We start from the raw sequence: 144,179 nt of genomic DNA on the forward strand, positions 1-144,179 counted from the left end.
AGATTGCACCTAAGTACTGCACTTCAGACTGTTTTGTTGACTATGGGGGCTGTTCCATTTCTTCTAAGTGATTCTCACCCACAGTAGTAGATGTAATGGTCATCTGAATTAAATTCGCCCATTGCCATCCATTTTAATTCACTGATTCCTAAAATGTTGATGTTCACTTTTGCCATCTGCTTGACTATGACCAATTTACTGTGATTCATGGACCTAACATTCCAGGTTCTTATGCAGTATTGTTCTTCATACCAGTCCCTAATGAGGATTTTTGATTTACAAATATTTTCTTTGGTACTGTGGTTTGTCTTATAACTCTCCTGATAGTACCATTTGCAGCAATAAAGTTTTGATTTTGATATAGACCAATTTGTCTATTGTTTTATTTGTTTATGCTTTTGGTATCATGACTAAGAAATCATTGTCTAATCCAAGATCACAAAGATTTACTTACTTGCATGTTTTTTGTTTCATTTTGTTCTTTTGTAGTTTTAGCTTTTAGGTTTATGATGTATTTTGAGTTGATTTTTGTGTATGATGTAAGAAAGCTTTCCAACTTCATTTTATTTGCATGTGGATAATTTTTTCTACATTATTATTGTCTTGTAAAGAATCAAGTGACCATATATGTAAGTATTTATTTCTGGACTCTCAATTCTATTACATTGACCTATATGTCTCTCCTTATGGCAGTATCATATTCTATTGATTATTGTAGTTGAGTAGTAAGTTTTAAATTTGAGAAATGTGAGTTCTACAGCCTGTTCTTACTTTGAAGATTCCTTTGTTTATTCTGTGTTCATTTCAATATGAATTTTATGATCAGGTTTTCAGTTTCTGCAAAAAAGCGAGGTGACAATTTTTAGGGATTATGTTGAATCTGTAGATTGGGGAGTATTGCTATTTTCACAGTATTATGTCTTCCAATCTATGAACCTGAGATGTCCTTCCATGTATTGAGATCTTTATTTTTTTTAAACAATATTTCCTAGTTTTAAGTCTACAAGTCTTGGACTTCTTTTGTTAAATTTGTTGCTTAGTATGTTATCCTTTTAGATGGTCTTGGAATGTAACTAATTTTATTTTCTTATTTTTCATTGCTAGGGTATTGAAATGCAATTAATTTGTATCCTGCAACTTTGCTGAATTCATTTAGTGGTAATCATCTGTGTGTGTGTATGTGCATGTATTCTTTAGGATATTCTATGTGCAAGATTATGTCATTTGATGATAAAGATCATTTTCTTTTTTCTAATTTGGATATCTTTTTAAAAATAATTTTTAAAATTTATTTATTTTTGGCTATGCTGGATCTTCATTGCTGTGCGGACTTTCTTTAGTTGCAGCGAGCAGGGGCTACTCTCTAGTTGTGGTGAGCAGGCTTCTCATTGCCGTGGCTTCTCCTGTTGAGGAGCATGGGCTCCAGTGCTCACGGGCTTCAGTAGTTGCAGCTCCCAAGTTCTAGAGCACAGGCTCAATAGTTGTGGCCCTCTGGCTTAGTTGCTCCGTGGCATGTGAGATCTTCCTGAATCAGGGATGGAATTCATGAATCCTGCAGTGACAGGTGGATTCTTTACCACTGAGCCACCAGGGAAGCCCTGGATGTCTTTTATTTCCTTTCCTTTCGTAATTTCCTTTGCAAGAGTTCCACTCCAGTGTTAAGTAAAGTTGCAAGCAGGCACGTCCTTGTCTTGTTACTGATCTTAAGGGCAAAGCATTCAGTCTTTTCAGCTGTAAGTGTGATGTTGGCTGCTGGTATTTCATAGATGCTGTTTTTCAGGTTGAAGGAGTTCCCTTCTATTCCTAGCTTGTTGAATGTCTTATCATGAAAGGGTACTGGATTTTTTCAAATGTTTCTTCTGCACCACGGGAATGATCATGTGGTTTTTGTCCTTATTCCATCAATATAGTACATCACATTGATTGATTTTCGTGTGTCAAAACAATCTTACATTCTTGGATAAATTCCACTTGGCACTTGGTCATGGTCTTTAATCATTTTTCTTTTTTGCTAGATTTGGTTTGTTAGTATTTTGTTGAGAGCTTTTGTGCATATAGTAAAAAAGGATGTTGATCTGTAGTTTGGGGGATTTTTTTCTTGTGATGTCTTTGCCTGGTTTTGGTATCATTGTGTTAATGACCTCATAGAATTGAGAAGTGTTCCCTCCTTGTCTATTTTTGGCAAATTTGTGAAGGATTGGTGCTAATTTTTCCTTAAATATTTGGTAAGATTCATGAAGGAAACCATCTGATCCTGGGCTTTTCTTTATGGCAAGTTTTTGTTTTTAATTACTAAATCAATCTCTGTTGTTATAGGTCTATTTAAGTTGTCTGTTTCTCCTTGAGTCAGTTTGATAGTTTGTGTTTTTCTAGGAATTTGTTCATTTAATCTAAGTTATCTGATTTGTTGGTGTGTGGCTATGCATAGAGTTCTCTTTAATTCTTATCTCTGTAAATTTGATAGCGATGCCTCCTCTTTCCTTCCTTATTTCAGTAATTTAAGTCTTCTCACTTTTTTCTTGATCATACTAGCTAACGGTTTGTCATTTTTGTTGTTCTTTTCAAATAACTGATTTTTGGTTTTATTGTTTTCCTCCTGAAATTCAGGCAAATAGAACAGCCCCTATCTGGAACATTGCTGGATCTAGTGGCAGAAGGAAAACTGAGAATGTGGCAAACCATTGCTGACTCTGGACATTTCTGCCTGAGATTGACACACATCAGTCTCGCCAACATTTCACCAGCCGAAGTAAGTCACATGGCTGTGCTGAGCTATCTCACAGTGGGGTGAGATGGTGGAATCCTCTTCAGGGATGGACAGTGACTGCTACTGAGCAATAGCACAGTTTGACACATTGCCTTTCCTTCGTGCCTTCAGTTGCTTAGGTTGTTATTCCTGAACCCAACTTTATTTTATTTGCCAAACTGGTGTCTTAAGTGAAGACTAGGAGATATCACAATAGCAAAAATAATAGCATCTAATGTTAATTGAGTGATCATCATTTTCCATATAATGCCTCCCTTACCTGTGTTTTTGCATTTAATCCTCACAACCACCCAGTGATGTGGTGATTATTTTTGTCCTCACTTTATATATGAGGAAACTGAACAATAGGGAGATTAAAGGCAAGTCGCTGAAACTCAAATTAAGGTGACTAACTTTAAAACACTCGTTTCTACTTTAATATGTGGTTAAGTACATAGATTCTGGTGATAAACTAAGTTCAAGTCCTGGCTCATGCCATACACTAACTTTTTGGCCTTGGGCAAATTGTGTGACTTCTCTATTTCTCCATCTGTAAAATGAGGATATTAACAGTACCTATCCCATGGGTTTTTCTAAAGTTCAAATATAGAGATTGATGTATGTGTGGAGTGCTTGTGTTTAGAATAGGGCTTGGTATTAGAAAGGAATTTTTTATTATTGTTACTGTCACTATTAGTATTATTTAGCAGTTTAGGAAGTTTCATTGGTAATTCTACTCTTCTTCTGTTCCGTGCTTATTCTCCCTTTGAGAATTACCATTCTAGATTTCTCTTCCCACCTTATATTTATCTATTTTTGGAATAACACTTTATCTATGTGGAGGGTAAACTGTAGGAGTACCATTGCCTTCAACCTACCAGTATATCTCTGCTCCCCAGAACTTCCCTGCCTGTCACTTATATGTTCATAGTTTATTTTATAAGCTCCTAGTTTATACTTGTGTGGGTGCATAGCAGTGATCTGCAATATAGGAATAAACTGCCTAGAAGGAGGCAATAATTATTACTGGCCCTGCTTCTTGCTACATGACTTTGCTGATCATTTCTTCCTGTTAATTCTTTAAAGTTGATGGTTTATTGTGGTTTAATTTTGGATACAACATACTAAAATTTTTCCCTGTAAAAATCATGACACAACCTAAAAAGCACAGTAGCAAACTCTTCTTGGCATAGATCTATCTATTGGTCATCAGCCTTTAAAAACCAGATACTGTTTGTGAAGGGCCTGATTGGCTAATGGAGTTATAAACACAGTGTGCAGTTCTTTTTCAATATGGGGTAAAGAGAACTAAGCAATTCATTCTCAAGTTTAGTGTTTATAGGCAAGTTGGGAATCTGTTTCATGCACCATCTCCTTCAAATTTTTTTCTTTTAAGAATTTATTGCTTTGCATTTCTCTAATAATGAGTGATGTTGAGCATCTTTTCATGTGTTTGTTAGCCATCTGTATGTCTTCTTTGGAGAAATGTCTGTTTAGTTCTTTGGCCCATTTTTTGATTGGGTCATTTATTTTTCTGGAATTGAGCTGCAGGAGTTGCTTGTATATTTTTGAGATTAATCCTTTGTCTGTTTCTTCATTTGCTATTATTTTCTCCCAATCTGAGGGCTGTCTTTTCACCTTACTTATAGTTTCCTTTGTAGTGCAAAAGCTTTTAAGTTTCATTAGGTCCCATTTGTTTAGTTTTGCTTTTATTTCCAATATTCTGGGAGGTGGGTCATAGAGGATCTTGCTGTGATTTATGTCGGAGAGTGTTTTGCCTATGTTCTCCTCTAGGAGTTTTATAGTTTCTGGTCTTACATTTAGATCTTTAATCCATTTTGAGTTTATTTTTGTATGCTAACACATATATATGGAATTTAGAAAGGTGATAACGATAACCCTATATGCAAAACAGAAAAAGAGACACAGAAATACAGAACGGACTTTTGAACTTTGTGGGAGAATGTGAGGGTGGGATATTTCAAAAGAACAGCATGTATACTATCTATGGTGAAACAGATCACCAGCCCAGGTGGGATGCATGAGACAAGTGCTCCGGCCTGGTGCACTGGGAAGACCCAGAGGAATCGGGTGGAGAGGGAGGTGGGGGGGGGATCGGGATTGGGAATACATGTAAATCCATGGCTGATTCATATCAATGTATGACAAAACCCACTGGAAAAAAATAATAATAATAATAAAAAAAAAGAATTTATTGCATAAAGCAGAAGGATAAAACATCCCACTTCCTTATTTATCCAGTTGAAACAATATATAGACTTTAAGTGCTGGTTTTGATTATGGTCAATATGAAGTTAGGGTGTTAATCCCCATGAGGATAGTGGGATTTTTTTTTTTTTTTCTGATGATTAATGATGTTAATGTTTTTTTCTTCTGAAGTAATTTAAAACAATATTTTAAAAGTTTTAGTCTGAAAATATCTTCTTTTTTTTGTCTCCTTCCTCCTCCCCCCAGTCCACATTTGACTTTGACAGTTTAGCTATGTGGATTGAGAAGTAAAAATTAAGACGCAGCAATAGGAAAGTTTACAAAGTTTGAGAGTCCTTGATTAGGGAACATTTTTTATGTAAAGTAAAAGGTAGGGTTTTGATTGTTTCCATGTGTTTCAATTATCATCAAACCAATCTTAAATTATACTTCTGAAGGTTCCAAATAAATTTAGATTTTCTAGATACAGCAGATTGGAACATACTAATTTACTATCTTTTCTGTCTACTGGACTTGTGTTGTGGATCTACTAGGCATCAAGTGCCATATTAAACATGTTCTTGCCACCAGCTCCTACAAAATTGATCTTTAGTCAAATCACGAATATAAATTTGATTAGTGCTATTCTGTATGAATTGGTGATGAACAAGAAGGCCTGGCATGCTCCTGTCCATGGGGTCACAAAGAGTCGGACACGACTGATTGACTGAAGTGAATGGAACTGATTCTGTATGGATTAGGACATAAAGGTTTTCACATTAAAGTTATATCTAAGAAGATATATCCTCATATATGCAGAGTCATGTTGGGAACATCCATGGGTTTCCTTATTTTCACACTTAAAGACTGCTAGGTTAGATCAAAGCTAAATTCTAATTCCATTTAGGTTTATGGAATGATCACCCTTCTCTCTTGCCTAATAAGTTTCCAATTATTTAGCCCTTTGCCTCTAAAATCCATGTAGGATTTAATCACTATCTTCCCCTTAATTTCATAGCTTATTTGAAGGAACTTTGGAGGGAATGGAGCAAGATGACAGAAAACTAAGCATGAGAAAGACTGGGTTCTTGAATCTTATTGCCTACTGCTAAAGTATTTGGGGAATACTACAGTCACAGTCATTATTATTCCAGAGTAAAGGAACACTGGAAAACAATGTATTTTTTCAAGGTAACCATTCAGATTTATTTTAAAAAGGAGAGGAGAATTCTTTTGTTGATTTTATAAGAACAAAGGTAAGAGTCAGGTATTTCTTTGGCTAATTCATGCAATCCTTGAGTAAAATTTAAACCCAGGTTACTTTGATAGTATTTAAAAGAGTAAAAACATATTGTGAATACAATGATGCTGGATCTGTGTAATTCTGAATAATAAAATAAACATTAAGATGGTAATATTGGTCCCTCAAGTACTGGTATTTAAACTTTAAAAATCATTCAAGAGAGAAGATTAAGTGGTGTTTCTTTGGTACTAAAAATGTAAAGCTATGACCAAATTGTTCTATTTTCACAGATTTAAGATACAAAGAATGATATTTAAAGACCTTAAAATGGCTATTAAATTATCTTCAGTTTGTAAAGAATCTCCTACGAAGTATGCTTAGAAGAAATCCCTGAGTACATTAACTACTCTATTAGTATCTTCCTTCATAAACAAAAAGGAACAATTTAAAAGCTTTTGCAAGACATATAAACACAGTACTTAATGAAAGTAGTATCTATATATAAAACTCCTTCCATAGTGCTTGTAAATTAGGCCACCAAATATTTAACAGGAGAAACAATAGAGTCACAAAATTAAAATATGATATTTGGACACATTAACCATTCAAATCAAGAAACCAATTTCTTATGGTATCCCTGTTTTGTTTTAGCCACTCGATATTGTTTTCCACTGTTTCCAGTACTTGCTCCCTAGGTTTTTGTCCCGCTCCAGCTTCAGGATATCTTTCGAAAAAGCTCTTGATCTATAAAAGAGAAGGCAATAATTAAGAAAGTAATTTTAAGTCCAATTATTCTTCAGGGATTTTATTTACATTCTGGATTTGTTTCCTTCTTCCCTGTAAATTCAGTATCACTGAACAACATTAAGGTACATCTTCTGATGCATCATTCAGATTGAGCCCATCTCTCAGGTTAGTAGTCATGACCCCTGGCTTTGGACGCCTGGCAGCATGTCCCGCAAAAGAGACAAAAGAGGCCCTGATGTGTTGGGGAAGGAGAGCGGCACAGTGGTGGCTGGAATGCTCTCTTTGCTTCTGTAGGTTTCTCAGTTTTCTGCACGTTCCCCCAAGGTGTTTCCTGGAAAATCTGTACTGTGGAATGATGGCTTTGCTTAGCTTTTTGTTGCAAGAGTCTAGACTGTTTTATATACTTTCAGTTCACTCATTGAGGGCTCATCAAAAAATCTCTGTTAAATTTGGTTTGTTTTCCCTCTTCCCTCCAAAACCCTCTCCCAAACTTAACCATAGTAGTATCTGCTATTTACAAAAATAAGAATTATTTTGTTTCACAGAAGGATGTAACATTCCAATATCTTAAACAGATACTGAAAATTCATACAGTCTCTGTCTAACGTTAATGAACACCCCCTCACCCCTCCACCCCAGAGGAACCGAGGTATCCAAAATCTGAAAGACTTGGGCTTAGTTTTGAAATTCCAAAACTCTGAATTCTGAAAGGAATCAAATCTTGACCAGCTTATCCCAGGATTACACTTATCTGGAAAGGGGAGATGAACTGCTCATGGCTTACTAAACTGTATGGTCTCATGGACCACGAGCCTAAGCCTCCCCAGGCCTCACCTTTCTCAACTTTTAAACTTTATTTCTTGGTTATTTGAAATTTTTTTAGTTTAGAAAAAAAATAGATGTACATTTAATTATCTATAAGAATTATTACTTTTTCCTTGTCTTCTAGGATCTGAATAGAGAAAATATCATTTCTACTTGAAAAAAAAAATTAATTCTGTTCCTTCCTTGACAAGTATAGGGGAATTTATCTCCCTACCTGCCACAGTTGCAGTTCGGTGTTGAATGGCTCTGCTATGGTGACAATCCGGCCAAGGTTTCTGTTATTGAGTGTATACCTGAAGAGAAATTTAGGGGTGGAAAAGGCTACATTAGTGCTCAGAACTTTAAATCTTTCCTCTAGATGCAGACATGTCCTTTTTATTTTGAGAGCTTGTTAAAAGTAATTTTCAAAGTACAGTAAGTATAAAACAGCAAGTAAACATATTTAATTTAAAATAATTCTATTCAGGAGAAATTCGCAGCAACTTCTGCACTTTTTTTTTTTTTATAGACAGATCCACACCACTTTCCCAGAAATGGTAGACTGGTTGTTATATTCCCCCAATTCTCCTTTTTCCTGCACACATAAGAGCCATAGTCAGATTACATGTCTCAGCCTTCCTATTAGCTAGGTGCAAACAGGTGATCCAGTTCTCATCAATGGAACATAAACAGAAGTGGTAGGCTCAACTTCTACCTTCTTGTTAGGGAAGTAAAGGGAAATTTCTTGCCTTTGATCTTGTCTTCCTTCCCCTTCTTCCAGATTTCAACTACACAGAATAAGGCCCTGGGCCTCATGGAGCACAACCACCCTGACGACTTGGAATGCTCACTTCAGGAGACCAATCTGAATGAGAAATCATTACATATGCCCTTTAAGCTGCTGTATTTCTGTGTTTCTGTTACAGCAGAATAGCCCTGTCACCTTTATCTTAACTAATAATCTGTGTCTTCCTGCAGATACAGAAATTTGAATATAGGTTATTTATTCTGCTTCCGTAAAGCTTTATTGGCTACTTGCATATTTGGCATTATGATCTATATCAGCCTGCTAAGCAAAGACATTTGAAGCTAAGTGCAAAGATAGCACTTTAGCGATTATATTCTATTCCTATACCTTTTGCATTTCTCTCTTAAAAAGAATCACAAATTTCCTTAAAAACCAAATGCAAATGACAGTGATGCAGGTAAAATTTCATCCCAATTAATCACAGTGCAAAGAAAACAATCACAAGAATTATCTATAAACTTGAATTTTTGGAATGTTGGGAAAGGATAAAGGAAATATATCAACATATAAAGTAAGCATATAAGTAAACAGGAGGAGAAATTTTACATTTTACATTTAAAAAGTACCACATGAAAAGCAGAAATCATGAAGATAAAAACTAATAAGTTTGTCACATACACATTAAAAAATTTATGCAAAAGGAAGTCTGCCATAAAATTAAAAGTAAAAATTTATTATTTTGTTGTAAAAAGAGCAAATATTTTGACTATATAAAGAACCCTTTCAGATTGGTGAAAATCGCTCAGTCGTGTCTGACTCTTTGCGACCCCATGGACTATACAGTCCATGGAATTCTCCAGGCCAGAATACTGGAGTTGGTAGCCCTTCCCTTCTCCGGGGATCTTCCCAACCCAGGGATCGAACCCAGGTCTCCCTCATTGCAGGTGGATTCTTTACCAGCTGAGCCGCCAGGGACACACTTTCAGATTGGTAATAGGGAGAAATATGCCAACATGAAATTAGCAAAAGAATGAATCATCAGTTTGCAAAATAAATATAAAGAGAAAATGTACCCAATGGAAACAGATGAAATGTTCTAATGATTACTCACAATTTCGGTATACTAGGTCCAGTGATCACTCTTATCACAGACACCACTGAATTTAAATCCATTATGTCTTTTGTCTTTATTCTCTTAGAAGTCTAAGGCAAACAATTTCCCTTTACTTAATATCACCAGTCATTATCCAAAATGTAAGACTCAGGCATGACCCTGCACCTGTCATATGTGCACCTCCTTGCCTCTGACTTGGCCGTCTAGAGTTACCCAGCCTCTCAAACCCTTCACCTAGCCCTTTGGAGCTACCCCTTTACAGGGAATACTACTACTCACTTGGAGAATGTTTCTTTTCCTGTATCCTCTGTAGCACCAGGTCAGAAAAGGAATTGGTGTGATCATGCTCCCCGTTATGGATTACAAACCATTATTCCTTCACTCTTTAAGACCCTCCGCTTCTTCAGACTATTCCCCTTCATCTCATTTATGATACACTTTGGCATCTGACTCCTAGTTGTCTTTTCTACCCCAGGCCATGACTTCAAGGTTCACTTAGATGAAGATACAACAGCTTAACTCCTTAGTTTCTTGATCTCCTCATTTCCAATGATATTTTCTCCACTCTACTCCAGCCACCAATTTCCATCATCATACTTTGTGATCATCCATAAGTACTCTATCTCTAAAATCATTAATTTATGTATGCCCCATGACATAATTTACCCTCATTCTTTGACTTTATCTGGATTTCTGGTCCACTGAACATCTCTATCCCTACTTTCTTCAAGATCATCAGCTTTTCCTTTGCTTTCGCTTTTTTCCTAAAATAGTTTAAATTCCATGATATACCATTTTTCAATAACATTTTTGCTTAAGCCCTAAACTTTCTTATAGTTCAATACACACACACACACACACACACACACACACACACACACACACACACACCTGAACTCACTGTTCTTCTGAAAACTTTATCTTTTCTAGAAATGTAGACATTTTATTTTCGTCACCTCACTTGCCTTCCATTATTATCTCAGTCAGTTCAGTGGATCAGTTGTGTCCAACTCTTTGCAACCCCATGGATTGCAGCACGCCAGGCTTCCCTGTCCATCACCAACTCCTGGAGCATGCTCAAACTCATGTCCATCGAGTTGGTGATGCCATCCAACCATCTCATCCTCGGTCATCCCCTTTTCCTCGTGCCTTCAATCTTTCCCAGCATCAGGGTCTTTTCCAATGAGTCAGTTCTTCACATCAGGAGGCCAAAGTATTGGAATTTCAGCTTCAGCATCAGTTTTTCCAATAAATATTCAGGACTGATTTCCTTTAGGATTGACTGGTTGGATCTCCTTGTAATCCAAGGGACTCCCAAGAGTCTTCACCAATACCACAGTTCAAAACCATCAATTCTTCGGCACTCAGCTTTCTTTATAGTCCAACTCTCACATCCATACATGACCACTGGAAAAACCATAGCTTTGACTAGACAGACCTTTGTCGGCAAAATAATGTCTCTACTTTTTAATATGCTGTCTAGGTTGGTCATAGCTTTTCTTCCAAGGAGCGAGTGTCTTTTAATTTCATGGCTGCAGTCACCATCTGCAGTAATTTTGGAACCCAAGAAAATAAGGTCTCTTACTGTTTCCATTGTTTCCCCATCTATTTCCCATGAAGTGATGGGACCAGACGCCATGATGTTAGTTTTTTGAATGTTGAGTTTTAAGCCAGGATTTTCACTCTCCTCTTTCACTTTCATCAAGAGGCTCTTTAGTTCCTCTTCGTTTTCTGCCAGAAATGTGGTGTCATCTGCATATCTGAGGTTATTGATATTTCTCCCGGCAATCTTGATTCCAGCCTGTGCTTCATCCAGCCCAGCATTTCGCATGATGTATTCTGCATATAAGCTGAATAAGCTTTCTAACTTCTAATCTACCAAATTCTAAAGGTTGTTCTTATGTTTTCATCTTTATCATTACATCCACAGTATAATCTACCACCATCTTTTATTAGGATTACTCTAGTAGCTCTATAATTGCTTTCCCAATGTTCCCCATTTAGGCTTTACCACTAGAGCTTTCTTTTGAAAACAAAATTGATCATTTTACTTTCTTACTTAAAACCCATTACTGACTTATCATTGCTTTTAGAAAAGCCCAAATCTTAATGTGATCCCCAAAAGCTTAGCCCTGAGCTTTCCTCTTTTCAGCCAGGAACGCTCACCTCCTGTTCATCTAATTTACTCCTGCCCTTCTTTCAGAATTCAGCTCAGTCATCACTCCCTTAGGGAAGCCCTTAACCTCCAACTTCTCTTGACTTGGTCAGTTTCCCCATTACACTCTTTCAGTGTACTCAGAATCTTTTCTATCTGTAGTTATTACAGTTTTAATTATACATGTATTTATGTGATTCTTTGCTTACTATCACAGGCTTCCCTGGTGGCTCAGATGGCAAAGGATCTGCCTGCAGTGCAGGAGACCTGGGTTTGATCCCTGGGTTGGGAAAATCCTTTGCAGAAGGGAATGGCTACTTGCTCCAGTATTCTTGCCTGGAGAATTCCATGGACAGAGGAACCTGGTGGGCTACAGTCCATAGGGTCACAAAGAGTCGAACATGACTGAATGACTAACACTTTCACTTTACTTAATATTGCTCTTCATCATTAGACTCTAAACTCCATGAAAACAGAGAACCAGATCTTTTTCTCCTTGTACACTATTGTACCTTTAGTGCCAAGCACAGAGCCTAGCACATAGTATGTGCTCCATCATGTTTATTGAATGAAAGAATTATTATTTAAAATGAGATACCAGTTTTCATGTACTCAATTAATAAGAATATTTTTAAATGATAGCACTGAGTATTGGCAAGGGTTGGAAAGTAGGCAAAGTTAATAGTAAAGTTTGTTCTGGGAGACAGTTTTGCAATATTCATCAGAAGCTCTAAAAATGAACACATCTTTTAACTCAGCAGTATTGCTTCTAGTATTATTTGTATCCTAAGGAAATTGTCAAGGACATTCAAAGAGAACGAAGAAGTTCAGTTTCAAAGATGTTCATTAGTGCATTATTTATACAGTGGAAAATTTTGAACAATTTTATTATCCAAGCGATGGAGATTAGCTAAATAAACTAAGATGTTTATTTACATGTTAAATTTACATGTTGAAATATGACTGAGAATTTGCATAGGTAGTTGCAGTTTTTATTCAATCTATTCATTGCTAGTTTCTAAATATATTCTTTAAGTTTTAGTCACAAAGAATAAAACAGAAGAGAAATGTTATAGAAATTATAGAAAATCACTGGAAAAACTGTTAGCTGTAATAACAGACTTTCTTCGAATCTGTAAAATATCATTATAGGAACTTAGTATGATTTCCTTTTTTAAAATTTCAATTTTCTTATCATAAAATGGGTATATATTATTTTGCACAAAATATAGAGAAGCAAAAATAAGGATACAGACATCACCCATAATCACACCACCTAAAAATAATCCCTATTGTCACATAGCTATTTTCCCTTGAGTCATTTTTCCATGGATGTTTGTTTATTTACAGAGATGGAATGATATTAGACATATGTTTTTATAATCTGCTGTTTTTTACATTATCCTATATTGTTGCTATCTTTTTATGTCTTTAAATAGGCTTCTTTGATGTTATTTTTAATTCTCAGTCATATTTCAACATTTAATATAAATATGCTTATTCCAAGAAACTAATACCATTTAAGGGGAAATATGTAACATTCAGAAAACTAAGATCATGGCATCTGGTCCCATCACTTCATGGGAAATAGATGGGGAAACAGTGGAAACAGTGTCAGACTTTATTTTTTGGGCTCCAAAATCGCTGCAGATGGTGACTGCAGCCATGAAATTAAAAGACGCTTACTCCTTGGAAGGACAGTTATGACCAACTTAGATAGCATGTTAAAAAGTAGAGACATTACTTTGCCAACAAAGGTCCGTCTGGTCAAGGCTATGGTTTCTCCAGTGGTCATGTATGGATGTGAGAGTTGGACTGTGAAGAAAGCTGAGTGCTGAAAAATTGATGCTTTTGAACTGTGGTGTTGGAGAAGACTCTTGAGAGTCCCTTGGACTGCAAGGAGATCCAACCAGTCCATCCTAAAGGAGATCAGTCCTGGGTGTTCATTGGAAGGACTGATGTTGAAGCTGAAACTCCAATACTTTGGCCACTTCATGCGAAGAGTTGACTCATTGGAAAAGACCCTGATGCAGGGAGGGGTTGGGAGCAGGAGGAGAAGGGGATGACAGAGGATGAGATGGCTGGATGGCATCACCGACTCGATGGGCATGGGTTTGGGTAGACTCTGGGAGATGGTGATGGACAGGGAGGCCTGGCATGCTGCAATTCATGGGGTCGCAAAGAGTCGGACTCGACTGAGCAACTGAACTGAACTGAACTGATGCTGTATATTTATAATATTGATTATTTTTAAAACTAAAATAAGGATTTAATTATATCTTAAATATTTTGAAAAATCATTATGTAAAAATAATCTCTGATTTAATATTATATGGTATGAAGTAGTTATGATTTCAGTCATGTCCCATTGACTTAATTTTTCATTCATAATCATAAATTAAAGTCAAACTTTATCACCACACAATATTGAATTATTGAGTTCATTCAGCTTCACAGTTTCATGTAAGTGTTTAGTGGAATAAATAAAAGCAAATAATAATTTCTGAAGTGTTTTTGGAACTTTGTGGTTAAGTCTCAAACTGGAAAGGACATTAGTGGTTGGTCATCAGCTATCATAAAAATCATAAAGCAAAAGCTTTGTAACAAAGCAGATTATTTATTTTAAGATGACTATAAATTATTTAGAAACAGAGGCAGTAAAACCACTCATTCTGAAGTCTGGAAAATGTTTAAGAGTTTGAAAATATTTGACTGAAGCTTGGCTCATTTCTGTTTTATTTGTCTTATCCTATCTTAATGGGGAAATTATACTTTTTCAAATTAACCATAATTAATATTGGGCTTTTTTGTTTGTTTCTCACATATGGTTATTATATGATTTAGGCTACTTGAAATAATATGAGAATTAGATTATCATACGATGAAGAAATATTAAAAGCCTTGGGAGAGGAGTTTAACTAGCACTGGAAATAGTTCATTAATTTATTTGTCCTGAAAAAATTAAACTTTAGGTCTAATAAATTTAAGGTCAACTGTTTTTGACTTTTATGATCATACAAACCTGTTTTTTCCTACTTCTTAATTTTTTAAGAGGCAAACAATGAACTAACTTTTTAAATGAAATATGCATTATTTGAAATAAATCACAAGTGTATGCTTAGTTGCTCGGTCGTGTCTGACTCTGCGAGCCCATGGACTATAGCCCACCAGGCTCCTCTGTCCATGGGATTCTCCAGCAAGAACACTGGACTGAGTTGCCATTCCCTTCTCCAGAGGACCTTCCCTACCCAGGGATCAAACCTGGGTCTTCCGCATTTCAGGCAGATTCTTTACTGTATGAACTACAGGAAACTCCTTTAGGGTCTTCTCTGATGACTCAGATGCAATTTAGGCATGTTTGAAGATTTCAGAAATCTATTGATCAGTTGGAAACACTACTTTCCAAGAAAGGAATTATGCTTAAACTAGTATATTGCTTCCCTGGAGGGAAAATACCATGATGCTTTACTTCTGACAATATACCATTTCAGATATTGTATAGATGTCAGAGAAAGCACAAAAAAGAGAAAAAAGAACTTGTAGATGGTATCAGACAAAGAGAACAACAAATCATTATCTGATCACCTCACCTGTTGACTAGATATTCCCAGTTGAGTTGTATCCAATTCCAGGCCATAGTCTTCCCATAGCTGTTATATGAGATGTATTGAATGACTGTAAACACATCCTGCGTTTTAATAAGGTTTGGGTCCTTGAGTAAATCCAAATACCTAAAAGAAGTCAAATGGAAAAGCAATTCAAAATGAACTTTCAGTGTTCACCCTTAGCTATATTCCAATAGAACATAGCTTTCATTCCAGTAATTTAATTCTTGAGTCATCAACTGAAACAAATAAGAAAAATAATAAAACATAATTTAATATTTTCTAAAATACTTAACTGTTTTAAATTTTGAGGACTACTGAATTGTAAACTGTATGAAAATTTCAGTTATTTTGGAAGTACTATAACAGCTAAAACCCACAATTTTAACTATTAATTTAAAAAATTAATTGTATTTATTTAATAGAAGCACTTCCTCCATTTGCCTATTATTCCATTAAACTAAAAAAGGAACTAATAAAATACTGATACTCTTTATTTTTCATAATTTTATAAAATTATAAAATTTTGGCTGTGCTGGGTCTTCCTTGCCGCACAGGTTTTTCTCTAGTAGCGGTGCATCTCATTGTGGTGACTTCTCTCATTGTAGAGCACGGGCTCTAGGGCATGTGGGCTTTGGTAGTTGTGGTGTGTGGGCTCAGTAATTGTACCTCCAGGGCTCTAGAGCACGGGCTCAGTAGTTGTGGTCCATGAGCTTAGCTGCTCTGCAGCATGTGAGGTCTTCCTGGATCAGGACTCAAATCCACATCTGCATTGGCAGGCAGATTCTTCACCCCTGCACCACCAGGGAGGTCCTTATATTCTTATTTTATATGGGATTACAGTTAAGTCTTAACTGACGCTTTTGAACTGTGGTGTTGGAGAAGACTCTTGAGAGTCCCTTGGACTGCAAGGAGATCCAACCAGTCCATCCTAAAGGAAATCAGTCCTGAATATTCATTGGAAGGACTGATGCTGCAGCTGAAACTCCAATACTTTGGCCACCTGATATGAAGAACTGACTCATCGGAAAAGACCCTGATGCTGGGAAAGATTGAAGGTGGGAGGAGAAGGGGACGACAGAGGTTGAGATGGTTGGATGGCATCACCGACTCAATGGACATGAGTTTAAGTAAACTCTGGGAGTTGGTGATGGACAGGGAGGCCTGGCGTGCTGCAGTTCATGGGGTTGCAAAGAGTCAGACATGACTGAGCAACTGAACTGAACTGAAGATTGTAAAAAACAACTTTCTAATATAATCTGTATGGTTAAATTAGTTGACTATAATTAGAGTATAAAGCAAATAAGTCCAAGATAAATTAAGTGACCAAATAGATTTTTATTCACTTTATTCCATGGCTGTACCCAGAGGGAATATCTGAGCATGCTCTAATAAACTTCCATAAACTGCACTGGAGTGGGGCACTCCTGAATTTTGTACAATTTATCTTTTATCCTCTAGTTTGTAAGAATATTAGTAAGGCATCTAAGTGGAGCTTCCCAGGTGGCACGGTGGTAAAGAATTTGCCTGCCAATGCAGGAGATCCAAGAGACGTGGTTTGATCCTTGGGTCAGGAAGATCCCTTGGAGTAGGAAATGGCAACCCACCCCTGTATTCCTGCCTGGAAAATTCTGTGGACAGAGGAGCCTGGTGGGCTACAGTCCATGGGGTTGAAAAGAATTGGGCATAACTGAACACACACACAAGGCATCTAAGTACTTGCTAATTTTATCATCATATACAATTAACACCATGACAGCCAAGTAATGAATCAATATGATGTTTTGTAGAATGTCAAGATGATCAAGTTCTGATAGATAGACTATCTTAGGCCAGAGAGAAGGAGACTTCACATATAGCCCTGAGGTGAGATAGTGAAAGTATATTGTTGGCCCTGCTAAGTAAAAACAAACAGTTTCTGGTAGCTCTTACAAATTTGTTCTTGCACTATCATTTACTATTTATATTCTGCCTCTCCCATGAACCTATAAGTTTCTCAAGAATAGATATTATTCTTTTTCATTTTTATTCCCACAATCTACATACCTATACATAGAAAGGATATCTTAAGTGTTGGTTAAATGAATGAAGCAAATAACTCATTATCTATACAAGCAAAAAATGAATAAGGCAGAAACTAGTTGATTTGGGACATAGGTGTGAAGTGGGAGAACATTCATAGATGGGCTTCAAGTGGTCTTTGTATATTTTGAGTATAATGTAAATAACTATTTGTGTGTGCATACATGTTGTGGTGGACAGTCCTCTGCTGACAGAAACCAGTTTCGTCCTGGGTTTGGATCAAGGTATCCATCCTAAAGGAGATCAGTCCTGGGTGTTCATTGGAAGGACTGATGCTGAAGCTGAAACTCCAATACTTTGGCCACCTCATGCGAAGAGTTGACTCATTGGAAAAGACCCTGATGCTGGGAGGGGTTGGGGGGAAAAGGAGAAGGGGACGACAGAGGATGAGATGGCTGGATGGCATCACCGACTCAATGGACATGAGTTTGAGTAAACTCTGGGAGTTGGTGATGGACAGGGAGGCCTGGCGTACTGCAATTCATGGGGTCGCAAAGAGTCGGACATGACTGAGCGACTGAACTGAACTGATCTTTGATTCTAGGGAGGGCAAATTGCTACCCCATCGTCAGAGTAGCATGACTGGCCCAAGTCACTCAAAGGAACTTGAGTTCGTCGTAGTCAGCAAGTGATCAAGTGGTAGACCCAGAGAATCACCCAGAATGATCAAAGGTGACCTAGTGCTGGATTATGAGAGGAAGTGGAGATAACTGACCTCTTATCATAAAAGACAGAGTCTTGTGAGGAGGAGCTCTTTTGCTCCTGTCTTTCTTCCATTGAACATATTTATGTGAAGACAAAATATTTGGAGCTCTGGAAGTCATAAAACATCCAACATGTTGAAGATAGCAGAAAAGAAAGAGAAAGAGCCCTGGTCTTGGATAAAATGTTGAATCACTGTACATGACTGGAAGTTATCTACCTCTAGAATTTTTTATATGAGATAATGTGTCTTTATTTTTTAAGCCACTCTTACATGGATATTTTGTTTCTTGCCAGGAAAATAATTTTTTAATAGACTTTATTGGAAATGTATCTTCCATTAATTAGCATTTTAAAGAGACTGTGACATGTAAACTATCAAGTACCATTCATGTAATTTTTAAAAAGTTCCAGCTTACCTTGACAAAAGAGTAACATTCTTCACTGATGCTAATCCATACAGTAGCTTTTCTTTTTCTTGAGCTAATGAAGTTTTCTGGTATTGCTCAAGAGTGTAATTCCATGAAGTCTCATTGCCAGAGTTCTGCATACCATACCGATATACCAGAAGCCTGAGATTTACAGGAAGGCTAGAAGAAGAAACAGTGTTTCAGAGATTTAATTCCTCATTTCTCAGTTTAAAGTCTTCTAGATATGAAATCATGGGAACAGTCACCTTACAGTCCCAGTTAGCCACTCCTGAAATAACTGGGAAGCATTGTTCAAGGCATCACTGTCTCCCATCTTGCACGCCAGTCCTAATACAGAGGCACGGAGTAATCTAAGAAAACAAACACACACAGAGCTGGGGCCTTGAGCACTTTTCAACATATCTTAACACACACAAATATTAAACAAAAGTTAATTTTTAAAAAGGTAAAAAAATTACTTTGTGAGGTGGTCTCCAATATCATTCCATCCCAGAAAATCTGCAATGGGCTTCACTTGATCTCGAAAGTATTTCTGAAATAAAAGCACCATGTGCAGTGAGTAATAATTTACTATTTAGCAACAGTCTCCCATTTATTATTATCTACAGTTCCCAGCGGTAATCTTTTCCCCTACTAGTTCAGAGAACTTTGGGCCTGTACTTAGGAAAGGAATATATTCCAGTTTTTATCACATAGCAATTTTACTTCAGTCCTGAACATAAGAACATTCTGGATCACTCTCTAATATATAGAACTTTGGGTCATCCCCTTTTAACCTCCACTTCTTAGCTGACATTTTAATAAATAGAATAACACCTGATAGACTTATCATACTAAAGATTGCTCAAGTATTAATGAAATAGTAACTAATATTTGTATATTGACTTAAGATCTACAAAGGATATTTATATTATATGATTCTTACTATCCCATTACCATGGGCAGTCAAGTACTAACTTCCTATTGTACAAAGAAAATAAAGAAATATGAAATCATTTTTCCAATTTCTTTCATAAAGAAAATGGAAGAGCTAGAAATTGGAATCCAGAATTTGTTTAAAATTACAAGTGTCCTTGTAATCAGAAAGTGCTACAGAAATCACAAAGTCAAGAAAAGTAGTCTGAATGACTGTCATAATAAAATCTCAATGTGGAAATAACAGCAGTAATAATAAGGAAAATGATGTTATATTTTGATAAGAATAAATTCATTTTAACGTAGATAAATCCATTAAAAATAGGATCTAGTTTGTATCTATGGTTTAAAACATTATTTGTTTTAAATAAAATATTGACTATTGTATTTCTTCTAACACTAAAATGCACCTTTAAGTGGTATACCGAACCAGAAATACTGATACACTTCAAGCTGAAAGAAAAGAACATCTCTTTGATTTGATTAGTCAAGTCATTGTAATTTCCTTTGATTTTACTTGGCAGTCAAGATTTGCTTTTGTGTTTCCCAGGAGTTCCTTCTCTCAGAAATTTCCTATTCTACCAATGGGACTAAACATCTACTTTCATGAGCTATAGCATTAGCATTACCTCAATCACAGGGTATAGCTCTTTATCATCTTCAAACATGCTAATAATATAGGTTACAGCTGAAATGACTCTGTGCCATGGTAAATATTCCTTTTCTTCTTTGAGATACTTGGTCAAGTTCAGAGCCTCCTTATAATTTAGAAGCTGAGCTCTAAGAAAGAAAAAAAAATCCCACAGTAAATTAAAACCAATAGATTGGTTTCCTTTGACTGAAAGTACTAATGTGGGCATCATAGACTTCAATGTTAATGAGAATCCTTCAATTAAACAATTAAGAAAATGCATTACTATAAAGGTCCAATCAAAGAGGTTTCTTCACAATGATGTATTAATGTTTTCATATGTTCAACAATAAAGGGGAAGACAAAACATTAAGGTATGCATTGAAAAATTGCTGTGGCAGAATTAGATAAAACAAAAGCCATTTAGTTATATGGTTAATATTGACAAATAGAAACTTTTAAACATTAGGTTCACTAGCTGATTTTAATATACAAATGCACCATTATAAATGTACCTTATTGAATTTTTTATATTTGACATGAATAAGAAATATAATAGTACTTGTGAATCATCAATTGAAACATTCAATTGAAATGTTTTAAGGAGTACATCTCCTTTTAATACATTTCCCAGTAATATTTGTAAATAAAAATGGATTTTGTTCCTCAAAACAATGTGAAATTACTATTGACACTTTAGTGTTTAAAGAGTCCAACTTATTCCTCCTTAGAAAAGATTTTGGAACCTTTTGAAATAATATTCTCAGAAATCTGTTATGCCTGAAATTTTAGCCTAGGTTTTGTAAAGACTCTTAGGTGGGAATCCTGTCTTTCCAAATTACATTTTGAAAGTTTCAGTTAAATAATAAACTTTAAATTACTGAGGAGTGAAAAAGTTGGCTTAAAGCTTAACATTCAGAAAACTAAGATCATGGCATCTCGTCCCATCACCTCATGGGGAGACAGTGGAAACAGTGTCAGACTTTATTTTTTGGGGCTCCAAAATCACTGCAGATGGTGACTGCAGCCATGAAATTAAAAGACGCTTACTCCTTGAAAGGAAAGTTATGACCAACTTAGATAGCATATTAAAAAGCAGAGACATTACTTTGCCAACAAAGTTCCGTCTGGTCAAGGCTATGGTTTTTCCAGTGGTCATGTATGGATGTGAGAGTTGGACTATGAAGAAAGCTGAGCGCCGAAGAATTGATGCTTTTGAACTGTGGTTTGGAGAAGACTCTTGAGAGTCCCTTGGACTGCAAGGAGATCCAACCAGTCCATCCTAAAGGAGATCAGTCCTGGGTGTTCATTGGAGGGACTGTTGCTGAAGCTGAAACTCCAATACTTTGGCCACTTCATGCGAAGAGTTGACTCACTGGAAAAGACCCTGATGCAGAGAGGGATTGGGGGCAGGAGGAGAAGGGGGCGACAGAGGATGAGATGGCTGGATGGCATCACCGACTCGATGGGCATGAGTTTGAGTAAACTCTGGGAGTTGGTGATGGACAGGGAGGCCTGGCGTGCTGTGATTCTTAGGATCGCAAAGAGTCGGACACGACTGAGCGACTGAATTGAACTGAAGTCGTACTGGTGCATTGAGTGATGTTATGTTTGAGATCATTTTTTGTGAATGAGGAATAATGTAATCATATCTTGATTTCTCTCCTGAATTGATAAGATAAAATGGTATTGGAGATCTAGGTAAGAATAAACACTTTCAGCATCATATGATTTGTACTAGTGTGATATAACACAAAGTTTGTTTTCAGTTCAGAGAGCCGATTTCTCCTATTTTCTCAGATCTTGATCTTATTTGTTGTTGTTCAGTCACTCAATTGTTTCCAACTCTTTGTGACTCCGTGGACTGCAGCACGCCAGGCTTCCCTGTCCTTTACCATCTCCTGGAGCTTGTTCAAATTCATGTCCATTGAGTCGGTGATGCCATCCAACCATCTAATCCTCTGTCATCCCCTTTTCCTCCTGCCTTAAATCCTTGCCAGCATCAGGGTCTTTTCTAATGGGTCGGCTATTCGCATCAGGTGGCCAAAATACTGGAGCTTCGGTTTCATCAGTCCTTCCAACGACTATTTAGGGTTGATTTCCTGTAGGATTGACTGGTTTGATTTCCTTGCTGTCCAAGGGACTTTCAAGAGTCTTCTCCAGCACCACAGTTCAAAAGCATCAATTCTTTGGTGCTCAGCTTTTTTATGGTGCTAAAACTTTTTTATGATCTTTTTAAAACAATTTATATTTTGGAGCATTCAACTTGTCTTAATAAAAGTATAACTAATATTGAGAAATGGAGTACTTTATTGAGAATGTTTGTTGAGTAGAAAGTGATTGTAGAATTTTATGTTGCAATTTGAAACTTGAGAATTTTCTAATTTTAATAATTCTCTAGTTTCCTGGATGGATAGAGCAACAGCTTTGTCCAGTCAGTATTTTCTTAGAATAACTCTGAATAGTTGTTGCTCTGAGGATCAAATTGGCGAAGGCTAATGAAAGTTTATGAAGAATAATAGGTAATTCAAAAACCTAGTGGGCTGTAAATTTATAGCAGGTGAAATTTAGAGGCCCATTTTATAAATATATATAAATGTTATATATTTAACTGTTGAAAAATTGATATCCTATCCTAGTGCCTTGTTTTTTCAACATATTTGATAGCTATGCAATCATTGCACTGGTATCACTTGTTTTTTTTAAGGCTGAGTCACTTGGTCAGAACACTGGACTGAGAATAAATTGTCAATTATTACAGAGATAATATTTTGAGAATTAAGTTGATGCCCTGTTCATTTCCCACACATCATGCTGCTGCTACTGCTGCTAAGTTGCTTCAGTCCTGGCCAACTCTGTGCGACCCCATAGACGGCAGCCCACGAGGCTCCTCTGTCCCTGGGATCCTCCAGGCAAGAACACTGGAGTGGGTTGTCATTTCCTTCTCCAGTGTATGAAAGTGAAAAGTGAAAGTGAAGCCAGCCGCTCAGTCATGTCCAACTCTTAGTGACCCCAGGGACTGCAGCCTACTAGGCTCCTCCGTCCATGGGATTTTCCAGGCAAGAGTACTGGAGTGGGGTGCCATTGCCTTCTCCCACATCATGCTATTCTGTGGTATTCGATACTTCCAAGGAAGAGCAGTGTCTTTTAGGATCATGATTCTCAAGTTTGAGCATGTATCAGCAACATCTGGAAGGTTTTCTAACACTCGGGCCCCATCTCTAGAATTTGTGACTCAGCAGGTCTGGTGTAGGGCCTAAGAATTCTCATTTCTCACAAGTTCCCAGCAATGCTGATACTACTGGGACCGTGTGTGAAGAATCAGTTTTTAGAACAAAGACATCTGCAGTGCCCTTCCCTCCCAGGTCCCCTTACAGTGCTGTTTTGGCTCATAGCTGCACTTTTTCTTCAGAGAATAGCCCTTGACCAAATACATCCATCTTGCTTAAAAGGTTATGCAACCCCTACCCCTGGGCATTGATTGTCTGATGCAGGAATGCAACAGGCCAGTCTGCTTCCCTCAAGCTGGGTCACTGTGTAGTACAATTCATGAATGGCTTCCTAGTGGAATCTGGCAAAGCTAGACTCGAGCTAAGACCATGTCATCATTGCTCAGCTTTTCCCCTGCCCCACCCTGCTTCTCACACTCCCTACCTCATGAGAGTCCTCTTTCAATAAACCACGTGTTCATGAACCTCCATTTCAGACTCTGCTTTGAGGGAACTCAAGACAGCATTTTTACTCACTTTGAGTCTCCAACCCTATTTATTAAATCTGTAGACCAACAGCAGTTGTGAAAGCCAGATTTGGTTGAGAATTTTCCTTATTCAAAAATCTTCCATTTATAGTAAGAGTCCAGCCTGAGGAACTTTGATCCTAGAATTGACCTACAGTCTATCTTGTAGAGAGGATGGAGGCTATAACTTAAAGAAAGTTCCCACAAAATGCTATGAAGAAGAAAACAAAAAGGTCTTTTGAGGAAATGCTTGCTCTGTCTTGGGCCGAGGTACTCAGAAGTTTGGGGAATCTTGGAACAAAAGGTTTGGATTTGCTTTCCTGGGTGTGACCTGGAAAGACTGCATAGTCCTTCTCCAAGACGGTCGAGTTCAGCCCAATGTCTTACCAAACAACAGCCTTTGAATGGGACAGTAGAAATGGTTGAGAGAGGTGGTTAGGTAGAGGGATCTGACCCTATGGTCTCAAGTTCAGCAAAGCCTTCAGGTGGTGTGGAGACTTGAAAACTTCGCATGTGTTTGGTCTCTCAACGTTAACTTTCTAATTAAATTCAGATTTCTGGCTTAAAACAGTCTCCTTGCAATCAACTAGATCCCTCTGGAGTCTTTCCCCAGCAACTCACTTCTCCCTTCTTTAAAAGGCAGTCCTCAACAGGGTGGGAAAAGTTACTTATCTAGTTCTATGCCGTGGTCTGGTCAGCTCTGTAAGCATCTATAAAAAGGTAATCTGGTGAGCCTAGAGGTCTGTAACCTTGGCATGGCTGATGTCCACTTTGTGGTCTTTATTTGCTAACCTGGCCCTCACCTTGGACATGGTTGGAGCCACAGTACCGTGAAGTCTGGCAAAAGTCTGATTGCATCATTAGTTTAGGCGGCCCTTGAAACGGCCTTCTCTGCCATCCTTTGCTCAGCTAGAAACTCCTGCTGCCTCCCGTGTGCTGGCCAGCCAGCACTCTGCTTTCACGGGTGCCTCTCATGGCTTTGGCACACAGTGGGCTGCAAAGTGCCAAATAAGCTATTGAAAAGATAAAACTCTACTGTAACAGGTAGACAAAAAAGGATTCTTTCTGTCTCAATTTTGGCAAGGCCCCCCCATACCAAGCCCCTTGGCCTATGCTCTAAAGTAAGATGTGGGCCCACCCAATCAGGATTGACACGGTCAGTTGTTCAGCAACTTTCTGAACTTTCTGTGACCCTCAGCTGATAGCCCACTACAGCCTGGGAAAGAGACTGGAATGCCTAACAGGGAGAGAGAGACATTTTAGAAGAGGGCTTTTGGAGTAGGAAATGCCTACCTACTCCAGTACTCTTGTCTGGAGAATTCCATGGACAGAGGAGCCTGGCGGGCTACACAGTCCATGGGGTCACAAAGAGTCAGACACGACTGAGCAACTAACACACACTTCTGGAGGATTCCATCAGTGTACGCAAGTGCTATCCTCTCACGGAGGACAAGACTGTAAGATGCTTCCCCCCTCACACCCAGACTAGAAGAGGTTTTCATGGAACCACTTGAAGAGTTTTATCTGTGTATCCTGGAACTCATGTGGACACAGTGGCCCTGTATCTGATCCCCAACAAATCTAAAGGACGAGAGACTGTAGTTGACTACTGTTTTAACATCAGAGTAAAGAGATAGGACTGCATGAGGTGGCCCGTCTCTCCAGACTTTGTCAGGGGAAAGGACACGTGAATACCTGCTATAGACTAGATGTGGTTCGGAAGTTTTCACTTCCTCACCTCAGGGAACTGCAGAAGAAAGACCGTTGGCCATGGAATGGGCCATAAGATAGCACATATCCCAAAGTAGACAGCATGTCAGGATCTCCCCTCGTCGGCCCCCTCTGTGCTCCTTGCGGTGACAATCAGAGGTGACATGGTAAGAAGCAGGAGCTCCATGTAGCAAAACGGAGAGATCAGGCACCTTGTTCTCATTGCAGAGAAACTAGCCTGAGTGGGGGCTGGGAGAAACTTTAAAGGAACTTAAAAACTTTGAGGGTATAACTAGGCAGGGCATATGATTGAGCTGAACCTGTCGTGGGGACTCAAAGTGACTGGGTGAATTCTTACTCCTTGTCTTCAGCAGATGTGCCCAGCTGGAGAGCAGTTAAGAGTCCTGGCTCCTCACATTTGGGGGCAGGGGAATCAAGAATATATTTATTTTTAGATCTGCCCTTTTACTGATGAAACATAATAGTTCATTTCTTTTTGAATATCAGAGTAGAACTGTGTGAATTCTAATCCTACCTCATGCACTTACCTATCTACGCATTTCTATTTTTCTCTGAAGTTTGAGTGATTTGGAACAGACTCTAACTAATACAGGTGGGGGCCTGTTTCTCTCTGAGTCCATTTTTCCTCATGTGTTGCAGACAGAAATTGGGTGATAACTCAGTAGCTCAGGCAATGTTTCAGATGACAGCTCAGGTATTTTCTTCTGGATTGGTGCTGTGTGATTCTGCATGCTTTTTGACTTTCAAATTTGTTTCACTTTCTTCCTTTCTGAAGCTCTTCAAAATTTGATGGGGCTATGGTCAAGCAGCTGAACAAATGCAGGAAGATTGTTCAATTGTGTGAGTTATCCACTTTGTACACCATTCCTCAGAGAAAGCTATTCTGGAGGCTTTCACTTCTTAAAGCAAAAGAACTGTCTGCATTGTGTTATGATGGAAATTAAACTGTAAAGATACAAGATTCTAAGCTTTGGAAAAAGTCACCATCCATATACAGGAGAGTTTTAAGAAAAAAAAAAATGTAATAGTCCTGTTATGCTTAAAAAAGTTTTTTTTTTTTTTTTTTTGGGCCACACCATGCAGCTTTCAATTTCTTAATTGCTGGACCAGGGATTGAACCCATGCCCTCAGCAGTGACAGTGCAGAGTCCTAACCACTGCACCACCAGGGAATTCCCTAAAAGGTGGATCATTTTCTTTCACCATATCACCACTTAATTTTCCCAACCTACATAGTGCCAGGAACAGAGTAGGTGCTCAATAAATATTTATCAAATGAAGGATTGACATACCATAACATAATTAAAATAATCTGTTACATAGCCAGGAGATTAAACTCGGAGGTTCACCAAAGAGAATCAAGTTTTATTACCTACAATAGAGTCTAGATTACAAATTTAGAAGAGCTTTTCTAAAATGCCTGTCTTGTGTAGTTGCTAAATTGTGTCCAACTCTGTGCGATCCCAGGGAATGTAGTCTGCCAGGCTCCTCTGTCCATGAGATTTCTGAGGCAAGAATACTGGAGTGGGCTGTCATTTCCTTCTCTAGGCTATCTTCCTGACCCAGGGATGAAACCTGTGTCCCCTGCATTGACAGGTGGATTCTTCACCACTGAGCTACCAAATGCTTCTTTGCTGCTGCTAATCAATGGTGGGTGCCTTTCGGTCAAGCACTATGATCTATTGGGCACTTCCTAAAGAATGGACAATGGTTGGGGTCCTTTGTGTACATTCTCTCACTTATTCCTCACAAGACTCTTCTAAGTTCATATCCATTTTACTAATAAAGAAACGAACTGAAGCAGAGACAAGTTAAGAAACTCTCTCAAGGTTATACAGAGCCAGGATTTTAATGTGTTTGAGAGCTTGTTTTTAATTCCCTATAAATTTCCCCCTTAAAAATGTCACAAAGGATTTCTAACTTGCAGTATCTAGGGAGTCCATGTAAAATAGTTCTCCCATGCCTTTAGTGCTGTTATATTATCCTTCTAGCCATGTATTCAGTTCCTATTTAATGAGCATCAACCAGGGGCCAGGCACAGTTAGGAGCTGGGGATAAAATGAAGAGGAACATGATCCAGGTGCCTACCTTCATGAAACTTATAATTTGGTAGGTGAGATGGATAATTAATAAGCAATGACAATTAATATTATTGGAAACACAGGGGCCCATAAAAGGAACACCCAACTCAGAGAAGGGGAACTAGCATCTCATTGTCAGTATATTGCTTGTGTCTAAAATGAGGCTACTACAAAGCCAGAAAAGCAAGTTGGGTGTGCCCCTAGCTCCTACAGAAGTGCCAGAAATTCAAAAAATACTGGCCAAATTACTAGTGTTAGTCAATCTGAAAAATAAATCTCAAAGGTGCTATGGTTACTACTCTTACATGACCCCAGTCTATGTTGATTTTTTTTTTCAAAGTGTAGGTTGTTTTTTTCTAAGTGTAACTACCTTTAGGCCATGAGAAAAAATTCAAATTTTTGAAATGACACCTTAATTATATCAATCCTAGAGCACCATGTCTCATTCTTCTTACCCCAATGACCTGAATAATATTTGAAAACTCTAGCCATAAAATCTTACAGTGGGCTTGGGCTCACAGAGATGAGTTTATGAAACACATTGTTTGTCTTTTTATTAAATCAAATTATAACAGTGCACTTTTGAGCATTTGTAAGTGTTGCTCCTAATTAGCTCAAGAACTCAGATTAGTCAAACCTCACTTAAAGTCAATAGGGTAGGTGAGGTTTTGTGTCTGTTAAGGGCTGATATCAGTATTTTGGCTATAAGGCTCATATTAGTTTTAAAGAAGAAAGTTATGTAAAATAATAATGTTGTAAATAGTGGTTTTGGATACTTTAAACTATAAATTAATACTCAAACTTTGTTGTAATTCATTTTAAAAGAAATTTATGACAAGATCCATAGTATTTTACAGAATTGACTCTCATTCTGAAACCTACCGTGCCAAGGCAAAAGCATCATCAATAAAACTTGCACGATCAGCAGAAGAAAAGTCCTGGGAAGAGAAAGAAAAAAAGGCAGGAAACATGAATCTTAAAGCAAAATATACTGAAAAATTAATATCACTAAGATGCTATTCTCAGAACAAAAGTAAAACAATTCACAACCATTTCTACTCTTACCGTGTGGTGGAGGGAAAGATTGGTAGCTATCCATTCCCAAGTTGATACTTCATAATTTACACGATAAAACCCAATATGATCAGGGTTTATTTTGAGAAAAGCATTTCCACTATGAGTAGATTCCAAAGTGATTCCTGTGGTAGTAAATAAACACTAGTGAGAAAAATGTCTGCACCTACTGTAAACACACAGAAATTAGACTCAGAGGGCAAAAAGAAAAGAAATGGTAGCCTGAAGAGTCAAGTTTGATATGGATTCAAAGCCCCAAAGTCTAATTCTTATTATTCTTATTGCCTAACTTTAACATGTCGTTGTAGTGTGTGAGCTGAAAAAGAAATAAGTAATGTAAATAAGTGCCGTGTAATTTGTGACTTATTATTATTTCTTACTGGCAGAAGCTTGTCATATGGGTGAAATAATTCTGTGCTTGTCAATTCCTCAATAAAAAAATTAAAAAACCCAACAATACTTAAAGACAGAGAACTCCATGCCCTTTGGGGGTAATCCATACATTCTTAATCATGATGGATTAATTACACAAAGAATATTCACTGGGATAGCTTGGGAAGGGGATAAAAATGTAAACATATAAAAGAATACTCTGGTTAATTAAAATCAATATTCTAATTGATGGATATGGTGATTACTAAGCAGAATAATTATTTGAGAGTCAGCAACAATTTTTTTTCAAATGTCAAGAAGGCTTGCAATAGGACTAAAATCCAAATACAGCATTTTTGATCTTGTAGTCCATTTCATACTTGTTCTCCCAATTTTATTTATTTTTGTAAAGCCTTCTACTTCCATATTTCAATTGATTATATCAATGTCTTTTCATCAATAGATTTACCAAATTAACTTTATTTCTAAAGTAGTATTTAGAATTTACATAAGGCTCTAGGATATAGATTTTGGAAGCTCAACATTGAAGGAATAAAGATATTTTAAGTAAAAACTACTCAAAATAAGGCAGGAGGAGAAGGGGTTGACAGAGGATAAGATGGTTGGAGGGTGTCACTGACTCAGTGGACATGAGTTTGAGCAAGCTCCAGGAGTTGGTGAAGGACAGGGAAGCCTGGCATACTGCAGTCCATGGGGTTTCAAAGAGTCGGACACTGAGCTGAACTGAACTGAACTCCAAATAGTATTTATGCTCTGTATGACCAGTGTTTGGTTAGCATTACTCATATACGTCTTAACTCCTATACTCTTGTCTGTATGGGCAACATGCAATTTAAGTAATGATGTGGGAATACTTAGTATATTTAAATAACTTCAGATAGTTTAATGTAATAATAACATGGGGTATGATATTGGAAAATAGGATATGAGGCTGGAAGTAAAAGTGGGGCTTCAGTGTGAAGAGCCACATGCTGTATTAAGTCCATCTTCTGAGAGACAGTAAGAAAAGAGAAGACTTTTAGACGGGTGAACAATATACTCAGGTCTGTTTCTAGAAAGATAATTTTGATGGTATTATGGGAAGGAGATATTGGAAGGAGATTCTAGAGTCTACTATAATAATCTAGGGCAAGAGAAAATGAGGGCTTACCTTAATGTGGAGATGATGAAAATAGATGATGTATTCAAGAGACACATCACGAGTAAAATCAACACTATCTTTTCTGACTTGATGTGGACAATTAGAGGGGAAAATGACGTGCATGACTGGATGAATAATGGTGTTGCCGTTACAGAAGGAATAGACGAAGATGAGTCAGTTTGGGAGGAAAGGTGATTTACATTTTGGAAGTGCTCACAAGGTTTGGAAGATATCCAACGACACAGTAGTTTTTCATAATACATGAGTAAACACTTCAACAAGACAATAAGTTTCTTCAGGAACATTCATAGTAGGTTCTTGACAAATTGTAAACCTTTACCTCACTCATGTAGTATTTATCTTTCTTTGTCATTCTCCCACGGACAGGTTGTTGAAAGGAAGCTAATCTTTTGGCAGCCATACACTTTGAATGTTTGTATCAGGAGGAGAGCCTCTTGCTAAGCACAGAGCCATATGTTACAGGGGAAAGAGCATGAACTTTCGAGTCTGACAGATCTCGGATAAAATCTCTGCTCTCTGACTTACTAGCTGTGTGATCTTGGCCAAATCACTTGACCTCTCTGTGTCTCAGTTCACCATGAGGGAAACAGGGATAAAAATCCCTCACAGGGCTATTGTGAAGATTAAATAAGATAACATAGGTAAAGTGTTGGCTACATAGTTCTGTGTCCAACAGATGGTAGCTATCCCCATTATTATGAAAGGGGATATGCCGCCAGTTCTATAAATAGCAGAGCAAATATAAATAACATTGAGAAGTTCCTGGCTATCCATCTAAATGCAGCAGTATTTTAGTGCGCTTTATATATACCTAGTTAAGCCTGTCTAGAGTTACTGTGATTTTTCTCACTTTATGGATGAGGAAGCTGAGGTCCAGGAAGTCAGTAGTTACTGGACTTTCCAAGTTCATGCTACTCCTGGAACAGCTGACAACAACAAAATACTGTTGGGTTGTTTAGTTGCATACTTACTAAGTAAGTGGGATAAAATACTGATGCCTGTTCCAGGCAGTACATAGAAGTAAATGGTGCATGTTTCACTATTCTGTTTCTCCAGTTGCTATTAAGATTTTCCTGACTATAACAGCAGTATTTGTTCTTTATGGTTTCAAATATGTATTTGGAAAATAAAAAAAGAGTATAATGAAGAATACAAAAATTATCCACCACCAGTTGACATTATGTTTTTATCTTGTGTGTATATGTACATCTGTGTTTATCGTCCACATATATGCACATGTGAAGACACAATACATATAGACAACTTTACTGTGTTTTTGATTATTAATCCTTTTCACTTGAAATTATATTGTAAACACTTTGCAATTTCATTTTATATATATGAAGATGTAGATTTAATGGCCACATAGTAATCATACAACTTATAAATTGTTTTGTACAGTTTCTTGCTAGTTTTATGCATAAGAGTGGTAAATGGATTCTTTCTGGGTAGCAGCTCTTTCTAAAATTTTTTTTCCTTTTGTCTGGTAATTATCTTTTCAAAATTTCATCCAGAGGCTAATTTCAACTTAGATAGATTTCAATAACAAAGCATGCATACTAGTTCTTTAATATACTGTTTTATGTAAATAATTATAACAAAATTCAGTCAACTAGACAGCTTGTGATAGCCTGAAATTTCTAGAGAAAGAAACATTTTTTTCTTTGGTGACACAAATACTGTGTTCCATCAATCCTTTAAGCAAATTATCTTTCTGTGTAAAATTATAGTTCATATCTATTTTATTAAATTTGTGTATCTCTTAATAGTAAAACAGCTGAAAGGTATAAGAATAGTATTTTTTACTAATGACATACAAATTATATTCGGAGATCTAAAAATTTCAAGTAGGATGCACTACTTGGAATTTGGGGTAAGGAAAAAAAGTTTAATCTCTGCAACAAACACTAACATGATCCATTGTAAAATGGATTGGTTATCCATTTGTGACAATGTTCTCAACAAATTACTTATTCAAGGAAATTTCAATTATTGTATTAGTAATAATTACAGAGCCCCATCTAAATCTCAGCAAGAAGCCTAGAGAATCTCCCTGAAAAGAAAGATATAGGATTAATATGTAATACATAATAAGCAGGAATTGGGGGAAAAATGCAATGTGACTGTTGTGATGAAGGATTATCACGGGCAGGGGTTTTGGTGACTGGGAAGAAATAACTGCAAAAGAGAGTGGGATAGTGAAGATCTGTTGATGTGTCCCTAGTCTGCCTAGGGAAGCTGGTACATGTATGCCAGAGCATTTGACAGATCTGCTCTTACAGAAAAGAGTGTATGTGGAGAAATCTGTTGGCTGTTTACCACACTATTCCCTTTTCCTCGAGGTACACAGCTAGACTATATTTATCAGCCTCCCTTGCAGTTAGGTGGCAACATATGATTGACACTGGGGCATAAAGTGTGGGCAGAAATAATAGATGCACTTCTAGGTCTGGTCCCTCCGTTATCTTCCTCTGTCTTCTGATCAGATGCAAAAGATCCAGCACAGAAGTCTAATATTAGTTTGTAGAGAGAGAGAGGAAGTGGAGCCATAAGAAGGAAAAAGACAGGAATTCTAAGTCATTATCTGGGAGTGAGCTACCTAGGAGAGGCAGCAGGTCAGGAACACCTCCATTGGACTGTTACATGAATCAGAAATTTTTATTGCATTGAACTACTACTGATAGCCAATATATGGAATAATTAGGCTCCGCTGGTTAATGCAATATACAAAGCTGTCACAGCTTGATTGACATCTTTAAAATAATTGACGTAACTTAGCTCTCCCTTTACCCTAATTAAGTAAACTTTTTTCCTGAAAGAGATACCTAATTAGCTGAAGTGAATATTCTAGTTCATGTTAGCCAGTATATTTTTATTTGTGTAAATTAACAAATTAGCATTCTTATATGTATGGTTCATGTGAATAAGTCTTTCAAGACTTGGTTGACCAGTGCTGAATTAAACAAACTGAGCTTCTGAATCTGCAAAACTGAATCCATAATGAATGATTATGGATTTCTTTTCTTTCTCTCTCTCTCATTAAATTAGAAAAATATATGCACATCACTATTTTGATATGAAATATTTAAATATAACTACCATAAAATTTTAGGAATATTTATATGATAGAATTTGGTTATCTAAATCATCCATAATACATAATATGAAAGAGTTGTGAAAATAGTCATCACAAAGTCTATTCTACTCCTATGCCCTAAAACTATCTTTTAGACTCTATATGCTCATGAATCCCTATTTTTAAACATGTTTTAGCAAGATTGGTTCTCTGATATCGTATGCTAATCTATAAGTCTTCTAAATGTTGGAAAGCAGCAGATTAAAAACAAAAAGGTGGTATACTACTAATGTAGATGCATTGACAATAGACAGTATAGTAACTGATGCTAAAGATAGAGGCATTCACTACACATAGGCAACCTCTAGAAGCACAGCAGTCTTCAGGCAAATAAGCCTTAATTAAGAAAGGACTTGCTGAATCCTTAGCACATCTAAAGATGTCCACAGCACCTTGAGGGAATAGGGTGAGCAGGAGACAGGGAGTATGATGTGCAGTGTGTATCTTCAAAGAGCTTATAATTTACATAAAAAGACAAGACAGAGAATATGAACCTTAATAATGATGTTGCTTAAACTCTAAGGAATAATACTAAGGACTGATGAAACTAATAGCATAAAATATGCTCTCAACAATAAGAGGAGAGATTATTCAAGGTAGGTTAGAATTGCCAGAGAAGGCCCTGAGATGAAGAGCCTCTTCTTTGTTACAAAGTACATGTCTAATTGTTTTCATGTTTAAAATATTGTGCATAACACAAATGTGAATAAAAGACCTGAGGGGAAGCCCCACTATTGCCTGGGAAATTTCTAGCTGATGAATCACCAAAGAAACCAAGAAGAAGGAGGTGGGGCTGGTAACCTGAGCTGAATGCCCATTCAGTACCCTCAGGACATGTTGTCATCTGCGCTCTGAGCTGGGAGTTGAAGATGTCCCTAAACAGGAAACAGGAACTTACTGCATAGCCTAAAAATGGAGCAGGCACTTTGAAGTAGGGAGAGATGTCTAATTTGCTTCTGGCTAAATGACCAGTCATGATTCTGAAATTGCAGATAAAGATAGATTTGTCATCAAAGCTCTGTGGACATGAGAGCCACTTCATTCATTCCTTCAATTAACAATTACTAGGTATCTGCTGGTGATATGGAACAACCACACAACGACAAAAAATAAGCTCCATTTCTCAAGAAATATTCTACAGGGAGGGGAGGGACAGATAAAAGTCGGTAGTTACAGCAAAAGAAATGTCTCAAATCTAATGACAGAGGGATAGAGGCTGCCCAGAGAGCCCTTTGCACTCTCACTTTCATACAAACATTTTCTGTCCATGGCACTGTTTGAGTCTATACTCAGTCAATCCTATTATCAACGTAAACTCTGCCTTTAGTCCCCCTAACCCTCAGACAGATGTCCCTTTCTTTACAAACTTTCCTCAACTTCCAAATCTCCACTTGTATTTCTGCTGGGAGCCCCTTTGGCTCTTACCACACCAGGCCCTTATGACATGATGTTGTATTTGCCTGCTGACTCGTTCACACCCTCCCTAGACAGTAAGTGCTACAAAGTAAGAATTGTGGGGATTTTCCCCTCAGCATTATCTCTGTACCGACCCCTGTGTCTGGCCCGTTAGTTAAGTGAAGTGAAGTCGCTCAGTAGTGTCCGACTCTTTGCGACCCCATGGACTGTAGCCTACCAGGATCCTCAGTCCATGGGATTTTCCAGGCAAGAATACTGGAGTGGGTTGCCATTTCCTTCGCCATTGAAAGAATTAATTAATATTTTAATTAATTAAGGACTAAGTTCATTATTAAAATATTGTGTCTAATAAGGACATAATACATATAAGAAAAATGTTTATTATTAACTCCTGAAATCTATTTTGTGGACCACTGGAATAAACTTTAGTTACCTGGAAGTTTTACTTTTATGAAAACCTCAGTTTATGAAAATTCTGGATAGATTGTATTAGTGAAAATAAATTATCCATGCTTTTAAATTTGTAAACATCAAATCAAGAAGATTCCCAGATGTTCCTCCAATCTTCAGTTAACCAGTGGAGACCAATGGGGAAAATATGTAGTAATATTTCAGCCAAATCCACTGAAAATTTCCCAAGGGAATCCTAGCCTCATTATGTTGTTTATAGGTGCTATTAAACATTTTTTTTTACTGTATTTTTTTCTGTCTCTATTTTCCTTTGGCTTAAGTAAGAAAAAGGTCAGAAAAGATCTTGGTATGCAAACAATATTATCCTATATAAAATACTGATCTGGGTATTCTAGAAGAATTTAGGAGAAATTGATGACTACATCAATTAAAGTTAGTATAAATGACCGAGGGAAAGTTTTTGTTGTAAAGGCAACAGTAAAGGGTCTTACCTTGACAATAGCGAAGCTGGTAGAGTTTATAGTACAAACTAAAAATTACAAAATAGGGCTTCCCTGGTGGCTCAGTGGTAAAGCATCTGCCTGCCAATGCAGGAGACACAGGTTGGATCTGTGACCCGGGGAAAATCCCACGTGCCATGGAGTAACTAAGCCTGTGGGCCGCAACCATCGAGCCTGTGCTCTAGAGCTGGAGAGCCAGAACTACCGAAGCCCGCGAGCCCTAGAGCCCCTGCTTTGCGATAGGAGAAGCCGCCCCAGTGGGAAGCCCGCACTGCAACCAGAGAGCGATCCTGCTGAACGCAGCTGGAGAAAAGCCTGGTCACAACGGAGACCCCGCACAGCCAAACATACACAAATAAATGCAATTATTTTTAAAATCACGAATGATTTATAATAAAAATTAAAAAAGAAACAAAGCTGAAAAAACCTTATTGGAGCCACATAGAAATTTATACCCAAATGTGTATAGGAATATTATTCATAATAGCCACAAGACAGAAACAATCCATATGCTCATCAACTGATGAACAGATAAACAAAAGGTGGTATATCAATATGATATGACTATAACTTGGCAATAAAAAGAAATGAAGTTCTGATACATGCTTTGACATAGATGAACTTGAAAACAAGCTAGGTGAAAGGAGCCACTCACAAAATGCTATAGATATCATTCCATTTATATGAAATGTCCAAAATAACCAAATCTATGAAGACAAAAAATAGGTTAGTTGTTGCTTAAGGCTGGGAGTATAGGAGAAGAGAGGAGTTGATAGCTAAAGGGTGTGGAATTTCTTTTTGAGGTGACTGAAATGCTGTAGAATAGACTGTGGTGATGGTTACACATATCTGTGAATGTAATAAAAACTGGATTGCACACTTTAAATGGGGGAATTTTATACTATGAGAATTGTATCTCAATAAAGCTTTTTTCTTTAATCTATTGGGAATAGGGTAAAAATTTACTTGCCAGAGGTAATGAATTACTATTTTAGAATATTTTGCATGAGCAAACAGGCATATGTAAATGGAGGGTAGATGATCTGCTTTTATTCTTGAGAAGCAATGGGTGAAAGTCCATGCCAAATGCTATTTGGAAACCAAGTCCTCATGGGATGGGATGAAGAAGAGTCTCATTTTGTTTTAGATAAGAAGCGACTTTTGAAGCACAAAACAAGCACACTAGCAGAAGTATAGAAAGCAGGATTCTTCCTGGATGGTTGCTAAAACTTGCCTTTTTTATTATTTTTTCAGTGATCTGTAGTAAAAAACATGTGATAAGGTCTCCTTGTTTTCATATAACTCTAAAATTTTTCAAGAAAAGAAAATACAAATGAATGGATATAGAATACAGAAATATATTTCTAGTTGACTTAAGTGGGTAGAACAGTCACAGCTGAATTTTAACACAGGCAGGGGCCAAGGCGTTTACTTAGGGAGATGGATGGATGGATGGATGGATGGGTAGATGAATGGGTATAGATATAGATAGTCCCTTGAGCTGCTGGTGACAACTTACAGCTTAGAAAAAATAATTTAGTGTCATTAAAAATTCTAGTGTCATGCTGATTTGAGAAAAATATTAGGTCTGATTTAATGGCAGTATTTTAAAAGTCAGGCTTGTCACATAACATTTTAAGAAATTCAGTGACATTTGATATTTTAAAAAAGAAAGGAAGAGAAAAGGAAAAAAGAAAGGAAGGAAAAAAAGAGGGAAGAGAGGAACGGAAAGAAGAAAACTGATATATTGATCTTCTAATGGTTGGTTATATGACCCTTCTCTTTGAATGTAGGTATTTATTATTGTGTCGGTTATGGTAGGTAAATCATTACAAAGAATTTCTTAAGGCAAAAAATTCTCATTATTACAGATAAGGATTTGGGCTCATTGGTTAATTATTTAACCAATTAAATAATTGGTTATTTAAGAGATTTCTTTTAGCTGAAATTTAACTCATAAGTTCCAGTTTTACTGTTGTTTCTTTACACATACTTATCTAATGTAGTACATTAATTCAAGGAAGAAATAAATCAATTGACAATATTTACCTCCTGTTTCTGACCTATTGTATAATGTAATCCTTTGTTCATCGTCTTCAATCCATTTAACTGGAATATTCCACGTGTAACTAGTTTTTTAAAAAGAAAAATTTAACTTTTATTACTAAAACAAAAAAACATTTCCAAAGTAAAAATAGACAAGCATAAAAGGCAATAGACAAGCATATTTTCTTCATAAGTGATTGTCCAGTGTATAGTATACAATTAACACAGTTAATACATCATACTCTTTTTATGGTAAGGATAGGCTATATAATTGCTTTCAATTTATATAAATCTTTAAAATTTGGAAATCTGTTTCATAAAATTAGCTAAGGTGAAGATTATTTCAATAAAATGCCTTCAGACTTTGGAATAGAGGTATTGCATAAATATAATAATTATATATATTATATAAGAAAACTGAGCATTCACATACATACTCGTATGCACTCTAATATGCTATAGTTCCTGTCAAGGAATATAATGCATTGTTAGAATTCAGAAGTAAAGAATTAAAATGCTGTGAAGGAAATAAAATATTTTAGAAATTACATTGAAATGATACCACCACCATCATCCCTTAAAATGTCTCATGCTCTTTAAATATCTCCTATTTAGAATCATGTGAACCAGTGTGCTGCAAAGAAAATCACTGGGCAAGCACGTTTCAGGGATTTTTAGTGTTTTCTTTAGCTCCTTAGTATTTTCTCGTGGAGCCACGGGGGGAGATGAGCTTTGTATTTTGATACAATATGTATGCCAGATATTTACTCTTGAAATCTCTTAAAAGAGATCTTAAGTGTCTTTTTGGTTGTTCTCATTATCATACCTTACCAGTCAGAAAATACAGGTGATCTAGAGAAAAGATGAATCTGAGTTTGGGTTTAGGTTTTATCTCAAAGTGGACCAATGATCTGTGATCATTCAAGTCCCTAACAGAGAATGGGGGAATGATATTTCTCCTTTTCAAGATCTAGTGAAATCTATATAATTCAGAGAGATGTGTGTTTGTCATCTGCATGAAAGAAGTAATCCTTTGGTTTATAATTAGTGAAATGTTTTATAGATTGAGCTTTTACTAGCTTTCTTGAAGGATTTTTTTGCATTTGAATATTTTCGGCTGTAAGTTTCACAGAGCCAATACATAAACTGTCTCTTGGATCTTATGGGAGACATTGTCAGTGGTCCAGCCTTATCCCCTTGAATTCGTCATGTTTGTACTTCCAGTTGTAGATTCCAATGTGCTTTCCCTGCCAACAGCCAGCACCAGGTCTGTCCGTCAGAGGACTGCTCTCTGGCTGCCTGATCAAGGAAATCCAGAAGTTCCTGAAAATGTACATCCCTGGGTGCAGTCTTTAGCCAATGATGGCTGAGCATGAGAATGTTCTTTGCCCCATCTGGCAGGACCACGTTGAGGCAGTCTCTAGAACTTCCTTACAGGGTAGTTACCCTGGACAGCACCCTCCTGTTGTATTTTGCTGTTTGATATTCCTCTGCCAACCCCCCACTAGCCTTTCCTAGATTTCCTTATGAGTCACTCTCACTTGAATGATCAGAGTCTGATTTCAGTGAGCCTAAGAATGATACCTTATAACTTCTCAACAGATAGACAAAGGTTTTTTTAAAGTCATATCCTACCTACAGATTTCACCCTTTCACTGCTCTGCTGATTTGGCTTTGCTATGTAGACTAACATTTCAACCTCCTCACCTTTCCCCCATGCCAACCCAACTGAAACAACAGATTCTGCAGTGTCTGGATACCCTATGTATACAGTTAGGATTTCACACTTCACTATCCCCTCTAAGACATGGTGTCTGGGACTAGGCTGTCCCTGAGAGTAAGCATAAGACATATTTCTAAGGTCATGTAAAAAAAATATTACTCTGATGTCTCTAAGAGCATCATAAGACAAAAAAAGTTAGAGGGTTAAGGCTATGTAATTTTATAGTTTTGGAACCACTTGCAGGATCTATTATAATCTGAGTAAAACAATAGATTTGAGAGTATAAAATATCAAGAAATAGAAATTACATAAATCAAATGATAGAGTTTCTTATATGTTATCTAAAATTCAAGAGTATATTTTTAAAGGTATAATTCACTTTTTAAATATCTAACAGGGAATATATATGTGTGTGTGTATGTGCTTAATTGCTCAGTCGTGTCTAACTCTTAGCAACCCCATGGACTGTAGCCTGCCAGGTTCCTCTGTCCATGGGGATTCTCCAGGCAAGAATACTGGAGTGGGTTGCCATGCCCTCCTCCAGGGGATCTTCCCAACCCAGGGATCTAACTGAGGTATCCCACATTGCAGGCAGATCCTTTACCGTCTGGGCCACCAGGGAAGCCCATATATGTGTGTGTGTATATATATATATATATATAAATTATACCCAACACAACATCATAAAGCAATTTTCCTCCAATTAAAAAATAAGTTAAAAAAAAAGAAATATGTAAAACAATATAACAGTTTCTGGCAGTATAAATATGGCCAATCTAATTTTCAAAATAAGGAAACTAATTTTGCCCCACTATACCTGCTAGCATTCTTCCACCTGTTTACATTGACTAGACCACCAAAGACATGTAAACCTGTCCCATAGAGAACTCTTTCTGATGGAGACGTGAAACTCACCCATTTCTAATGGATGGGTTGAGGCCATAGCGTTAGAACAATAACTTACATACTTCTGAGCCATTTAGGTTATAAAAAGTTTCTGATCAGCAAGAATTCCCTAATGTTGGATTTAAGCAGTGAGAAAAGGGAAGAGGTCCTTTAGTTTATAGTATGAATTAATGTTGTCTACCAGACAGGAATATATCTGAACAGAGAGCAAGTGAATACTAGGATTGGAGGGGAAAAAAGATTCCTTTCTGGGAGTATTAGGCATAAATTATGATCTAGCTTTTAAATCAAATTGAAAAATAAGGAATGACAGCTTTTTATATGATGTCTTTTTTCTCTCTTATTTGTTCAGGAACCACTACAGATTTTAAAGAAATGTTCTTAGGAGTATAGCCTGTGTTTTCTAGGTTTATTTTCCTATGTGTATATAATTTGTAACTTTTTTTAGAAAGGGAACAAATAGATTGATTTTATGATAAATGATCACTAAAAATCATGCATCTATTAATCTAAAAATTTTTTTCTAAGTATCTGAAGGTTCAGACTAAAGAAAAGTATAAATGTTAGTATAATTTGGTGTTCTAAATCTTCATGGGGCTTCCCTTGTGGCTCAGGCAGTAAAGAATCTGCCTGCAGTGTGGGAGACTTTAGTTCAATCCCTGGGTGGGGAAGATCCCCTGGAAGAGGGCATGGCAACCCACTCTAGTATTCTTGCCTGGAGAATCCCATGGACAGAGGAGCCTGAATGCAATTTAAAGATTTATTATAACTTTTAAAAGTGATTTTAGACTGGCTGATATGCTTAGTTCCATTGGCAATAAAGTTTTTTTGTTTGGAGAGGGATCCATAATGCAGGAGTAGTTTTAAAAAATCCAATTCCACAGGTTTAAAAACACCACTGGCTGTCTTTGACTTAACAAATCAGTGGATGTGAATGAGAGAAGGGAATAACTACCGTGAAAGTTTCCCAATGAAAGTTTGTTTCTCAAGAAAGAAATATACTTAAAAATTTTTTTATGTTCAAAGACTATTAAATAGCAGTATTAAAGATAGCCAATCTGATCTGCTAGAACATAAACAGTAACTGTAAAAAAAACAATTTATAGTTATTAGAATGATCACATAAATTATGTAGGTTTATGTAATTGAACTGTTACCTGATAACAGCTCAGACCTAAGTATCAAATGATTCACATATTATGAAGAGGAAAGGATGAACAAAAGAGTCTTCTCCAGCATAATCTTTCCTCTCCAAAATAAAGGATATACAGACACTCCCTGACTGACTTCATTGGGCCTAAAAACTCAAATTTCCCTTTATTTTGGTGTGAACTATTAATTTTCAGAACCTGCGTTCTGCAAGATATCCAGTTTCTCTGAATTTCATTTACTGTGGGAGAGCTGAGTGTCTGAGGTTTTCGGGGTGGGAGACTGGTAACAGGTTTCAACAAGGTGACCACCACTGGCTTCTCTGGTTTAAGTGCCAACCAGTTTATTGGAAGTAGCTTATTAATTCTGAGTGTTCTTCATCCTCCATGCCTTGGACAGAAAGTTTTTGGCAATTTGAATTTTTGGAAATACCTAAGGTACTGTTAATGTAAGTTAATTCTCAAAGTCCTGAATTGGAAGCCAAGAAACAGATTCTGTTCCCTACTGCATGGAATATGTATCATAACGTGGGTCTATGAAGCTTTTTCAGTTCTCTAGAAATATGACTATGACCCCTATAAACACGATGAAAACAATGTTCTAAAAAGAGATTGTTCCTTGCAAATCCATCCGATTCGATTCCCTGTACACTGCTTATTCTTTAATTGGAAATTTTAACTCAAGTCAATCTTTGAAACATCTGCCACATGCCTCCAGCCCTAGCCACTCTCCTGGTGCAGGCCCCAGCAACTCCATCATCTCTCACAGGGGTCACCCGCTATGATATCATCCACACAGGTCTCCCTGAATCCACACTGGCCCCACGTGATCTGTTGTCCATAGTACACTAGAGGGGAACTTTGAAAAATGTAAACGTGATCCTGCCTGTCCTCGCCTTAACTTCCTTGAATTTGCACACTCTTGTTCAGAATCTTTAACATGGTCTGCATGCCTGGCCCCCGCCTTCCTCTCCAGCTTTATCCCCCAGCCCCCCAACTCTTCCCAGAGCCTCTTTGTCACCCGGTTCTTGGAGCAGTCACTTACACTCTGTGCAACCTTGAATAAGCTGTTTAATCATGTTCTGCCTAAATTTCTCCATCTGTTATAATAAAATACTCTACAGTACTTAAAACTGTGCCAGCTACCTAGTAAACGCCCCATCAGTATTGCACATCGTATGTTTAATGCTCCTTTTCAACGTTAGAGCCTTCATACGTGTTTTCTATGGTGACAACCCTGACAGTCACCCTCAACACCAATTTTTACTCAGTTTAAGAATCACTTCCTCAAGACAGAACGTCTTCTGTAGCCATCTCTACTCCACCACACCTCTTGCCTCAGGCTCAGTGTATCAGTGGACATGTATGGCAAGAGAGAATAATTACTGTGAAACTTCCAAGTGGGAGCTCGTTTTGCGAGAGAGAAATGTTTTTAAAATTTTAATATCCAGAGGCTTTATAGAAATATTAAAATGGGCCATTCTATTGATAATTTGCTGGAACATACAACTAACTATAAAAGAAACAGTTTACAGTTACTAGCTTAAACACTTCCTGAGACACTTTCTTTATACCCTGTAATTCTCCTTCCTCATATTATCCTAATTGCTATTGAATAAGTGATCTTGTGATGCTTTACATATGTGACTGTAAGATAAGGTCAGCGAGACTATTTAAAATGAGAGGAAGAAGGTGAAGGGTCTTTACAATAGAAATCAGGCAGTGGAGATTAGAAGCCATCTGGAGTCTGGTGGGTACAAAATTGTCTCCACCCAAAGCAAGTGTTAAGCTAAAAGACAATTAAAATCAGCATGGATGAAGTTAGAATGGTGTCCAGGGGATGAAGTGTATGGGTCACATTTAGCCAGAATCCTGTCCAGGAGGGGGCTCACTTGGGTAGGGGGTCTGAGATGATATCCCCAAAGTGGCACACCTAGGTTCCTGTGGCCAGCCCCATGGCTGGGAGACCCTGCAGGTGTGGGGGCAGTTGGCACTCCATTCATGTCTACAAAAATAACTAATTATATAGCGATGGTTATAGTGTTAACTCTTGTAAAAGCTGTTGTCATGCAAGGGTGATAAGTTTGGAAACCCCTGGCTGTGTGGCACATATTTTGTCAGCTGTTACAATATTTGAGATGTTTAAGAAATCTGGCAAATTAGAGGGAATGATTGACACATTGGATTTGTAATTTTAACTGAAATCCTTAGAATATCTTAACTCAGTAGTCATGTTTAAATGTCTAGAAAAATCTGATTGTGCTGGGGATTTTTTTGTTATTGTACTTTTATTGGAATATAATTGACTTACAATGTCAGTCTCAGGTATATGGCATAGTGATTCAGTTATACATATACATATATCATTCTTTTTCAGATTCTTTTCCCATATAGGTGATTATTGAATATTGAGTGGAGTTCCATGTGCTATACAGTAGGTTCCTGTTGGCCATCTATTTTATATACAGTGTGTGTATGTTAATCCCAAGCTCCTAATTTATTCTCCCCCACCGTGTTTCCCCTTTAGTAACCCTAAGTGTATTTTTGAAATCTGTGTCTGTTCCAAATATGATTCCACATATGAGTGATATCATATGATATTTGTCTTTCCCTGACTTAACTTCACCTAGTATGATAATCTCTAGGTCTGTCCATATTGCTTCAAGTGGCACTATTTTGTTCCTTTATGGCTGAGTAGTAGTATATACACATACCACATGTTCTTTATCCATTCTTCTGTTGATGGACATTCAGATTGCTTCTATGTCTTGGCTATTATAAATAGTGCTGCAATGAACATTGGGGTGAATGTTATCTTTTTAAATTACGGCTTTCTCCAGATATATGCCCAGTAGTAGGATTGTTGGATCATCTGGTAGTTCTGTTTTTAGTTTAAGAAAACATCATACTGTTCTCCATAGTATTTGTACCAATTTACATTTCCACAAACAGTGTAACAGCATTCCCTTTTCTCCATTCCCTCTCCAGCAGTTATTGTTTGTAGGCCTTTTGGTGCTTCATTCTGACCTGTGTGAGGTGATACCTCAGTGTAGTTTTGACTTGCGTTTCTCTGATATTTAGTAATGCTGAGCATCTTTTTATGTGCTAGGAAAGTCTCATTTTGTAAAGTTAAAGGTTTGATTATTTTTGTTGTTGTTGTTTTTAAAGCTTAATGTGTTGAAAATGTCCAAGAATTGATATGTCATATTTGTGAATTTTCATTTGTTATGTCCATAAAAATGTATAGAAAAGTATCTTTTAATTAGATTTATAAATCTGTGTCTTTAGGTGTTTATATTTGAAATTATAAATGGAATTTAATAACATTTTAAGTATTGTTGGGGGCTTCTGTGATAACTCAGTTGGTAAAGAATCTGCCTGCAATGCAGGAGACCTGGGTTCAGTCCCTGGGTTGGGAAGATCCCCCGGAGAAGGGAAAGGCTACCCACTCCAGAATTCTGGCCTGGAGAATTCCACGAACTGGATATACTCCATGGAGTTGCAAAGAGTGGGACACAACTGAGGGACTTTCATTTTCACTTCACTAAGTAGTATTGTTTAGAAGTTGCTTGTAAATGAAATATACAAAATAATTTAATTGGTTTTGTCACTGTTAAAATGTTTGGGAGAATTTCATTTATGCATTGTAAATAAAAAGATCCTCAATCAAAAACTAGAAAAACTGCTATTGAAAAGCCACAGTCTCCTCCACCCTACCCACAGGCCAGCACCTCTCTCAGAAGCACCCTCTTTTAAATGTCTAATCCTGTAACTGTGAATACCTCTGTATTATTTAGGTAGTATTTATTAACTCACCCACCAAAGAGGGTGATTTAATTCACTTTCACTGCTTTCTTTTTCTTTCTCCCTTTAACAGGTAGAGTGGGAGGTGGAATGTATTATTTGCTGATTTCTATTAACTCACATCATGACCAGCTTCAGGCTGCTGGCATAATATCTCTGAGTTGGGATTAAAACCAGCTTCAGTCCATCCCTGAATCAGTATCCCAACACTCTTCCACCTTCTCTTCCTTTTCCACCTCCTTTCTTCTGTCAATTATCTTTTTTCTTGTTACAGTGTTAAAACTGTTTATATGTACAATATAACCTGCCACCAGAACAAAATTTTAACATGTTATCCATTGGTTGATTATAAAAAAAACTAAAAGACAATAAATAACATATATGGAGTTATGCTGTATACCTATTGTTGGCCAAGAAGTGTGTTGGAGTTATATTTCCTTTTCTATGGTTTGATTTCATGGCTCTTGAGTCACTTAAATAAAACTTTCCCCTAACATCTTATTTTATAAGGGTAAAATAGACTCCTTTTTGGGCTTCCCTGGTAGCTCAGTGGTAAAGTATCCACCTGCCAGCGCAGGAGACTCCTTTTCCTTATACTTTATCAGTAGCATAAAATCATTCTACCTGCTTCTTTTTTTGGGGGGGGGGGGTGTCACAATTTTTACATACGGCCTTGATTTTTTTTTCTAATTTTTCTTCTTTATAGTTGACCAAACTGATAGGCCTTCACCAACTCCTCAATTTTGCCATCCTCCCAATCATACTGTCTTTTTTCCTGCAGATCACCTAACTCAGCTCCAGTCCTCCTGGGGCACTGGGAACCCACTGGATGGCTACTGATCTGCATTTCCTTTCATGGATCTCCTAGGACAGATACACTGTTTCCTGGATCCTGTGTCTTCCTGTTTTTATATATTCATATTTTTTCTCTCTGCTCCAGTTTGCCTAGAGTGTAACCTCAGTAACTTTCTAAGTGCTGTGTGGAAAGTATTTTCTGGGGCTGCATGTCAGAAAATGCCTTCACTATGCTGTTACATTTGGTTTAGGGACTGGGTAGAGAATCGGAGGTTGAAAATATTTTTTGCATCTACATTTTAAATGTCTGCTTTATTTTCTTCTTGTGTTCAGAGCTGTTGTGAAGAATTCTAATGTCACAGTAACTCATGTACCCTTATTCTCTGAAATTTCATGAGGCTGTAGCTAAATATGTTTTGGTTTTTACCATTTTGTACTGTGTACTCAATGGGACTTTTAAATCAGAATCCTTGTGTCTTTTATTATTTCTTTGATATAATATGCCCATTAAGTTTCTCTGTTTTCCTTTCTTGAGAGACTTCTATTAGTTGGTGCTAGGTTTTTTTCATATTTATCTTCTCTTTCACATTTACCAGTTCTGTGTATGCTTGTCCTGTACTTTTAGAGAATTCTCCAAGTTTTTTTCTAATTGGTCTATTAATTTCTTTGACAACTGAAATTTTAATCTTTCATAGCTCTTTTATATTTTTAGTTTGTCCTTTCAAAAAAATCTGCTCTTAGTTAATGTGTATAAGAGCTTTGATCTCAATATATTTCATAAATTTATTTTTTATTTTGATTATGTCTCTTATTGAGATGGGTTTATTGTTTGTTCATGTGAGATTTTAACTTTTATGTTTTTAGATTTTTTTCATGCATCTTGTTATCTTTTATCGTTCACTCATGTTTAAGAAAGAAGGACTAAATTGATTATTCTTGGTGTCTTGTATGTAACCCCTCTACTGTTGAGAAGAGAGTTATATTTTTGAGACAGACTTCTCCGCTGAACAGGAAGTCTGACTAGAGGCTCTGTGTATGTGTGAGTGGAGCTGGCTGCTCCAGCCCATTCATCCTACCAATGCCACAAGGAGGAAAGCTTTACTCTGCGTGCACCAGCCAAATGGAAATCCTTAGCTCTCCTCCATTGTTTTAGTCAATTTGTTCAGAAAAAAAAAAAAGCCCTCTGGGTTTTTGCTGGGTCTTTGACAGACTTTTGAGAGCTCTGTGCAGAGGAAAGAATGGCAGTCAGTGAAGGGAAAGTGGAGGGAGAGGGGTCTGGCCAACACAATGGTCCTGAGTGCAGACTTCCTAACTGCCCTACTTCCCACCTCACCTCTCACTCCTGCCGTCCACTCTGAGTGCTGACGCTCAGCCCAGGCCCATCGAGGGCAGGGGAACTCAGCTGCCAGCTCTGCTCAAGTCTCCTCCTCTGGCTGCACCCTCTCAGTTTGTTTTCTGTCTATATCCCTCCCTCTGCTTTTCTTCATCTAGGAGTCTATGATGCACTTAGCCTTTCCTCTCTGCTTTCTTTACATCTCTGAGTTTCTTTCTTTTAGTATTTCTATTTCCTTATTCAGTCATTTCTGGGAAGAATAAGACTTGCATGCACGTGCTCAGTCCACCATTTTGAACCCAGAGATGACTGAGCTATTTCTAAATGTCTTTATTTCCATAAAGACACTGTGCTTATGAATCAGGTACCAAAGAACAAGTTCTAAATGAATTGCCAGTATTTCCATCAAATTTCCCCTGAAGTGCATTATAGAGTCATACCCAAAAGCTGAATGTGGCTCAGAAGAATTAGCTCTCGAGTCCAACAGAAAACGTTTCTGTGTGATGTTCTTCATATTGTCCACATTAAGTACAGGGTAACCCATCTGATTGGTCCAGGTATCCATTACTTCTTTCACTGGGAGATTACTTGCCTAAGATTAAAAAAAAGAGAGAGAGAATAATCAATCAACAAATAAGGGGAGATAAAAGGATAGAATAATCAGATAAAGAAATGATTGATAAATCATTTGTTAATCAAAGAAATTTTTGAGGATATACTTCTCATTACCTCTTCAAGTGCTTCCCAGAAATCTGAAGTTTTGGCATTCTGAAATTTGTATTTTTTCAAGTAATTCTGCATGTGAAAGATAAATATTTCAGAAGTCAATGTTTGCTTTTTCCATACTTTCACAACATCAGTGAACAGTTCAACAATCTCATTCTAATGTATAATATAGCAAGTATACCTAGAATGAAAATCGAATGATATTCTGTATGTAAAACATTTCATAACCTATAAAAACACTGTACAAATAATGATTTATTTGTAAAGCATAAGAAATACTTTTTATTATTAATGGGATAATTTTTTTTTTTAGTCTAATGGAATTGTGAACAGGAGAGGAAAAGTTTAATTTTTTCAGGATATACAATGCGAGGTACTTAAGGACAGTTGAGTGTTCAGCAGACAGTCAACAGACCGTAACATTTTTGATCTGCTAGGGAAAAAAGACTCATGATTCTATGATGTTCACTTACTAGTGTTAAACTGTCCACTACCAGCTGATCCCTTACCTTTATTTACACCAGTACTGCTTTCTCATCTCAGACCCTAGACAGTCCCATCACTCATGAGTGGTTTAAGTGATATGCAAAGATAAAAACTGGTAAGCTTGGCTCTAAGCCAGGGCTCTCGGCAAACTTCTTCCATAAAAAGCTGTAAAGATTTTAAGTGTTGTGAGCCATATAAGTCTCTGTCACAACTACTCAACTCTGCCTCCGTAGCCCCAAAGCAGCCAAGATAATATGTAAGTGAGTAATCAAGGCTGTTTTCCAGTGAAGCATTATTTATGCACTAATATTTGACTTCCATGCAATGTTCACATGTCATGAAATATGCTTCTTTTGATTTTTTCCAGCCATTTAAAAATGTAGAAATGATTTTCATTTGCAGACCTTACAAAAATGGGTGATAGACTGGATTTGGCCCACAAGCTATAGGAGTAGTTTGCAGACTTTTGTTCTAAAGAAATGAATATACAGTCTTTGGAATAATAATAATCATGATGATGATAATGGATAAATTGTGGAAATTACTTTAAAGTGTAAGCCTTCGTTTTTCAAATATTTTTACAATACAAATACAAAATATTTTTAACTAGAAAGTTCCCCATTTTGTCAGTTCTGGTCCCCAAACCTCTCTGCATATGAGTTTTCAGGGATACTGTGATATTCCTAAAGAAAATTCCTAGTCTTCTAATCTCATGATTGGGCACTACTTGTGGTTCTCCAGGAAACCTTCCAAAATTCCTGCTGTAATCACTTCTCTGTTATGCTCTAGAATTGTCCTGTTTAAAATAAGGATGTCTTTGATGGAAACAGAACCTTCTTAAGTGGTCTTTGAGTCTTCAAAGAAAATAAACCAGTGGTTGACTTTGCACATATCATTTTCACTCTAAGTTGCTCTAACTTTCAAGAGGTGCTATACCTAAGTCATGTTATCCTCTAAGTTCCTTTTTTTAGCCATGGAGAGATAAAACAACACTAGCAGGACTGCTCCAAGATACCTGGGAGAGGGTGGAAGCCAGTTTGAAACGCTGCCTTCGTATTTGTTCTTTTGGTCGGCCGACTGCTCAGTACTGCCACTGGAGGGCAGGCAAAGGAAGGGAGAGGAAATGAGACGCGCAGGTTCTTTGTCTAACTCGCTCCCGAGTTTTGTGTAGGTCATTCTTTCTTAGTAAAATAACTGGACACTTGAAATAGTAATAATTATAATCACAGCTACCTGTTAATGATGATTTTTAGTGACTAGTTTCTGCTTAAAATTAATTTCAAGGAACTTCTTTGTATATTCACAGTGTCTTGTACTGAGAAGCATGCAATCTTGGGACTGAAAGGAACCTTAAATACTATTTTATCCGACTCTCACATTTTGGGGGTGAAGGAAACTGGTGTCTAGAGAGAAGAGATTTGCCTGAGGTTACAGTGAAGAGACTTCTGAGTCCTGGATCACTGTGTGGTTTTCATCACGGCTGTTGCTGGTTTTCAAGTCAGTTTCTTGCTTCTTCTGAGTGAGAGGATTGCAGCTTATAGTATACTAAAAGTAACTCATTTTATCTAGATTAGTGCTTTTAAATATTCTATACTGACATTTTCTTCATCACTTTGAATAATCACAATATAGTCATTCTAGTCAAAAGTTCATGATGACCTAGATCGCTCGATAATAGTCCCTCAGTTGTTACTGGTAAGCACAAAATGAAACAGTGTTTCTATTACTAATATCTTAGGAAGGGAAAGGACATTTTCCAAGCCCTAACCCTGTAAAGGATATCAAAAATAACACTAAGTAATCTGTTTAACTTCTCTGTGAAACTTGTGTTAAGTGACAGTTACAGACACAATGTAGGTAACAGACTGTATGTGAAATCACTTTTTTTGAGTTTGCAATATTATCTATTCCTGAACAAGGAAAGTAAAAGTAAAAGGGGAATTGTCCTTAACCACATATCTTAACATTCATCAGTCACATACCAGTGTAGTTTTTTAATAGTATTAAAAGTAATAAATCATACCTGACATCCTGCTTGAAATTTCTCTGGTGTTATCCAGTTTTCAAGCATTCTCAGAATGGAAGCTCCCTATGATGTAAAAGAATGGCAAGAAAAACTAATATAGGATATATAAAAGAAACAAATATCAGTGATGTCTACTGGGACTAGTATCTCATGATCATATTTGTGGGATAATGTCTTCAAGATGACTCTGCTAAATGGTTATCAATCTGTGATTCTAGGGTGAAAATACCATCTGGCATACCCCCATATCTATGCTTCTAAAATAACTAAAAGGCAGGGAAAAAAGGATACAAGGGCCATCCTTCCAGAAACCTGAGATTCAAATAATTATTGCACTTCGCCACATGAACCAGTAGATGGGGCTTTCCTAATGAAAGAGAAACTTGTGGGGGGGGGGGGGAAGTATCAAGTCATCTTCTTTGAACAAAGAAAGCAATTTCAGGATAAAATTCTGGCTACTTCTTAGGTATATTGGAATATTTGGAGAACTTATATTTAACAGAGGGGAGTAAATAGTTGAGGAATTAATCAGGTCATATAGTTCAATATAGATTAGACATATAATTTCTAATATAGATTAGACATATGATTTCTAATATAGATTAGACATATGATTTCTAATATAGATTAGACATATAATTTACTGAAGCCCAGGTGTCTCAGTGGTAAAGAACCCGCCTGCCAGTGCAGGAGACACAAGAGACGCAAGTTTAACCCCTGGGCTGGGAAGATTCCCTGGAGAAGGAAATGGCAACCCACTCCAGTATTCTTGCTGGAAAATCCCATGGACAGCGGAGCCTGGCGAGTCTATGGAATCGCAAAGAGTCAGACACAACTGAGCACTATCCACACACGAAGACATATAATTTAGGCATAAAATGCTTCTCTTCCAAAATGGTTTATCTCACTTGGTTTTATTTAGTCTGAAGCATCTGATGAATACCTCTGCTCTCTACTTGCTTTTCATATGTTATAAGATTAACTCTAAAACACTTTATTGGTAGATTTAAAGGGCTTCCTGGTGACTTAGTAGTAAAGAATCCACCTGCTACTGCAGGAGACCTGGTTTCATTCCCTGTGTTGGGAAGATCCCCTGGAAAAGGAAATGACATCCCACATCAATATTCTTGCCTGGGAAACCCCATGGACAGAGGAGCCTGGCGGGCTATAATCCATGGGGTTGTAAAGAGTCGGACACAACTTAGTGACTAAACAATAACAATAGCCAAAATAGATTTAAAAATCAATTTTCAAGTACCTGACCAGAGAAACATTGCTTACTCATTTAAATTAGCAATTTTTACTGTAATTTATTAAAATATAAGTTATTTTTGTACCTAGTGGAAGGCTAAAGGCTTAGAAACATGTATTTATTTCTGACCTAATACCGTAAACCCATGGAATATCTGGGACTTAGGAAGAAAAGTCATTTAATAAATATAAATGTCTCTCCATGAATTATTAGAATATACTATAAGTAGATTCAAAGTTTCCATTTTAACTGAACAATAAAAAGAATCATTGATAATGTAAAAGAAAAACGAATAAAGGAAGCCTAAAAATGCCATGAAAATATATGAGAGGGAAAGCCAAAAAATACGATGCTGTAAGCTTCAAATACTAATATATGGTATTTTTCACTCAAGCCAATTTTATCTACTATTCATTTTAATAATTATCATAGTTTGTCTTAAATAAAACTTTGGGTATCACCTAGAACAATAAAATGTATTAGTTTACAGTGGTTTTTGGATAACTTAGTATAGTCGGTAAACCATAAGAAGCTGAGGTAGAAAACTGACTAAAATATGCTGCATACAGGTGTGGAATATGTTTTCAGGAGAAGCTACAGAAGAAAAACTTGTAAGAGAAAATGGGTAGCATGGAACTTTGGGTCACTATGGATTTTCAACACCTTTCATAGAATTTTAGTGGATAAAGATGCCGCATCTATCACATGCTAACAAAAGTCATTCATCTTTAAATCTTATACGAAACCAGATGAAAGTATTCCTTAAATGGACTTGGATTTAAGTACTTACTGGAAGCATTCTACTAGAAAAGGTGTCCATGTATATGGCATTTCTCATTGACTACAGAAAAAGATTTATTGTCATTCAAATAATCAAATCAAATAATTTTAAATTGGATGTTTAAAGTATAAATGTTCAGTTATCAGAATGAGAGCCATTTTTAGCAAAAGTGAAAAGAGAAACTTTAAAAAAATCTGATTCAGAATTCTGTGACAATGACCAGCATTGATCATTTCCACTGAAAACTGCAAACTGTGGAATATTCAGCACTGGAATAAGTTCTTCACTATTTCCCCAAACCCATTAACATAATCTAACCATTCATACCATTTTTAGGCATTTGCTAAGGAAAAGGCCATTAAACAGGAAGACATTCAAAACAGTGTCATATTTTCCCCACCTTACTATAGGAAATTCCATCAAAAACAGATGTTATTTCATCAGGAGTTGTCACAGTGACTACAATTGGGTGTGAAGATATCAAAGAATCATCCTCTTGCACAGGTAATACATCGTCAAGTATCATCTGATCACGCTGAAATGACAATGAAACAAAGAAATATAGCACTTTATACTGGTTTATATATAAAATATTTATATAATAAAGATTGACTCATGTTATTTAAAGCAAGCATTAGGTGGTCAATTAATCATATTTGGCATTGATTTTTCTACACTGATTCTACACTGATTCCATTCCCTTCCCCTACATATAATTGCTTTGACTTTTCCCCTATATGGCTGGCCAAAAAGACACAAGCATTTATAAATTGTTTCTGCTATTTCTGTATGTCTTTCAGACATGTACCAAACTTCTCAGGCTCTGTTTCCATATCTGCGCAACAGGAATGATGGTATCACCTCACAAATTTGTCTGAGAAGTAAGGAAGAATGTTGATCTACCAAAAAAGGATGTTTTAGGGGTCTTTTCTGCCAACTAATCATTGGAATTTGTAGTATTCATTATTGAAGAAAATACTAACTTTTGCATTAGTTCTAATAGTTACCTTCTCATTCCAACCCTAGGTTTTCACAGCAAAATAGAGTGGTTGAGAGGTCTAGCCCTATAGTCAAACTTTGTGGGTTCAAAGCTCATTATCTCGACATGCAAGTTTAAGTAATTTCCCTCACTCATTAAATAGGAGTAATGATGGCAGCTACTTTTCAGAAATGTGCCGAGGATTTAATGAGACAATGCATGCAAGCATTTGACATAGTACCTGGCACAGAGTGAAATCTTAACACATTAGCTCCTATAATCATTTTGATCCTTAATTAGTTAGAATCTGAAATCTAGCTCTAATAAAGCACTGCTAATAAAAAATCAAAAGCTTTATTGGTCTTACTTAATCAAAAAATATTTCCAAAAGGGAGCATGCTATATTAGTTTACATTTTCCAAGTTTGCGAATTCCATTAATAATAGGCAGGATACTATTGTCAAATGATGACTGTCAATCAAGGTAATTTGATTTAGATTTTAATTTTTGTGCCCCTAAAATGTTTTGGTAAGAAGAAAGAATCTTATTCTCAATGTCGGTAAATTTGACTCTAGTCTTGATTGTGTTACCAATTGTCTATGTAATATTGCAAACTTATATTACCTTCCTGGGCATCAGAGTTTTCACCTGTGAAATGAGGCTCCTCTATTGTGGTACTTAGCAAGCTTTCTTACAATGCATCTTTGTTCATCTATCCCCTCCACCACCAGACCCTAAATTGGGAGCTTTTATAAGGGCAGGAAGTGTGTGTGTTTTATTTAGTTTTGGGTCCTCTATAGTGTTCATTGAATGAAGAATGAATGAATGGATGAAGAATGAATGAGTTGGATCATATGATTACATTTCATTTAAGAACTGAATACTAAATTCTTCTAATATTTAATTGGTGTTTTTGAAACATTAAAAATTAAATGTTAAAATATTACATATTATATTATGCATAATATAGTAATATTAAAATGTTATAATTTCTTATATCTTGATTTACAGAGGGTTACTTTATAAAAAGTAAAGGACAAAATAGCTTTTCATTTATATAGTTTAATTTCAATAAATTACAAAATCAGCATTTTTCAACATAAATGAATGGTCTTCAGCTACGGGAATTTTGTCCAAGTGACATATGAAAATATGTGGGGAAATTTGGGGTTTTACAACTGGGATGGAGAGTTACCCGAATCTAATAGATACAGGCCAGGGATGCTGCTAAATAGCCTACAATACACAGAACACCCCCCACAACAAAGAAATATCTGGCCCAATAGTTCCAGATGAAAAATCCTGATGTAGATTAAATTTTAAGGAAGCAATTGTTGCAAATTAATTTTTTAGTTTTTTTTTTTTTAATTTATTTTTATTAGTTGGAGGCTAATTACTTTACAATATTGTAGTGGTTTTAGTTTTTAAACCAGGTTGTGCAAACTTAAAGAAGTTCGAAGGCAATGGCAACCCACTCCACTACTCTTGCCTGGGAAATCCCATGGACGGAGGAGCCTGGAGGGCTACAGTCCATGGGGTCTCGAAGAGTCAGACACGACTGAACGACTTCACTTTCACTTTTCACTTTCATGCACTGGAGAAGGAAATGGCAACCCACTCCAGGGTTCTTGCCTGGAGAATCCCAGGGACGGGGGAGCCTGGTGGGCTGCTGTCTGTGGGGTCGCACAGAGACGGACACGACTGACGTGACTTAGCAGCAGTGCCAACTTAGACTTCAAGCATATAATGGTCTTCTCATTCTGTCCAGTAGAGGGCAGTGGTCTATATAGTAGACAACCTTCTGTAACGCTTCTTTCACATGTCTACATGCTTAACACTTTTATATACACAGACTGATAAGCCTGGTGGCTTGCGATGTGTAAAGCGTCTGCCTGCAATGTGGGAGACCTGGGTTTGATTCCTGGGTCGGGAAGATCCCCTGGAGATACTTACACCATCTAAATATACTTGAAAACAGATATAGCTTTTCAGGAAAACAATATGAGTTCATAGAAGCCTCTGTTCCGGGCTCCTGGGGGACACACAGTATAATAATAGTAATTACCTGTACATTTTTCCGGGCGCTTTTAAGCTTACAAGATAGAGAACAATGTTCTTCTTTAATGGAAGATAGAACGGTCTTAGAGAGACTATATAACTTGCTCAAGGTCACATTCCCTGTAACACACCTTAAAATGATGCATCCAGGATTTAAACCTGAGTCTAACTACTAAGTTTATGTGCTTATCTCTTTGCCACATCATTTCAGCAAACTGTGTAAGGGAAGTCATTTATAAAATTAGGCTTAGACGTTTTTCAAAGGGTTAGAACTACAGGCACTTTCTTGAACACAGAGTTCACACGGTTTAAGCTAGATATTTTTGCCTGCCTTGGCGTATGTTCTTGAATGACTCTACCAGCGGCATCCTAGGCTTGTGGTGTTCAGCTGCTCTCTAGTGCTTGGGTGCAGGCTCTGAGCATGGTGTAGTCACTGGAGCCAGCTGGCTCCACCCCATCCTCCCAGTGCAATTCCCAGTTCAATACTGCACGTGGTCCCCAACTCAGGGCCTTTGTCATAGTCCAAAGTCTCCAGTCTGCTTGGCATGAGGATAATAGAGATTTGAAATGTATGTGTTTCAAGCTCACCATTTGCCAGTCTGTTTCTGCATGGGCTACTCCCAGGTACTCAAAGAAGGAGGCAAATCCTTCATTTAGCCACAAGTCTTCCCACCATTCCATGGTCACGATATTTCCAAACCACTGAAATTATAAGTAATAAAGAGATAGTTAAATTTCCCATGCCTATGGTACAGAGGCCTAGGAATTTGCAGTGACATAGAAGTAGCAGGCGTCATACTCAGCATTTACTTCCTGCTTTATTTCCCCCTGGTTGATGCTAAGGCTCTATACCTGATGCACAAGCTCATGGGCTATCACAGCGGCCACCCTCTGTTGGTTTGATGAGGCGGATTCCTTAGGGTCATAAAGCAGGTTTGTTTCTCTGTAAGTGATGAGTCCCCAGTTCTCCATAGCCCCAGTGCCGAAATCTGGAATAGCAATTTTATCTATGGAAAAAGAGTCCAGTGAGAAATACATTCTTTCCATTTTGTTCATAACATTTCTTACCAAATTAAGTTCTTTAGATGAATGTTTTTTAACAGGCTAAAAATAATTCCTCAGAGTGAAAAACAATCATCTATTTGTATAAACTTTTTAGTCTTTAATGTGCTCAAAATTTCCATGGAACTTTTCCTGTTGACTCCAGAAATCAGTGTCTTTTATTTTTTAAGAATATGATTGGCAATGCTCTTTTCAAGTCCTCTATAATTTTATGTCTTTTGTTTCTTTCTGTATTTCATTTTTATTAGCTTTTTTCCCATGACTTTCATTTAGATAATACCAAGCTTCTGTTTTGGAGGATATGCTGTAAGGAATAAAATGGTGAGAATTCCACTTTCCAGGCTATCATGGGTGGTACAAGAGAAATAAACAGAAAAAGACTTTTAAATTAATGTGCTTAATATTTTATTAGATATTATGCTGATTTTTGTGAAGTATTTCTCTTCCTGGCTCCTTCTCTGATAGTTGTGAAGCAAACAAAAGAAAGGGGGGAGGAGCTTCCACAAAGTTTTTCAGAGCCACAGCCATTCCCATGTAGAGAATTTGGCATTCCAGTTGCTTTGCATTGGTAATTTATTAAAGTAAGGGCAGAAATAGAAAAAGAGAAGTCAGTTGTTGGTTGGTTGGTTTTTTTGTTGTTGTCTTCATTTCATTCCTACAGTATGGGTGTTACATTTACAGTCTTTGCTTATACCACTTGAACTTACTAATAAAGTGTTTCTGTTATTGATAGATGTATCATCCACACCATTTTGATTATAGCACTGTTTTTATTTTCAAAAGAAAACATGTTCCCCCATCCTTCATATTAGAAAAAATATTTACAGTAGGAGCACCAGCTCATTTTAACTGCTGGAGAATCTAGAATTAGTCTTCTACAACTATGGAAAGACTGGAAGTACATATGACTCTAACAGCATTATTTATCCCTATTATCTGTTAACTCACTGATGGTAGGAAGGCAATGTAAGCTATTGGGATGGGTACTAATTTTGAAATCAACAAATCTAGGTTGCTCATTCTGGCTCCATCATTATCAGTGTCTGTAGTTTAATCTTTATTTGGAAATAAAATACATTTATCAGGTAAGAACAGAGAGAATAGACATTACTCTTGGAGGAATCCAGAATGAATCTTTCAGCATCCAGTAAGTGTTAGACAAATAGTGTAGGCATATGATAAAAAGACTAACAGATAACCATTAACTCAGGATACTAAAAGTGGAGGAAGTGAATTAACTTAGATGAAAACAAAGGCAATATTAAAAATAAGAAAATAAAAAAAATGGTTCTCACCTAATTTAGGAAGAGAATAATTCATAGCAAAGTAGTTTTCAAAATAGTCAAACACACTTTTAGTTATGTTTGCAGCATATTCAGCTGTGTGCTTTTGCTCTGGCTGGACATATATAGTGAGCTATTAAAAGACAGAAAAATTCAGTGAAAATTCTTCATTTGGTAAAACACAAAAACTGTGATACATGACATAGTAGAAAGAAGGTGGGCTTTGGAGCCAGACAAGTCTAATTGAATCCCCGTTCTGCATAGCCTTGGGCAAATCACTTCACATCTCTGAGACTCAGGTGTAAAGGAGAAGAATACTGCCTAACTCACTGAGTAATTTCATCAAGAACTATAAATAACAAAAGACACAATGGTTGGCATAGTGTATGATATATCTGTAAACTATTATTACTTTTTTCCACTTAGAGCATATATTGTCATCTTAATATTTATGTATCTAGCTATGTATCTCTGTGTAATTTGTCTTTGAGGAAATGAGGCATATGATTTTTCTTATCTAAAGAGCCCTTACATACATGTTTTCCATTTATGCTTTTCTATTCATTGCCACCAAATTACCATTTTGATATTTTAACTGTTCTACTCTCAGAGTCTAAAATACAGTGATTCAAAATTTTCTTAAGAGGGAGGCATCTTGATAAGCTACATCTCTAAATACCCAGGATATTATTTTATGCCATGATATAATTTATAAATCAAACCAAGGATAGACTTTTTACTCCCCAGTTCTAAGCATGTATAACCCAGAGTAGCCAGCACAATATTGGAGGAGAAAAACAATAATGAAAAATTGATACTATCTGACTCCAAGACTTACTGTAATGCTACAGTAATCAAGACAGTGTGGTATTAACAAAACAATAGAAAAATAGATCAGTACAAGACAATAGAGAGCCTAGAAATAGACCCACATAAAAATAGTCAATTGTTATTTGACAGAGGAGTAGAGGCAACGCATCGGAGCACAGACAGTCTCAAGAAATGATGCTGGAATAACTGAACATCCACATGGAAAAAAGTGAATCTAGACACAGCCCTTACACCCTTCACAAATATTAACTTAAAATTGATTGCATACCTAAATATAAAACACAAAACCATAAAACTTCTTTAAGATAACATAGAAATCTATCAATAGATGATGTTGGATATGAAGGTGATTTCTTAGCTTCAAAACCAAAGGCATAATCTATGAAAGAAAAGCTGATAAGCTGGGCTTCATTAAAACTTTTGCTCTGTGAAAGGCAGTGTCAAAAGAATGAGAAGATAAGGCATAGACTGGGAGGAAATATTTATGAAAGGTCCATCTGATAATTAATTATTAAGAGAAGAAGAAGGCAAACAACCTGATTTTAAAAAATGGGCCAAAGGCCTTAACAGACACCTTACCAGGGAAGATATACATATGGCAAGTAGGTATGTGAAAAGCTGATTCATATCATATTCATCAAGGAGATGCAAATTAAAATAACAATGAGATACCACTACAAACTTACTAAAATGCCAAAATTCAAAACACTGACACCACCAAATGCTGATGAGGCTGTGGAACAATAGGAACTCCTATACATTGCTGGTGAGAATGCAAAATGGTACAGCCACTTTGGAAGACAGTTTTGGCAGTTTCTTATAAAATTAAACATACTTTTACCATATGGCCCAACAATTGTGCACCTTTGTATTTACCCAAAGGAGTTTAAAACATATCTTGCACAAAAATGTTTATAGCAGTATTGGTCATAACTGCCAAAACTTGGAAGCACCCAAGATGTTTCTCATGTACCATATAACTGTGAACAATGGAATATTATACAGTGCTAAAAAGAAATTAACTATGAAACCATCACAAAAAAACAGGGAGGAACCTTAAATGCATATTAATAAATGAAAGAAACCAATCTGAAAGGGCTACATACTGTATGATTCCAACTATATGGCATTTTGGAAGAGTCAAAGCTATGGAGACAGTAAAGAGATGAGTGGTTGGCAGGCTGAGGGGTGAAGGGTGGAGAGATTAATAGGTAGAGCACAGATTTTTAGAGCAGTGAAAACACTCTGCATGATACAGTAATGATGGATATTATACATTTGTACAAATACATAGAATAAACAACACCAAGAATGAACCCTAAAGTAAACTATGGACTTTGGGTATTATGATGGTTCAGTATAGCTTCATCCTTGGTAGCAAATGTACTGTTTGGAGGAGGGGTATTAATAATGAGGAAGGATATGCATGTGTGGGAGCTGGTGGGGGGGGAGCTTAAATAAAATCTTTGTACCTTCCTCTTCATTTAGTTGTAAACTTAAAACTGCTCTAAGAAAGCAGTCTTTTTAACAAAGTTTGTGAGGAATTCAAATGAACTGTATTTGTTGAACTTGAGGCCTGATTCTAAAACCTCAAATAAAGCAAAAGATGCAGTCATCTGGTAAGTTTAAGCCTGTCTACCTAACTAGAACTAGGGCCTCATCACTTTTTAATAAGGAAAAATGAAGAATTATGCCTACTCTTTTCCTTTTTTATTATTTCAAATGCATTGTTAGTTTTGCTATTCTTTTAGGCTCACCCCTTTAGCCGTCTTTTCTTAGAAGTGAAGAACTAAAGGAAAGATCCAATCATTTAAGGTGTGAGTTTCTAAAATCATCTTAAATTACCAGTGCCTAATGTTCTCCCAGATACTGGGTGATTAACATTCTTGCTTTATTTGCATAAATAAAGTTGTATTCATCTTCATCTCAAAAGCCTACAAAATTCACTCATTTATCAGCCTTTCTTTTAGGTTTCATTTTTATTTATTTTAAAATTTTTGTTTTCCAGAAGAGGTGGTACATTTCCTCACAGCCACTGCCCTCCTGTTCTCTTTGTGAACAACGACAAGCATTTTCCAAGATGGTAAGTAAAGCTGAGGATCCCGTTGGTGGTCACCGAACAAAGCGAAGGTAATTGCCCCCTATGAAATCAAAACCATCATGTTCATATAGCATTACCATGTCGTAAACTGAGGTTCTCAGAATTTTTCACCGGTGAGCTGATTAGTATGTCAGGACTTCCTCAGACTTTCTGTTCTCTTCTGTTAAAAATTTCAGAAATGGTAGTTTCTCTTGACTCACTCTGCTGTTATCTACACACTCTGTACATTTATGTTGCCCATAATATTTGGAGAGTGAAAGAGGGTTAAAAAGAGGAAGAGGCGATAACAGGCAGGTCTCCCACATTAGGTGGAGCAGTGGGGAGGAGAAAGACTGCTTTTTCTGCCAGTATGTTCTTATTGCCCATGCTGGTAGAGTGACTTCCTTCAATCAAAAGGCTTCTGAGACAATGTAATCAGGTTTTCCTTACTCTTCATATTTCTGTTGTCAGCAGCAACAGGAATGCAGTGTCCTTAAATAGAGTTGTGTTCATGTAAATCCAATAAAAATAAAAGTAACACCTTCCTCTTTTATTTCTGAGAAACTCAACATCACAGAGAAGTATGTTTTGTCTTTACAGTCTTGCCAGTCTGCAGATCACCTGTGATTGATGACCTTTATTTTGATGCGTCATCTTTTATGGCCACTGAGATATGGTCATATTTGATCAACTTTGATCAACAGAGGTAAGCTGAGGTAAGCAATTTGATTAACTGAGATAAGCAATCACAGAATATAAAGACACAGCCCATTAACCTTATAAGAGTATTAGCCAGAGCATATCTGTATGTCCTATCTGCTATATATCACAAACATATTTTTATTTTAAAGATAGCTTTCTGTAGGCTTTGGGAGGAGTAGTTAACTACCCCCCATCATCTGCTAAGCTTCAGCACTTCTGTCCATGACAAAGTTCAGTCAGTTACTCCTGAATTGTCGTTGCTTTGTAATAAACTATTGTTCTAAGTTTACATGCTTGCTTTACTGAGATGATTTTTTTTTAAGCATGTGACTAGCCATAGTGAAATAGCATGGGGTAAGGAAGATATGCATGTATATTCTTTCTTCTTAATTTCTAAAAAGTCACATATGCCTTTACTATTTAAATATTTTATTAAAGGCTAAATGTAAAGGTTTTATATAAGCTTAATAATTACAGCTATCTATGAAGTGTGTAAGTCTTCAAGAACCTACCTAACTTGAATGCATATATTTAGTTTTAGATACTAAATTCTCTAAGTGGACTAAATTACTGAGATATACCACTGTTGGATACTATTGGTGTAGTAGTGTTAATCGCTCTGTTGTGTCTGATTCTTTGCAACCCCATGGACTGTAGTCCACCAGGCTCCTCTGTCCATGGGATTTGCCAGGCAAGAATACTGCAGTGGGTTGCCATTTCCTTCTCCACGGATTTTCCCAACCCAGGGATCTCCTGCATTGTAGGCAGATTCTTTACCATCTGAGCTACAGGGAAGACCTGTTGGATACTATTTGGCATACTCAAAGCACTGAACCCATTGAGCTAGCATCAGATGTAAAATCTGTGCTTCCTGGTCTATATGCAGTTGATTATTCTTTTGGGAGGTGTGCTTCATCTGTTTTATCAGTGTTGTTGTTGCCTTTCTCTTATCACGTGGGAACCCTACCCAAGAAGGCTTTTAGAGTTGTTAATATTATCCCTTTAATTAAGGGTCTCCAGGAATTTGAGAAATGGAATTTAAGTCCACAAGAATTTATTCTAATTGGTTGCCGTCACTTCTTTTATGTGTAATCATTATGGTTAATTATTAGTCTTACTGAGTACTTAAAAATTTCCAGGTAATCTGACACTTACCATGCACATCAATCCTATTAATCTGGCACTATTAATAATAATAATAGAGTATAATATTTTGCATCACTAATGATATCTTTACTCCAATGCTTTCATTAGCCCAGTTTCCACGATTACAGAATCCAAAGAGTTTTGAAAATCCAAAGTTTTTTTTTAATATGTTCTCAGCAAATTAAGTTGGTGGTATCATCTGACCAGAACGGAGAGAAATTTTTTTTTAATAACTTATTTTTCTCACTACAAAAGTATTGCTGTAGAAATACTACTATTTGATTATAAGGAGCTGCCCCAAGATCCCACTGCAGTTACTCAATAATACTCAATATTTGTACATACTGCCTTTCACAAATCTAAAAATTTCTGAATTCCAACATGCAACTAATCACAAAGATTTTAGATAAGGATTGTAAACTTCTATCTCAAATTTTAGAGTTTGAAGAGTTTTAAAAGTAAACTTCCAATTGTATATATGAGGAAAATGTATACACAAGAAAAATGCAGACAAAACTGACACTAAACTTCAGCACAAAGTCTGTTTTTTACTATATTGTATTGCTTCTTTTCTCTACTCTTAAGAATGAAGCCTGACTTTCCCAAGTAACAAAATAGAGATAACAGTAGTACGTAACTAATAGTTAATGTGAGCATTAAATAAGCTAATGCATAAGCAATACTTGACACATAATAGTTTTTATGTGTTCCATCAAGAACGTTAGTATCATCAGAGATAATACATTGAATGATTATCCCCTGTAATTTTGTTTGTCCGTACTTCCTTATATGTGGGATATCCATTAGGAACACCATTAGGATTACTGTTAGGAATACTAGGAGAATGAAGAGGGAAAAAATAAAATGTTAAGTCCAGAATAGGCTTTTCACACCCACACAAATTAACTTGAAAGCCAAAACCTTTTGATTTGCAAGAGCCTGGTTGGAAAAGGCTTTAGCAATAAAAACAGAAGGCAAGGGAAAAAGTAAACCACAGAGTTTATGCTCTAACAATAGATTGGAAAGAGACTGGAGGCAGGTCCAGAGGGCTGTGTGTCAATAAATGACTACCCCAGGACAGGGGTAGTAAGGTTGAAGGCGCAAGACTCTGGAAGGGTGTCTTAGAGTCTGAGATAAAGGCAGTGAACTTGGAAAGACCATGTGAACAAAAAGGAATCAAACTGGCCACTACCAGCTCGTCAGAAGTCCAGCCAGCACCTGCAGGGTTCCCACCGCCGCCTGTGAGCCCTGCAGGCCCACTGTGCCTGGGACCGTGTTTTTATTGCCTTTGTCTGCTGAGTGTCTTCTATGGACAGAGGTGACCAAATATCCAAGTTTGCCCAGAAGTGTCCTGGGATTCTAAGTCTGTTGTTTATCTGTTTACACCTCTTACCCCAGCATAATTCATGACACCTCTATTATTTCGGTTCTCTAAATAATAAAATATTTGGTCACTCTACCCATTGACAACAGCCTGCCTTTCCACTGCTGATCATCCATCAGACTTAGCACCTGTTCATCTCTTGAGATTTTTCCATCTTGTCTGAATTGTTCCAAATAGACACACTCCTTTATGTGGCCCATGACTCTTGCAGAGCGCCCTGTTTTTGTTTTTCCTGTTTTAGAAGCTGAGATCTTTGGCACCAAAGGGATGGTATGATCAAAGACCTTAAAACACAGTTGGGTGACCGTGGACAGTGGTGACCACCTACGTTTCACATGTCCATTGAGGTGTAGATATCTTAGCACTCCCTATCATATTTCACTCCCTTTAGGACTTAGCATGCTATTTGTGCACATAGTAGGTGCTCAATAAAGACTGACAAAATGTTGGGGGGAACCTCAGTTTTATTATCAATGCTGATAAAGCCAGGATGAGAAAGAGAAAAGAATCTGACCTTTTTTAATTCTGTAAACTCATGTTTAAGTTACATAGTTAGTATTACTGAATGTCATCAATGTGTTTAATTTTATAACTTTGCATGTGTGCTAATTTGCTTCAGTCATGTCCGACTCTTTGTGACCCGATAGACCGTAGCCTGCCAGGTTCCTCTGTCCATGGGATTTTCCAGGCAAGAAGACTGGAGTGGGTTGGTTGCCATGCCCTTCTCCAGAAGGTCTTCCCAACCCAGGGATCTAACCCGTGTCTCTTAGTCGCCTGCATTGGCAGGTGGATTCTTTACCACTAGCACCACCTGGGAAGCATGTCCTTCTAGGTATTCTCCCAGCAGTAGACGGAAATTTGGGGAGGAGGGATACTCAGGTATAATAATTGTGATCTTTTGGTTCTTTAAGTTTTGTTTGTGGTCCTGCTTTATCACAGGAATGTGATAGATAGACTCTTCCTAAGTTTTAGATTGTCCCTTATCCATAGATAAATTATTATAAATATGGAAAACCCTTGGCTCAAAGTTTGGGTGGCTTAGGACTGTGTTCTTGCTGTGGCTTTGAAGTTTCAACATGTGTTCAGGACTCTGAGTCCCAGAGCTCGGCCGGCATGAGGTGCTGTTTGAGACGCAGCCCAGAATCATCATTTAGGCTACACAGAACATTTACTGGCTGCTCACTTCTCATCTAAGTCAAAATTTGAGTAGTTTGATGCGTAGTGATGATCATGACTGCAGTAGAGTTTTTTCAAAACAAATAATTAACATGAAAAAATCTAACTTACCTCACAGAATTTTATATACTTCTTTGTTAATATTATTTTTGTAAATTTAAATAAAGAATAAGAATCATTAGCAATCTTCTGTGGCTTCCTGAATTACACGCATTCCTTCAGGGAAGATTGATAGCCCTTAATTTAGAATAGTCCTTCCAGTAAAGAAATTTAAAAAAATTGAAATAAAAATGTTGTAAAAATCAAATTCATTCTGAAAATGTACCACAAATAGCAAATGTTTTTGAGAATATGGAGAAAAGGGAAACCTTGTACACTGTTGGTGGGAATACAGATTGGAGCAGCCACTGTGGAAAACAGTGTGGAGGTTCCTCAAAAAACTAAAGATAGAGTTACCATATGGTCCAGCAACTACACTGCTGGGTATACATTCAAAGGAAACAAAAACATTAATTCAGAAATATATATGCACCACAGTTTTCATAGGAGCTTATTTACAATAGCCAAGATACGGAAGCAAACTAAATGACCGGAACAGATGAATGAAGAGTGTGTGGTATGTATATATACACAATGAAATACTACTCAGCCAAAAAGGAAAGAAATTTTGACGTTTGCAACAACATGGATGGATTGGAGTGTATTATGCTTAGTGAAATAAGTCAGACAGAGGGAAACAAATACTCTCTGATGTCACTTATATGTGGAATCTGAAAAAATGAAACAAACGTGAATATAAGAGAAAAGAAAACGGACTCACAGATATAGAAAACAAACTAGTGGTTACCAGTGGGGAGAGAGAAAAAGGGAGGGGCAAAATATAGGTAGGGAATTAAATGGTACAAACAACTATATATAAAATAAATATTGTACAGCCCCAGGAATATAGCCAAAATTTTATAATAACCACAAATAAAGTATAACCTTTAAAATTATGAATTGCTATGTTGTACATCTGAACTTTATATAATATTATAAACCAACTATACCTCAATAAAAGTGTAATGCAACTGACAGTCACAAAAGGAAATATGCAGAGTTAAGTCTTTTGAACTACATTCCAAACTTGGTTACCTTTCTTCCTAACAATTTTTTAGGGTTGGGTCCCTAATCTTCAAGAGCAACAAGGACATTTTAAACATAGTGAATGGTTCAGATACTAATATCTGCTATCAGAAGAACATAGGCTTTGACTTGGTTTTTATTGATGTAAAGTAGTTCTTGCCAGAATGGTGACTTCAGTCAGGGTATTGTAGAGTCTTGGATTGTACAGTATAACCTGATTGTGAAAGCAGGTGATACATGTACCAGAATAATACTGTCAGAAGTGGAGTGGATAAGAACGGTTTTCTGATTCATGAAATTTCTACTAAAAATGTTGTATTACACAAAAACCAACTTCATTTGTTAGGGGGACCAGTAATATGGAGACTTTGGTTCTAGAGCATACAGCATATTAATGCTTTAATATACCCCTACTTCTCCTAACAGGCTTCCCCAGTGGCTCAGCGGTAAAGAATCCACTCGCCAATGCAGGGTACGTGGGTTCAATCCCTGGGTCGGGAAGATCCCCTGGAGAAGGAAATGACAACCCACTCCAGTATTCTTGCCTGGAGAATCCCATGGACAGAGGAGCCTGGCGGGCTATAGTCCCTGGGGTCAGAAGGAGACAGACATGACTTAGCAACTAAAGAGGAACCACACTGCTCCTACCAAACAGAAATGACAGTTGCAACATAAAAGTGGAAAGCCCACAAGACACATCAGGTCTTCAAACAACATAAGCATCTCTGTGGAGTGGATAAAAACACAGAGCAGTTGGCAGGAACTAAACCTATCGGCCTACTGGGCTCTGGGTTTGGAAGAATTAGCAACAAGTTCCTGGGGGTTACAGCCATGTCATGCTTTGAAAGTTATGTTCTTAAACTCTGACTACTATTTCTGATTGTTTTCTCATAGTTTTCTGTTTTTATTTTACGGTGGTCATATCTTCTTGAATCTCTGAGAGTAATAATTAAAGGCTGGGTGTGTGAGAATGTTTAATCTTTATGGCTTTTTTTGGTTTCTAACTATTACTATTTGCTCACACTGTGCTTGGCTGTTTATTTGTCTTGGATTTTCTCTTTTATGTTGCTTGTTTTCCTCATATGCCGGTTTGTCTTAGGCTGTCTGTTTAGCTATAAGAATGTAGTACTATGAGAATAATGTGGGTTCCCACTGAGGTTACTTTTAAGTAGATAAAAGTGGTGTGGTTTTCCTGTAATTCTCTCTGGAGTGGGAAATTGTACTGGAGCATCTGTGCTTGGGTGCTAAGAGCTAGATTTCACTTTAGAGTGAATGGGTAGGGAGCCAGTCAAATGCCATCGAGGCAAAATTTACCTTGGACTGACATTCACACTAGATGCCTTTAAGTTCTCCTGCAAGGTTCTGTTCCATTTTGAAGAGCCCCACAGGTTTTTGCAGGAGGGAAAACTCTGGCTAGCTGTCTTCTATAGATAGGATGGAGGGAGAAGTACCTCTTCCCTCCAGTGACTGGTGAAGAGGTAAAGATATTTTTCAGGATATCACATTTCAGGAGGTTTACAGCAGGGTACATTGTTGGAAAAGAATCTGGAATTTGAGTCTCCACACTTGCCGGTTGCATGATTTTGAGAAAATTACTTAAACCCATTATTTCAGTTTTCTCATTTGTAAAGGGGGAGTGATGATTTCTTCCTTATAAAATTATACTACAAAGAATATAATGTTTCATATGTATACTATACGGCACAGAGGCAGACTAACCATTAGATAGCAAGTTTAGGGCATGAGCAGAACGAGGGCCTCCAATAAGAGAAAAATAATTAGGTAATAATTAGGTAAAAGTATTTAGTATTTAATTTTTCAAGAGAATTATTAAGTTCATCATTTTGATTTTTTTTAAAAGCTTACTTGTATTTTCTTACATTTTTGAGAAAATTGTTTTTGATACCTTGCTGCAGTCTTAATGTTGAATTACATATTGGGATGGCACCACAAACATCTCAGTACTTAGCTACCTGAAGGATATTCATCTACCTCGGATTTCCTCCTTTCCCTCTGGCCTCCATCTTGGACGCCACCCAAACACATAAACCCAATCATTTTACTGAGTTGAGCATGCACAAATATTTAATACCTTTGTGCTGATATCCTTAGAAACTAGCTTTGGATTTATAGTGAATTTTCTCCTGAAACAATTCAAGGCCATCCATTCCTATGGATGTTTTGTTTATTTTTCACCTGGGTCCTTTCAGCTTACATTTTTCTATATTGTTCAGTGTTTCATCAGACTCACAGACCTTGGTGACTAATGGGCTTTTCTAGTGTGGGGTAAAAAGAAACTGTTCAAAAAAAGTAGACAATCACAAATGCATAGGTGGTAAATTTTTAAAAATATAGTGGTACTCACAGGTATCCCCCTGTTTGATATCCTCGTTACAGAGTCAAACTGATGTACCGCAAAGCACACCAGGTAAGTACTCATGGGAACAGACTTCTGGAAAGTTGTCCGATTCCATTTATCATCCACCGACTCTTCTTTCTATTGAAAGCAAAAGATAATCTTTTATTTATAAAATGATCAATCATGGACAAGACAAACAGTTACTCTAAACCTGGCTTTCCAGTCAGAAAAAAAGCTTGTCAAAGCTTAATAGTAGCAAGAAATTTTACCCCTAAATGGTGATGTTGAAAAGACTGGAGGAAAATTCATTTTATTTTTAGTACTGTGAGACTGTGATTGAACTATATACTGTATGAGGTTTCTTAGGGAGAAGTTCAACTTTGTGATATAAACTAGACAGGAGTTTATCTTTCTGCATTAAACACAAAATCCTGACCATAATATTTGAGCATACACCATGACCGCTTAGTGAAGAATAGGCTAGTGATCAGTGCCTTGCACACAGGAAGAACTAAGCAGGTATTTGCTAATTTGACTACATGCAAGAGGGCATTAGCTGTGCCAGGCATAGCAGGAGGTCGGGTTGTCTCTGGTTGTCTCCATCAGAGACCTAGGTATGGTCACTAAAGTCACTGCCTTGGTTACCATGGAGAGAGAGAAAGACTGTATCACTTGCTGCAGCTACCAACTCCATCTGTCTGGCTTTCTGTCCATGCCACTTTGCCTTCCTCACTGCCAGTCACCAGTCCTAATTCCTGCTGCCCACTGTGTAAACACTTCCACATGCCCTGCAACCACAGTGAGTCACTCTACAGTGGGAAGTTAAAAAGGGTTTAAGAGAGGGAGGCTGGATTAGAGCTTGATGCCTGATAGACAAGGCAAGCATGTGCTTGTAGAGAAGAGTTGAAGCCCCAGCAGTTACTCTGTGATAAAAACCTCATAGCAGTTCTGATATCCTAAGGCTATGCACCTTCCTCCAGGGCTAGTTTCTGAAACTAGGTGAAGGTGAAGAAGTGTGTACTCTGCACGACAAAAAGGTCCTGTGGCAGAACCTTAAACAGCAGTTAGTAAAGTTTGCATTCTTCCTCCCACCCTCACATGCCAAGAATTCTGATGGCATTGTACTCTGACCCAGTCCTCTGGATTAGTGTATCATCCTTTAAGTTCATCTTTTCCTCTTTCTTCTCCAGTCAAAACCCTATTGCCTAGCAGTCTGACACTAGAAGAAACGTTGAAAAGCTTGCATTTAACCTTAAGGCTTTTGTTTGCTTTTTTGAGGAATATCTGTAATTAAAGAGGATGATTTCAGTGATTATACTTCAGATAGTGGATCAGAAAGATGGGAAGTGTAATGTAGACACAGTGCTTTTCTGGTATTGGGTAGGTGACAATTATATCTAAGGATGAGCTTCACCCTTTCACATGTCAAAGATATAAGGCATAATAAACCTCAACCTTGAGGTAATGATCCTTTAGTTAAGTGCGTTATCCATTATAGGGTTGAGGAGCTGGAACAGAGGGAAGAGTCATGTTAATAATTATACAAACAGAATTTATTGTAGCCTTTTTTTTTTTTTAACATTTAATGAGTATTTCTTGTTCACTAGAATACCTATGGGCATGGTGATCCCTGGAGTTGGTAGCTATATTTCAACATTTAAGTGATGATTTTTTTTTTTTTTAGAAACCAAGAAGACTAGGCCCCTGAATATTTTTAAATCTGTAATTCCATTCGTTTGCCTTTAATTGTCATGATTAGGGGATTCTTTCATTTAAGCAGAGCCTAGCTGACATATGTCTACTGTATCCATTCTTGCTTAGAAAACCCAACATGGTATTTTGACTAGATTGTAATATCTTGAATTAAAGACTCTTAGTACTCAAAGATAAGAGATTGCCCAAATGTATTTTCAAGCCTCTAAATAAGCTATTAGAGCACATTTATTTTAGAATTCAGTAGGTTCTCTCATAGCAAATCAGGAAATTTACCTGATATTATAAACACACTATCTGCATAAATTTTAAAAGAATTTAAAATACTCACCTCCACTGGCATATTTGAAAGTGCCTTATATTCTTTGGAGTGGACAATGGATATTGTATACGTTGCCTTTTTGTTGGGCTCATCAAAACAAGGGAAGGATTTCCTGGCATCTGTTGGTTCATGATCAGTGGCTGCTATGCTCCTTAGAAACAAACACACAAACAAAATATATGTTGCCTCTTCTGACAGCCTCTATTCCTATAGAAAACAATCAACTATGTAATCAACTCTTGCATTTCTTAAAGCAAGTGTCCATCCAGAAATCTATCAAATAGTTGTCAAAGTCTTCACTGGAATTTTTAGGTTAACAAATGAAAATTCAGAAACTGCTTTGGTTATTTTATATGAATAGTTAAGTATTTTGGTCCCATAACTAAAAATCTGTGATGAGCAAAAATCAATCCAATTTATGTGCTATCATTCTTTCCATCCTAAAGCTATCAAGTGACAAGTAAATAAACACAAAGCCAAACTCAAAGGCTTGCTTGTAGCTGTCCTTTTAAGTGTGAACAGCTGTGTTCTGTCATGGAGTAGAGGAGTATATTCTAGAGTCCACAGATCCTGTCCCTAATAGCACATTCTTTCTTACTTATGTTACACCAGGGACAAAACCCTTAGTTTCATTTCTATGCAAAGCAGTCCCTGAACAATCTCCCAGTGAAGCAATCTTTGGCCAGATTTAAAACTCCTTTTGGAAAGAGACAATATTCTTTCATGGCTCTAACTAGGCATATACGTTATTAAACTAAAATGTTACTTTATAATGTTTCCATCATTTCAAAGTGGGACTATTTTTTTTGAGTAATTGCTCAAAAAAAATCAATGAATATATACTTTTTATATGTAGTTATAGTACAGTAAGATTGTACATTGGCTCATTTGAAGACTAAGCAGAGTAAAAAGTGTAAAATAGAAATGTTGACATATTCATTAATAATTTATATAAGAAAAATATTTTGTCCTTCAGAATTCTGAGGGACTAATGAAGGTATTTCATAAAGAATAACAAATTATTACATCCTGCATTCTATCCAATAAATATTTGTTAAACCCACTCTTTCATACACAGACACACACATACATTTACCAGGTATCATTCTACATACTGAGGATATAACAAAGGATAGATAGATAAAGAGAGTCATAAGAGCTATGCAGAAAATAAAACAAGGAAAGTGACAGAGAATGACCCAGGAAAAGTGGTGGGCAATATAAGGCAGAATAGTCAGGGACAGTCTCTTGTCGGATGTGATGGTTTGCTGAGATTTAAATGATGAGAAAACCCCAGATAGGTGAAGATTAAGGAAAATGTGTTTCTTTAATAGAGGGAACAACAAGTGCATAGTTGCTAAAGTGGAAAAGAATTTACTGTGGTTGAGGACCTGAAAGATGTCCAGAGTAGCTGAAGTACAGTGAACTGGAGGGACTAAATGATCAGCAGAGGCCATAGTAAAAGTCTGCACTTTATTTGGATTCAAGGATGCATTATATACATAATTTATCTAAAAACTAATATGTCATAGGTCAACATTCATCTACAAGAAATTAAAATATTTTTGAAGTTCCTTTTAAAACCCTCTGGATATAAAAATTACTTGTTAAAAACTTAGCCAATAAAACTAATCTCTGAAAAATAGAACTGGAAAAGGGCTGTCTTTTGGGATACTGTTGACTGAGGGGACAACTTTCTGGGATGATTGAAAAAAGTCTATACTTTATTATGGGTGTGATTAACAAAGATGTGTACATTTCTCAAAATTCATTAGATTGTTCCCATTACATTTGTGCACTTAATATATATAAAATCTATCTTAAAATAACTGTAAATCAATATTGAGTTCCAGTAAGTAGGTTTGGATTGTTGCAGTGATATGAGTTAGCAATGAAAAAACAAACTTTTCTATATTCTGAGTTTGAGCAAATTAAAAAAGAAAAAAAGAAGAAGATGACGGAAGGCAGGTTTCTAACTGCTGGGGAAGAGAGTTATGAATTTGTTTTTAAAAAAAAAGGAGACTAGACCTTGAGACTGAACTGTAACTGAAGGATCAGTTTAAATTCAATGATTTTTTTTAAAATATGTAAATGGACATAAAAATATACAAGACACGTGTTCCCTATCTTTGTCTGCTGAACAGGACTAGACGAAATAACACGCTTGTAGCAGTGAGCACAACTAGTTCCCGTTACCACTCTCCAATAAAAGGACCCAGAACTCATCACAAAAATTATATCCATGTTTAATGTTCTGGTTCTGATAACTGCACTGTGGTTTATGTTAGAAAAGGTTCTGTACTTAAAAAACATATACTGAATGTGAAGAGATAAAGGAAGACAATGTTTCAACATAGTCTAAAGAGAGAGACAGAGATGTGGGGCTGTGGGGAAGAGAGAAAATAGGACAAAATGTAAACCATTGGTTGTGTTCCTACAATTCCTTGTATTATTATTGTAACTTTCCTGTTAAGTTTGAAATTATTTCAAAACAGAAAGTTATCCAAACAGTCCCAGTATTACTGATTAGTTTTTGTGATGATAACAGTTTAACTAGTCAATCGAAGTTTCTAACACCCGAGACTGTTAAGTAAGTAAGTGCTTGCTCAGTCGTGCCCAACTCTTCACAACCCCATGGACTGCAGCCCACCAGGCTCCTCTGTCCATGAGATTTTCCAGGCAAGGAGACTGGAGTGGGTCGCCATTTCCTTCTCCAGGGGATCTTCCCAACCCAGGGATCGAACCCGGATCTCCTGCACTGCAGGCAGATTCTTTACTGACTGAGCTACAAGGGAAGTGTGAATCTCAAATGCATCAGAACATAAAGAAATCTGTACACTTTCCCAGAGTACTGAGGGTTTATAATAAGATTCATTAGCTCCAACTCCATGTTTAGTCGGCCTGTTTTTTCTTCTGAATTCTTCCAGATTCTGATTTCTTTCTCAGACAAAAGAAAAGGAAAAGTTACTCTCTGCAAGAATGTTTCAGTTTAGTCACATCCCAGAAATAAGCCAGCCAACTAATTTGGGAATATGAGAGAGAGAGAGTGTGTGTGTGTGTTCACACGTGAGCATGTGCGTGTGCATGCACCTGCATGTGTGGGGGAGGTGGCGTGATGAAGGAGTGGAATAATGGAATAATACTATTCTAAGCAACAGCCATTGGGTAGTTTTTCAAATATTTGGTTTCAGTGTCTGTGCTACAGTATGTACTCCTAAGCATCTAAGAAGAATTTTCCATCCTTTGCTCACAATCTCTCTTTAAAAGAGATTGTGCTTGATTGTAGGGGAAAGATGCCTTACTATATTACAGTACATCAGAGCCTACCTTTGGAAGTGGAATGGGGCGGTATTGGTGAGATCTCTGTGTCGTATGTTTGGTCCATGTTGGTGGTCTGGTGGTCCTGTCAGCAAATGTTAATTACAGCAAGTCCCACTCAATCATAGTGATCTGGACTTACACTGGTATACATATAGTGACATTCATCAACCAGAAGGGCTACAAAATGTGGATTTCTTTTTTTTTTTTCATTTTTAAAGTTCAGAGCCTATGTGATTTTATAGGGAAAACCCTCTTCTAAAAGTAAAAATTCCTAGATTCTAATCCTACTCCAGCCCTTTAAGTGTGATTTTGTGCAAGTCACAAAACCTACTATTTAGTGTCTTCATCTATAAAACCTGGTTACCAGAGCACATCTGGCCTTTCCACAGAGTTATAGGGGAAGGAAAAGTGGTAGATCACATGTAGTAATGTATTAGAAACTCCCTTGAAATTTTCACAACAGTATTAGAATACACTTTATTTTCTTTCCTATAGAAGGCTAACTATGCTATCTGATATAGCACTTTTCACAACAGATTTCAAAATATATTCATTAGGCAGAAATATCTGTACTGGAACAAAATTACTTTGTGTATAAATAATATACAACTATATATACAAAAAGCAAGACCCTTCTACATGTTGCTTACAAGAGACTTGCTTCAGAGCTGAAGACACACACAGATGAAAGTGAGGGGATTAAAAAAAGATACTTAATGTACATGGAAATGTCAAGAAAGCTGGGATAGCAATACTCATATGAAACAAAGTAGACTGAAAATAGAGTCTATAACAAAAGACAAGGCATTTTATAATGATAGAGGATCAGTACAAGAAGAAACTATGGACCATAAAGAAGGCTGAGAGCCGAAGAATTGATGTTTCAAATTGTGGTGCTGGAGAAGACTCTTGAGAGTCCTTTGGACAGCAAGGAGATCAAACTACTCAATCCTAAAGGAAATCAACCCTGAATATTCACTGATGCTGAAGCTGAAGCTCCAATACTTTGGCCACCTGATGCAAAGAACTGACTCACTGGAAAACCGACTCTGATGCTGGGAAAGATTGAGGGCAGGAGGAGAAGAGGATGACAGAGGATGAGATGATTGGACAGCATCATCAACTCAGTGGACTTAACTTCGAGCAAACTCCAGGAGATAGTGAAAGACATGGAAGCCTGGTGTGCTGCAGTTCGTGAGGTCACAAAGAGTCGGACACAAGTTAGCAACTGAAGAACAACGCATATGAACCCATTATAGGAATACTTAAATATATAAAGCAAACAGTAACAGACAAAAAGAGAAATTGACAATAGTACAATAATAAGTAAGGACTTGATCACATCACTTACATCAATGGACAGTCATTCAGATAGGATTGTTAGATAGAAAACCATTAAGAAATCAGTGATCTTAAATGACAGCTTGGACTAGTTGTGCTTAATATGTGTCTGTAGGACATTACATCCAAGAACAGTAGAACACATTCTTTTCAAGAGTACATGCAGTGTTCTCCAGGATGTATGTTAGGCCACAAAACAAGTCTAAACAAATTTAAGAGGACAGAAGTTATATCGAGCATTTTTTCTGACTACAGCATTATGAAACCAAAGGTATCATTTACAGGAATAAAAATGAGAAAAAACACAAACAGGTGGAGACTAAAAAACATGCTACTGAAAAAAAACCCCAATGTTTCAATCAGGAAATCAAAGAGGAAATCAGAAAATACCTTGAGACAAATGAAAATAAAAACTATCTATCTATGGGATGTAGCAAAAACTGTTCTAAAAGAAAAGTTTATAGAAACACATGCCTACCTCAAGAAACAAGAAAAGTCTCAAATAAACAACCTGAAAGAAAAGAACAGAGCCCAATGTCAGCAGAAAGAAGGAAATAATAAAGATCAGAAGGAAATAAATAGAAACCTAAAAAAAATAGAAAAGATCAATAAAACCAAGAGCTGTTCCTTGGAAAGATAAACAAAATTTATAAATATTTAGCCAGATTCACCAAGAAAAAAGAGGACACCAATTAACAAAATAAGAAATGAAAGAAGAGAAATTATAACCAATATAACAGAGATTAAAAAGCATGAGAGTATTATGAACAGCTATAAAGCATAAAGCAATAAATTGAACAACCTAGAAGAAATGGATAAATTTCTAGAGACATAGAATCTTCCAGACTGAATTAGAAACAAATAGACAATCTGAACAGACCAATTTAAAAAAACTCCTAGCAAACAAAAATCCAGGACTAGACAGCTTCACAGGGGAATTCTACCAGTATAGAATATATATATATATGGAGAGAAGACTTAATATCTATCCTTCTCAAAATAGTCTAAAAAAATTAAAGAGAAGGGAACACTTCCAAACTCATTCCACAAAGCCACCATTAATTTGATACTGAAAATAGGCAAAAACAGTACAAAAAAGAAAATTATAACCCAATACCTCAGATGAATATAGATATAAAAATCCTCAACAAAATATTAGCAAACTGAATTCAATAATAAAAAAGATCAGACACCATCATCGAGTAGGATTTATTCTAGGGATGGAAGGATGGTTCAAGATCCATAAATCAATCAATGTGATACACCACATTGACAGCAGGAATACAGAAAATACAAATAATAAATGTTGGTAAGGATGTGGAGAAAAGGGAGCCCTGGTAGGACGTTGGAGGGAATGTAAATTGGTACATTTACCAATGTCACTGTGGAAAGCAGTATGGAGGTTCCTCAAAACAATAAAAATAGAACTACCATATGATCCAGTAATTTCAGTCCTGGGGATCTATCTGGAAAAAAAGTGAAAACACTAATTTGAAAAGATAGATGCACTTCAATATTCATAGCCATGATATGAAAACAACCTAAGTGTCATCAACAAATGAATAGATAAAGATGATGTGGTGTATGTGTATACAGTGAATATTGTTCAACCATTGAAAAGAATGAGAGTGCTATTTGCAACAATATCCATAGACCTGAAGGGTATTATGTTTAATGGAGTAAGTCAGACAGAGAAAGACCGATATTGTGTTGTCACCTATATGTGGAATCTAAAAAATAAACAAATATAACAAAACAGAAACAGACTCACAGATATAGAGAACAAGCTAGTGGTTACCAGTGGGAAGAGGGAGGCAGGGAGAGGCAAGATAAGGGGAGGGGATTAAGAGGTGTGAACCACTATGAATGAAACAGGTGCTCAGGATATATTGCACAGCACAGGGAATATAGCCAATATTTTATAATAATTTTACATGGAATATCATCTGTAAAAATATTGAATCTCTATACTATAAACCTGAAGCTAATATTATAAATCAAGTATTCTTCAGTTTTTTAAAAAGGCCCTATTTGTATATGCTAAATTCCATCAGAGTTACTAAAGTTTTCTAAATATATGCAAATTTGAAAACAATGTATATGAGATAGCCATACAAAACCATTTCAGACAGTGACTTCTTTGGAGAGGTGTTATTCAGTGATAAGAGCTTCTTTTTAAAATTAGATGAATTGTTTTGCAAATTTAATGGAAAAAGCCTGGCTAATCACAGTACGCTCAGGAGTAACTCTTGGGTATGTCCTGAATAATTACAATGCTAGGCAAAAATGCTGAGGCAGACCATTTTTCTACAGGAGCCTCTCCATGTCATGTTAATAAGTCACTTACTAGACCCAGCACATTAAAAATATAATTCTGTGTAGCCTGTTAGTTTTACAAAAGGGAAGGCATTCCTCTGACTTCTCTGAGTGTGGGAGATTAAGGTAACCTCAGAGAAAGCTGAAGGGAGAGGAAGTGATGATGCAAGCACCAAGCTGTTCACTTGGAATCAACTGAAAATAAAAACAACTGCTTGACGGCCTCATAAATCATCTGGCACACCGTTTCCAGTGAAGCCTGTCAGGCTACGTTCAGTAGTTTAATAACTTGAGCCAGCAGAGTGAACAGCAAGGTCTGGGTGAAAACTTAAACGAAGGACTTCTGATGCAGGTGAGGCAGCCACAACTATCATTGCAGACTTAGTATGGGGTTCCAGAATTAAGTATGGGAGCTGATCAGTGCAAAACAACCCATTTAGATTATTATCCAGACTCCAACCTATTTTTATGGCAATTTGAACCAGTTAATTATTTTATTTTCCAATGGCTTTTTTCCTAAGTGGAGGATACTCAAGTAAAATTTCTTTTTGTTTCCTTGCTTCCAACATAAAGGAAATTACTGTGCATCCTGCAACAAGTAAACAAGGCCTCCCCCCCAATCTGTTCTTTATTGATAATGGGCATACCAATAACTTGACATAAAAATCTAAGAATATAATGAATAAACCAACATACAGTTAAAATTTCAAGAGCAGAACTACAGTGAGTATACATATCCATGTGTGAGCATATCACACACATACACACACACCCCATAATTATGACCATCCCACTGATTTCTTTTCTGCCATGTTTCCACTTAACTCTTACATCTTTATCGCAAGTCCTAACCTTGTACTTCAGATTTATTTATCCAAATGCCTTCTAGACATCTCTTTCTAGATATCTAACATTCAGCACATCTGACACCAAACTCATGGCCTTCCCTTCTAAACCTGGTTCTTCTGTTTCTAATATCAGTGAAAGGTGGGCTATCAGATCAGACTTCTGGAGCATCCTTGATCTGTAACTTTAATTCATCTCTTCCCTATAGCCAGCTAGTCTGCCAATCCTGACTACGTTGCCTTCATTGTATTCTCTTCTGCCTGTCCTGAAGTCGCTGTCCTACCTGATCTTTATCATCTCTTTCCTGGATACCTGCAGTTTCTCTCATATACTCATGTATAGATTTAGTTCTTTTCTCTCCATGTAAATAGTCATGGGTTAACATTTTCTGCATAATGCCTCTCATTAATTAATTATCCTTACTTTTTTTCCCAATGGGTTTTCCAGACTTATCTCTAGTTAGCCTCTTCATATAAACCTCTCCTACAAATGTATTTCTTCTCCTTAATCTGCTTTTTTGACTTAGTGCCTTTCCTTTTTGCCTGCTTTTACTTTATTACCTGTCTCTGCCTATTGAAATCCCACCATTACATCAAAATTCAGCTTCAATCCCAGCAATACTGTTGTTGTTCAGTTGTGTCCAACTCTTTTTGCAACCTCATGGACTGCCGCACGCCAGGCTCCCCTGTCCTTCACTGTCTCCCACAGTTTGCTCAAAGTCATGTCCATTGAGTCAGTGATACTACCTGTCTCATCCTCTGCCAAAACCCCAGAAAACCCAAACTGAAAACTGTCTGTCCTTCTTTAAGTTCTTGTTGTAATTCCTATCAATTCCAATGATTGTCAGTCCTTAAAGTATGAAGATGTCATTCCTAAGTCAAAAAAAGAGATTTTGCCAGCTCCTCTTGCCTTTGACATGAGATGGGGAGAAAAAGAACCAAAAGAAGTTTTCCATGCTTAGTGGGGAAGTGAAGGCGTCGGTGGTGGAAACTGGATTCCTCTACAGGAAAGGAGCTGTGGCGATGCAGTGGGCCCCAGAATTTGCCAGAGCACACTAGTTATGTGAGAGCCTACGTGAAAATGCTTCTATACATTCATTCAATAATAGTTAAGTTCTCTCTGTGGGCTAGGTAGTGAACAAGAGAGACACAGAGACCCCACTCAGGGGCCACAGACGATTCCACGGTTATGTGGTTGGGAAACTGCATACTATGGCCGCTTCTAGAGGTTTGTCATAAACTTTATCATATAAAAGTCTCTGAAAAGTCCCACCATTAAAAAAAAATCATTTTGTATTCAGTATTATTTCCCAAACAACTTTGGCCACAGAATAACTCCCCTGCTTTTTTCTGGCAATATCTATTAATGCCTTCATGCAACTAGAACTCTGTGGAACAGATAATTAGGAAATGCTGTGTAAGAGCAATCCAGATGTAGAGAAGGAAATGCTGAAGAGGTGAGTAGAGGGGAACTCTGAGAAGAGAATAACTGGGAATCCTATGTAACTGTTGAGAGTGTTAAGAGGGTTTAGTGGTGTGGGCAGGAAATCATTCCAAAGGTCTCAGTCCTTTGAAGTGGTTTTCCTCAGACCCAAAGGAACAGACCAGATGGTAGAAAAAGTAGCTGTTAAGTTTCTCAAACTTTCTCCTCTCAAGCCTCACTACAACTCTGTCCCCAGTGAGATGGTATGGTTATTATAGCTAGGGAACTCTGAACTGGCTCTACCTTCTTCTCCAAGTCTCCATTTGCCTCTGAATTTTGATGGAAAGAAGCTCAGACAGTTGTCTCCTTTCTGTGAAGTCCAAGTCTCCGTTGTATTTACAGAAATCAAGTAATTTTGGTTATTATTGAGTGCACTTTAGTTTACACTGCAGTTCCAACAGTAATATCCCATACCACACATACTCAGTCCCAGAGTTAATTTTACAATAAGGCAGAAAAGCTAGAAAATATAATCTTGACAGTATACATAAAAATGTATTACTCTGATGGCATTTGAAATTGTATAAGCATCAAATATTACAAAGTTCACTATGTGCTATGAAAGAATGGTGCTACTCCCCCTGAACACACTCTTGTGGCTCTTCTCTGCATTTTGTATGAAACCCACTGGAGACCTGCATTGTCAAAACATTATTGAAAGAAAGAAAAGAAAGAAAACAATACACTTTTCTCATACACTTGAAATATTTCATAATAAGAAAAACAAAAAGTATTCCATTGAGCCTAAATGAGGTTACTGAGTATGTGCCAGAATCGTTCCAAAATCATGAATGCAGTACAGAACTGGCTGCATCCTGTGTAATGTGAGAGCCGCAACTGCTACCAATGAAAACAGACAAACTTGGGGACACCAGTCCTCCAAGGGAGCCTAACTGACCACTGGCCTTCCCCCCACCTTGCGGTCACTTAGTACTTCTGAGTATTTTCTCAACAGCTAAGTTTCAAAATGTCAGCTCTCAAGTGTATATTTATTATAAAATTAACTCATATGGTAAAATAATCCAAAGATTCAGAATGAATAATATATGTTAGCATACAGTAATTTTTAAACATATGAAATACATAACAGAAACTTATGGGTGGAACTGTGTTCCTTATTTTTTGGCCTTCCTATAGTGTATAGAATTTTTATAAAGTATTTTGATGGCTTTACTCAGATGCAATTTTTGTTGTTTTCACAACCCAAGAAGCAATTTTAAACTCTTAGCAATAATCATTTAAAAGTTTTGACTTGTTTTCACTTTACACTAACAGATTTTTAGAATCTCTTGAAGGTAGATGTTCTTTAGAGGTAGATATATCTTTAGATATTCCTTTTCCTCTCCCAAATTGCAAACACTTAAATCATTTTATTGTTAGTGAGACTCAGAGAAATAGGTACTTTATTAATTGTTTGTGGGAATGTAATTTGGGACATATTTTTGAAAGTCAGTTTGGAGATACATACATATACATAAGCACATGCACATGTGTTATATATGTGTAGATGTATGTATACACACACACACATGTGCTCATACATACATGCTGCTGCTGCTACTAAGTCACTTCAGTCATGTCCGACTCGTGTGCGACCCTCCCCAGTCCCTGGGATTCTCCAGGCAAGAACACTGGAGTGGGTTGCCATTTCCTTCTACATAGTTTGAGCCAATTTCCTAAGAATTTTCCTATAGAAATATGAGAAAATATTATTCCTAGTTTTTTAAAAGGCTGTTTATTACATTTTATAGGTGTTTATAGGTAAAAAAAAGTGGGAGTGATTTAAGTGCCCAAATCTAATGGGAAAGTTGAATAAGTTACATTATATTCAGACCATGGACTATCGTGTATGCACTAAGTCATGTGCAGAAGAACACCAAATAAATGTTAAAGTGTTGATATATTGTAAAAACATGTTACACAACATTATATAAAGCATAATAATGCTATGTTTGTGTCCAGAAAAAAATGACTAGAAAACTATCTGCCTAAATACTAACAATTACTATACTTGAGTGATGGGGTTATAGATGGATTTTTCTAATAATTTTTTGATTCTCAAGTTTTCTGTAGTGAATGTCTCATTAATATATTTTATGAAATAACTAACCAAAATAAATGTTACAAGTTTCTTGGCATATTTTTACTTTGACCCAGCAATTTTATTTTTCAGACTACATCCTAACATAAGGAAATACACTGTAAATACACTTACAAATGTACTTACAGCTCTGTTCTTTCTGACTTGTTTATAGTAATAAAACACTGGAAGCTACTCAGATGTCTAGCAATAGTGAATTGGTTTTAAAAAATAACAGTGCATTCATGCAGTGGAATATTGCTCAATCTTTAAAATCAGATTCTTGAAAATATTTAATAAAGGGAAATGCTTATAATATATTCAGTTAAAAGGCATATGGATGGAGAGATATGTAGAGATAACTTAATTGCAATTTTGATTACCTAAAAAAATTAGAATATACATTAGCATGTTAACAGGGCTTACCACTGGATGGTGAAATTATTTATACATTCTTTTAATTTTCCTTTTTATAATTTCTATGCTTTCAACATTTGCAATTTTTATAAACAGAAAAATACATAAACAATAAAGAAGCTTGTTTTATTGCTAGTAATATTAATATATGCTATCTATATAAACATGATCCCTCCAAATATTTTTTCAAACTATCATTTCTAGTCTACTCAGTTTAATACTATACCACACAATAAGAATATCTAAATATTTTAGTTTAATCCCTTGGTCTTTCTGATAAAAAACAGGAAGCATTTTGATCAAAAGATTTGCTTTGCTCTATAAAATGCTTCAAACACATAGGAAAGGGATATTCAGAGGGCTGGCCTTAAACTTTCTCTAAACAGTGATATAAGGTTTCTTTTCCTTTTTTTTTTGGAATGTAAATACTTTGTATTGTATATACCAAGTTTGATTGATTATCAGATATTTGCTTATACGTTTTTAGTTGCCAACCTTAGTTTCGGTTGCCAAATTTTAAGGTTTCTTCATTATTCACTTGTTCAGAATCTAAGGAGGTAAACGTCAAAACAGTTTCAAGTTCAGTGGTACCTCAGGTGTAACCTTCCTCTCTGATGCAAGAACCATACCCACAGGGTGAAGGTTTTTTTAATTCATTGAGAGAATTTATGTCTTTGATATAGCTCTAAGTAATAGCCTCTAACTAAATGAAAGACAAGTAACTATTTGTCTCAGGAAATGCAAATATATATACAGGTATAGTTGAAGGGCTCTGTGTGTGGGGATATTTTTATGTCCTTAATTGCTTAATATATCTTTTTTGTCACAAAAGACTTAGCATAACTACTGTATACTGCATGGCAGATAATAAGCCTAAAGATTTATCCATGTGCTACTACTGATGCATGGACTCAATGAGTATTTATCGAGTAAAACATAGTTCTGGCCATATGAGATAAAAAAGACACAGCCGTACCTTTCTTAAGTGAAAACACAAAGACAGTTACATGAATTTTATATACTCTTTCAATGTTTAGTCTCCAATAAAACAAAAAATTAAAATTGATATTTACTGATTTTCACTTAAATTTAGTGTGATATCATTTTAAAAGTTCAGCTTAAAATCATTGCCATATAGCCCACAAATATCACCAGTGAAAGTTACCAAAAACATATATTTTTAAAGTTTCAGGTAGTTATATAAATATTAAGAATAAAATGCAGTATATTATGATTTTTCCTGATGAAAAAAAAGGACTTACACTGATTTTTTGGACTCCATGCAGCTCATTCAATAGTTTCAAATTTTGTGATAGGCTTTGAAAACACAACAGGGCGAGTTTTTGCTTCCCAGAGAAACAGGCAGGAACGCAGTCAAGTTTAGATAAAGATCAGGCCATGAAAATAAGTGAAAGGTGAAAAGAGGAAAGGAAGAGAAACGGGAAGCAAAGATAAAAGCTTTGGAAAAACAAAGCAAAAAAATTTTTTTTACTTGGTTTGTCCTTTCTCCACGTATGTCGTTCTGTAAAATCCCACGAGCGAGCCGTTCAGCCAGCCGGCGAACTCCATGATCAGGTGGTAGGGACCCTCGCCAGCGCTGGGCGCAAGCTCTTCCTCTGCTTCCACCACCACATACTCCTGCTTCTTGTATTCGAAGCACTGCCTGACTTGAACCTGCTCCCCAGACGGCCTCCGCAGCACCGGGAGCTTGGTGATCCTCGTCTCCCGCAGATGTAGCCACAGGTAGCGGGTGGGAGAGCTCACGTTGATGGAGATGTCCACGCTGCCCGTGTACGTGTCCTCCTCCATCAGGGGCTTCACCTCGAGGTCGTAGTGCACAGGGCTGATGAAGTCCGGCAGCCGGAAATCTTTCCAGCCTCCGCTTTCATTCTCACTGGCCGGGCAGACCCCCTGGTCCTGTGGAGGGCTGGTAATGGGAGGCAGGTGGGAAGGCGCCTGCGTCGTGCCCTGTCCAGTCTCTGTGGAGCCACACGATCTGGTCAAACCCACAGAAAGTCCTACTATCACTCCGACAGCCACCACCACTGCGCAGATAATGGCCACATGTTTCGTCTTAATGCAGTACCTCTTAGAGCCTTCCCAAGATGATCCCTCCTCCAAGATCATTTTTGTTTCCAAAGTCAAATGTTACACATGAAAGGATGTTAAATTTAACTAACTAACGTCAGCAGTCCTTTTCCAGTTGGAAGTAATTCCCTGGTTTGGCAGCCTGCTTTCGCCTTTCGCAAACCTCTCTCTGGCTTCTTGCGTCTTTTCCTCTGCCTTCACGTTCCCACTAGCCACAGGATGAATGTGGAAACAAGGGGGTGGAGTAAGGACTCCAGAAGAGGGGCTGAGCTGGAGGAAGAAGGCTGACGAGAACATTGTCACGGCTCCTCTTATAAACAACGCATCCCTCACCCCACCCCTCCTGCGCTGGAGTGAGTTAAATATAAAACAGGGCTTAGCTTATCAGCCAAGGGGAGGATGATCTTTTGCCAAAGCTCTGTCAGCAGCTTTCAGGGAGAGAGCATTTGGGAAAGAGGTGTGCTTGTGATAGAAAAATTCAACCTTTGCCACTGAGTCACAATCTCAGTGCATCTCAGTCACAATCTCAGATTGTGCGCTGTGTGCACAATCTCTCACTCCTAGTCAAAGCGCTTCTTGAATTTCAGCTATTTTTCAGGTAACTTGCTAAAGAAGCTGTGTTTTCTTTTCATTTTTTTCCCCTCATGTAAGCATTCAGATTCTGTCTTTTGCCAAAGCTAGATCCTAGAATTCGGTGCTCAGTATGATACATAAATTCAGGGACCATGTAAGTACTCAGTAAATATTTCTTGAATTGGTGGATTAACAAAACATGGCCAGGTCACCATAAATCAGTTGATGCTGGATAAAAGAGAGAAGGAAACATGAGACATTAATCAAAGCAATACTGGAGCTGAAATGCTTAAAAATAAAAAAAGAAAGGGAATGGGTTGAAAGGACAGAAGGATAAGGAAGATAAACTTGTTAGCTTAGATAACTAAACTATGTTAAACAGTCTGGTCTCAGTGAGACTGAATTCTTTAACCTTGAGTATGGTAGATGACATTTGGAGCAGAATCCAGATGCAAAACTTGGCCTTTTAGAAAGATCTGTTATCCGCCCAAACCTATTGCCTATATATGAAAAGGTCAAGATGATGAAAATCACAATAATTTGACTCCCATTGTTGTGAGTACCTAAGATGTATATATTCCCAAGCCTTCTCTAATAGTAACAGTACAATCACAAGTATAAAAATCTGAGAGCTTTCTACATGCCAGGCAGTGTACTAGGTACTTTAAAGAAGATCTGTCTTACAAACAACTCCATAAGATTGGTACTATTACGATGTCCATTTTAGAGACAGAAAGACTGACATTCAAAGAGGTTAAGTCATTTGCTCAAGGTCACAGAATTGAAGTTAGAACTCAGGCTGTCTGAGTCCAAAATCCAAATATCTAATTATACTGCCTCTCTTCTCTGAAGAGGAAAAATATTTAAGGGTTAAATAACTAGGAAAAACTTGGTCAGTATTTCCCAACGGACAATCGATGGATATTAACAGATATACTTGCAAAGCAGGCAACACTGGGGTAGATAAATTTAAGAACATTCTTTCATTACCTTCCATTCTTACACGGCCTCCAGGTTGCATTACCATCTCACCGTGAGTCTCCCAGACATTTCTGCCCTTAGTTAATGAGAAAGCTTTGGTTTGGTGAGGTACCTTTTGGGGCAGTCTTGAAGGTCTTCTGTTCCTTGAAACACACTCTGAGGGTCTTGTGTTCCACACTCTGAGAAATGCTACCTTGAACGGTTCCAAATTATAAACACACAGAAAAAAAGAGAAGATTTTAAGAATGAAAGGGTCCATTTTGCTCTGTACATTTCTATCGTTTTCATAAAAATAGTAGTAAAAGAAATAAAGGGGAGAGGGTATATTTTTCTAAATTATAGGTACACCTTGTTATTTATTAATTTCACATTCTGAAGCAATCCTAAACTTTTAAAATTATAGTATGTTTAGCTTTGGTAAGCCAACTTCCTGAATTTTAGACTTTAAAAAAATCCCTTTTTTAAATCAGAAAGATCATCTGATATTTCACTAAATGTTTCAGAAACATTTTGATGTGTTCTCCATAAATTAAAAGGAAGATGTAGAATAAATTTAGCCTAATAAATTTCAGCATAATGACTGAAAATGAAAAGGAAAAACATTTGGAAGGATGTACATAAAATTATATTAAACTGGAAGGATTTTTTTTAAAAAATCTCAGCTGAAGTCTTAAACACAGCTAAAACTCTTGAACTTAATCTTGTCTAGAAAGATAGCAATCTTATCACCAGCTCACATGTTTGGGCTAAACTGAACAAAGAAGGTAATATACCTTTGAAATAAGGTACACTTCAGGGGAATTGAGAATGGCCACCTGAAATTAAGTATCTTGGGGTTCCCAGGTGGCTCAGTGGTAAAGAATCTGCCAGCCATTGCAGGAGCCGTAGGAGATGCGGATTTGATCCCTGGATCAGGAAGATTCCCCTGAAGAAGGAAATAGCAACCCACTCCAGTATTCTTGCTTCAGAAATCCCATGGACAGAGGAGCTTGGTGGGCTACAGTCCATGGGGTCGCAGAGTAGGAAAAGACTGAGCACACACCCATCAAATGTCTCTCCTACTTTGCCTGAAATCCATAAGGAATTCATTATTTAAATGCATTTTTTTTGTTAGAAGAAATAAAATAACTTAAATCCACTTAGTGTGTGTGCACACATCCAAAAACTTTTAGTCTAAGGCCCAGTTCTGCCCACAACATCTAGCAAGATGGTACTAATAAGTACCAGCCTAAAAGAGCTGCCTACATCCATTGAAGGGCACCACATCTTACCCATATCAGCGTATTGGGGTTGCCTGATGTGCCTGATGTGATAGAGGTAAAGGGTCCAGCCAGGCAAGTTGGAGTAGCAGAGCCAGCAGGTGCACTAAACACATTTAGGGTCAACACACTTGGGTTTACCAAATATAAAGCCCCAGCTTTCATAATTAGTAACGCTGCAGTCTGCTGCAGCAGTGCCTGCTGACCTTCCTCTCCCTGACACTGGAATGTGGAGTCTGTGGCAGGAGACTCTTGATCTTGAATGCCCTTGTTCCAGATCCAATCCACAGTGAAGGTCAAGGTAGCCACTAGCAGGACAGAGAGAGAGAATCTACTCCTGCAATAAGATCAACAAACCATCATAGGCACTCACCTAGATTAAACAGTTTATATTGACTAATCTTGGGCCAGAGAGTCTTCATTACATATATAATTAATTTGAAAAGGCTACCTCCAGTCAGTTTCCATTTAGGTTCAAGCCAATGGAGTGAATGAATGCACAGCTGTTCATTGTAGACCCTAAATCACACTATCCCTCCCCCACAGCTTTTGACAATGGGTGTTATCAGCTTGTATCCCAAGTACAAATACAATCTTCCAAATATGACCTCCATAAATGTTCATTGATTGCTTGTTGAATAAACAAATGGATGGATAAATAAAAAGGAGGAAAAAGACTCCAAGAATCCAGAATGGGAAGGGTCAGTGGACATAACATAGCAGAAATGTTGAGGTAAACTCAGTTCAAATTCCAAGAATGACTGTAAAGGAATTCCTTGGAGGTGAAGGCTTGAAAAACATTCCTGATCTTGAGAAGATGAGCAACTTCTTGGCTAATTCCTTCCCATAGCAGGTAGATTGATGCAAGAGACTCAACATAATACTGAATCATGCTTAGTTGTTCAGTCATGTCCAGCTCTTCATGACTCCATGGTCTATAGCCTGCCAAGCTCCTTTGTCCATGGGCTTCTCCAGGCAAGAATACTGGAGTGGGTCGCCATTCCCTTCCCCAGGGGATCTGCCCAACCCAGGGATCAAAGTCAGGTCTCCTGCATTGCAAGCAGATTCATTACCATCTTAGCCACCAGGGAAATCCATAATAACTGCATACACAGTGTGTACCCCACGACCCCACCCCCCCATCCCCCACCCCGCCTTTTCACTTGGAGCTTCAGTTTAAAACTCTTCTGTTCAGTTCAGTTCAGTTCAGTCGCTCAGTCGTGTCCGACTCTTTGCGACCCCATGAATTGCAGCATGCCAGGCCTCCCTGTCCATCACAAACTCCCGGAGTTTACCCAAACACATGTCCATGGAGTCGGTGATGCCATCCAGCCATCTCATCTTCTGCCATCCCCTTCTCCTCTTCCCCCCAATCCCTCCCAGCATCAGGGTCTTTTCCAATGAGTCAACTCTTCGCATGAGGTGGCCAAAGTATTGGAGTTTCAGCTTCAGCATCAGTCCTTCCAATGAGCACCCAGGACTGATCTGCTTTAGGATGGACTGTTGGATCTCCTTGCAGTCCAAGGGACTCTCCAGAGTCTTCTCCATCACCACAGTTCAAAAGCATCAATTCTTTGGTGCTCAGCTTTCTTCACAGTCCAACTCTCACATCCATACATGACCACTGGAAAAACCATAGCCTTGACTAGACGGACTTTTGTTGGCAAAGTAATGTCTCTGCTTTTTAATATGCTATCTAGGTTGTTCATAACTTTCCTTCCAAGGAGTAAGCGTCTTTTAATTTCATGGCTGCAATCGCCATCTGCAGTGATGTTGGAGCCCAAAAAAAATAAAGTCTAACACTGTTTCCACTGTTTCCCCATCTATTTCCCATGAAGTGGCTACTGGATCTTCTGTGTCTCTTGGGTGCTATCAGCTCACCTAAGAACTAGGAGCATCTCCAGAAATACTGTCAGCAATTTACACTACAGTGTGATTATTTGACTGACTCTCTTGTTAGTCAATGAAAACTGAATGGTTCAGGAAAGCAACAAACAAAAATGGCAAGATAGAATCATACTGGATGGAAGAAGCAGAATCTGTGAATTGGGCTATATTATATAGGGAGCAGGGAGAATCAGAACCAGTTTTTTTTTCCATCCTCCCAAAGCGTCTCTATAATCAACCATGTCAATTCTATAAATGTCATGGTCAATCCAAGTATCTCTAAACTTTAAAGGTTTAGCTGGAATTTAAAAGGGGGGAGTGCCATTCCATTTGACTTCACCAACCATGCATTCTAAATCCAAATTGGTAATGTTCATTGTGATCCTGGTCAATTATATTTTATTCTCCTCAGGAACATCATCTTTTGTTTAGCCTTAGGAACTGTTTTGAAAGGTTCAATTGGTTTTTATTTTCTTACTTTCCATTTTTTTTTCTTACCCATGACCCTCACACTTGAACATCCCTCCACCCACCCTCCCCCCCAGTCCACTCCTCAACTGGTTTTAAGACTAAGTGATCTCAGCTAACTTTTCCCATGAGCTGAAAATAACTGCATACATCAGGCAGAAAGTGTTCATCAGACCACCTAACTTTTGTTGGTTGGTAAAGATGAATTTGTCCAATGACTAGCACAATAAGAAAAAATACACAGTAGGGAAGACAAGGAAGAGAGAAGAAAAAGTGGGTCAACAGGTAAGGAAGAGTAGGAAGAAGAAAAATTTTCAGAGAAACTGATGAGAATAAATTTCCAAAACATATTCAAACATAATTCAATAAAAAATGAAAATGAATGAAACAATACATTTATGTCTTCTCTATTTTTGTCATTTCTAGACTGACTTGAGAATCCTTTTGTAGGATTTTCTGGACACTCAGACTGTGCTCATAGTATTTTCGACCCCACATAGTCCAAGAACACCAGGATTTCATAAGCTTTGAGCAATAATCACATTCCTGTTTCTCATTTGGATTGTTCTAGGGAAAATTGGTGCACTTTACCTGCCTCTGAAAAAGTGTCTATGGGCCACTTTTTTCTTTCAGTCATTCAACAAATATATACTAACTCCATAAATATTTCAGTTCAGTTCAGTCGCTCAGTCGTGTCCGACTCTTTGCGACCCCATGAACTGCAGCACACCAGGCCTCCCTGTCCATCACCATCCAGAGTTTACCCAAACTCATGTCCATTGAGTCGGTGATGCCATCTAACCATCTCATCCTCTGTCATCCCCTTCTCCTCCTCTCTTCAATCTTTCCCAACATCAGGGTTTTTTCAAATGAGTCAGCTCTTTGAATCAGGTGGCCAAAATATTGGAGTTTCAACTTTAACATCAGTCATTCCAATGAACCCCAGGACTGATTTCCTTTAGGATAGACTTGTTGGATCTCCTTGCAGTCCAAGGGACTCTCAAGAGTCTTCTCCAACACCACAGTTCAAAAGCATCAATTCTGTGCTCAGCTTTCTTTACAGTCCAACTCTCACATCCATACATGACCACAGGAAAAATCATAGCCTTGACTAGATAGACTTTGTTGACAAAATAATGTCTCTGCTTTTTAATATGCTGTCTAGGTTGGTCATAACTTTCCTTCCAAGGAGTAAGCATCTTTTAATTTCATGGCTGCAATCACCATCTGCTGTGGTTTTGGAGCCCCCAAAAATAATATCTGACATTGCTTCCACTGTTTCCCCATCTATTTGCCATGAAGTGATGGGACTGGATGCCATGATCTTAGTTTTCTGAATGTTGAGCTTTAAGCCAACTTTTTCACTCTCCTCTTTCACTTTCATCAAGAGGCTCTTTAGTTCTTCACTTTCTGCCATAAGGGTGGTGTCATCTGCATATCTGAGGTTATTGATATTTCTCTCAGCAATCTTGATTGCAGCTTGTGCTTCTTCCAGTCCATCATTTCTCATGATGTACTCTGAATATAAGTTAAACAAGCAGGGTGACAATATACAGCCTTGACGTACTCCTTTTCCTATTTGGAACCAGTCTGTTGTTCCATGTCCAGTTCTAACTGTTGCTTCTTGAGCTGCATACAGATTTCTCAAGAGGTAGGTCAGGTGGTCTGGTATTCCCATCTCTTTCAGAATTTTCCACAGTTTATTGTGATCCACACAGTGAAAGGCTTTGGTGTAGTCAATAAAACAGAAATAGATGTTTTTCTGGAACTCTCTTGCTTTTTTGATGATCCAGTGAACGTTGGCAATTTGATCTCTGGTTCCTCTGCCTTTTCTAAAACTAGCTTGAACATCTGAAAGTTCACGGTTCATGTATTGCTGAAGCCTGGCTTGGAGAATTTTGAGAATTACTTTACTAGTGTGTGAGATGAGTGCAATTGTGCAGTAGTTTTGAGCATTCTTTGGCATTGCCTTTCTTTGGGATTAGAATGAAAACTGACCTTTTCCAGTCCTGTGGCCACTACTGAGTTTTCCAAATTTGCCGACATATTGAGTGCAGCACTTTCACAGCATCATCTTTTAGGATTTGAAATAGCTCAACTGGAATTCCATCACCTCCACTAGCTTTGTTCGTAGTGATACTTCCTAAGTCCCACTTGACTTCACATTCCAGGTTGTCTGGCTCTAGGTGAGTGATCACACCATCGTGATTATCTGAGTTGTAAAGATCTTTTTTGTATAGTTCTTCTGTGTATTCTTGCCACCTCTTGTTAATATCTTCTGCTTCTGTTAGGTCCATAAATATTTACTTTTAAGAAAATATCTACTGGATAAGGAATTCAAGGATAAACTTTAAAATGTGGACATTAAAAGAAATGTTAATAAATACTCTTTAAGGCATGTGTGTACTTTGTTCTTAGAATGTGAAAGTTTTAAAAACATTCATGAAAGCGAAGAAAATAAAATGAAAGGATTTTTATTATTCTTATAATTTTATTTTTTCTGTATTTCTGTTAATGCTTTTATTCTTATAATTTTAAACTGCTTTTATATTCAGTTCTCTGAGGTACAATAATACTTTGGAAGACAGTGGCAGGACTTGGAAACAGCAGGAGAAGAATAATAGTGATAATATAGTTTAGATTTCTGTTCTGATAACTTCAAAATTATCCTTATATATTTTCTCAGTGTACTAAAAAACAGCTCTATATTCTGAGTTTTAAAACTTCCTGAAATGTTTAATTCACTCAACATTTCCTTTCAGCCTTTTGTAGCATCAAAATTCTTGGCAATATCTTATCTTTCTTCTCTCCTATCTGCAGAAATCTGCAAAAATAATGTTGATGTAGAGAAAATATCTTACATAATGTTCTGTTATTCCATAAGGAATCCAAGTGAATTATACTAGTAATGATGATTTTGGATCACGTTCCCCACAGAAATTCTCATAGATTCATTCTTCATCTTAATAGTAATCATTTCTTTCAAGAAAAGCATGTAATTTTCCAATTTTTATTTCCTAGCACTGGCTGTTTGGTTTGAAATTTTCTTCATTACGAGATTAATTTTAACAAAGATGTTTTTAATTTTTGTTTTCTCGGAAGTAAAGATTTTAACTGCATTAGTGCTCGTGTTAGATTCTTTGTGACCCCATGAGGCTCCTCTGTCCGTGGGATTCTCTAGGCAAGAATACTGGAGGAGCTGCCATTTCTTCCTCCAGTGAATCTTCCCGACCCAGGGATCGAACCCACATCTTTTGCATCTCCTGCATTGCAGGTGGATTCTTTACCACTGAGCCACCTGGGAAGCTCCTTTAATGTCACTAAGATGATCCAAGTCATCCATGTGAGAAACAAACATGTTATTTCTTTGTTAGACTCCCTTTTCTTCATGTATCTTCTATTTTTCACTTATTACTTTCTTAGTATGCTTCTGTATTAAGCTGAAAAATTGTCCCATTAAAAGATATCCATGTTCCTAATTCCTGGAACCTAGGAATGTTAGCTTGCATATTTTTTAAAAGTTTTTGTAGATATGATTAAATTAAGAATCTTGAGATGAGGGCATTATTTGGGGATTATTGGTATTAGGATAGGTTTTAAATGCAATCTCACATATTCTTATAAAAGGGAGGCAGAAAGAGATTTTTCCCACTGACATACATGTGATGTGAAGACGGAGCAGTGGAAAATTTGAAGATCCTGGTCTTAAAGATTGTAGTGATGTAGTCACAAACTGCAGAATTCTGGCAGCTACTAGAAGTTGTAAGAGGCAAGGACCAGATTCTCCTCTATAGCTTCTGGAGAAGAGGTAGCCTGCTGACACCTTGATTTAGGCCCTGTGATACCGATTTTGGACTTCTGGCTTTCAAAAATGTGAGAGAATGAATTTCTGTCATTTTAAGCTACTAAGCTTGTGGTAATTGTTACAGCAGCCACAGGAAATTAATACAACAGTCTTTAGATATTCATTCAACAAATATATATTGAGATCCACAACATGCCAGATATTTTCAACTGACGGAAAGCACTAAATAAGAACTCTTCTCAGAGCAGAAGAGTTTTTCTCAAGTAGGAATAAGGTTGGAATAAGAGAGAATATTGGCTTTTTGGACAATGACATATTCTCCTTTCATCCACTTCTGATTTTCTAGAGATACACTTCAGAGCTCTGTTTTTTCTCTTCAGGGCATATGTAGATTTTACTCAAGGTTTTAAAGGATCTTTAAAAATATTTATTTGACTGCATCCGGTCTTTGTTGCAGCACATAGGATCTTTCTTTGTAGACTCTCTAGTTGTGGCCCACAGACTCAGCTCCATGACAAGTGGGATGCTAGTTCCCCGACCAGGGATGAGACCCACATCCCCCGCATTGCGAGATGGATTCTTACCCAATGGACCCCCAGGGAAGTCCCCTTTTAAAGGATTTTTATGCATTTATTTTCCAATTGCCTTCACCATGGAACATTTGTAAGAGGATTGATAAATCGTTTTTTCAGTGAATAGAATATATGTGTTTCTGTATAAACATTATAACTCCCACTGAATTTATCTGAATCATTTATTAAATTACATCTGGGGAAAATTTGCATTTGCTTTTGATTTGGAAGCTTTAATTCTAAATGCTTTTTTTGGTCAGTGATATTGCAAGTCCAAGACAAAATAATACTATTTCTTGTGGATGGCGTGATTCCCTTCTATCTTCTGAATGTTTTGCCTCATTTATTTCTGCTCTTGTCATTGACAGTAATCTGGTGAATGATTTAGCTTCTGCATTTAGATACTTTCCTTTGATATCTTGATTTTCGTTATCTTTTAAAGGGTTTTCAGGTGAGTTTTATTCTTGGTTTATCCAATATCTTTTGCATCTGTGGCTAAGATATTTATATGCATATGTGGCAAGGGTTGGACTTCCCACATGGATCAGCAGAAAAGAACTTGCCTGCAGTGCAGGAGACATGGGTTCAATCACTGGGTCAGGAAGATCTCCTGGAGGAAGGCATGGCAGCCTATTCCAGTATTCTTGCTGGGAAAGTCCCATGAACAGAGAAGCCTGGCATGCTGCAGTCCATGGGGTCGCAAAGAGTCGGACACGACTTAGCGACTGAACCATGATGCTCTCTAGTAACAAGAAGTCTGGAGTTAGGGAGTAGCATCATGATTTGGCACCTCAATAATGTCTTCAGGAAACAAACATGTACTTATCTTTTCATTCCGTAACCTTTATTGTGTGGTCCCAAGCTGGTTGTCACAATTCTGGCTGTGACAATCATTTTCAAGATTAAGAAGTGGAGGGAGGAAGGAAGAGTAACTTCTTTTTCCCTTAAGAGTTCTTTTTCTTTTATCAGTAAAGACAATAATTTCCCAGAAGTCCTCAGCAGTCTGCGTCTAGAATTTCATTCAGGAGTCCTGATTCACTTGGCCCTTCTGTAGCTTTACCTGCCGGAGAGGAATGTGATAGAAATTAATGACCCAAATCAACACCAACTTATCTCTAGAGCAGCTCACATTGCTGGTGCAAACTCAGGATATTTGTTGGCAAATAAGAGGAGAAACAGCTGTTGGCTAGGCACCGGCACAGCCTCAATAGATCTTATCTCTGGAGAGGATCAGGACAAATCTGAGAAGGGCAGAGAGTTTGTACTTCTTACTGTGTTCTATCTGCTGCCTCTATCCTCCCAACACCTTTACTGGTTTTCTGCTTTGTTTTTGTTGGGGTGTTTTTTCTGCTGGGGGGGGGCGCGGTTAGGGCGAGGCGGGTTGGGGGGGCATAGGCCAAGGGGGGGAGGACTCTCCTATTTCTTATCTCCTCACAACTTTCTAAAGTGAGCTCATGTTGCCATCACACTATGCAAAAATCTTCAGTATGTCCCATTCACTGACAGGATCAAGTTCATGGCATGGTATTCCAAGTCCCAGTTCCCTTAACTCCTGAAGGTTCATGACATCTTAAATTCCTTTTTCAAATTTACCCCCAAGCCAGACTGGCCAACGGATTGTTCGGCAAACACACAGTACCCATTGCTATCATGATGCATTTGCTGGTGCTAATGCTCCTGCCTCTTCTCCTTTGAGTCATTCTCAGGACCCAGCTTACCTCTCTTCTCAAGTAAGCAAACATTCCCTGACCCAAATGGACCAAATTGGTCAATCCTTCTTTACCTCCTATAAACGCACTTGATGTCATCCATTTGTCATTTATTTTTAGTCCAGTCCCCAAATGGCCACTTATGCTGCGTATTAGTAAACACAGTCCAACTGCCCAAACCAGCAGTACCCATCTATCTGCTGTGTTGTTTATTTCTCACTCAGGCTATATCCAAGGTGGATATTTTTGTTCGTGGGCTTCCCTGGATGGCACTCCATTTAAGCAGTAAGTCAGGAATTTAGGTTCCTTCCATCTTGTTTTGTTTCTCTCTTCAATATATGACTCCAAGGTGGCTGTAGGAAGAGAAGAAAATGTGAGAAACTCATACTGGACTTTTAGTTATCTTGGCCTGAAAGTTGCTTTCATTCACAACCGTTAGCCAGAATTAGTCCCATAACTCCAAGAAAAAGCAGAGGGGCTGGGGCAGGCAGCAACAACTCAAGCCTTCAGGAGAGGAGCTTTGGTGGTCAGCTAGCCATGACTGCCTTCTGCTGGCCTCCCCTCATCTTAGGGTGAATGTTGCTAGTATGGCACCGTGACTCAGAAGGAGAAGGTCATATGTAGGAAAAAAACAAACATCACTGTGCCAGTTGCTATTATTTTTATTAAGTCCTCAGGACATATCCAAGGCAAAGCACCTTCTTTCTTCATGCATGTATAAAAATGATTTACCTACATGCTCATAGTTTATGCTTATTTCTATCACTGCTGCTCTAAATATTTACTTTAACTTGATTTCTCCTGAACAGACATGTACTATGAGTGGGACACACACTCGAGTGATTTACTCTGGATCCCACTCTGCTTCTAGGGATGGCTGAGGTACAGAAGGTCCTATTTTCCAAAGGTTATTTTATTGGCACTTCAGAATACCATAGAAACAAATGTAAGTAAAGGTAATTGCATTCGGGTGGAAAGAAAGAAGAAGGAAAAGGAACGAAAAAGAACTAGCATTCATGGTACATATTTAGTTCCAGATGTCTTTTATTTGCTGTCTTTTTAATGCATCCAGCAATGCTATGAATTAGTTATTATGTGTCCCAGCTGCTACTAACCAACCCATGCTGTCTCCAAACCCAGTAGAAGGAATTTAGTACTATTTATGGGCTAGTCCAAACTTCTCCATGAATAATTTTGTATTTTAGGTACATCATGGACTATCTAGATCTTTGCAGCTAGCCTAAGTGACAAATCTTATTTATAATATTGTTTTTAGGTAAAAATGTACCACAGGAATCAACACATAAGACCTGCTTACTTAGCTGGTCTTCAGGCCTGTCAGGAAACTGGGAGAGTCCCCTTCCCACCTTGTACGTGGCATTGCATAGTGCCAAATTCATACAAGATATTAAACAGGTAGAATGAGTGGTTAAGTGGTAATTACATAAAATTTATGTTGAAAGAGAAACTAATTTACTCTTTTAATCATAAATTTAACTGTTTATAAAACAGCATTTTCCCAGATTTTCTCTCTAAAACATTAACCGCTTTTGTTGGAATACAACATATAACGGTTTTAGTCAGAATCCAACATAGGTTTGTGACAGAAAAAAAGAAAATGCACAAAATGTAATATATCTGTCCTTACATGAAGTGATAAAAGCAAGATAACAAAATGATATATACAATGTGAAATTCCTGTGGTGAAAGGATTGGAAAACATAAATCAAAGTGTTAAAAGCAGTGATTTTCTTTGGTGATACATAAAATTATGGGAAATTTCTTTTGCAGTTTTGTGTTATCGCTCTTGTTTTGTGTAGAATATTTCCCTGAAGATATGTTATTTAATATTTAGGAGAAAGACACACATATGCATATTGTTATACTAGGTCAAGTCTTTCATGGAAAAATCTAGATGTTTATTTGTATCTGTTACTTGCCTGTAGTAACTATCCCTTGAAATCTTGATCCATTAAATTAAATAAACTAAGAAAAGATGTTTATACTGTCTCTAGAAAATACAAATCCATTTTCTCTCATCATTTCATATTTCCAGTTTATTAGGATAAGTTAAATTATTATGTGGGTTCCCTTTTTGCACTTTTCCATAAATCATATTTTTGATTGCTGAGATTTCCAGCCCATGGATCATCTACTTCTTTCCAATCTTCTTTCCCACATCTCATCCATCCCGCCCATCTGGGAACCCTCTTTCAGACATTATTAAACATCATTCTTTCCCTTGGAGGTTGTGTTTTACAACATGGATTTCAGGTCAGACAAATAACAAATATGCCTTAATAAGCCTTCATTAGGACAACTGACATTCAGACACACATAGAGAAAACAAATGTTTCACATTTTAAAATTGGATTTTATTTTTCTCTAAAAGAAAAGCTTTATGAATTTTTATATAAATTTTACTTTTCCCTTTCTTATTCCCAAACAATATGGTTTACACCGCAGCCATAGTAACCTTTTAAAAACATAAATCATGTTACTTCTCTGCTTACTACTTTTAATGTCTTCTCAGTGCAATTGAAACAACATTGAGATAACTTTTTATGGCCTTCAGGTCCTCCAAGATATCTTTTCATTTTATCCCATAGGCTCTGAAAAAACAAGAACTTCTTTCTGTTTCTTAAACACTCAAGAGTCCCATTTTGGGCTTTTTTTCTTACTTAAAATAGGTCTCCCAAACACCTTTGCAAGACTGCCTCCTTCTCACCATTCACGTCTCACCTCAAAAGCCTCCTCCTCTGAGGGGGCCTCACCGACTGCCTTACTCCATTATTACTGCCCTTCTCCCTCTTCTGTTACGCTGTCTATCCCATTACACCACATCATAGTTCTCATAGCCTTCTCTTCACCTGAAGTTATTTTACTTAGTTTTTTGTTAATGAGTATTGTCTGACTCACCAACTACAATGTAAGTTCCACACAGAGTAGGAACTTTTTCTTTCTTTTTTTTTTTTTTTTTTGCATCTTTTCAAATTAGTGTTTTTATTTTCTTTTTTTTTTATTTATTTTTTTTTTTCCAGTGGGTTTTGTCATACATTGATATGAATCAGCCATGGATTTACATGTATTCCCAATCCCGATCCCCCCTCCCACCTCCCTCTCCACCCGATTCCTCTGGGTCTTCCCAGTGCACCAGGCCGGAGCACTTGTCTCATGCATCCCACCTGGGCTGGTGATCTGTTTCACCATAGATAGTATACATGCTGTTCTTTTGAAATATCCCACCCTCACATTCTCCCACAAAGTTCAAAAGTCTGTTCTGTATTTCTGTGTCTCTTTTTCTGTTTTGCATATAGGGTTGTCGTTACCATCTTTCTAAATTCCATATATATGTGTTAGTATGCTGTAATGTTCTTTATCTTTCTGGCTTACTTCACTCTGTATAATGAGCTCCAGCTTCATCCATTTCATTAGGACTGATTCAAATGAATTCTTTTTAATGGCTGAGTAATATTCCATGGTGTATATGTACCACAGCTTCTTTATCCATTCATCTGCTGATGGGCATCTAGGTTGCTTCCATGTCCTGGCTATTATAAACAGTGCTGCGATGAACATTGGGGTGCACGTGTCTCTTTCAGATCTGGTTTCCTCAGTGTGTATGCCCAGAAGTGGGATTGCTGGGTCATATGACAGTTCTATTTCCAGTTTTTTAAGAAATCTCCACACTGTTTTCCATAGTGGCTGTACTAGTTTGCATTCCCACCAACAGTGTAAGAGGGTTCCCTTTTCTCCACAGCCTCTCCAGCATTTATTGCTTGTAGACTTTTGGATAGCAGCCATCCTGACTGGCGTGTAATGGTACCTCATTGTGGTTTTGATTTGCATTTCTCTAATAATGAGTGATGTTGAGCATCTTTGCATGTGTTTGTTAGCCATCTGTATGTCTTCTTTGGAGAAATGTCTGTTCAGTTCTTTGGCCCATTTTTTGATTGGGTCATTTATTTTTCTGGAATTGAGCTGCAGGAGTTGCTTGTATATTTTTGAGATTAATCCTTTGTCTGTTTCTTCGTTTGCTATTATTTTCTCCCAATCTGACGGCTGTCTTTTCACCTTGCTTATAGTTTCCTTTGTAGTGCAAAAGCTTTTAAGTTTAATTAGGTCCCATTTGTTTAGTTTTGCTTTTATTTCCAATATTCTGGGAGGTGGGTCATAGAGGATCTTGCTGTGATTTATGTCGGAGAGTGTTTTGCCTATGTTCTCCTCTAGGAGTTTTATAGTTTCTGGTCTTACATTTAGATCTTTAATCCATTTTGAGTTTATTTTTGTGTATGGTGTTAGAAAGTGTTCTAGTTTCATTCTTTTACAAGTGGTTGACCAGTTTTCCCAGCACCACTTGTTAAAGAGGTTGTCTTTTTTCCATTGTATATCCTTGCCTCCTTTGTCGAAGATAAGGTGTCCATAGGTTCGTGGATTTATCTCTGGGCTTTCTATTCTGTTCCATTGATCTATATTTCTGTCTTTGTGCCAGTACCACACTGTCTTGATGACTGTGGCTTTGTAGTAGAGTCTGAAGTCAGGCAGGTTAATTCCTCCAGTTCCATTCTTCTTTCTCAAGATTACTTTGGCTATTCGAGGTTTTTTGTATTTCCATACAAATTGTGAAATTCTTTGGTCTAGTTCTGTGAAAAATACCGTTGGTAGCTTGATAGGGATTGCATTGAATCTATAGACTGCTTTGGGTAGAATAGCCATTTTGACAATATTGATTCTTCCAATCCATGAACACGGTATGTTTCTCCATCTGTTTGTGTCCTCTTTGATTTCTTTCATCAGTGTTTTATAGTTTTCTATGTATAGGTCCTTTGTTTCTTTAGGTAGATATACTCCTAAGTATTTTATTCTTTTTGTTGCAATGGTGAATGGTATTGTTTCCTTAATTTCTCTTTCTGTTTTTTCATTGTTAGTATATAGGAATGCAAGGGATTTCTGTGTGTTAATTTTATATCCTGCAACTTTACTATATTCATTGATTAGCTCTAGTAATTTTCTGGTAGAGTCTTTAGGGTTTTCTATATAGAGGATCATGTCATCTGCAAACAGTGAGAGTTTTACTTCTTCTTTTCCTATCTGGATTCCTTTTACTTCTTTTTCTGCTCTGATTGCTGTGGCCAGAACTTCCAACACTATGTTGAATAGTAGTGGTGAGAGTGGGCACCCTTGTCTTGTTCCTGATTTCAGGGGAAATGCCTTCAATTTTTCACCATTGAGGGTGATGCTTGCTGTGGGTTTGTCATATATAGCTTTTATTATGTTGAGGTATGTTCCTTCTATTCCTGCTTTTTGGAGAGTTTTAATCATAAATGAGTGTTGAATTTTGTCAAAGGCTTTCTCTGTATCTATTGAGATAATCATATGGTTTTTATCTTTCAATTTGTTAATGTGGTGTATTACATTGATTGATTTGCAAATATTAAAGAATCCTTGCATTCCTGGGATAAAGCCCACTTGGTCATGGTGTATGATTTTTTTAATATGTTGTTGGATTCTGTTTGCTAGAATTTTGTTAAGGATTTTTGCATCTATGTTCATCAGTGATATTGGCCTGTAGTTTTCTTTTTTTATGGCATCTTTGTCTGGTTTTGGAATTAGGGTGATGGTGGCCTCATAGAATGAGTTTGGAAGCTTACCTTCATCTACAATTTTCTGGAAGAGTTTGAGTAAGATAGGTGTTAGCTCCTCTCTAAATTTTTGGTAGAATTCAGCTGTGAAGCCATCTGGTCCTGGGCTTTTGTTTGCTGGAAGATTTTTGATGACAGTTTCGATTTCCTTGCTTGTGATGGGTCTGTTAAGATCTTTTATTTCTTCTTGGTTCAGTTTTGGAAAGTTATACTTTTCTAAGAATTTGTCCATTTCATCTAAGTTGTCCATTTTATTGGCATAGAGCTGCTGGTAGTAGTCTCTTATGATCCTTTGTATTTCAGTGTTGTCTGTTGTGATCTCTCCATTTTCATTTCTAATTTTGTTAATTTGGTTTTTCTCTCTTTGTTTCTTAATGAGTCTTGCTAATGGTTTGTCAATTTTGTTTATTTTTTCAAAAAACCAGCTTTTAGCTTTGTTGATTTTTGCTATGGTCTCTTTAGTTTCTTTTGCATTTATTTCTGCCCTGCTTTTTAAGATTTCTTTCCTTCTGCTAACTCTGGGGTTCTTCATTTCTTCCTTCTCTAATTGCTTTAGGTGTAGAGTTAGGTTATTTATTTGGCTTTTTTCTTGTTTCTTGATGTAAGCCTGTAATGCTATGAACCTTCCCCTTAGCACTGCTTTTACAGTGTCCCATAGGTTTTGGGTTGTTGTGTTTTCATTTTCATTCATTTCTATACATATTTTGATTTCTTTTTTGATTTCTTCTATGATTTGTTGGTTATTCAGAAGCGTGTTATTCAGCCTCCATATGTTTGAAGTTTTAACAATTTTTTTCCTGTAATTGAGATCTAATCTTACTGCACTGTGGTCAGAAAAGATGACTGGAATGATTTCAATTTTTTTGAATTTTCCAAGACCAGATTTATGGCCCAGGATGTGATCTATTCTGGAGAATGTTCCGTGTGCACTTGAGAAAAAGGTGAAGTTGATTGTTTTGGGGTGAAATGTCCTATAGATATCAATTAGGTCTAGCTGGTCCATTGTGTCATTTAAAGTTTGTGTTTCCTTGTTAATTTTCTGTTTAGTTGATCTATCCATAGTTGTGAGTGGGGTATTAAAGTCTCCCACTATTATTGTGTTACTATTAATTTCCTCTTTCATACTCGTTAGTGTTTGCCGTACATATTGCGGTGCTCCTATGTTGGGTGCATATATATTTATAATTGTTATATCTTCTTCTTGGATTGATCCTTTGATCATTATGTAGTGTCCTTCTCTGTCTCTTTTCACATCCTTTATTTGAAAGTCTATTTTATCTGATATGAGTATTGCGACTCCTGCTTTCTTTTGGTCTCCGTTTGCATGAAATATTTTTTTCCAGCCCTTCACTTTTAGTCTGTATGTGTCTCTTGTTTTGAGGTGGGTCTCTTGTAGGCAGCATATATAGGGGTCTGGTTTTTGTATCCATTCAGCCAATCTTTGTCTTTTGGTTGGGGCATTCAACCCATTTACATTTAGGGTAATTATTGATAGGTGTGGTCCCGTTGCCATTTACTTTGTTGTTTTGGGTTCACGTTTATACAACCTTTCTGCATTTCCTGTCTAGAGAAGATCCTTTAGCATTTGTTGAAGAGCTGGTTTGGTGGTGCTGAATTCTCTCAGCTTTTGCTTATCTGTAAAGCTTTTGAATTCTCCTTCATATCTGAATGAGATCCTTGCTGGATACAGTAATCTAGGTTGTAGGTTATTCTCTTTCATTACTTTCAGTACGTCCTGCCATTCCCTTCTGGCCTGGAGGGTTTCTATTGATAGATCAGCTGTTATCCTTATGGGAATCCCTTTGTGTGTTATTTGTTGTTTTTCCCTTGCTGCTTTTAATATTTGTTCTTTGTGTTTGATCTTTGTTAATTTGATTAATATGTGTCTTGGGGTGTTTCGCCTTGGGTTTATCCTGTTTGGGACTCTCTGGGTTTCTTGGATTTGGGTGGCTATTTCCTTCCCCATTTTAGGGAAGTTTTCAGCTATTATCTCCTCGAGTATTTTCTCATGGCCTTTCTTTTTGTCTTCTTCTTCTGGAACTCCTATGATTCGAATGTTGGGGCGTTTCACAGTGTCCCAGAGGTCCCTGAGGTTGTCCTCATTTCTTTTGATCCTTTTTTCTTTTTTCCTCTCTGCTTCATTTATTTCCACCATTTTATCTTCTACCTCACTTATCCTATCTTCTGCCTCCGTTATTCTACTCTTGGTTCCCTCCAAAGTGTTTTTGATCTCATTCATTGCATTATTCATTTTTAATTGACTCTTTTTTATTTCTTCTAGGTCTTTATTAAACAGTTCTTGAATCTTTTCAATCTTTGTTTCCAGGCTATTTATCTGTAACTCCATTTTGTTTTCAAGATTTTGGATCATTTTTATTATCATTATTCTAAATTCTTTTTTTTTTTTATTTTTTTTAATTTTTTTATTAGTTGGAGGCTAATTACTTCACAACATTTCAGTGGGTTTTGTCATACATTGATATGAATCAGCCATAGATTTACACTTATTCCCCATCCCGATCCCCCCTCCCACCTCCCTCTTCACCCGACTCCTCTGGGTCTTCCCAGTGCACCAGGCCCGAGCACTTGTCTCATGCATCCCACCTGGGCTGGTGATCTGTTTCACCATAGATAGTATACATGCTGTTCTTTTGAAACATCCCACCCTCACATTCTCCCACAGAGTTCAAAAGTCTGTTCTGTATTTCTGTGTCTCTTTTTCTGTTTTGCATATAGGGTTATCATTACCATCTTTCTAAATTCCATATATATGTGTTAGTATGCTGTAATGTTCTTTATCTTTCTGGCTTACTTCACTCTGTATAATGGGCTCCAGTTTCATCCATCTCATTAGGACTGATTCAAATGAATTCTTTTTGACAGCTGAGTAATATTCCATGGTGTATATGTACCACAGCTTCCTTATCCATTCATCTGCTGATGGGCATCTAGGTTGCTTCCATGTCCTGGCTATTATAAACAGTGCTGCAATGAACATTGGGGTGCACGTGTCTCTTTCAGATCTGGTTTCCTCAGTGTGTATGCCCAAAAGTGGGATTGCTGGGTCATATGGCAGTTCTATTTCCAGTTTTTTAAGGAATCTCCACACTGTTTTCCATAGTGGCTGTACTAGTTTGCATTCCCACCAACAGTGTAAGAGGGTTCCCTTTTCTCCACAGCCTCTCCAGCATTTATTGCTTGTAGTCTTTTGGATAGCAGCCATCCTGACTGGCGTGTAATGGTACCTCATTGTGGTTTTGATTTGCATTTCTCTAATAATGAGTGATGTTGAGCACCTTTTCATGTGTTTGTTAGCCATCTGTATGTCTTCTTTGGAGAAATGTCTGTTTAGTTCTTTGGCCCATTTTTTGATTGGGTCATTTATTTTTCTGGAATTGAGCTTCAGGAGTTGCTTGTATATTTTTGAGATTAATCCTTTGTCTGTTTCTTCATTTGCTATTATTTTCTCCCAATCTGACGGCTGTCTTTTCACCTTACTTATAGTTTCCTTTGTAGTGCAAAAGCTTTTAAGTTTCATTAGATCCCATTTGTTTAGTTTTGCTTTTATTTCCAATATTCTGGGAGGTGGGTCATAGAGGATCTTGCTGTGATTTATGTCGGAGAGTGTTTTGCCTATGTTCTCCTCTAGGAGTTTTATAGTTTCTGGTCTTACATTTAGATCTTTAATCCATTTTGAGTTTATTTTTGTGTATGGGGTTAGAAAGTGTTCTAGTTTCATTCTTTTACAAGTGGTTGACCAGTTTTCCCAGCACCACTTGTTAAAGAGGTTGTCTTTTTTCCATTGTATATCCTTGCCTCCTTTGTCAAAGATAAGGTGTCCATAGGTTCGTGGATTTATCTCTGGGCTTTCTATTCTGTTCCATTGATCTATATTTCTGTCTTTGTGCCAGTACCATACTGTCTTGATGACTGTGGCTTTGTAGTAGAGTCTGAAGTCAGGCAGGTTGATTCCTCCAGTTCCATTCTTCTTTCTCAAGATTACTTTGGCTATTCGAGGTTTTTTGTATTTCCATACAAATTGTGAAATTCTTTGGTCTAGTTCTGTGAAAAATACCGTTGGTAGCTTGATAGGGATTGCATTGAATCTATAGATTGCTTTGGGTAGAATAGCCATTTTGACAATATTGATTCTTCCAATCCATGAACACGGTATGTTTCTCCATCTGTTTGTGTCCTCTTTGATTTCTTTCATCAGTGTTTTATAGTTTTCTATGTATAGGTCTTTTGTTTCTTTAGGTAGATATACTCCTAAGTATTTTATTCTTTTTGTTGCAATGGTGAATGGTATTGTTTCCTTAATTTCTCTTTCTGTTTTTTCATTGTTAGTATATAGGAATGCAAGGGATTTCTGTGTGTTAATTTTATATCCTGCAACTTTACTATATTCATTGATTAGTTCTAGTAATTTTCTGGTAGAGTCTTTAGGGTTTTCTATGTAGAGGATCATGTCATCTGCAAACAGTGAGAGTTTCACTTCTTCTTTTCCTATCTGGATTCCTTTTACTTCTTTTTCTGCTCTGATTGCTGTGGCCAGAACTTCCAACACTATGTTGAACAGTAGTGGTGACAGTGGGCACCCTTGTCTTGTTCCTGATTTCAGGGGGAATGCTTTCAATTTTTCACCATTGAGGGTGATGCTTGCTGTGGGTTTGTCATATATGGCTTTTATAATGTTGAGGTATGTTCCTTCTATTCCTGCTTTTTGGAGAGTTTTAATCGTAAATGAGTGTTGAATTTTGTCAAAGGCTTTCTCTGCATCTATTGAGATAATCATATGGTTTTTATCTTTCAATTTGTTAATGTGGTGTATTACGTTGATTGATTTGCGGATATTGAAGAATCCTTGCATTCCTGGGATAAAGCCCACTTGGTCGTGGTGTATGATTTTTTTAATATGTTGTTGGATTCTGTTTGCTAGAATTTTGTTAAGGATTTTTGCATCTATGTTCATCAGTGATATTGGCCTGTAGTTTTCTTTTTTTGTGGCATCTTTGTCTGGTTTTGGAATTAGGGTGATGGTGGCCTCATAGAATGAGTTTGGAAGTTTACCTTCTTCTGCAATTTTCTGGAAGAGTTTGAGTAAGGTAGGTGTTAGCTCTTCTCTAAATTTTTGGTAGAATTCAGCTGTGAAGCCATCTGGTCCTGGGCTTTTGTTTGCTGGAAGATTTTTGATTACACTTTCGATTTCCTTGCCTGTGATGGGTCTGTTAAGATCTTCTATTTCTTCCTGGTTCAGTTTTGGAAAGTTATACTTTTCTAAGAATTCGTCCATTTCATCCAAGTTGTCCATTTTATTGGCATAGAGCTGCTGGTAGTAGTCTCTTATGATCCTTTGTATTTCAGTGTTGTCTGTTGTGATCTCTCCATTTTCATTTCTAATTTTGTTAATTTGGTTCTTCTCTCTTTGCTTCTTAATGAGTCTTGCTAATGGTTTGTCAATTTTGTTTATTTTTTCAAAAAACCAGCTTTTAGCTTTGTTGATTTTTGCTATGGTCTCTTTAGTTTCTTTTGCATTTATTTCTGCCCTGATTTTTAAGATTTCTTTCCTTCTGCTAACCCTGGGGTTCTTCATTTCTTCCTTCTCTAATTGCTTTAGGTGTAGAGTTAGGTTATTTATTTGGCTTTTTTCTTGTTTCTTGATGTAAGCCTGTAATGCTATGAACTTTCCCCTTAGCACTGCTTTTACAGTGTCCCATAGGTTTTGGGTTGTTGTGTTTTCATTTTCATTCATTTCTATACATATTTTGATTTCTTTTTTGATTTCTTCTATGATTTGTTGGTTATTCAGAAGTGTGTTATTTAGCCTCCATGTGTTTGAATTTTTAACAATTTTTTTCCTGTAATTGAGATCTAATCTTACTGCACTGTGGTCAGAAAAGATGACTGGAATGATTTCAATTTTTTTGAATTTTCCAAGACCAGATTTATGGCCCAGGATGTGATCTATTCTGGAGAAGGTTCCGTGTGCACTTGAGAAAAAGGTGAAGTTGATTGTTTTGGGGTGAAATGTCCTATAGATATCAATTAGGTCTAGCTGGTCCATTGTGTCATTTAAAGTTTGTGTTTCCTTGTTAATTTTCTGTGTAGTTGATCTATCCATAGTTGTGAGTGGGGTATTAAAGTCTCCCACTATTATTGTGTTACTATTAATTTCCTCTTTCATACTCGTTAGTGTTTGCCGTACATATTGCGGTGCTCCTATGTTGGGTGCATATATATTTATAATTGTTATATCTTCTTCTTGGATTGATCCTTTGATCATTATGTAGTGTCCTTCTTTGTCTCTTTTCACAGCTTTTATTTGAAAGTCTATTTTATCTGATATGAGTATTGCGACTCCTGCTTTCTTTTGGTCTCCGTTTGCATGAAATATTTTTTTCCAGCCCTTCACTTTCAGTCTGTATGTGTCTCTTGTTTTGAGGTGGGTCTCTTGTAGACAGCATATATAGGGGTCTGGTTTTTGTATCCATTCAGCCAATCTTTGTCTTTTGGTTGGGGCATTCAACCCATTTACATTTAGGGTAATTATTGATAGGTGTGGTCCCGTTGCCATTTACTTTGTTGTTTTGGGTTCACGTTTATACAACCTTTCTGCATTTCCTGTCTAGAGAAGATCCTTTAGCATTTGTTGAAGAGCTGGTTTGGTGGTGCTGAATTCTCTCAGCTTTTGCTTATCTGTAAAGCTTTTGAATTCTCCTTCATATCTGAATGAGATCCTTGCTGGATACAGTAATCTAGGTTGTAGGTTATTCTCTTTCATTACTTTCAGTACGTCCTGCCATTCCCTTCTGGCCTGGAGGGTTTCTATTGATAGATCAGCTGTTATCCTTATGGGAATCCCTTTGTGTGTTATTTGTTGTTTTTCCCTTGCTGCTTTTAATATTTGTTCTTTGTGTTTGATCTTTGTTAATTTGATTAATATGTGTCTTGGGGTGTTTCGCCTTGGGTTTATCCTGTTTGGGACTCTCTGGGTTTCTTGGATTTGGGTGGCTATTTCCTTCCCCATTTTAGGGAAGTTTTCAGCTATTATCTCCTCGAGTATTTTCTCATGGCCTTTCTTTTTGTCTTCTTCTTCTGGAACTCCTATGATTCGAATGTTGGGGCGTTTCACAGTGTCCCAGAGGTCCCTGAGGTTGTCCTCATTTCTTTTGATCCTTTTTTCTTTTTTCCTCTCTGCTTCATTTATTTCCACCATTTTATCTTCTACCTCACTTATCCTATCTTCTGCCTCCGTTATTCTACTCTTGGTTCCCTCCAAAGTGTTTTTGATCTCATTCATTGCATTATTCATTTTTAATTGACTCTTTTTTATTTCTTCTAGGTCTTTATTAAACAGTTCTTGAATCTTTTCAATCTTTGTTTCCAGGCTATTTATCTGTAACTCCATTTTGTTTTCAAGATTTTGGATCATTTTTATTATCATTATTCTAAATTCTTTTTTTTTTTTATTTTTTTTAATTTTTTTATTAGTTGGAGGCTAATTACTTCACAATATTTCAGTGGGTTTTGTCATACATTGATATGAATCAGCCATAGATTTACACTTATTCCCCATCCCGATCCCCCCTCCCACCTCCCTCTTCACCCGACTCCTCTGGGTCTTCCCAGTGCACCAGGCCCGAGCACTTGTCTCATGCATCCCACCTGGGCTGGTGATCTGTTTCACCATAGATAGTATACATGCTGTTCTTTTGAAACATCCCACCCTCACATTCTCCCACAGAGTTCAAAAGTCTGTTCTGTATTTCTGTGTCTCTTTTTCTGTTTTGCATATAGGGTTATCATTACCATCTTTCTAAATTCCATATATATGTGTTAGTATGCTGTAATGTTCTTTATCTTTCTGGCTTACTTCACTCTGTATAATGGGCTCCAGTTTCATCCATCTCATTAGGACTGATTCAAATGAATTCTTTTTGACAGCTGAGTAATATTCCATGGTGTATATGTACCACAGCTTCCTTATCCATTCATCTGCTGATGGGCATCTAGGTTGCTTCCATGTCCTGGCTATTATAAACAGTGCTGCAATGAACATTGGGGTGCACGTGTCTCTTTCAGATCTGGTTTCCTCAGTGTGTATGCCCAAAAGTGGGATTGCTGGGTCATATGGCAGTTCTATTTCCAGTTTTTTAAGGAATCTCCACACTGTTTTCCATAGTGGCTGTACTAGTTTGCATTCCCACCAACAGTGTAAGAGGGTTCCCTTTTCTCCACAGCCTCTCCAGCATTTATTGCTTGTAGTCTTTTGGATAGCAGCCATCCTGACTGGCGTGTAATGGTACCTCATTGTGGTTTTGATTTGCATTTCTCTAATAATGAGTGATGTTGAGCACCTTTTCATGTGTTTGTTAGCCATCTGTATGTCTTCTTTGGAGAAATGTCTGTTTAGTTCTTTGGCCCATTTTTTGATTGGGTCATTTATTTTTCTGGAATTGAGCTTCAGGAGTTGCTTGTATATTTTTGAGATTAATCCTTTGTCTGTTTCTTCATTTGCTATTATTTTCTCCCAATCTGACGGCTGTCTTTTCACCTTACTTATAGTTTCCTTTGTAGTGCAAAAGCTTTTAAGTTTCATTAGATCCCATTTGTTTAGTTTTGCTTTTATTTCCAATATTCTGGGAGGTGGGTCATAGAGGATCTTGCTGTGATTTATGTCGGAGAGTGTTTTGCCTATGTTCTCCTCTAGGAGTTTTATAGTTTCTGGTCTTACATTTAGATCTTTAATCCATTTTGAGTTTATTTTTGTGTATGGGGTTAGAAAGTGTTCTAGTTTCATTCTTTTACAAGTGGTTGACCAGTTTTCCCAGCACCACTTGTTAAAGAGGTTGTCTTTTTTCCATTGTATATCCTTGCCTCCTTTGTCAAAGATAAGGTGTCCATAGGTTCGTGGATTTATCTCTGGGCTTTCTATTCTGTTCCATTGATCTATATTTCTGTCTTTGTGCCAGTACCATACTGTCTTGATGACTGTGGCTTTGTAGTAGAGTCTGAAGTCAGGCAGGTTGATTCCTCCAGTTCCATTCTTCTTTCTCAAGATTACTTTGGCTATTCGAGGTTTTTTGTATTTCCATACAAATTGTGAAATTCTTTGGTCTAGTTCTGTGAAAAATACCGTTGGTAGCTTGATAGGGATTGCATTGAATCTATAGATTGCTTTGGGTAGAATAGCCATTTTGACAATATTGATTCTTCCAATCCATGAACACGGTATGTTTCTCCATCTGTTTGTGTCCTCTTTGATTTCTTTCATCAGTGTTTTATAGTTTTCTATGTATAGGTCTTTTGTTTCTTTAGGTAGATATACTCCTAAGTATTTTATTCTTTTTGTTGCAATGGTGAATGGTATTGTTTCCTTAATTTCTCTTTCTGTTTTTTCATTGTTAGTATATAGGAATGCAAGGGATTTCTGTGTGTTAATTTTATATCCTGCAACTTTACTATATTCATTGATTAGTTCTAGTAATTTTCTGGTAGAGTCTTTAGGGTTTTCTATGTAGAGGATCATGTCATCTGCAAACAGTGAGAGTTTCACTTCTTCTTTTCCTATCTGGATTCCTTTTACTTCTTTTTCTGCTCTGATTGCTGTGGCCAGAACTTCCAACACTATGTTGAACAGTAGTGGTGACAGTGGGCACCCTTGTCTTGTTCCTGATTTCAGGGGGAATGCTTTCAATTTTTCACCATTGAGGGTGATGCTTGCTGTGGGTTTGTCATATATGGCTTTTATAATGTTGAGGTATGTTCCTTCTATTCCTGCTTTTTGGAGAGTTTTAATCGTAAATGAGTGTTGAATTTTGTCAAAGGCTTTCTCTGCATCTATTGAGATAATCATATGGTTTTTATCTTTCAATTTGTTAATGTGGTGTATTACGTTGATTGATTTGCGGATATTGAAGAATCCTTGCATTCCTGGGATAAAGCCCACTTGGTCGTGGTGTATGATTTTTTTAATATGTTGTTGGATTCTGTTTGCTAGAATTTTGTTAAGGATTTTTGCATCTATGTTCATCAGTGATATTGGCCTGTAGTTTTCTTTTTTTGTGGCATCTTTGTCTGGTTTTGGAATTAGGGTGATGGTGGCCTCATAGAATGAGTTTGGAAGTTTACCTTCTTCTGCAATTTTCTGGAAGAGTTTGAGTAAGGTAGGTGTTAGCTCTTCTCTAAATTTTTGGTAGAATTCAGCTGTGAAGCCATCTGGTCCTGGGCTTTTGTTTGCTGGAAGATTTTTGATTACACTTTCGATTTCCTTGCCTGTGATGGGTCTGTTAAGATCTTCTATTTCTTCCTGGTTCAGTTTTGGAAAGTTATACTTTTCTAAGAATTCGTCCATTTCATCCAAGTTGTCCATTTTATTGGCATAGAGCTGCTGGTAGTAGTCTCTTATGATCCTTTGTATTTCAGTGTTGTCTGTTGTGATCTCTCCATTTTCATTTCTAATTTTGTTAATTTGGTTCTTCTCTCTTTGCTTCTTAATGAGTCTTGCTAATGGTTTGTCAATTTTGTTTATTTTTTCAAAAAACCAGCTTTTAGCTTTGTTGATTTTTGCTATGGTCTCTTTAGTTTCTTTTGCATTTATTTCTGCCCTGATTTTTAAGATTTCTTTCCTTCTGCTAACCCTGGGGTTCTTCATTTCTTCCTTCTCTAATTGCTTTAGGTGTAGAGTTAGGTTATTTATTTGGCTTTTTTCTTGTTTCTTGATGTAAGCCTGTAATGCTATGAACTTTCCCCTTAGCACTGCTTTTACAGTGTCCCATAGGTTTTGGGTTGTTGTGTTTTCATTTTCATTCATTTCTATACATATTTTGATTTCTTTTTTGATTTCTTCTATGATTTGTTGGTTATTCAGAAGTGTGTTATTTAGCCTCCATGTGTTTGAATTTTTAACAATTTTTTTCCTGTAATTGAGATCTAATCTTACTGCACTGTGGTCAGAAAAGATGACTGGAATGATTTCAATTTTTTTGAATTTTCCAAGACCAGATTTATGGCCCAGGATGTGATCTATTCTGGAGAAGGTTCCGTGTGCACTTGAGAAAAAGGTGAAGTTGATTGTTTTGGGGTGAAATGTCCTATAGATATCAATTAGGTCTAGCTGGTCCATTGTGTCATTTAAAGTTTGTGTTTCCTTGTTAATTTTCTGTGTAGTTGATCTATCCATAGTTGTGAGTGGGGTATTAAAGTCTCCCACTATTATTGTGTTACTATTAATTTCCTCTTTCATACTCGTTAGTGTTTGCCGTACATATTGCGGTGCTCCTATGTTGGGTGCATATATATTTATAATTGTTATATCTTCTTCTTGGATTGATCCTTTGATCATTATGTAGTGTCCTTCTTTGTCTCTTTTCACAGCTTTTATTTGAAAGTCTATTTTATCTGATATGAGTATTGCGACTCCTGCTTTCTTTTGGTCTCCGTTTGCATGAAATATTTTTTTCCAGCCCTTCACTTTCAGTCTGTATGTGTCTCTTGTTTTGAGGTGGGTCTCTTGTAGACAGCATATATAGGGGTCTGGTTTTTGTATCCATTCAGCCAATCTTTGTCTTTTGGTTGGGGCATTCAACCCATTTACATTTAGGGTAATTATTGATAGGTGTGGTCCCGTTGCCATTTACTTTGTTGTTTTGGGTTCACGTTTATACAACCTTTCTGCATTTCCTGTCTAGAGAAGATCCTTTAGCATTTGTTGAAGAGCTGGTTTGGTGGTGCTGAATTCTCTCAGCTTTTGCTTATCTGTAAAGCTTTTGAATTCTCCTTCATATCTGAATGAGATCCTTGCTGGATACAGTAATCTAGGTTGTAGGTTATTCTCTTTCATTACTTTCAGTACGTCCTGCCATTCCCTTCTGGCCTGGAGGGTTTCTATTGATAGATCAGCTGTTATCCTTATGGGAATCCCTTTGTGTGTTATTTGTTGTTTTTCCCTTGCTGCTTTTAATATTTGTTCTTTGTGTTTGATCTTTGTTAATTTGATTAATATGTGTCTTGGGGTGTTTCGCCTTGGGTTTATCCTGTTTGGGACTCTCTGGGTTTCTTGGATTTGGGTGGCTATTTCCTTCCCCATTTTAGGGAAGTTTTCAGCTATTATCTCCTCGAGTATTTTCTCATGGCCTTTCTTTTTGTCTTCTTCTTCTGGAACTCCTATGATTCGAATGTTGGGGCGTTTCACAGTGTCCCAGAGGTCCCTGAGGTTGTCCTCATTTCTTTTGATCCTTTTTTCTTTTTTCCTCTCTGCTTCATTTATTTCCACCATTTTATCTTCTACCTCACTTATCCTATCTTCTGCCTCCGTTATTCTACTCTTGGTTCCCTCCAAAGTGTTTTTGATCTCATTCATTGCATTATTCATTTTTAATTGACTCTTTTTTATTTCTTCTAGGTCTTTATTAAACAGTTCTTGAATCTTTTCAATCTTTGTTTCCAGGCTATTTATCTGTAACTCCATTTTGTTTTCAAGATTTTGGATCATTTTTATTATCATTATTCTAAATTCTTTTTCAGGTAGATTCCCTATCTCCTCCTCTTTTGTTTGACTTGGTGGGCATTTTTCATGTTCCTTTACCTGTTGGGTATTTCTTTGCCTTTTCATCTTGTTTAGATTGCTGTATCTGGAGTGGGCTTTCTGTATTCTGGAGGTCTGTGGTTCCTTTTTATTGTGGAGGATTAACCCAGTGGGTGGGGTTAGACGATTGGCTTGTCAAGATTTCCTGGTTAGGGGAGCTTGCATCAGTGTTCTGGTGCGTGGAACTTGATTTCTTCTCTTTGGAGAGCAATGGAGTGCCCAGTAATGAGTTTTGAGATGGATCTATGTGTTAGGTGTGTCCTTGGGCAGCCTGTATGTTGATGTTCAGGGCTATGTTCCTGTGTTGCTGGAGAATTTGCGTGGTATGTCTTGCTCTAAAACTTATTGGCTCTTGGGTGGTGGTTGGTTTCAGTGTAGGTATGGAGGCTTTTGGACGGTCACTTATTACTTAAAGTTCCATGTAGTCAGGAGTTTTCTGGTGTTCTCAGGTTTTGGGCTTAAGTCTCCTGCCTCTGGATTTCAGTTTTATTCTTCCTGTAGTCTCAGGACTTCTCCAACTATACAGCCCTGATAAGAAAACTTCTAGGTTAATGGCTAAAAGATTCTCCCCCGTTAGGGACACCCAGAGAGGTTCACAGAGTTACATGAAGAAGAGGAGAGGGAGGAGGGAGATAGAGATGAACAGGAGGAGAAAAAGGGGGACTCAAGAGGAGAGAGACAGATCTACACAGCTGTCTGTTCCCAGAGTGTTCTCCGTAGCCCAGTCACCTACAAGGATTCACAGAATTGGATTGGGAAGAGAAGGGGAAAGGAGGAAATAGAGGTGTTCTGAGGTAGAAAACAGAGAGTCAAGATTGGGAGAGAATAATCTTCGGTTTAAAAATAGGGCTTCTCTTCTTTTTTTTTTTTTTTTGTAAGGTTATAGTGTATTGAAAATGAAAATTAAGGAGTAGTAGAGGAGTACTAGAGGACTTTAAAAGAAATAAGAGAAAAAGAAAAATAGAAAATAGAAGAGAAAAAGGAAAGAAAAAAAAGAAAAAAAAAGAAAGAAAAAGAAAAAAAAAAAGAAAAAAAAAAAAAAGAAAAAAAAATTTTTTTTTTCCCCCCTAATTAAAAAATCGTAAAAGTCTGTGGAAATGAAAGTTAAGGAGTAATGGGGGAGTAATAGGGGATTTTAAAGGAAAATAAAAGAGAAGAAAGAAAAAAGAAAAAAAAGAAAAAAAATAAAAAAAATTAAAAAAAAAAAAAGAGAAAAAAGTAAAATTATATCTAGGAGTTTCTCTGGAGCTGTTGTGGTCAGTGTGGGTTCGGCTCAGTTTCAGATAGCTCCTCGTTCCAGCTTACGCTTCTCGATATCTACAGGCCCCTCCGGTGTAGTCAGCGTTTCCTAGAGGGATTTTAATCTGTTGCACCAGTCCCTTCTGAAGCGGTTCCCTTTGTTTATTTGGCTTCTGTTTGCCGGTCTCTTCAGAGCCTCATTTCCGCCCTGACACAGGCGGGCGGAGGTGGACTCTTATTCAGGTAGCTAGTTCCGTCGCTCTGCGGGGCAGGGAGGGGCTTGCGCTGTTGGGACAGGCTTGCGCCGCGGGGATGGGCTGGGGCTGCCGGGAGGGGCTGACGCTGCTTTCTCCATCTGTGCTGCTCAGGCTCCCGGCTGTTCTATATGGAGCGCGCCCCGCGCTGCGCGAGGTTCCAGCCCTCGGGTGTTCCACAAAAGCACGGAAGGAAAAGCTGCGCCTGCTCTCTGTGCCTTCCCCGTCAGAGTGGTCCAGGCAGCCAGGGGCTTGGTGGGCGCACTCTACCCAGGTGTGGCGCGCCCCCTCCCTTCCGCGGACCCAGACTCAGTTTCCGCTGGCGCCAGTCGGGCGCGCGCGCCTTCCGCCCTCCGCGTCCCCAGCCCCAGTCCCCGCCCACGCCGGTCGGGTGCCTGCGCCCTGTGTCTCGCCGCGACCTTCCCCTCCCCCCTGCCTCCCGCCTCCGGCGGGGCTGGGCCGGTCCGCAGCCTGCGAGCTCCTCTCTGGACCCTCTCGGTCTCTTTGTTCTGCGAACGGCCGGCAGTGTGTTCGGGCCGGTTAATTTACTCTCTCTCTTTTGGTCTCCCACAGTTCAAGTTGGCAACTCACAGAAGTTCCCTCCGATTGTCCTCAGGGCACTCCGGCCGGACCCTACCCCAAGCAATGCCGCCTAAGAGCTCCCGGGACGGATCTCCGTCCTTAGCTCTTTTGTCTCACTTTTTCTCTTTTATATTTTGTCCTACCTCCTTTCGAAGACAATGGGCTGCTTTTCTGGGCGCCTGATGACCTCAGCTAGCGATCCGAAGTTGTTTTGCGAAGTTTGCTCTGCGTTCAGTTATTCTTTTTTTTTTTTTTTCATTTATTTTTATTAGTTGGAGGCTAATTACTTTACAATATTGTAGTGGGTTTTGCCATACATTGACATAAATCAGCCATGGATCTACATGTGTTCCCCATCCTGAACCCCCCTCCCACCTTCCTCCCCATCTCATCCCTCTGGGTCATCCCAGTGCATTCAATCTGGACTGGAGATCTGTTTCACACTTGATAATATATATGTTTTGATGCTGTTCTCTCAGATCATCCTACCCTCACCTTCTCCCATAGAGTCCAAAAGTCTGTTCTATACATCTGTGTCTCTTTTTCTGTCTTGCATATAGGGTTATTGTTACCATCTTTCTAAATTCCATATATATGCATTAGTATACTGTATTGGTGTTTATCTTTCTGGCTTACTTCACTCTGTATAATGGGCTCCAGTTTTATTCATCTCATTAGAACTGATTCAAATGTGTTCTTTTTAACGGCTGAGTAATATTCCATGGTGTATATGTACCACAGTTTTCTTTTTTTTTTTTCCTTTTAAGAGTATATTGCATTTTCTTTTTTTTTTTTTTTTAATTTTTTTATTAGTTGGAGGCTAATTACTTCACAACATTTCAGTGGGTTTTGTCATACATTGATATGAATCAGCCATAGATTTACACTTATTCCCCTTCCCGATCCCCCCTCCCATCTCCCTCTCCACCCGATTCCTCTGGGTCTTCCCAGTGTACCAGGCCCGAGCACTTGTCTCATGCATCCCACCTGGGCTGGTGATCTGTTTCACCATAGATAGTATACATGCTGTTCTTTTGAAACATCCCACCCTCACCTTCTCCCACAGAGTTCAAAAGTCTGTTTTGTATTTCTGTGTCTCTTTTTCTGTTTTGCATATAGGGTTATCGTTACCATCTTTCTAAATTCCATATATATGTGTTAGTATGCTGTAATGTTCTTTATCTTTCTGGCTTACTTCACTCTGTATAAGGGGCTCCAGTTTCATCCATCTCATTAGGACTGATTCAAATGAATTCTTTTTGACGGCTGAGTAAAATTCCATGGTGTATATGTACCACAGCTTCCTTATCCATTCATCTGCTGATGGGCATCTAGGTTGCTTCCATGTCCTGGCTATTATAAACAGTGCTGCGATGAACATTGGGGTGCACGTGTCTCTTTCAGATCTGGTTTCCTCAGTGTGTATGCCCAGAAGTGGGATTGCTGGGTCATATGGCAGTTCTATTTCCAGTTTTTTAAGGAATCTCCACACTGTTTTCCATAGTGGCTGTACTAGTTTGCATTCCCACCAACAGTGTAAGAGGGTTCCCTTTTCTCCACAGCCTCTCCAGCATTTATTGCTTGTAGACTTTTGGATAGCAGCCATCCTGACTGGTGTGTAATGGTACCTCATTGTGGTTTTGATTTGCATTTCTCTAATAATGAGTGATGTTGAGCACCTTTTCATGTGTTTGTTACCCATCTGTATGTCTTCTTTGGAGAAATGTCTGTTTAGTTCTCTGGCCCATTTTTTGATTGGGTCATTTATTTTTCTGGAATTGAGCTGCAGGAGTTGCTTGTATATTTTTGAGATTAATCCTTTGTCTGTTTCTTCATTTGCTATTATTTTCTCCCAATCTGACGGCTGTCTTTTCACCTTACTTATAGTTTCTTTTGTAGTGCAAAAGCTTTTAAGTTTCATTAGGTCCCATTTGTTTAGTTTTGCTTTTATTTCCAATATTCTGGGAGGTGGGTCATAGAGGATCTTGCTGTGATTTATGTCGGAGAGTGTTTTGCCTATGTTCTCCTCTAGGAGTTTTATAGTTTCTGGTCTTACATTTAGATCTTTAATCCATTTTGAGTTTATTTTTGTGTATGGGGTTAGAAAGTGTTCTAGTTTCATTCTTTTGCAAGTGGTTGACCAGTTTTCCCAGCACCACTTGTTAAAGAGGTTGTCTTTTTTCCATTGTATATCCTTGCCTCCTTTGTCAAAGATAAGGTGTCCATAGGTTCGTGGATTTATCTCTGGGCTTTCTATTCTGTTCCATTGATCTATATTTCTGTCTTTGTGCCAGTACCACACTGTCTTGATGACTGTGGCTTTGTAGTAGAGTCTGAAGTCAGGCAGGTTAATTCCTCCAGTTCCATTCTTCTTTCTCAAGATTACTTTGGCTATTCGAGGTTTTTTGTATTTCCATACAAATTGTGAAATTCTTTGGTCTAGTTCTGTGAAAAATACTGTTGGTAGCTTGATAGGGATTGCATTGAATCTATAGATTGCTTTGGGTAGAATAGCCATTTTGACAATATTGATTCTTCCAATCCATGAACACGGTATGTTTCTCCATCTGTTTGTGTCCTCTTTGATTTCTTTCATCAGTGTTTTATAGTTTTCTATGTATAGGTCCTTTGTTTCTTTAGGTAGATATACTCCTAAGTATTTTATTCTTTTTGTTGCAATGGTGAATGGTATTGTTTCCTTAATTTCTCTTTCTGTTTTTTCATTGTTAGTATATAGGAATGCAAGGGATTTCTGTGTGTTAATTTTATATCCTGCAACTTTACTATATTCATTGATTAGTTCTAGTAATTTTCTGGTAGAGTCTTTAGGGTTTTCTATGTAGAGGATCATGTCATCTGCAAACAGTGAGAGTTTCACTTCTTCTTTTCCTATCTGGATTCCTTTTACTTCTTTTTCTGCTCTGATTGCTGTGGCCAAAACTTCCAACACTATGTTGAACAGTAGTGGTGAGAGTGGGCACCCTTGTCTGTTCCTGATTTCAGGGGAAATGCTTTCAATTTTTCACCATTGAGGGTGATGCTTGCTGTGGGTTTGTCATATATAGCTTTTATTATGTTGAGGTATGTTCCTTCTATTCCTGCTTTTTGGAGAGTTTTAATCATAAATGAGTGTTGAATTTTGTCAAAGGCTTTCTCTGCATCTATTGAGATAATCATATGGTTTTTATCTTTCAATTTGTTAATGTGGTGTATTACATTGATTGATTTGCGGATATTGAAGAATCCTTGCATTCCTGGGATAAAGCCCACTTGGTCGTGGTGTATGATTTTTTTAATATGTTGTTGGATTCTGTTTGCTAGAATTTTGTTAAGGATTTTTGCATCTATGTTCATCAGTGATATTGGCCTGTAGTTTTCTTTTTTTGTGGCATCTTTGTCTGGTTTTGGAATTAGGGTGATAGTGGCCTCATAGAATGAGTTTGGAAGTTTACCTTCTTCTGCAATTTTCTGGAAGAGTTTGAGTAAGGTAGGTGTTAGCTCTTCTCTAAATTTTTGGTAGAATTCAGCTGTGAAGCCATCTGGTCCTGGGCTTTTGTTTGCTGGAAGATTTTTGATTACACTTTCGATTTCCTTGCCTGTGATGGGTCTGTTAAGATCTTCTATTTCTTCTTGGTTCAGTTTTGGAAAGTTATACTTTTCTAAGAATTTGTCCATTTCATCCAAGTTGTCCATTTTATTGGCATAGAGCTGCTGGTAGTAGTCTCTTATGATCCTTTGTATTTCAGTGTTGTCTGTTGTGATCTCTCCATTTTCATTTCTAATTTTGTTAATTTGGTTCTTCTCTCTTTGTTTCTTAATGAGTCTTGCTAATGGTTTGTCAATTTTGTTTATTTTTTCAAAAAACCAGCTTTTAGCTTTGTTGATTTTTGCTATGGTCTCTTTAGTTTCTATTGCATTTATTTCTGCCTCAATTTTTAAGATTTCTTTCCTTCTGCTAACCCTGTGGTTCTTCATTTCTTCCTTCTCTAATTGCTTTAGGTGTAGAGTCGTTCAGTTATTCTTTTGATGAATTTGTAGGAGAGAAAGTGGTCTCCCCGTCCTACTCCTCCGCCATCTTGGCTCCTCCCTCTGGAACTTTTTCTTGTATCCCCATTGCTAGAATTATGCCGGGCACATAGTAGGCACAAAATAAATATCTCTTGTTTAAACGAAAACTGGCTTTGAGTAATGCACAGTACCGTGTCTCATTTGCTCCTAAAAACGGCTACAGGATCTGCGTCTCAGGACATGAGGAACACACCTTTCATCTTTGAGCAGAGAAAGTCCTTCCTCCCAGTTCCTTCTGTCTCTCTTTATCTCCATTCGTGAACTAGCAGTGCCTTTCCAGGCCACCACTAGGAGGGCAATTTTCTTGATTCCGCTCTCACCAAATTCCTGAAAACTCCTACTAGTTTCTGTAATGGAAAATCAACCTGAATCAGAGAGTCTCACTGCTGTTCTTTGGTCTGTGAGGATGAAACTACAGTGCTATCCTCAGCACAATGGGTGCTTTTAGTTGGGTGGTCACTTATCTGTCACACCCACGCCATTCCCCCGATTCAGAGCATTTTTCTACAAGGCTGGTCAGTAGGACTTGGAATGAGTCTGTTTTAGAACTTAGGTCAAAACGGGAATTATGGTAATCATGAGCATGGTTTCATTAGCATCACAGCCTAACCAATTTTTCTAATTCATCCTAAAATGTTATTCAACCATCACTTATTGAAAAATAAAGACAAATTTATCTTTCATAAAAACATGGGAATTTAGAGCTGCAATGCAATTTAGATACGATCTAGTTTAGATCATATCTAGTTAGATATGACCATGGTTTTTATGATATAGTTTATCAAACTAGATGTGATCTAGTTTATCAAACTAGATATGACATAGTTTATCAAACTAGATATGATCTAGTTTATCAAACTAGATATGACATAGTTTATCAAACTAGATATGATCTAGTTTATAGTTTTAAATATTTAAATATAAATATTTTAAAAATATTTAAGAATAATAAAACCCAGGGTGAGGCTAAGTAACCTTTCAAAGGTCACTGAGCCAGGCGAAGGCAGAGCCACATTTAGACACCCAGTCCAACACTCTTTCTACTACATATAATGAAATTCAAAGTTTATTAGTTGTAGGATTAACTATTTTGCAATATTTAATAATCTTTTTCTCTGTTACAGTGCCTGGAACATAGAAGGCAAGCAATAATTATGAAGGATTTTACTTCAATTTGGAATAGCAATTATAATGCCTTGTTGCTTTTCATTTATCTCTGTTTTTTGAGGTTGTATTTTACAATAGTCATGACTGTTATACACAATGATTTAAGCAGTATTAATTTACATAGTTAACTGACTCTCATTTCTACCTGATGAACACACCCTGGGATGTGTATCATCTCTGTATTCATAATGCACGTGTAAAATTCCATTTCTGATGTGAATAGTATAGAAATGTTACTTTATTTATTTACTGATAATTATTTATAAAAGGAAAATAAATTAAGGTGGAATTCTTGGATTTAATTATCAGTACTTATTCATATGGAAATGACCTTAAACTATTTGGCATTGAAATAATGACAAAGATTTGGCATTATAATTGAAAATGTCTGAATCTTCTGTTTATGAGCTCATAGTATTTGAAAATTTATTTGATAAAGTCATAGCAAGTTGAGGAAAAAAAATTCTTTTTGACATTAAAAGTGAGATGTAGAAAATGGAAAATGAAATAGGGAAGATTTCCTGGAATTTCAATCTGAAGAGTAATTATAATGGTGACTATAATTTTATGAAATAAAATGCCAAACATTATTTAAGATATTTTGAAATTACAGTTTATATTTTGAATATAAATCGAGCCAAGTCTGGAAACAGTCCCATGATCCAAGAGAGTGTTTTGCTTTCACTCATAGGCCATGCACTGGATGTTCTAAATGTAATGACCGCTCTTCACTGCTTTCGCCTCTCTGTTTGCATGTACTCTAACTCGCCCCAATTTACCTTTGTGCTGCAGAAGAGTACACAGCATTATGTTTTCCTTCTTCATGGGTTTGTCTTCATTTGTCTCCCGTGAGTCTCAACTTTCACTAGCTCTGTTTATCACTTCTGTTGGTAGATGTAGAACATTATTGCTTCTCTGTGACCTGACGGGAGGGAAGAATAAATAGTACACTCCCTCTGCTTCACTGACAAGCAGTTCTAGATTCAGCAGTTTTCTAGCATCCAGTCTGTAAGATACTTCCACAGACAGCAGAAAAATGATGCTACCATTCTTGCATGAAGATACAAAGCGGTACTGAAAACAACTGTCTCATTAGTTCACTGAATCAGACAATGATCAAAATAGTGGGTAATTCTTTGCACTATTATGTAGTACTCAATGACAGAGTACCTGCCTTATGAACAATGTCTCTCCCTCCCCACCTTGGTAAAGTAAGGGTTTAGAAGCTATTCTTGTGGGACCACTACGGCTGGAGAGCCCAGGAGAAGCAGGGATTCGGTTGTCTCTAGGATATAATGTTTCAGAGTTTCCAATGTGAGGAATGCTGAATTTTATAATTATTTGCAATTATTTCCCTTTCTTGAAACTGCCTTCTATCTTTGAAGGTGAGTCTGTGAAATGAAAGTTATAATACAATGAGCCATAATGAATCTTGTAGTAGAAAGAATTCAAAATCTGTTCACTGACATCCTGTCAAGCACAACATAAGTCGCACTTCTTCCATGAAACCTTTTTAAATCAACCCAGTTAGTGGTTACACATCCCTCTGAACTTGTAAACATGATTGTTTTCTCTACCATGTGTTTTGTAACCCATGAAATTTATTCTGTTGGCACTTTATATTGTTATTTGCCTTTCTTTCCTTTGTGCTACTCTTTAATAAATACACGACTTACTTCCCCACTAGAGCCCAGGCACTTCCTTGTTAGATGTTGTTGTTGTTGTTTAGTCATTAAGTTGTGTCTGACTCTTTTGTGACCCCATGGACTGTAGCCCGCCAACCTCCTCTGTCCTTGGGATTTCCCTGGCAAGAATACTGGAGTGGGTTGCATTTCCTTCTCCAGGGGATCTTCCTGACTCAGGGGTAAAACTCTTGTCTCCTGCTTGTCAAGTGGTCCAACTGATCCACCTGGGAAGCCCTCCTTGTCAGATACTTATATATATTCCTTGAAGCACCTAAAACTATCATTTTGTGAAGTTATATTAAAAATTAAAAGATTGATTTATTTCCAAGTAGGTGAGTGTAGGTTCTTGAAAAATACGATGTCTGCTTTAGATAGTAACCTTTGTAAGAACTCAGGTGGGGAGAAAGGGATCAATGTATCCTCACTCATTAAGGTAGGCTATTCTATCTTTTCTGACTGTCTCTACAACCCTGCCCTGGAGAATCACCCAGGCTTCATGTAGGCATGTGCCTGACTGCTTTGTATCCACTTGAAGTATGGTTAATGAAATAAATCTGACAAACATGACTACATGTTTTCAGAATGGGTGTCTCGGTAGTTTCATCCCACTCCTGAGTTAGCCCACAGTGTGTTCCCTTTGGTATTCCATGCCAGATTCATAAGTAAGCAGGCAGACTGTGCAAAGTCTGAGCAGAAAGACCTGCTATGTTTTTATATTCTACAAGACATTTTCCTTCCCATTATTGAACTGTTGAGAAGAGGTGGGTAGAATTTTAATTATGTGTGGGTAAACACTTTTCAACTTTGGTGTTTGAACCTGACATGGAGATTAAGGACAGATTGGCATAAAAATCTCAAGAGCTATTTTGGTTAAAAAAAGAGATTGAGACCCCAACCCAAAGGCAAAACCAACCAGGCTCAACCTGTTCCCCATAATCTCCCTCATTTTTGCTAGAATGTGTATTATTTCCATACTATGTAATATGCTATGCAAACACAGCTTTATGTAACTTCTTTCAATAAGATTACCATCTATAAACATCTCTTGTTTAGACATTCTCATAGTACCACTTCTTCAAATCCTTTCCCTCAAGGTGGAAAATTATTGAAATCTGTCTAATATTCAAAATTGGGGTGTACTTTCATTTATAGCCAGGATTAAATAACAGGGAACAAAGTTATCCTTCCATCTGAAACTACTACAAAGAAAAGGAAAATAAGGTATGGATTATATGATTTCCAGGACACCAAACATCAGGCAACATAAGACAGTTACCTTGAAAGACAGGAAACAAACAGGTGACTCTTATTTTTGCCCAAGCTTACTGCTTTAAAAGAGTTTCCAGATTGTAGTGCAAATAAGAGGAACCCGGGAGGAGTTAGCAGGCTCTTTGAGTTGAATAGAACCCAGGGACACAAAGTCAGCTAAAGTTCAAAAAAGTAATAAAGAGGAGGCGGAAATCCAGAAATATATGGTGTCTTTCCCTGACCATGGAGCGTGTGCTCATTAGTATATGTTTGTGAGGAAACTATCAGCAGCAAGGAAATCTCCCAGAAGAATTAGAGGGAACAATGTGAGCACTCACACAGAGCTGGGTAAAGCTGCTGTTCTAGCCAGTCTGGAAAACCTCAGTGTGCCCAGGGTGAAAATGGATTGTTCAGGAAGGTTTAGCCTCAACAGTGGAAATTAGCCAACCAAGACCTAAAAGGATAAAAGTGTTTCCTACTCTCTTAATTGTAGTATAAAGCTCAAGAATATTGATAGGAATACAAAAATATCCAGCATTCAACATGATAAAATTCACAATGTCTGACCTCCAATCACAGATTACAAGGCATGCAAAGAAGCAGGAAATAGTCTCTAAATAGGTGGAAAATAAATCAATTGAAACCAGAGCTGACACACATAGTAGAATTAGCAGATAAAAACATGAAAACAGTTACTACAATTATATGTTCAAAAAGTTAAGCAGATATGGAAAAAAGTAAAAACAGCCAAATTGAATCTCGAGATAAAAACTATAATGTCTGAGGTGAAAAATACACCAGATGGGATAAATAGTAGTTAGACACTGCAGAAGAAAATGCTTAGTGAATTTGAAGGAATGGTAAAAGAAACTATCCTAAACTAATGGCTCCATGTATTCTGACTGGAAGGAAGGGCATGGAAGCTCCTGGGGAAAAAGTCTCCATGAGGGTGGAAAGAGACAGAATAGGTGAGCTGATTCATGGTCTTAGTGTGTGGTGGGGGGTGGGCATCTATGGTTTTGAGTCTGTGCGATGGCAGACACTAGAACCACTCCCAAAGCAGTCATCCACCTTGGAGGGGTGGGAGATAGGGAGCCTTTGAACTTGGGGTGGTCTGAGTGAATTATCTGTCACATTGAGGGTGAGACCAATTTTAATGCTAACCAATTTTATGGCTGCAGGGACAACTATCCTCTCTTGTACCTGAAGAAACACTCTGGTGATTACAGCAAGCATCACCATGGAGGCAGCAATAACATGTCTAATGCAGGCTGTGATGAATGGCCCATTTCCTTGAACTCTACAGGTTTAAGCTGCATTAACAGGCAGAAGCTGCATCGCGTATTCTGCGCACTTAGCTTCTCACAGCCTTTGTGGAGTTCATCATTGTCAGAGAGAGTGCAATCAGTTAAGGTTCTATCTGTAAGCCAAAGGCAAACATGGCTGGTCTTTCATAAGAAGGAAGCATTCTGAGGGATTCTGAGATAGCTCAAGGGAGGGAGAACCTAGTACCGAAGAGACTCGTGTTCCTTTTAACATGGGCATGAGTGTTAGACTTTAACTTGCTCCTGAGGAATAGTTATTATGCTCCAAATTGAAACTTGACCACTCCAGTCACACAGGAAAAGTTGAGGTATATTTCTTAGCTTTTTATCTCCTAAAATGTTTCTAGAAAAAAGTACCCAAATAAAAAGGAACAAATAGTCCTATAATAGAGTTTTGGGAAATTCTGCCCAATTTAAACTTTGCCTTTAGATTCCACTAAACCTCATGCATTATTTTGCTTTGTTGTGAGTGACGAAGAAGCAAGTTATTGAGATAAATTTCCCTTATCCAGTTCCATAAACCACTTTTAAAAATTTTATTTTATGATCATTTTTGACTGTGCTGGGTCTCTGTTGCTGCATGTGGGCTTTCCCTAGTTGCCACAAGCAAGGACTGGTCTAGTTGTGGTGCGTGGGCTTCTCATTGTGGCGGCTTCTCTTGTGGAAAAGCCTGGGCTCTGGATATGCGGCTCAGTAGTTGCAGGGCACGGGCTTTGTTGCCCTGTGGCATGTGGAATCTCCCCAGCCCGGGGATCACACCCACATCCCCTGCATTGGCAGGCAGATTCTTAACCCCTGGGCCACCAGCGAAGGTCCCATAGCCAGTTTTTATCTACCATCACTGTTCTGAATTGTTATAGCTAATACATGTGAAGATTTATTATATGCCAAGCACTGTGCTACACACTGAGTTAACTCATTAAATATAGTTCACTTAAGTCTCAAATCTAGCCTTCTCTATTCATAAAAAAAAAAAAAAAAAACCACAGTTAGAATGTGAAACATTTCCTGTGGGGGAAAAAATATGGGGTGTAGTACAAATAAATGCTGTCTGTACAAGACTTAACTTGATGCAGAATTACAGTTACTTACTAGCAAGTTTCACGTGATGCAACTTTATTTGGACTGTCTTTTGCAAAAAAAAAAAAAAACTTATTATTCAGACATGCTTGCACTTGAGTGGGATGATTTAGGGCCTGTTACACAAAAATAGTTGTAACTGTATGTAAAGCCATGTAAAACATTAGACCTATAAAAATGCTTTCCCCTAAAGTGTTCATGAAAGAAATGAGACTGAGGAGTGGAAGAGATTTTACTAATTTGTACAGAATTGCCCATACATGCAAATCTCAAAACTTCCAAGTTTGTTATTTTCAAGTAAATCTATTTATTGACATACAGTCTCTTTTGTCTCATTGTAATGAAAATTGTTTCCAATCATTTTGTAAATAAAAAAGTTCTATACTCCCCAGTTGTGATTTATATAACTATATATAGATAGTCCAAAGCAAAAAATGTCAACTATACTGTCCCTTTATCTATTTTTTAAAAATACCAATCTCAATGTTTATTTTATACTCAAAGGATAGCTTTCTATGGGAATAATTCCAAAAGCATTAGAACTAAAAGTACAATAAGTTTAAAAATATGCTAATGCTTGGAAATTAATGAGTTTCGGTTCTTCGTAAATTGCAGTTTTAAAAGAGATACCTCTTCACTGGGTGTCCTTAAATTACTATACTTTTGATACAAATGAATTTTATTATCATAAAACCCTGTAAAATTAAAAGGAACTTTAAAAAATATTTTTATTAAAAAATAAAATTCTCAGGTAATTTGCCTATTGCTAGTCTTTTCACATGTACAGATAATGTTTTAAAAATCAGGCAATATAGTATTGCAGATTTGAGGAGAAAACAAGTATTCAATTCTGCATGCTCTTCTTGTAGTCCTCAATAGGGCCAGAACTCTATTAGATAATTTATTTAATGGGTACAAAGTAAGTTATGATGTGAGTATATTCCTTCATTTAGTCCACTTAGATTCAATGCTAATGTACTGAGTGAAACTTTCTTTTCCTGAAAAGTGTATGTAACGTTAGGAAAAATAAAAAGCTAACTTTTGCCTGAGAACTAGTTTATTCACTCATGGAAATATGACAAAAAAAACCCTAAAAACCATAATTTTACTTGTCAATCATCTTTACTTTAAAATATTGATATAAACAATTCTAAGATATTATGCTTAATCTCTAGGAAAAGTAACATTGAAAATAACACTGAAGCAGTAAATTGTACTGAATAGGTAGTTCTTCAAAGTTGATTATTCTGTTTCAGTACCAAAAGAATTTTTTTTAGAATATCAAGTTAGAAGTCTGTCTTACATTTTTCAGGAAAGATCTTCTTTCCCTGTATATGAAAATATCGTTTATCAGAATGAAAAACACTAGAAAAAAGCTTTTAAATTTGTTGCTGTTTTTAAAACATGAATAATAGCATTAGTTACATAGAAATCGGATGCTAGTGCATTGATCTGGTCTACATAGACATACTTATTGATCAACACCAAACACTGGGTTCTGAAGACGCCACTGTTGTGGAAAGCTCAGCTAAATTTATTTGAACTTAACAGAACTTCTTGAACTTATCGCAGTGAGTCAGGAGACAGGACTGGTGGTACACACCTGCCAAGAGTCCACTTACATCTGAAATGAATTACCTTCTCGAAGAAGAATTTATCCTAAAAGAGAGTGGGGCCCTTAGCGTGCGGTCATGGTCAGTACTCAGCCTTCGAGGGAGGAGGACTTCTGAAGATAGCAGTGTCTGCCTCTTGGCTCAACTTTCCCACCTTGACTTTTGACTGAGGCCGTGGGAGTGAGGGGAGACAGAGGCCTGACTCAGTCCAGCACTCCTGCTAGCAGGCTGTGACCTCTGCCAGCAACAGGAGATTTTGGCAGCGTGGCCCCTGCTGTGTCAGTGACTGCGTGCAAGCTGGCAGCTGCAGCATGGCACGGAAGACCATTGGCAGGAGAGGCCCGCAGTGGAGCGGCGGCACCATCAGTAACAATGCTTTCAGGAGGGGGGTTGGCTGATTCAGGAGGGATAACTGGGGGGAACCAGATCAGAGCAAGGATGTTAGAGAAGATGGTGTATGCGACACAGCAGCTAAAATTATCATGTGCCTGTGACACACACCTGCAAGGTCCTGGGTGTAACTAGATGATTTTGAAAGGGTCTGGAGGAACCCGAACAGTGGTTACTACGGAAAATACTGTTTGGGATGCAACACAGACCATAGAAACAGACTGTGTTTAAATCCTACCTGCACTGCTTGTCAGCTATGTCAGCAATTTAATCTCTGTTTCCTTCTTCGTAGTATTTACTTACTCCATCAAGTTTTATGAAGAAAGATGAAATAGAGTCTTTCTTTCTGCGTAGGAAACTTTAACAATTTTATCTCATTAGGATTGCACTGCAGCCAACTGTGCTAGTGAATCAGAATATAAAATTTTAGTGATCAATATTTCTTCACAAAAACACATCTTCCCTCTCAAGCTGTCTTACATAAACTAATCTGGGCATTGCCAAGACTTTGTGATTTTTTCTTCTTTTAACTATTGAAAATATAATTGCATGAAACTGTAATTATAAAAATGTACTGTTGGGCAAATAGCACCTGAAGATCTTATATCTACGACGATAATAGTACAAAGTGAGATGGGTGATGGAGATATATCCAAACAATGAGATCAAACAGTAACTAAAACCCATAGACAGAAGTGAGCATCAAAAATGGTAAATATGTGAACTAATATAAAAGACTATGTTTTCTTCTTTCTTTTCTTCTTTAAAAGACATTAAAATGTACAAAGAAATAATCATGACACATAAGAATAGCACAAAAGAGGGGAGAGAGAATCCTGTTACAATGGAAAAAAAAATAATTTTTACTGTCATCCTCTTAGAACACTGCCTTGTGACCACGACACAGGGATGGGGCTTTTGGAAGACTTGTGTTGGGAAAATATCATCAGTTTGGAGTGAAAAAGGAAAGATAGACAATACACAATGAAATGAGGCCTTTGGTCCATCAGTTTTCTGACGGCAGAAAGCCGCAGCCCAATTGAGAAAGCTTCACAGCTACAAACAGATGTTTGTTTACCATAAAGGAAAGATGTCACAGAATCCAAAGCCAATAGTCTAGAGGGGAGGGCCATGGATAACTGAGAACAATGGATTAGAAGCTACCAATAAACTAACCTAGCTGGTTGTAGGAAATAAGACCAATAAGCAAAAATCAATAGTTTTTCTATATGCCAACCATACAAACTGAAAAATAAAAATACCTTCTCTAGGCGAGGGTGGGATGATTAGAGAGAATAGCACTGAAACATATAATACCATATGTGAAATTGATGACCAATCCAAGTTCAATGCATGAAACAGGGCCCTCAAAGCCGGTGCTCTGGAACAACCCGGAGGGATGGAATGGGGAGGGAGGTGGGAGGGGGTTCAGGATGGGGAAACACATGTACACCTGCGGCTGATTCATGTCAATGTATGGCACAAACCACCACAATATTGTAAAGTGATTTGCCTCTAATTAAAACAAATTAATTAATTTTAAAAATACCTTCTCTAACTTCCAAATATATTAGACACTAAGGGATAAATTTATAAAAATATTTGCAAGATCTGTATACTGAAAGCTATAAAATTTTGCTCAGAGAATTTAATGAATTGCCAAACAGCTGGATAGATACTCCATGTTCATAGATGGGAAGATTCAATATTTTTGAGGTGTCAGTTCTCTCATATTGATCTAGCATTCAACTCAATCCCAATCAAAATCTTAATAGGCTTGTTTCAGATAGAAATTTATGTCAGTTCAAAATGTAATTATTGTAAAGACCCCAAATCTGAAAGAGCCATAACAATTTTGAAAGGGAATCAATAAGGTTTTCGAGAACTAAACGCTACCTGATTTCAAGATTTGTTGTAAAGCTATAGCAACAAAAAACGTGAGGTATTTACATAAGAACAGGTATGTAGAACTTGCAACCCTATGGACCGTGCTCCTCTGTCCATGAGATTCTCTAGGCAAGAATACTGGAATGGGTTGGTTGCCATGGCCCCCTCCAGGGGATCTTCCCAACCCAGGGATTGAACTCAGGTCTGCTACATTGCAGACAGATTCTTTACCCCCTGAGCCACCTTGGTGCCAGTGGTAAAGAACCTGCCTGTCAGCGCAGGAAATATAAAAGATGAAGATTCAGTCCTTGAGTCAGGAAGATACCCTGCAGAAGGGAATGGCAACCCACTCCAGTATTCTTGCCTGGAGAATCTCATGGACAGAGGAGCCTGGCGGCCTACAGTCCATAGAATCTCAAAGAACCAGACACTGCTGATACAACTAAGCAAGCACATATGTAGAACAGTTTCAGTTCAGTTCAGTTACTCAGTCATGTCCGACTCCTTGCAACCCCACGGACTGCAGCACACCAGGCTTCCCTGTCTATCACCAACTCCCAGAGCTTGCTCAAACTCATGTCCATTGAGTCAGTGATGCCATCGAACCGTCTCATCTCTGTCGTCCCATTCTCCTCCTACCTTCAATCATTCCCAGCATCAGGGTCTTTTCAAATGAGTCAGTTCTTTGTATCAGTGGCCAAAGTATTGGAGTTTCAGCTTCAGCATCAGTCCTTCCAGTGAATATTCAGGACTGATTTCCTTTTGGATTGACTGGTTTGACCTCCTTGCAGTCCAAGGGACTCTCAAGAGTCTTCTCCAACACCACAATTCAAAAGCATCAATTCTTTGGCACTCAGCTTTCTTTATAGTCCAACTCTCACATCCATACATGACTACTGGAAAAATCATAGCTTTGACTAGATGGACCTTTGTTGGCAAAGGAATGTCTCTGCTTTTTAATATGCTGTCCAGGTTGGTCATAGCTCTTCTTGCAAGAAGCAAGTGTCTTTTAATTTCATGGCTGCTGTCACCGTCTGCTGTGATTTTGGAGCCCAAGAAAATAAAGTCTGTCTCTGTTTCCATTGTTTCCCCATCTATTTGCCATGAAGTGATGGGACCAGAACTGTGGTGTTTGAGAAGATTCTTGAGAGCCCCTTGGACAGCAAGGAGATTCAACCAGTCCATCCTAAAGGAGATCAGCCCTGAATATTCATTGGAAGGACTGATGCTGAAGCTGAAACTCCAATATTTTGGGCACCTGATACAATCTGACTCATTGGAAAAGACCCTAATGCTGGGAAAGATTGAAGGTGGGAGGAGAAAGGGATGATGGAGGATGAGATGGTTGGATGGCATCACTGACTCAAGGGACATGAGTTTGAGTAAACTCTGGGAGTTGGTGATGGACAGGGAAGCCTGGCATGCTGCAGTCCATGGGATCACAAAGAGCTGGACACGACTGAGCGACTGAACTTAACTGAACTGATGGGATTCGATGCCATGATCTTAGTTTTTTGAATGTTGAGTTTTAAGCCAACTTTTTCACTCTCCTCTTTCACTTTTTTCAAGAGACTCTATAGTTCTTCTCTTTCTGCCATAAGGGTGGTGTCATCCACGGATCTGAGGTTATTGATATTTCTCCTGGCAATCTTGATTCTAGCTTGTGCTTTATTCAACCCAGCATTTTGCATGATATACTCTGCATATAAGTTAAATAAGCAGGTTGATAATATATAGCCTTGATGTACTCCTTTCCCAATTTGGAACCAGTCTGTTGTTCCAAGTCCAGTTCTAACTGTTGCTTCTTAACCTGCATACAGATTTCTCAGGGGGCAGGTAAGGTGGTCTGATATTCCTGTCTCTTTAAGAATTTCCCACAGTTTGTTGTGATCCACACAGTCAAAGGCTTTGGTGTAATCAATAAAGCAGAAGTTCATGTTTTTCTGGAACTCTCTTGCTTTCTCGATGATTCAACAGATGTTGGCAATTTGATCTCTGGTTCTTCTGGCTTTTCTAAATACAGCTTGAATATCTGGAAGTTCATAGTTCATGTACTGTTGAAACCTGGCTTGGAGAATTTTGAGTATTACTTTGCTGGTGTGTGAGCTGAGTGCAATTGTATGGTAGTTTGAATATTTTTGGCATTGGCTTTCTTTTGGATTGGAATGAAAACTGATTAAAGCGAATGAATAGACTAGTGATAAGTTCTCATACATATGGACAATTAATTTTTGACAAAGATACCAAGGTAACTCATGAGAAAATGATGGCTTTTCTTTTATTTTTTTTTAAGCAGGTAATACTGAAATAAGTAGATAGAAGACACTAGTTGTACTGAAGGAAATGAATTTTGATCCATAATACTTCACTATATTAAAAAACTGAATTGATTGGAGACCTAAATGAAAAATTAAAACCATAAAACTCCTAGAAGAAAGTATTTGGGACAGGCAAGTTTTCTTAGGACACACAAATATTAAATATGAAAAAGTTTATAAATTAGACTTTACTAAAAACCTCTGCTCTTCAAAATACACCAAAAAGAATATGATAAAGCAAGATATAGAAGAGGAGAAATAAAATTAGAAACAATTTGACGTTGTTTAGTAAATTTGAGGATTTGCACTTCCTATAATCCAACAATCCCATTCCAGGATTCTTGCCTGGGAAATCCCATGAACAGAGGAACCTGGTGGGTTACAGTTCATAGGGTCACAAAGAGTCAGACATGACTGAAGCAACTTGGCATGCATGCAACCGTCTCATTTTAGAGATGAGGCAGCTGAAATCCAGAAATCCAAAATGATCCAACAATTCCTTTCCTAAAGATTATCACCTAGTTCAGTTCAGTTCAGTCCCTCAGTCGTGTCCAACTCTTTGCGACCCCATGGACCACAGCATGCCAGGCTTCCCTTTCCATCACCAACTCCTGGAGTCTACCTAAACTCATGGCCATTGAGTCAGTGATGCCATCCAACCATCTCATCCTCTGTCATCCCCTTCTCTTCCTGCCCTCAATCTTTCCCAGCATCAGGGTCTTTTCAAATGAGTCAGTTCTTCGCATCAGGTGGCCCAAGTATTGGAGTTTCAGCTTCAACATCAGTCTTTCCAATGAACACCCAGGACTGATACCCTTTAGGATGGACTGGTTGGATCTCCTTGCAGTCCAAGGGACTCTCAAGAGTCTTCTCCATCACCACAGTTCTTCAATTCTTCTGCGCTGAGCTTTGTTTATAGTCCAACTCTCACATCCATCCATGACTACTGGAAAATATAGTCTTGACTAGACAGACCTTTGTGACAAAGTAATGTCTCTGCTTTTTAACATGCAGTCTAGGTTGGTCATAACTTTCCTTCCAAGGAATAAGTGTCTTTTAACGCTTCATGGCTGCGTTCACCGTCTGTAGTGATTTTGTGGAGTGGATTCATTTCCATCTTAAAATCTCATTCCATTCCTACCTTCCGCCCCCAACCTTCTCCTGCCAAACTCACACATACACACACACACACATATACAACTTTGTTGATAGAATCTTATTTCTTTATAGTGCTTCTTTCAGAGTTAATGGATTTCTTTACCCTGCCCCCTACCATGCTCATGCCTTCTAATCTCCAGGGGTCTTGAAAGTGTGCCCTAGGCAAAATCCTTTTGGCATGTGTGTGCTCTGTTGGCAACAGGAATGGGGATATATGACAAAGAATAGTATTTACAATGTGCTCAATGTATCACATGGTGAAATGTTCTTAAATTTGGCTTTACTGGGCTTTTCAGTTAACGTCTTGTAAATTTATTCCTAATGAACTTCCCAGAGTTGACAACAGGACAGACCATATCCCACAGCACAACTAACTAGGAGGTTTCCTTCTCAGTAAGAAGGGGAGTTGCATTAGTATTGATATTTCGATGGTCTGACGGAAGTGACTTCATGTTCTTCTGCAACGTATATATGTACATTCTAGAAACATACACATATATATGTACATTCTATCTGTAACAGGAACATTATATATTCACAAGTGTAATTATTATACATGATATTAAAATAATTTACTTTATCTGTTGAACAGTTTTAGGTTTACAGAAAAATAAGCAGAAAATGCACGGAATTCCCATATACCCCATCATACCCTCTTGCCCCCAGTTTTCCCTGTTATTAACATCTTGCATCAGCATGGTATTTGTAATAATCAATGAGCCAGTATTGTTACATTGTTAGTAATTAAAGCCCATAGTTAACACTGAGGTTTATTCTTTGTAAGTTCTATGGATTTTGACAAATATTTAATGACGTGTATCCACCATTACAATATTATACTGAATGATATCACTGCCCTAAAAATTCTCTATGCTCTCTATCCATCCCTTCTTCACCCTCCCTCTGAAACCCTGGCAACCACTGATGCTTTTGTTGTTTCCACAGTTTTTCTAGTGTCATAGAGTTAGAATTATACGGCATGTAGCCTTATTAGTTTGGCTTCATTCACTTCGCGATATGCATTTAACAGAGTTTTAAATAAAAGCATTTGACTACAAAGTTTGTTGAAAAAGAAAGTAAATACACTAAGTGTAGATTCATCATGAACCCCCAAAATTGGTGATTAAAGAAAATAGATCTATGCTATTTAACTTGTTGCTGAGGTAGATAATTTTTTCAGTTTTTCTTAAGACAGGAGATTAATGTTTATTATTACTGCACCAAGTAAAGAGTGAAGGAACACAGTGCTCTGTGAACAAACTTGGAGTTTCACTGCAGTTTCATGTGAGGGTCTCTCTGCAAAGCTGCATATTCTGTGTACATTTTCATGAACCAGTTATATTCCTGAGATAAAATCTCAAGGATTTTCACCATCATTGCTTCTCAGAATATTTGTTGCAAGGATTAAATGAACATGTGTGAGGCATGGTTAAAGCAAAACCTACTTTATGGAGTAAATATGAGGATAAAATGTAATAATACATTTAAAATACTCAGAACGCTTCCTGGTACACAGTAAGTGTTCAGTAAATATTACCTGTTATTATTTTTAGCACAACTGCTTATTTCCTTTCCTCTGTAAAGGCCATTGTGTAAGAAGGAGTGTGTACTTGAACATTGATGGGGAAGCAACAAGTTAAAGAGGTAGTAGATCAATGATCAGGTGGCACTAGTGGTGAAGAACCTGCCTACCAATGCAGGAGATGTGGGTTCAATCCCTGGGTTAGGAAAATTCCCTGGAGGAGGGTATGGCAACCCACTCCAGTATTCTTGCCTCGAGAATGCCATGGACAGAGGAGCCTGGCGAGCTACCATCCATAAGGTCACAAAGAGTCAGACACAACTGAAGTGACTTAGCATACACAGAGCACAGATCAATGATTAAGAGCTCTGGCCATGGAGTAAGGTCACATGGGTTCAAAAGTCTTGTTTTGCTTGTTACTAGCTAACTTGAAGTTACTTAATCTCTCTGTGAGACTACCTCCTATGTAAGTGAGGAGACTAATAATTCCTATCTAAGTGGTTCTTTGCCAGGGCCTGACATTGTCTCTGCTCTACAGCAGTGATTAAGGTGCCATCACAAGAGGGTTACAGCCTGCACTCTGGACCATCTGGGTAAATCCTGACCCCTTTGATTTTTGGGAATGTGATGGGGCAAGTTATTTAGTACTTGCTTGTTTCTGTTTCATATTTGCATAAGTGAAAGTGTTAATTGCTTAGTCATGTTCGACTCTTGGTGACCTACCTCATGGGCTGTGACCCATCAGTCTCCTCTGTCCATGAGATTTCTCCAGGCAAGAATACTGGAGTGGGTTGGCATGCCCTCCTTCAGGGAATCTTCCAGACCCAAGGATGGAACCCAGGTCTTCTGCATTGCAGGCAGATTCTTTACTGTCTGAGCCATCAGGGAAGCCCTGCATAATGCATAATGAGTTAATAACTAATAGCTGTAATAATTAGAAAAATGAAAAAAATCCAAGAAAAGGAGGTTTGGAGAAAATGGGCAGGGCATTTTGTGATAGAAACAAGCATTTGAGGTGCTTTTTCCCATTCCTAGAAATCGCCAAACCACTGGATGAGCATCACTGGAATTTATTCTTGAGTAGTGATTGTGCTGTAATCTGCCATCACTGGATAGGAAAACAGCCTCGTGAAAACAGGTCACTTAACCTCTCTGAGTTGCTCTCCATATAAAATAAATAAGGGACATGTGCCCTACTTACCTCTCAGGGGTTTTGTTAGATGATGTAGATTGTGTGTGACTTCATGTTAATTCAGTATGCATTGGGCAGCGTCCTAGATGTTATGGGTAAGGCCAATAAGAAAAGGTTTCTATCCTCCCTGAGCTTATCCATGAGAAGGAAGTGACTGTGTATGTTAGTCACTCAGTTGTGTCTGACTCTTTGCGACCCCATGGACCCCATGGGGTCCCCACCAGGCTCCTCTGTCCATGGAATTCTCCCAGCAAGAATACTGAAATGAGCAGCCATTCTCTCCAGAACATCTTCCTGACCCAGGGACTGAACCTGGGTCTCTTGCACTGCAGGCAGATTCTTTACTGTCTGAGCCACCGGGGAAGCCCGAAGGAAGTAAATACAACCATAATTGTGTGTAATGAAGTGTCAGAGGTGTCTGATGAAGGTTTGTACAGGGCACAGCTTGGGCACAAATAGAGTGATTGTCTCCATCTGAGCTTAATGAGAAATGGATCCCTGGAGGCAGTGACACCCAACGCAACCTGTGAACATGCTTGGCTTACCTCATGGTGGGGTCCAGTTTAAAATGAGCTGAGGTCCTGAGGTATCTCAGACACTTTTGGGTCATCAATCTATATCTGAACTTGAAAACTTAGTTGAATTGCCAGGATCATTTTCAAGAGTACTAAGACCTGATGATGAGAATTTATAACACTGTTTGGTTGATGAAATTTTACCATTTTATTCAGTGTTTGTTTAAAGCATACTTCCCCCCTAATAAATATAGAAAGACTGATGTGAAATGAAGTCGCTCAGTCGTGTCCGACTCTTTGCAACCCCACGGACTGTAACCTACCGGGCTCCTTCGTCCATGGGATTTTCCAGGCAAGAGTACTGGAGTGGGTTGCCATTTCCTTCTCCAGAGGATCTTCCCAACCCAGGGATTGAACCTGGGTCTCCCACATTGTAGGCAGACGCTTTACTGTCTGAGCCACCAGGAAGAAAGACTGATAGGATGAGAAAAATCACTATTTTGTAACCTCCAATGTAAAAACTGATTCAGATCATCCAGAATAGATGTTTCATCTTAAACAGTAGGTGAAAGATTCTTGGAGAACAAGATAGTCTCTCAGTTTGGGAACTTGCCTGTTGGTTCAGATGGTAAAGAATTTGCCTGCAGTACAGGAGACTTGGGTTCGATCCCTGGGTTGGAAAGATCCCCTGGAGAAGAAAATGACAGCCCACTCTAGTATTCTTGCCTCGAGAATTCCATGGACAGAGAAGCCTGGCAGGCTCCAATCCATGGGGTCAATGAAGAGTCGGACACGACTGATGACATTAAAGTATCAGCCCACAGATAACTTATTGATTACAGAGAGACAAAATATGCCTTTATAATGGAGAGGTGACCACAGTAACCAAGTGATGGACCTTGGCACTGCCAGTAGTAGGATAGCCTGAAGTCCTGCCTCCTGATGTGAAGTGACAGGAGGAATATAGCATCACCTACAATGTGTTCTGCCAGAAATGTTCAATCTGAACCTAACACAAGGGAACAGACAAATCCTGCATATGGAATGTTCTGCAGGACTCTTCAAATAGTTTAATATTATAAACAGAGGAAACAAAGGTACAGATGAAAATTGAGGGAGTCTAAGCAGGCATCACCAACTCGATGGACATGGGTTTGAATAAACTCTGGGAGTTGGTGATGGACAGGGAGGCCTGGCGTGCTGCGATTCATGGGGTCACAAAGAGTTGGACACGACTGAGCAACTGAACTGAACTGAACTGAACTGAAGCAGGCATAACAGCCAAATGAAATATATCAACCTTGATTATTAGAACCTGGACTGAAAAAATAATCTAGCAAAAAGGACATGATGAAACAATTGAGAAAGTTTGGATATGACGGCTTGTTATTTGTGGTACTGGTGTGAAGTTGTGTAGAGGAATAACATTTTCTTGAGAACTGAAATATTTAGAGGTGATGTGTTCTGATGTATGTATGCAGCTTAACTTTTGGATGGTTGAGAAAAGAATATTCACGTGTGTATGGGGGAGGGGATGAGGGAAGAAAGGAGATCAGATGTGGCAAAAGCATTATTACTTAGTGAATTTAGGTGAGGTTAGTGGAGAAGGCAGTGGCAACCCACTCCAGTACTCTTGCCGGGAGAATCCCATGGACGGAGGAGCCTGGTGGGCTGCAGTCCATGGGGTCACTAGGAGTCGGACACGACCTGAGAGACTTCACTTTCCCTTTTCACTTTCATGCATTGGAGAAGGAAATGGCAGCCCACTCCAGTGTTCTTGCCTGGAGAATCCCAGGGACGGCAGAGCCTGGCGGGCTGCCGTCTGTGGGGTTGCACAGAGTCGGACACGACTGAAACGACTTGGCAGCATATGGGTTTTACTGCATTGTTCCTTGACAATTTTCAGTAACAAAATAAAACATACTTCTCATTTTAAAACAAGGTTTAAAAATGATTCTAATATTATGTTCTGCTTGTTAATGTATATAAGTATGCATATAGACATATGTAGTTTGTACAAATCATTTGCTTTGCATGTTCTTATTTTTTTTTTTTTTGCATGTTTTTAATACAATGGAAAATTTACCTTCTAGGCTTGCTTATAGTAACATCCTACATTACGATATCACATTTCTTGATACAAAATAGTGCTCAATAATGGCATGAATATGTGATCCTGAAAATTACTTAATCATGCATGAATATAACTGTAAAGTTATATTCAGTTTTGCACAAATTATGTAGTAAACTGAAAATGTATGATTAACACCAAGAAGACTGAAACTTACATATATAGATGTGTATGTGTGTGAGTGTATGCTTAATCGCTCAGTCGTGTCTGACTCTGCGACACCATGGACTATAGCCCACCTGGCTCCTCTGTCCCTGAAGATTTCCCAGGCAAGAATACTAGAGTAGGTTGCCATTCCCTCTTCCAGGGGATCTTCCCAACCCAGGAATTGAACCCAGGTCTCCTGCATTGCAGGTGGATTCTTTACCATCTGAATGAACCACCAGGGAAGCCCATAAATGTGTATACCTAGATGCATACACAATTGTAATGTATAAATTTTGGTGTCTCTATTGCTTTATCACTTGTCATCCTCCCCTTTTTCACATGTTATGCAGAGCTAGTGGTAGCACAATTTCTGAAGCACTTCCACTTGAATAATTGATTAAATTAAGATACCCCATACCACAAATAACAGAAACGTAGAAATACAGACCATTCCTATGATTATCACATTGATAAATATTCAATACTATCTCAATAATTTAATTAAAACTTATTGCTTCAAAACGTGTATAGACAGCCTCAGTATTTTCTTTTCCTTGACAATCTTTTGCAGAGGGAAAGCCTGACTACCTGTATTTGTCACTAGATCACACTGTAAAATGTTCTGTGTAATGTGGGCATAACACTACAGTAGTACTAATAGTGGTAAAAATGATGGTAATATAGGAAGACATTGCACGCCTGCGTGCTAAGTCACTTCAGTTGCGTCCAGTTCTTTGCACTCCCTTGGACTGTACCCAGGCTCCTCTGTCTATGGTATTTTCCAGGCAAGAATACTGGAGTGGGTTGCCATTTCCTACTCCAGGGGTTCTTCCTGACCTGGGGATTAAACCTGCATCTTCTGTGTCTCCTGCATTAGTAGGCAGATTCTTTTACCACTAATCCACCTGGAAAACCCCAGAAAGACATTATTTATACTCAAAAAGTCTCTGAATACCTCAATAAATTGTTTTAACTCCCAATTTAATAGATGCTGCTTTGCACATGGTAGGCACCAGAAATACTTGTTTAATAAGGATTATTTAAATGAACTACCTTAGACTGAGCGACTGAGCATGCACACATGCACGCACAAAGGACCTCGGTTTAAGTTGATGTGATCAATCAGAAACACTTACTGAGCACATTCTGGGTGCCAGGCACTGTATCTGGCACTGGAGAAAAAAAATAGATAAAAGTCTTTGTTCTCGAGTAGATCACAATACAAATTGGGTGCAAGTATATAAGTATATATCATGCAATACAGTTTGACAAGTGTTGTGAATTTCTGTGGTTTTGTGTAAATGCCAAAAGCAAACTCTACTGACATAGATAGTATTTCCTTTCATTTTTGAATTTTCACTGGATGGACAGCTTTTTTCATCACCATCATTAAGATGTTGCTCTACTGTTCTTTTGTAACACAGTTACTGACAAAAAGTCCACTGTTATTCTTCTCTTTGTTATTCTCTAGGTAATGATTTTTTTACCCCTCTGGTTGCCTTGAAGATTTTCTCTTTGTTTTATTTGTATTGTTTTGCAAGCAGCCTGACTATGATACGTGTGTGTGCCCGTGTGTGTATCCTGTTCAGGGTTCTCTGTGCTTTTTAGGTTTGTGGGTTTTTGTCTTTCATTAATTTCAGGAAATTTAGGCATTCTCTTGGAGTGATTCTTCCCTGTTCTCTCCTCCTTGTAGGAGTACACTTTCATCTATGTTAGATGATTTGACATCATCTCACAGCTCTTGGATGCTCTTTTCTCTTTCATCACTCTTTTTTTGTCATTTTGTTTAATTTTTGGTTAATTTCCACTTTTCTGTCTTCAAAGTCATCGATTCTTTCCTCAGCTATGCTTAATAAAGGAACTGTTGATTTCTTATATCATGATTTTTTTCCATTTAGCATTTTATTATAGTTTTCCATTTCTTTCTGATACTCTCAGTCTGTCCGTGCATGTTGCCCACTTTTTCCACCATATACTTAAACAAATCATTTATAGTTATTTTAAAATCCTTATGTAAAGTACAATATCTAGGTCATTGTTTCTGGTTCTGTTGATTGATCTATCTCTTGACAGTACGTTGATTTTTTTCCTTGCTTTTTTGAGTCTTATTTTTTTTTAATGCATTGTGTACATTGTGTGTTCAAGAATAATAGACCTTGAATTAAATAGTTCCAGATCCAGGAATAGCCACTCTTCTTCTGCTGGGTTATTACTGTGGGACATCGAATCAATCTAGTTAGTATTCAGGGCTTCCCTGGTAGCTCAGACAGCAAGGAATCTGCCTTCAATGCAGGAGACGCTTGTTCGATCCCTGGGTCGGGAAGATCACTTGGAGAAGGAAACAGCAACCCACTCACTCTAGTATTCCTGCCTGGGAAATCTCATGGACAAAGGAGACTGGCGGGCTATAGCTCATGGGGTCGCAAAGAGTTGGACACAGCTTAGCAATTAAACAACCAACAGTCAGTATTTAAGCAAGATTTGGGTTTTGTTACTGCTATTGTCATCCTCAGTGAAATCAGAGGCTTCAAATTCTTCTAACAGTGGGTTATCTTCACCTTGTCCTTTGTATGGGGCTTGGGGTACTGAGGAGTTTTTTTGGTATTCTACACGCTCAGCTTTTATTCATGCTTGGTCACCTGCCTTGGTCCATGGTCTTGCCCCTTTCCCAGTTGCACTTGCGTATTACTCAGTGGTGAGCTTGTAGCGGGGGCAGAAGTTCTTGATTTTCCTGGTCCAACCTCAGTTCCAGGCAGTATGCCGAGGCTTCAAAAGTGTGCCCTTGTGAGTATTCATTCCCTTTGCTTCTTTGGCAGCCAGACTCTGCCTTGAGTCTGTGGTGAGTTCGGGGCAGGAGAAATACTCTCTCCTCTCCCCCAGCAGAAGCAAATCTTTTTTATTGGTGCAGAATAACTGGTCCAAGAGTGTTTCCTTCACATCCTCCAGGGAAGATATCTTTTGCTTCTATCCTCCCTATGGAAGCAATGGGTCTGTGACTAGTTCCTAGGGGCAGGAAGGAGCACTTCCTACCCACCGTCACATGCTGGGGGGAAGGGCTGAGAATGACTGCTGTGCTTCCTCCAATGGCTTAAAGCTTTTCCTTCCTATGAAAATAAGGTCCACAGAAGTAGGCAGTGTTTTGTGCCTGTTCCTCAGAGTCACCAGGTCACCGTTGATGAGGTTTGATCTCAGCTCCTTCCCTGTCCTTACTATTTCTCTAAGAATCTAAGGGGCTCGTGCAGAAGAGCTTGCAAGTGGGTGCAAACTCCCCTACGCCTGGCACTTCCCGTCGTTCTAAAGTGATACGCTAACCCACTATCAGCCTTTAGGGGTTTGTTCATTTTTTCTCTTGTTTCTTCTTACTTACTTCTATTTCAGCCACTTTCCCCTCCATGCTTTGACTAAGATGAGTCCGTCTGTGCATCCTTATGTCCCAGAGGGACTCTTCACTGTGCAATTCAGTTCCATTGGTTGCCTCCTTACCTCAACTCTCAAGAAAAGTTATGACTTTGTAAATAATTCTGGTTGTTATTATTGTGGTGGGAGCAACATTTGATTGTTGTTTTTAAAAATCAATGCGTTTGTTTGTCTGCTGTTCTTAAATATTTACGTACCTATTTATTTGACTGCACCCGATCTCAGTTGGAGCATGCAGGGTCTCCTTGATTCATGCAGGATCTTTTCCGCGGTACACAGACTCTAGTTGTGGTCTGTGGTCTCAGTAGTTGCAGTCTGTGGGCTTAGTTGCCCTGCAGCATGTGGGAGCTTAGTGCCCTGACCAGGAATTGAACCTGCATTCCCTGCCCTGCAAGGTGGGTCCTTAATCCATGGACCACCAGGGAAGTACCAGTACATTTGCTATCTTTAATGTACTTATCAATAAAACGAGAAAAGGTCATTTAAAAATTGGACACCTCTGTGGCTGGTTGACTAAAGTGCAATTACTGAAACCTGAGAATTTGATTTTAGGGTAAATAAAATTATGTTAGGGCTGGTATCCACAAGTGGGACGTTTTCTTCAGGAGTAGTTAGAGACATAGAGCATGTAAATTCCCCATTAGCAGGTCTTTCTGGGATTCATATTGTTGTCCAGTCACTCAGTTGTGCCCAACTCTTTGTGACCCCATGGGCTGTAGCATGCCAGGCTCCCCTGTCCTTCACCATCTCCTGGCGTTTGCCCAAACTCATGTCCATTGAGGCAGTAATCCCATTTAACCATCTCATCCTCTGTCACCCCCTTCTCTTCCTGCCCTCAATCTTTCCCGGCAT

The 144,179-nt window shown here is 37.7% G+C and overlaps 1 protein-coding gene across 1 annotated transcript; it reads right to left on the reverse strand.

The window, feature by feature from the left end:
- Window positions 1-6,133: 6,133 nt before the first annotated feature.
- Window positions 6,134-85,258, reverse strand: LOC122673200 (glutamyl aminopeptidase). The gene is made up of 20 exons (XM_043870729.1): window positions 84,312-85,258; window positions 71,026-71,167; window positions 68,988-69,119; window positions 58,191-58,311; window positions 56,686-56,840; window positions 56,422-56,535; window positions 53,197-53,331; window positions 50,761-50,826; window positions 48,255-48,320; window positions 47,966-48,117; window positions 37,820-37,899; window positions 28,744-28,877; window positions 28,561-28,616; window positions 20,130-20,280; window positions 19,044-19,117; window positions 18,831-18,935; window positions 18,574-18,744; window positions 15,356-15,496; window positions 7,984-8,062; window positions 6,134-6,941 (listed from the first exon to the last, which is right to left on the reverse strand). The coding sequence occupies exons 1-20, from the start codon at window positions 84,944-84,946 to the stop codon at window positions 6,795-6,797; spliced, it is 2,856 nt and encodes a 951-aa protein (XP_043726664.1). The 5' UTR covers window positions 84,947-85,258; the 3' UTR covers window positions 6,134-6,794.
- Window positions 85,259-144,179: the final 58,921 nt, after the last annotated feature.

This window comes from Cervus elaphus, chromosome 17 (genome assembly GCF_910594005.1).
Source record: "Cervus elaphus chromosome 17, mCerEla1.1, whole genome shotgun sequence".
Lineage (NCBI taxonomy): Eukaryota > Metazoa > Chordata > Mammalia > Artiodactyla > Cervidae > Cervus > Cervus elaphus.

Bases quoted from the DNA above. Each gene is read 5' to 3' on its own strand.
- LOC122673200 (XM_043870729.1), bottom strand. From the start codon at position 84,946: ATGATCTTGGAGGAGGGATCATCTTGGGAAGGCTCTAAGAGGTACTGC. The intron at 28,617-28,743 runs GTAAGAGTAGAA...TTCTCTTCCCAG, and splicing joins ATCTTTCCCTCCACCACACG to GACTTTTCTTCTGCTGATCG. The intron at 15,497-18,573 runs GTAAGCTGGAAC...GACTTCTTTTAG, and splicing joins AATGTTACTCTTTTGTCAAG to GTATTTGGATTTACTCAAGG.